Source organism: Euwallacea similis, chromosome 5 (genome assembly GCF_039881205.1).
Source record: "Euwallacea similis isolate ESF13 chromosome 5, ESF131.1, whole genome shotgun sequence".
NCBI lineage: Eukaryota > Metazoa > Arthropoda > Insecta > Coleoptera > Curculionidae > Euwallacea > Euwallacea similis.
The window spans coordinates 3195526-3303703 of NC_089613.1; the positions used below are offsets into that span (position 1 = coordinate 3195526).

At 34.2% G+C, this 108178-nt stretch overlaps 5 protein-coding genes across 7 annotated transcripts; 2 read left to right on the forward strand and 3 right to left on the reverse strand.

Moving 5' to 3' along the window:
• The first annotated feature begins 564 nt into the window (after nt 1–564).
• Meltrin (meltrin) lies at nt 565–36441 on the forward strand. Of its 2 annotated transcripts, XM_066390668.1 has the most exons (15): nt 581–649; nt 737–973; nt 19824–19924; nt 22012–22167; nt 22225–22500; nt 26715–26888; nt 26946–27115; nt 27166–27314; nt 27488–27813; nt 28102–28274; nt 28351–28491; nt 28919–29120; nt 29394–29589; nt 29667–29799; nt 33824–36441. In XM_066390668.1, the coding sequence occupies exons 2-15, from the start codon at nt 883–885 to the stop codon at nt 35982–35984; spliced, it is 4449 nt and encodes a 1482-aa protein (XP_066246765.1). In that variant the 5' UTR covers nt 581–649; nt 737–882; the 3' UTR covers nt 35985–36441. The 2 variants fall into 2 exon arrangements, with proteins under 2 accessions (XP_066246766.1, XP_066246765.1); XM_066390669.1 differs by having other exon boundaries at nt 565–973; nt 19824–19928.
• An 890-nt stretch (nt 36442–37331) lies between these two features.
• Nucleotides 37332–89638, reverse strand: mthl1 (methuselah-like 1). The gene is made up of 7 exons (XM_066389924.1): nt 88808–89638; nt 84355–84636; nt 68612–68690; nt 52526–52710; nt 38999–39137; nt 38746–38917; nt 37332–38623 (listed from the first exon to the last, which is right to left on the reverse strand). Exons 1-7 carry the CDS (start codon nt 89502–89504, stop codon nt 38435–38437), a joined length of 1743 nt encoding a protein of 580 aa, XP_066246021.1. The 5' UTR covers nt 89505–89638; the 3' UTR covers nt 37332–38434.
• LOC136408781 (zinc finger and BTB domain-containing protein 14) lies at nt 39799–50558 on the forward strand. 2 transcript variants are annotated; one of them, XM_066389921.1, is made up of 9 exons: nt 39799–40125; nt 41404–41591; nt 44191–44325; nt 47543–47818; nt 47870–48134; nt 48192–48432; nt 48486–48732; nt 49949–50088; nt 50252–50558. In XM_066389921.1, the coding sequence occupies exons 1-9, from the start codon at nt 40040–40042 to the stop codon at nt 50453–50455; spliced, it is 1782 nt and encodes a 593-aa protein (XP_066246018.1). In that variant the 5' UTR covers nt 39799–40039; the 3' UTR covers nt 50456–50558. The 2 variants fall into 2 exon arrangements, with proteins under 2 accessions (XP_066246018.1, XP_066246019.1); XM_066389922.1 differs by having other exon boundaries at nt 39803–40125; nt 48486–48726; nt 50252–50555.
• A 4074-nt stretch (nt 89639–93712) lies between the features above and the next one.
• LOC136409030 (trypsin beta-like) lies at nt 93713–96465 on the reverse strand. Its single transcript, XM_066390308.1, has 6 exons — nt 96331–96465; nt 96054–96201; nt 95801–95948; nt 95519–95662; nt 94091–94201; nt 93713–93983 (listed from the first exon to the last, which is right to left on the reverse strand). The coding sequence occupies exons 1-6, from the start codon at nt 96386–96388 to the stop codon at nt 93840–93842; spliced, it is 753 nt and encodes a 250-aa protein (XP_066246405.1). The 5' UTR covers nt 96389–96465; the 3' UTR covers nt 93713–93839.
• A 10439-nt stretch (nt 96466–106904) lies between these two features.
• On the reverse strand, nt 106905–107602 carry LOC136409280 (jerky protein homolog). The gene is made up of 2 exons (XM_066390691.1): nt 107516–107602; nt 106905–107273 (listed from the first exon to the last, which is right to left on the reverse strand). Exons 1-2 carry the CDS (start codon nt 107600–107602, stop codon nt 106905–106907), a joined length of 456 nt encoding a protein of 151 aa, XP_066246788.1.
• Nucleotides 107603–108178: the final 576 nt, after the last annotated feature.

Consider the following 108178-nt stretch of genomic DNA (forward strand, 5'->3'; position numbering starts at 1 on the left):
ATATTGTTATTAACTAAATTATTGATATTGGAACATAATACATGTAGAACATCTCTATCAATAGCTCCATTCCAGTGTAACCTAAATGAACATAGCAAGCTTAGGAATACGAAAACCTCTTTACTGTGCAGCGTTGCCAATGTGATGTTTATTCAATCAGTATTTTAATAATTTCAATTTGTAAAATAAATGAAATAAGGAGCCAAACAGTTAATATAGTAACAATTGTTTTATTGCATAATTGTGAAAAACATGGAAAATAAGGAAGGTACTATGAGGTAAAATAAAGATAATTAGTAGACTTCAGAACATGTTGGAATACTTTAATCTTTAATAAATAAGTTGCAAATCGTCTTGGAAATTTACAAGTTTCTAATATCAGATAATTGAATTAAATAAATTAAATACACGTTTTCTATTAATTTAATTTTAATTAATTTTGAAGCGACTGTTTCGACTTTCCACTTTCCGCATGGTGAAAAGCTTAAGAAACTGCGAATGTTTGCTCAATCTGGCAATGTCCCCCATAGCTTTGAAGTCTCGCTTGAAAAACAAACGCTGCAATGCAAACCGTAGATGCGAACAAAACGATAAGTTCGCGCTGTCCATGGCTGCGTTCGTGGTTCTCTTGCGATAGCTTTCTTCTCCGGTAAAATACGTGAAATTCGACCTTTGTTTGCTTTGGTCGGTTCATCTAAAGGCATCTCGTGTTTACTATCCATTTTCCCACTTTTAGACCTTATTCCATTCAATCCGAGTTTCCTGAAGGCCCCAATTACGACTACCTAGCCCCATTTTCGTAGTTCAGCCTTGCATGCATCCCAAGGATATTTTTACACCAAATGCACTCGGTATGCATTTTAGTATAGTTCAGTGAAAAATATGGCTCAATTCTTGCGGTTGTATGTTTGTTTGGTGATATTACTTGTGGCTCAAATTTGTTGTGGATTGCATACAGAAGGGGAACAAAGAGGTAAGTGATCAAAAATGAATTATTTTAAGGTATAAGCCTATTTTATTTCACGAAAAAGTCACAGCGTATACATTTTCTGCAAATTTAGTTTTGATCTGAGAAGGTTTGGGGCAAATTATTCAAGGCTCCATTAAATTACTAGCAAGTTTATCCAAATTGTGAATTTCCTCTTAAGTTAGAAATAAAAGCTCCCTTCCAAGGACCCTATTCTATCAAATTTAGGAACTCTTCATAATTTGATTCTTAAACCGTTATATAGGGGATGTTATATTTGGTTCCTAGAGGGTGGCATCTACTATTTATTTTAAATTATTTTTCTCATGTTATTTAGGAATAGCTTAAGGATCTGTAGGGTTTTGTAATAGACATGCAATATAAGGGTGGTTCTAGAAGTAGGGTGTAAACTAGGACCTTGATTAAGCAATTTGCTTTTTATTATCACACATCTGACCAATAACTAATAATAGATTAGTTTATCCAAGACATGCCCTTGGTATTTTAAGACCTACTTGATATTTTTTCTATTATCACTCTTTATCTGCTTAATAGTCTTCAGTAGATGACAACAGATTTATTGTATATTGAGATTTTAAGTAGTATGCCTTTCAAGGGATCTGATAGTGTCACACAAGATATTAATCAGAAAAGGATTGGCATATCATTAGCCCATATTCAAAGGGTCACATAAATTTTTATTTAATTAAATCAATTTTCTATTTTTTCCAATCCGCTACTAATAAATAATATAATTTTTTTTAATTACATTTGTCCAATTATGGTTTTTTTTTTAATGGTCAACTTTAACCTAATAGAACTTAGTAGTGTGCTGCTGACTGTACATTTTCAAAAAGTGAAACTGACAACCTTTGTTATTTACAGTTAAATACTACGGTTTTTCTTGCATACACATGTTTATGTTATGTTAGATTTAACCAAAAATAATTTTTTTCTTAGAATGCCATAGTCCTACTAGTATAGACTCACTCGCCTTGTATACTATAGAGTTGAGCATAGGAGTCGGGAATAGTCGAGACAGAGCAGCAACACCTAAAGATCACTCAGGGTATGCACACCCCTTAAAGATCTCAAAATATTTATGATTGATCCAACACACCGTTTCAAAAATATAGAAGGGTGGATCAGAATCTGTCAGAATTCTCAGAGCCATGAAATACAGTCTGTAAGATTGCAAGAGGGGCTTCCCGCATATATACCTTATGGTTGTCTTCTGTAGGACCATAAAGGGATGGAACCCACAGATATTGCAGGATTCTTAGAAATAAACCCATTCTGCAGATAAGTTTCGCCTAATCAATGCGAATTTTGCTCCTATCAACGGTGCTATTAAGTGTCTAGTGTCTTGCCTAACATCCCTGTAGCTATAGCGAAAGGATAAAAGATTTGTTTTGGTTATATTTAAAACAAGTTGGTTAGCCTCTAACCAGTCCCTCATGATCAACGAGTCATGAGGCATGACTGCAGTCAAACTGTTAACTGGGTCTGATGGCACCACAGAAGTGTACTGTTGCTTGCGAACACGGTGAACTGTCTAGAAATGTCGATATTAGACAGATCATTTCTATAACTTCAAAATCACAATGGTCTCAATACAAATCCCTGAGATACTGTGGCGGAGATGTTTCTTACTTTAAATCTTTGTTTCCAAATGAAACTAACTGAGATCTCATCAAAAAAGACCCAAACTAGAAGTACATCATGATTAACCGGGACTGGCAAAAATTTGCCCAATTCGGAAAAACTGAGGAGGTTTTCTTGTGTTTCCGGTTAAAACCATTAACCTTTTCAATTTTAACACATTTTTGTAATTATGCATACCCCAAATCCATTTAGTGGTTATTTTTTATTAGGTTACTATTGTTAACAATATTGTATTTTTCAAAATGTTTGAAGCACCTCTTCCTGTTATAAATATTTTAGATATATTTTAATTCGTTGTTCATATTATAATTAATTCATTTGCCAGAGAGATGTTTTATTAAACTGCATATGCAGAAACCAGCACAAATGTACTAATTGCCTTTAAACCCAGGTAGGCTGGGTTTTTAGTAAACCAGTCTGTAATAAATTATTTGGAAATTTGTAGAGAAGTACATACTAAAAAACTTTCAAAAATAGAGAAAAAAATACTCTGCCTGTTATTCCAAGATTTTAAGCGGTCTAATGTCCAAGCTCACGAGGTGAAAGATATCGGTTTTATTTTGCCAATCGTTAAATAACTTTTGAATGAATGTGAAATTGAACACCACCTCATTTCCACAGCAACAGTTTAAAACAATATCCCATGTGACAAAGTTAACGTGTCCTCTCTTCAGTATGACGTCTTTCCCTGGAACCGGATACTGCAGTGTCACACCATTTGTGTGCCGTTTCCTCTTTATCGTCGCCTCGCTTTTGTGTGTATTTTTTTCAGGACTATGCACACAGTTCACTGAACAAGTTCACAAAACTTTCATATTGTTTCATCTGTTTTTATCAGAGACCTCGGTTCTATAAATATGTCGACGGGCAGCATGACAATATTCGGTTTTAATGCACAAAAAAACGATAAAAACTTAGATAAAAACCAAGTTATATTATATTTCAATAAGTTTATTATGGTCAAAAGTTTTATCCACGATTCTTTTGGTTGGAAAAAACAAGGTTCAAATGAGTCGATGATTAATAGTATTTCTATGGGTCATGTGTAAATTTAGCCCTGGATATGGTAATAGGTGCAACCGTATTGTAGTCTCGGTTAAAGTCCTATTACCTGGATCCTCGATTTTCCATTCCAACATGAATCCAACCAGTCCGAATCCTCTTTCTCTGTCCAATTGCTCAGATCAAGCTCTGAATCAGAATAGTAGAAATTTGATTCAACATAGATATTCGTTTAATTTTTGAAAAATATTTATTATGATCTGTATATAATATTGCACTTCATGTTTGTTATAATATTACTGAGAATTCTTTAATCGTAATGATATCAGATGGTACTGAGGATTGTTGCAGTAAAAGCTGCAATGATAAAGGTATCTGTCCTATTTCACTCATTAGAAACGCTTCCATAAACCTGAGCTTTTTAAATCTTTCGAAGATAAAACGAAAATCCTCATACATTTTTTAAATAGCTAAAGGCAAGATGTAGACGGAAGTAGAACATCGGCATGGCAACGTCGAAAACACGTAGGTGTATATTTCAAGACGATCTTCCAATGCAGCTGTCTGCTATTGAAATATCTGCATGTGCCTTGGATAAAAGAAATAGGCTTTTGTGTGAGCTTTAGAAGGGATTTCGTGCTTTCAGGTAAAAATTCAGACACGGTAAAAGAAAGCTTTGAGGTGAGGTTCACGGAGGAATAACTGAGAATGGAGCATAATGAGGATCTGCATATTCCATCTAGTGTTTTGATGAATATACAAATATTGATTTTTTAATTTATGGGATTATTTATATTGTGAGGGCTTAGCTCTATTTGCTATTGTGTATTTTTTAAATATTTTTCATTGGTTTTGTTTTTAAATTCAAGAACCCTCACTTAATTATTCGTGAAGAATTTCCTATAAGTCTTGACTAAATTTTCCCTTCCCGAAAGTGGGCTGAAGGGTGGTTAATGGAACACTCTTCATTTGTGCCAGTTTTAAATTCTTATACCAATTAAATTCGGGATTCAATAAGGTTCCTGATTCACTCATTGTCAATTGTAATCGTATCTACTAACACTTAGACCTTTTTGTTCAATAAAAAATTTGTTTCCCATTCCACTTTAATGAATTAATATGAAAGCAATTGAAGTGATCTACTACACGGCACTTGAATGACTCACTTATAGTACTAGAAAGACTGAACGGTTTTTCTCTATCGTAACTGGATACAATGTCAATTAACGGTAATGGAACTAACAAACGTTTCAGAGAGTACCGAGGAATAAACATTACTTGAGGCAAAATCGAATACAAAATGGATAGTTGAATATCTCGATCGATATTCAGGGAAATTATTGTAGGTATCGTATCAAATTAGGTTTTGATATAAGTTTTATGAATTATTTTATGAAATCTTCAAGGATATTGAATGTCGTTGAAATTTTGCTATTTCTTGTTTCGACAAAGCAATTTTAAAGGATGCCACAGTTTTAGCCCTTACAGTCCAATTTTTCAACCTCCCGATAACTTTGCCAGTAAGATAGTTTCTATAGAACCGACGGACGATATTACATAAATATTGTATTATTTTTAATTTACTATTATCATTTTATAAATCATTTATCCATATCACATTTATTTACAATTCCTAGTAATAGAAACTTTATTTATTTTAGATATGCCCTACTCATTTACTAACCAAATGTTCTCCTTACATGTTTGTTTTTATTAATGTAAGACGAATTAGGGATAGTGTGCATTGGTTCCTGTAATTCTAGGTCTGACAGCCCCATTAGGACCGAGGAATGGGTTTTGATTGAATTACTTAGTTGTAGGCCGCTTTTAATTCAACTGATTTACGTTGTTGTGTGAGCTTTCCATTTTGATTTGTTTGAAATAAGTGTTTGTAGATGCGGGAATATCTGTTAACAGTTTCCTGAAACTCACCACACAGGAAAAATACAGTTCTATGCTCTTATAATGATACTCAGGAAATAGTAAAATCTCGTATATAATAGTATCTAGAGAGGCATCTAGAATTATTGCGAAAAAAAGGCAATAAAGGTTTCAGTTAACAAGCAACTACTGTAAATCGCATAATCCTACAATTAAAGAAAACTTGTGTTAATCCTGTCTAAGAACAAATGGTCTAATAACCTATCGTATTGTCCTACTGTTAATTAGTTCAAATTGTTTATTGTGATTAATAACAAATTTGTTTATCTAATCTGAAGTGCAAAGTTTGGTATTAATGGGGTTTTAGTTTTCTGAGAAAGTGGGATTGGTATTGTGTTCCAGTAAAGAAATTATTAGGAAATAATAGTTATTACAATAGTTTGGTGTCTGTATTACTTAGATACATTTTTGTGGGTTAGCTTCTGCTTTGGAGTCATCAGATGCATTATTCATGATCACTATTGTATTGCATTTGTTGTATTTAGGCTACTTTCTTCGAAATTGCTCCACTTATTGTGTAAGTAAATCTCATTATTCTGCACTGTAGTAAGTTACATGAAGTGGCGGAAAGTCTTGTACCTACGCCGTACCCTAATGCACATTAAATATTAGGGTCAAGAGTGCGTGTAAAAGTCTCACAAAAGTTCAACGTACCATTTTATCATAACTCGTTCAACCGTGGTTAATTGGTCTTAACCTTGTCGGTCAACTGCCTTTGTATGTGTACTACATTGAAGGCGTCTTCTCACCTTCTTCAGAAGTAAAGAAAATAAAGAAAGCACATTAAACATTATTTGCCTAATTGACTCACTAATAGCGAATTAATTACGCAATCTTGGGAACAATAATAATTAAGAAATAAACATACGAATTGTTACGTGACTGAGCATTAAGGTTGCTCATATAGACGCACTGATGGAAAAGTGAAAATTGGCTGAACTTTTATGCGCAAAGCTTAGTTTTATTATATGCTTGTAAGGAAAGTTTGGGAGATACCTTTTTTTTATTTGTTATCTAACCAAAATATACGGAATGATCGTTCCGAATAGCTTGCAAAGGATATGTGATCCTTCGAAAAAAAAACCATTTGTGTGGTACGATTCTGATAAAAAGAAAGTGAAATATATACTCTTGAATTCGGCACACGTACATTTAGTGGATCTCTGTCCAAAGTTAATTCGGTTGTTGATAAATTTAGAAATTATTGGAGGGTCTATATCAGGAATGTGCAATCGAAGGTATATGATTATCGTAAATTCATTTCATAATATTCATTATTTGAGTACATGGCAATATAGAAGGTATTATACTATATAAAATATTATATACTATATACAGGGTATTTCAAATTCGAACCTCACCATTGGGATCTCGGAAACTAGAGGAGATACGAAAAAGTTTAAATGGGGGCAAAGTTGCGCAATCTAGTGCTTGATCGAATACCGTTTTCAAAATTTTAATTTTCCGAGTACTTCCGGAGATATCCGAGAAAAACTAAAAATTGGAGAATCCATTTTTATTTTTTTTTAGCGTTATTTGACAAGAAAGGTTAAATCCGTAAGCACATTTTCATTGTCACTTTTTCTCAGCTACACAATGACATATTCAAATTTGCGATCCGACGTTTCGTCTTTCGGCTACCATCATCAACTTTATTTTTTCTTATGGGCGCCATATTGGATTTTTCGACAAAAAAATAGTGCGTTTCATTCTGAATTCATTGATATAGAACTTCTTATAATTTACTTTTTTAAAAGCCGAAATATTTAAATAAAAAGAAATATTACATAGTTGGCCTTGACTCCATCGAAAGACTTTCTTTTGTTCGCGTTATATGACAGAACTTCTCAAACGAATTTAGAGCGTGTGCAGATTTCCAATGAAAATGAGTTTCCGAAGTGAAGAAAAACGAGATATGTTAAGACTTTATTACAAATTTGATAGGAACAGTACGAAAACAGCTCAAATGTATTTTGAGTTATATCCGGAAAGACAACAGCCGCATAGAACATTATTTAAAACTTTGGACGAACATTTAGCTGAGTTTGGTGCTTTTGAAAAACCTAAGATGAAGTATGGAAGCAGAATGAAAGAAGATACTAGAAATAACCTACTGGCAGAGACAAAACTAAATTATTATTAAATGTTACAACAAGTGCTCAAATTGACGACTTTTTTGTGGGGCACTTTGAAAAATAGAATATATGAGAATCGAAATTATAACACAATAGAAGAACTTAGAGAAAACATCATTACACAATGTAGAGTAATCAAAAGGAGAAATATTATTAGGGCTGTCACTAATTTAAATAGACGTATTCGTTTATGTATGCAGGAGGAAGGTAACACTATGTAATATTTCTTTTTATTTAAATATTTCGGCTTTTAAAAAAGTAAATTATAAGAAGTTCTATATCAATGAATTCAGAATGAAACGCACTATTTTTTTGTCGAAAAATCCAATATGGGGCCCATAAGAAAAAATAAAGTTGATGATGGTAGCCGAAAGACGAAACGTCAGATCGCAAATTTGAATATGTCATTGTGTAGCTGAGAAAAAGTGACAATGAAAATGTGCTTACGGATTTAACCTTTCTTGTCAAATAACGCTAAAAAAAAATAAAAATGGATTCTCCAATTTTTAGTTTTTCTCGGATATCTTCGGAAGTACTCGGAAAATTAAAATTTTTAAAACGGTATTCGATCATGCACTAGATTGCGCAACTTTGCCCCAATTTAAACTTTTTCGTATCTCCTCTAGTTTCCGAGATCCCAATGGTGAGGGTCGAATTTGAAATACCCTGTATATATATAAAATGTATAGATAGAAGATAGATAAGATTGCGTATACCAGAAATGATCTTAAAGATCTGTGAGAAATCTTCGGTCTAAAAACATTATGAGTAGACCAAAAAGTTCTGTTCCTGGACCTGAAATTAAAACGAGAGATTTTCAAAATTTGTTCTGTAATTTGCAAATTTTAAAACTTTTTGTGTTTTAAATTATATTTCAGCATTTTCAACTTTTTTGTGCACATTCTAATACTTCCTTTTTCCTGCAGAAAAACCTTCGTTTTACCAAATAATGCAATCGAGAATTTAACTGTTTAGTGGGAATTATCATCTTTAACAAAATGTTTCCTCGTAAATATTTACCTCATGTTATTTCCAACTGAAGGACTATTATACTTTGAACATAATATTTACACATTTCAGTTCATGGACGGAAAATCAAACGTGAAGGCCCCGAGTCCCGTAGTAGAAAGAGCCTCATTTATACAATACACAAAACAAAGCTAATATTTATTAAATTACTGTAATAAAAAGATGTTTTATTGTTTTTCACATTCAAATAACTTTGAATTGATCGCTTTAATTAAAAATCTAAAGAAATTGTGGCAAAGCTAAGCCATAGATTCAAGAACAGATCGACACGACTGGTGGTTAATAGGTATTTAATGGAGCATGGGGCCAGGATGTCTGATGATTAATAAAAGTTTCTAAACGCGTAACAAGCTGACCAAATTAAATAGGCACGTCTCCTGTCGATCGTAACGAACCAAGGTTGACACTCCTGTGCAAACTATTGACGATGTATTTAATAATAATAACTCAGACACTCCCACTACAGCAATTTTCCACACATAAAAAACAACTTTCAGTACTAATTATAGTAATTAAAGAGCCAATACCCTCCAGGTACTGAATTCATCTCTTTGCAAAATTTTTCATGAGTAAAGTAAAATCAAAAAGGGCGTGTTTCTATATGAGGGGTCATAACGTTAAGAGGATACAATAAACTTGGCAGGGTCTAGCGAGAAAATCAATTTTTCGCGGAAACAGGTGGTCTTTAGATAGACTAATCCCTCCACACCCTTTATAAGGGTGAAAGACCGACCCACCTTTTCGACCATAATCCGGGATTGTTTAGATGAAAAAAGAAGAAATCCTGTTGTATTCTCGATATGATCGTAGAAGATAGTAATTGTTAAAACCCACTCAATAATAATAATTAATCTTAACAGCAAATGTTTATATGAAACACCAGCACAATGATGCTTTGTTCTCATGGGAGTAATCGTCATTTGATGTTCATGGTTTCGTTGGTCGATAAGTCGAGTAATGCGTTCAAACAAAGATTGCAAAGATTGCCGGCTGTTAGCGGCCTCGAAATCAACTCACTATTAATAATTTATTAATTTTAATCTGTACCATTAAAAAAAAATAAATTTAACAATTCAATAATCATTTCCGCAATATTAGAACTCGCAATGAAGTTTCTGGAAATCGCATAATGTGCAACGTTTGCAAAACAAGTCCAGCTGCCGCAAATTGTGTTTTGAAATTGAGATTTTTATGCTTTCTCAAGAATTGATTGTAAACACGCCACATGTGAATATGCAGTTTTTTCAAAGAAATTTTTATTTTGTCTGGCCTAAGAAAGCTTGGCTTACGTGTTCCTAGTTTAGTCTACAAAATTATTTCTCTCTCTTTCTTTTTCTCGACCGGATGAATCAAGGTAGTATTTATCCAGGATTTCTAAAACATACGTGCAGTCATTAATTTCGAACGAACGAAACAGACTCAGAGTCGGACAAAATTAAGTAAAAGAACCACTCAGACAGCCGAATATTGGATCTTCGTACTAATTTTAATCTCTCTGCTGGGGACATTTGACGATATTTTGTTTGTTTTGCCATCATATTGCATTCTCTTAATAAGTGAACATTTGGCGCGATGAAACGTGAGAGATAATTTTAGCTGCTTAATTTTGTCTTTCTGTAATGCAACAAAAAGACAATGAATATTTGACTTCAGTTTCATTCATTACTCGTCGTTGTGATTTTTAGTTTTTTTTTTAATGCTAAAATCAAAAGGTCTTTCTTGTATGAAGCAAAAGTAGGGATCACTTACTCATGCTCCCTTTCAATTAAGTTTAAATAGGTTGAAACTTAAGAAGCAAGGGGGTTTTCGATTATGACGTATGGCTTTTGTGTTTAATTGAGTTTAAGGTTTCATGTCTGTTTTATAGTCACGTAGTGCTAGTATTCAGTGTTTTTAAATTATTAATCGACCATGCTGGTATAGAAAAGCGCGCGAGGCAAGGACAACGAATGCTGACTAAAAGTTTTGTGCTTTGATAAATAATTTTCACTGGTTTATACACACACAAATTACTTAAAACATTTACCTGCATACAACATTACATACAATAATTTAAGAGTAAGAGGTTTTCACCCTTATTCAGTATGAGAAAAAGAACCTTTACCCACTTGTTCAGCAACCACAAAATCACATGCGGCATCGTCGGATGCACCTGTTCTGGCCTAGTGACCATCAGGCGAACCCAGACAAGACAATGCATAATTTTTACTGCATTTTTCTAAAATTAAACCCCTGAATGTTAATTACACTCAGTTGTTTGTAATGTCACATTTCCCTTTAATAATTTACATTTCCTTTATTGCCAGCAGTTGACGAAAAAATTAAGCTACGGACGCAGTGGCCATTGCCATCACCAAAAGCGATTAATTTTTAGTGCCTTTCAGAGACCCAATGACTTAACTGCAGGAAAATGTATGATGTTCGATGAGTCGATTATATATTGATCGACAATATTCAATCATCATTTATGTTCCATTTTGTTTACCGTCGTCTCAACCATGTCATCACAACCATTACGGTTTACTTAGTAGCAAGTTTATGACCTTTTTTCTCCGGCTTTTAAAACTGAATCTCGTATTTCATTCGTTCAGTGCATCGAATCGTGTTTAGGATCTGAGAAATTCAGCACTGTAAACAGTCTCTTTGTGTTAGCTAGAATTGGAATATCGGGGTGGTAATTTTACGAGGGATGCAGGCATGTTTGGGTATGCATGATGATGTGAAAATGTTAAGTTTTTAGGTGTTTTCCAGGAAATATATGCTAAGAATAAAGTATACGATAGTTTTGCTGTTATAATTTCTACTAAAATATCAAAACATGTGTCTAAAATATGAGAGAATTTTCCGTTGTTTCAACCTGATCAATGTTTTTACTTTTAATTGGAAATATACTAATCTGTTTTTTTTTTAATGAGATTTTTAATTTGATTCTCGGTCCTTAAGTCTTGGAAACTGTACATTCACCTATCTAATACCTGATAAATTATTGAATATGCAATAGTAAACTAACTCTAATAGGAAATGTTTACTTATTTTTCTATGGGTGTCTTCATTAGCTATCAAGTTACCATCTGACTATTAATAAGGACATTTTTCAGTATTCATAATTTTGAAATATTAAGCCACCCTGTATATATATACCTCATTATTAGACCTTTCAAACTCCGCTATGTCTATTTGAAATTTTTGTCAAAAAATATTGAGTTGGCCAAAGAAAAGCTTATACGGAAAATAACGTATTTGAGAGGGACGGACGAAAGAGTCTTACCAACGTTTTGTTCAGCAGTGATTTAAAAGCTTAGTTCTCCGACATAACTGATAGCATGGACTTAAACGTTTTTCAGAATAAAATATAGACATTTTATTCATATTTTTTTATCATAACGTTGAAAATGTACTCAAATTTAATATGACAAACAAAACTCGTAAATTAAACCTGTTTATTCATTCGACGAACTTAGGCCGCTTGTTAACACTCGTTCACTTGTATAATTGTTATGTATGTATACAAGTGATTTAAACTACTGTTTATTCGTGAGAAGAACAATAGTGTCCACGAGCGTTAGCCAGTTCTCCTTCTGAATGAACAGGTTTTTGAGTCACAAGCTTTATACCATAATTTTTTCAATTTTGAACATATTGTGATTAAACAATAACGTCTTCTGATTCTGGAAAATGTAGAGTTTAACTATCTACTGTCAAGTATATCGTCGAATCAAAATTCTAATTATGTCATTTGGTAGGCGTGAAAGTGCCGTTATTATAAACAAGACCAGGCACAATAAAGACGATTTTGCAAATTTTCAATTCTTGCCGGATATCTCGGGAACTTACGAATTGTTTTATTCTCAAAAATACATTTTACTAATTGATCTTACGGTTTCCGAGATCCCAATGGTAAGCTTCGAATTCGGCCCATTCTGTGCGGTTTGTCGACGGCTTTATCTCGCACGATTCTAAATCCCTGAGAGCACTATACGATCATTAACTATTTAATAGGCACGTTCAGCAGGTACCCATATGATTCATGTTATGCCGATTCATGTACGTTAGTAATCAGAAAACAGTAAAAAGAGTTCTATAGATATGATCCAGCTGCGGTCGTAATTATTGATTCCTCTGACTTTTAATACGAGTATACTGTATTGTCTCTAGACCATATAAACCATATATCTAATTTACCTTGGTCTTTGTTTCATACCAATTTTTATGGAATAAGCCTGCACCTGTACAGTTTCAACTGCATTGCCCTATTATAGAGGTAATTGCCACACAATACACCAATTCCTATCTGTATTGATAGCGCGAATCATCCAAGGAAATGATCTAAATTCGAATCCAATTATAACATCCGGAACGAAATTGGTTCAACACTGACGTGCCATTATAGATATCTGGTTGCAGCGGTTCTATTTCATGCACGGACGCTTACGATTTATTACGATTAGCAGTGTAGGTTTCAAGTGTTGGCACTTTTTTGATGGCTTTTTTAGGTGTAGATGCCGGAAATCAATTCAGGGTGAGTCAACGATTCAAGACAACGAACGGAAAAGTGAATTGCACCTAAATGCAATTTATTTTCATTCTTGTCTTTAATATAATTTTTAAATTATTTGCACTGAATTGCAATATGCCAAGTCATGATTAATTATCGAACAAGTCATGTTGCTACAATACTTGCAAAATCTTTTCGTGCGACTTACATACGCGGTGTGCCTAAAAAGGAACACCACGTGTATTATTATCTTATATGTTGTATTTTCTCTAATTTCATTTCTACCATTTATGGACTTCCTCAAAAAAAAACAGAGCGATGATTAACAATTGCCCAAGATTATCATTTTGTAAAATCTCAAATTTCACTTTTATTCCTATAGACACAATGCGGCAAAACTGCTAATAGTGGCCTTTAAAGTAGGTTAATCATATCGGCGTATAAATTGGAGTTAAACGAGCAGTAAGCATGAATAATATAAATATTCATAATCCCTGGCGCTTGGGTTTTTGTTGTAAACTGCCATGATTTGCCTCACGAGAAAACTTGATTTCGATAATAAGACATCAGGCCATGTTGAAGCTACGTAGTCTGGTTTAATTGAGCTAAATTCTTAGTTTGTGGATTTTAAGTGCGTCAGTCGCTAAAAAAGTTTAAGTAATATCTAGAATTGTTTTCAGGCTTGAATATTTGATTAAATTAGTTTGGTGAAGCGATTACGTTAAGGAACTAACGTTGCAAGGTAAGAAAGTAGAATAGAAGTTGCATATAACGGTAGGAAGTGATATGGTTTCTCATATTGAACAATTTAGCATTAAATTCATTTCTCCACTTGACAATTTCTTAACGTTCGTTGTTATTCAGAGAAATCCATTTCGAGAGAATCCCTGTTCAAATTCAATTGTATCATATGCAGTTTGTCAGAATTAAATTTTCTAAAAACGTTAATTAAGGATATTAAATTGATAAGTGTTTCTTATAGCTGTAAAATAAATTGAAGAACTTTAACGGAAGTCTCCGTTCTTGGAACAAACACCGCCAATTGAAATAGAAAGTCGCATTTCTTAGCTGACAAATCACCATGTTCTTACAACCGTAATTGAGGATTATTCTGCGAAACTCAAGGCAATTAAAAAAAAATTTCTTTATGTCGTTAGTAAATAGTTCAAACTCTTAAAGTGTTTCAAAATAATTACTCGTATGTAATCGAAATGGATTCCAATTTCCTGAAATTAATCGTCATTGTTCGTAACTAGACAAAAATTATAGTATACCGACATGTTATTTTTTTGTTAAATACGTATACCATTTTTAAATTTAGATCAAGAAATTGGCATTAGTTCAGCTAAGTTTAAACTGCAGAGAATCTTACATAATTGCATATGGTATTGTATACAATATTACATTTCAATAGGGACCTATTTATAGTGGAGTTGTTGACCTTTGCTATTATAACAATCTATAGCGAAAACGAATTTGAAAAATGTAATAAATCCTGAACCATTTTGTAGATTTATTAATAAACTTCAAATACCACGTTACTGAAGTTCAGAATTTGAATTTCTATGGTATTTTGTTAAATAATTAAGAGACTAGGCCTTGCCAATTCACGTAATAATATAATCTCTTCATTTAAATGCGTATTGAAATAATAAAAAGACGGAGGAAATCCCCAGGATTTAGGTAGGTGTATCTCTATTTACATTTATAATGGTATTGACATGACTTTATCTGCAAATCTTATCTCAGTGGGTTAAATCGGATATGGGAAATCTATCAAGCAACTTCAAATGTTCATCAATGTGAATAGAGTGCATTCTATATCGAGAGGAATGTGCTTTAGATGATTATACAATTCATTTCCAACAAAAAATTAACTTAAATAAAGGACCAATTTTCAAGGATTTAAGAAATATTTAGTTTTTATTTTTCCTTGATTTTTAATGACATTGTTATTAAAAATGGTCCTAGACGATGTCCTTTGTGTAGCCCAGATCTGACATCTGTGGATTTTTACATATGAGGTTGCGTTAAACCTAAAGCTTATCATTTCAATTTATCAGTTTCAGAGAGATATTCACATTAAAAATTCAACAAGCTTCTTAATCCATGCGAGAACATCCTCAAGAGATTGCGTTCGCTTTGCAGTCTGTGTGTCTTTTAAGGAAATTGTGTATTCAAAAAGTAGGGGGACATTTTGACTAGTTGATATGCTAGTAATATCGTATAGTGACATTATCTGTCGCTTTATCTCGAATTTTTTTTATTGTTGTCTTGATTGTTTATTATCTATTGTAAATAAGAATATTTGATTGTTTTAAATATCTATACAAGTAAATGGTAGTTTTTTTAATTACAACGAAAATGCTACTTTGCAGATGATATTCTTGGGATACATATTTTAGCAGTGGTTTTCATTTGTGTTAAAACATTTCGTTCTCCCGATTTTAAAACTTGTTTTTGGAGATGTCTTTTAGCTTTAAAATAAAATATACAAGGGTATAGCAAAAGTGTGTTCTAAGCCTTAATGGGTTTGCATAAGTCATTGCTCAAACAAATCTCAATTCCCATTACCATTATTTTAACGTTGCTCAACAAACCGATAAAATCGAAAACCTATAATCTCCTTCCTTTATAAAAAGGATTGCCTTATACATCAATTCTAAAATATAACCAAGAAGTAACATCCAGAACCCCGCTCAAATGGTTCCCAAAAATAGAACCAGTTGTTTATATCTTCCGAACGTGCTTCTTGTCATAATTTTATGATTCTGGTAAATACATCTTGTTCCTGAGAAAATATTTATCCGAGCAGGCCTTTAGACCTCATGAAAAACTGCACGACAATCTGTGCGAGTTGGAAAACGACCTATTTCTAACTTTTCTATTGTTTGTTTACATTTTAGCTTCACACAATATGAGTGAATACAGCTATTCTAACGGTTTTTGAATGTTACGTGTAAGATTTCTGTGTTTTGCTATTTTCTGGGACATTCACCTTAAAACAAAATTGTTTGACAATTGAGAGCAATTTCCAATTTTCTTCGACAATGATAAATTCGGTAAACTCGTTAGTAACAGGGCTGTCGGTTAAATTAGCTAAATTGACTACTTTGTCAGTTTAAATTCGGAGTGAGGGGCCATTGTATGACTCTAATTGGAGTAGGCGCAATCTGAAAATAAACGTGTTTATTGTTCTTGATATTGCAGTTTCTGCCTCAACAGGAATACTTGTAATTACTGCGTTTATTTGCCTTCAATTCCTTTAACTTTGTGTATATGCGTTTTAACATGTGAAATTGCATAACAAGATTTAAATTGCCAATAAAATTTTACTATTAATTTTTCAAACAACACATCTGAACAGTAGATGATCGAGTCTATTTATAAACGTTAATAGGGCATTTGACAACGTTGGGTACAGTGGTCTACTTTACGAATTATACAAACTTCAAATGCCAAAATATTTACTACTCAATACCATTAAAAGCCTATTAGGAAACAGAGAACTAAAAATATGAACTGGTGACACTCTTTCTGTCCTTTTTTCCTCTGAACAAGGACCAAGGACAGGAACCTCAGGAATCGCTGCACCCACCCTTCCCAAGAGTAAAAAACGTATAGACAAAGCAGCATACATATTACAACACGCTGACGATATTGCAATTATTATTCACGACAAAGCGACTGAGAGATAGCGGTAGAAAGACTTCAGACGTTAACGGATAACACAATGACATGGTTCTATAAATGTAAACCGGTACCAAATGCCATTAATAACTAAATTCTATCCTCAAATCACAAGTGCAAGTTCATCTGCAGACCAGTGTTAGACTACAGGCAGATATTCAGGGAAAATGCAACTGAGAAAACTAAACAATACATACTATCAACAGACCAGATTGCACTAAGACGGATTACAAAGATAAGGCACCCAACCAATTATACAGACGCATACACATGACAAGAATAACTGAGAGGCTGCAACAAATTCAAGCAAGATGGACAGATAGATAATCGTTATAACTAGACCATTCTGAACCCTTCTTGCACATTAATGTGAATAACTTACAAGATTGATTTAAAACCAAACTTATGATATTGTCATGTAGCTTTGAACTACTTTATTGGTAATAAATATCATCTGCTCTAGATGTTAAACACCCACACAGCATGTGACGAATAACCTCAATATAGCATGTATGTACAGAAAAATATATAGTAAGAAGCATCTTTGGGGGTGAAAGTATCAATCCATAAAAGTGTATTACGTATCAAGAACAACGGTACAAAAAGTTTATTGGAAGCTGAGCCTAGCAAGGCCTCCACTTTGCCTGGGGTCAGTGAATATATGCCTAAAATATTCATTGTGCGACCATAGCTATGTAAGGCCTCAAAACGTTTCTTCCTAATTGGATATATTTTCCTGCTCTGTCTATCTGCCAGGTGGGGGACGTAAAATGCTCACTTTAAGCTGGCACGCAAATGTACCTCAAGAGACTTCACTGGTTTCAAATGTACATTGTGGGTCCGCCTCACACTCTGGTAAGAACCTTTTTGTGAGTGTTACATCTGCAATCTTTAAGATCATGAACTTTGCTAATAATTACCCTGAACCATAATTTCCAGTTATTTCAATTAAATTTCATTCTAAATATCTTAATAACAACAATCTTCCTAAAATCAAAACAAATATTTTTGAGGTTATGATGAAACAATGAAAGAAACATCTGGAAAAAGAGTCTGTCTCTCTCTGACTCGGACGGCACGGAAATGTGAGACGAAGATAAATATATGGTTTGATAAATTCAGCCCTAGGGACCAATCCTGTGTTACACATATTGTCGTTTTTATCTAGCTTTTGTCTACATGTTTTCGTACTCTGTCTTACCTGCGGTGACGGACTGACCTTACATTCATTCGGACCTATCTCTTTATTAAACAAAACATCCCCTTTAATTCGCGCTAAATCACACGGCAGTGGAATGTCTGGAATCTAGGGCAGTAGGTGACATTCTTGGAAGCGCCATTTTTTGTTTACTAAAGGAACGTGACCTTCAAAAGTTGAAGGACGTTTAAAAACGGTTTTGAACTAAATTTTCAGTTCGGGTTAGTTCAAGTTTGTTTTTGTGTTATTCGGTAAAACAAAAAGTGGTGATTCAACTAAAATTTGTTGGTTTTCTGTATTATGGCCAAGGTAATTTTTTATGTATTTATAAGACATAGTAGTTCAAATAAAACTCTTGAAATTATGACGTTAATATACTATAAATTGTACTAAGACTGATTACAAAGATATTTAGATTTACCTTTTCCATTACGATACGAACGCACATACATGATAAGAATAACGGAAAGACTGCAATAAATTCAGACAGGATGGAAAGACGATCGTCACAAATGAACCATTATTCTAAACCCACTTTGCCTTAAGAGACAAACAAGGCAATCTCCCTCTTTTTCCCTTCGATCACTGTGTTGCCGCATTTCCATATTTTTTTATTTCGATTCTTTTGTTTGCATTTTATGAATGAACATTTATGTATAGAGTTTTTGTTACAAGAATAACTAGAAAGACCAAACGGTCGATGGCTTTTTCTCTAGAAATAAAGATTACACGCTGTTCATTTTCGGAGCTCGTCCGTGGGGATCTCGGTTACCATAAAAGATACCAGGTTGGTTAAATTGGGGCGCCAAGTTGCGCAATTTGGAGTTCAACAATGTGCCGTTTTAAAATTTGAAAACTTTCACAAATACTCGGAAAAAACTGAAATCTTGTAAAAACGTTAAGGTTCAATCTTACAGTTTTGTAAAAATATCAAAAATCTTGTTTGCGCCAATAGTGTCTTGGAAATAATTTAATAAAACAAGTTATTTTGTTTTGTATACTATGCACTTATATAGGTCTCGTGTTTCTTTTGTAGTCATGCATATTAATATATTGCTGTATTGTAAATGTAAGTTTCGAGTTACCTTCTCATTAATGTGTAAGGTGTTGCTCTCGAATAAAATAAAATAAATAAAGAAACAGTCCGTTTCAAACGTATAGAACATATTTAATGTTAATGTTAATGTAAATCTTCTCAGACCGAAATGTTGAGTTATGGCTTAAGCTTGGTTCACCTAATCCCGACCCTCGTAAATTTTTACGTCCAAGAAATGCATTGCTGTCATTAAAAAGCACTTTAACATAAATCCCTTGTGTGTATTCGTATACAGACAAAATCATGGCAATAGGTGGCGTCACCTCGAATACGTATATATTTATTATAGTACATATTACATATGTATATGTCATTACAAAAATGTTAAAAATCAAAATTATATTTAGTTAACATTATAAAATGAATGTAATATGGATATTTTCAAAATGAAAATCCAATAATAAAATGCCTCCCCGGTGAAAAATCTTAACAGAAATCCAAAGGTACTTCCAGGGTCATTTGGAATATCGCACTGTTCCATCTAAAACTATGTTGAAGTCTGTTTCTTTACCAAAAATAACCGAACTTAGGTTGTCATATCACAGCAGCTCGTTTATAAAGTTATTTGAAATTATTATATTATTATACGAACATTTCTTTTTCAGGCCGATTGCATCCAGTCTCAGACTTCAGTCGACACACCCTCGTTAAACCAAAAATTTACCATGGTAGGGAAAAGAGGCAAATTGCGGATTCAAAAGGAGAGGTGGGTAAGAAAAGGTTTTTCTAACAGGAATTTTATGAGTAATATCTTGCGCATGTTTTATTAATAAGTTTCGTGAATCAGATTACAGGCGATTAAGTTTAGTAATAAAAAAATATTTTCAAAGCAGAAAAATCACGGAATTCATTAGCAGTAGCAGGAAACTCAAATCCGTTTCAGATTGGTTATATATAATATATAACACATTATTTAAAAGTAACGTTATTATGAAAGTAAATTTGTCGGAGATTACATCATGATATTGCCTGTGATTTATTCCAAATTGCCAAAAGAAAAACAACCGGGAACTAAGACTCGTTAAAATAATAGTTCACCTATGAAACATCCCAAAAACGTGTTGCTCTTTAATTACACTAAGGTGCAATTAGCTCACATAAAAGCTAATTCACTTGATTCCGTATATATTAAATTAATGGTTTAATTATTGTAATACTTGCGACATTTAGAAAGGTTAACTTTCTGTATTTGCGCCCATAATAATTATTACTATACCAAGATCTTATTGTCCATTCGCTTGATATATGAATCATCAGAATAATTTACTACGAATCACTAATTATTTCGTCGGTAGAATTAGTGTTTCATTCATGAGTGGCGTCCTAGAAACATTTGGAGGTGTTAAGTAGCCGTGCCTGGTTACGCAAACTTCTATGAGAGGATATTGCTTTTTGTATTAATGGCTTTTGAATACGTTTGTGTATGCAAATGTCGGTGAACCTAAGCAAATAAAAAGAGACAATTTGTATTCATCTTGTGTTAACTTTAACAAGGTATATTAGCAGTTAAGACAAGTTAATAGTTAAAAAGATAGTATATAAACCGATTTTATCTTTAAAAACATTTCCTATTATGAGTATTTTTTCTAGTAGACTCTTGTCTTATTTTCATTACTTCTTGTTGTAACTGTCTGCGTTTTTATTACCTAAGACAACCTTGAATGTTTGGCCATTGTTATTATGTTCTTCATATTGTCATGAAGCATTATTTCATAACGATTTTTATTAAACTCCCAGAATCCCTCATTCCGTTTTGTAGCTCCAAAATCTCATCAGAAAACCCTCTTTTGTGTTGCATTCACTTTGAAACAGTGTATTTAATTAATTACCTACAAGTAGCACATATTCGTAATTTCCGGCTACAATGACTACTAACTGAAAACCTTGAATTGTGGTAGGTTTCGTCAATTAGAGTTAAAATTGTGGTTGAAGAATATATCTACGTGCTTTATAGTAATATGAAATGATGAGTTAGTCAAAAATGTACTTTATTATACAGGTTGTCTAAGTTTATAAGATGTTCATTGAGTATAAGTTACAGTGACATTACTCTTGGATACGTCTACTTTTTCCACTCCAAGTTTTTTTTAGTAATGCACCATTGATTGTTCATTTCATCTATGTACTCTGTCTGGCACTATTTACGGGTTATTTGCGCCAATTTTTATAAGTTTCCAGTATTGAAAAGAGACGGAAAAGAAATGAAAGTTTTGAAAAGGTTTCGGAAGTAAATAAGGAACTCCTCCAGATTCCAGATTTAAAGTTGTATTAAAGAGGTTTTCTATTTTTCATTCGAAAATGATGCATTGTACGGGAAAGTTGTAAGAGAGCTCTTTCGTTAAAAAGCAGTGGCGTTCTAATTTGTTCTTTAAAAATTATGACGTGCTAGTACGGACGCCATTGGCAGAAAAAAAATGTTTTTTCTTACCATACGTGCTCGATGATAATTAAAGATACAAAATATCATTCAAATATCATCAATCAAAATCAATCAATCAGCCATTTAGCAAAAAATCATAAATTTGATTTTACCATTTAAAACGCAAACTTTGACATCTTTTATTTTCATAACGAAGCGTCTTTCAAATATGGTTAATAGGGTAAAATATTCTTATTTTTCAATGTAGAATATGTGGCTAAATTGTTGCAATTCCAATTCGGAATATCCAATCTACAAAATGGCCCTTTTTTCCTCTTTGGATTTTTGGAGGCACAAATTCTTGCGTCACTTCTTTTTTCCCTCACATTATTTATGACAATGTTATTAATCAATATGTTTTTCCAAATTTTCAGAACGGCCAGCACCACGATCACATACAAATTGCGATGGAAGTGGACGGTGAAGATGTGATATTAGACCTAACACTCAACAAGCAACTAATACCTCAGGGATTTTTTCATAGACACCAGGAAAATGGAAAAGATGTCGTACACAGACCCACTAAACAGGTCTGTTTTTTCCCAGTCATTAGTGATTCTATGTTACAATATTTTTTTTTTTTTTAGGAGGTGAATCATTGTCACTACAACGGTAAGGTCCGGGGCAAGCCCCAATCATGGGTAGCTATTTCCACATGTGATGGACTTACCGGCGTGTTTTATGATGGTTCTGATATGCACTATATTGAAAAGGACAAAAATGTAGTAGATGTTTGTGAAGAAGTACCGCACTTCGTATACAAACATTCCCATTTGATGGAACATAATAAGACTTGCGGTTATGCAGGGGGTGCAAAGGATCCTGAGCATAAGCATTCGACGACTGACAATAGATTTCTTAGGGTAAGAACGTTCATAGAAGTTTCTCGCATTGGACTCAGTCTACATCTGAAATCCTCATAATGAATATGAATCAAATTTTATTTGTCTGAATTATAAAATCATATAATCTGCCGAAAACTGTATCATTAAATTTGATTATTAATAATACAAAATTCGATATGTGTATAATATTAGTTAAAGTCGAAATAATGAGCCAACAATAACTTCTCTTTGTCTTACATCAAACCCATATTGGAAATTAGGCGAAGGCCAAGAAGAGGATTAATGTATCGGCACCAAATGATGAAACGTTATGTTTATTTTAACCATAAAACTTTGATTTGTATTCGAGTTTGACAAAAAACAAACAAGTGGAAGCCGTTTTGGATAGAAAGCACGTTTCGATTGCTTTTAGCGTGAATCATGCATGTAGTTCTTGTTGAGTTGGGTCGATTGGAGTTTTAAATATTTTGTGCAGGATTTGATGTGTCCTGTGCATTAAAGAGATAAAACCATTAGTGCAGTATGCAATTAAAATACTGAAAACACTGTTTTTAATTTGAGTGTTTCTGGTTTTGACGAGAAAAGCTATTTGATGTAAAATTATTCAGAAGTTTTTCATAAGACGTCAATTACAACAGGATGCCCTAACAATTTGCATTTATATATGTGAAAGATATATTTGTTCTCCGATAGAATTGCGATTTGCGAACTTTGAACTCTAATTTATACAATTTATTGCCAAAGCAATGTGCACACTTGAATGCAAAATGAACTACGCAAGCAAACAAAATACATATTGTGTTAAAAAAACATTTGCATTAAGATTTTCAATAGTTTGGAACGATAATAAGAGTTTAGCAGTGAAGTCACCACCTAGCATTTTACTTTTGCAGTAAAAACTTTAGTGAATTGTATAGTGTGTGATATGATTTACTGGGGTTATCTGGAAAATTATCTTTGCAGTAATGTGATGAAAATGAGCAGATAAACTGATAGGAATTTGATTAATGAGTTTTGAAATACACGTTATGGCAATATAAAATAGATTTCCACTTAAATAAACTTGACTTCTTTAATTTTACAATACATTAAAACATAAGCAAAACCTGATTAATTAAAAGGTATTTTCTTAAAAAGCCTTAATAGGTCTTTTCGTTTAAAATCTTTGTGCAGGAATTCAACATAGAGACTTTCAAAAAGACCACATGTTCTTCAGACAAAAATAGGCCCAAATAAAAAATTGTCTCAACAATGAAGTGTTTTTGATGGTCTGTTGAGTTTGATTGCTTGAATGAGACTACTAAATAGTACGGCGCATGTATTTTCACGAACTATTATTATAAAGAAGTGATTTTTTCTAGAATGACCAAATCTATTGATTTCCGAGTTATTTTGGTGAACGTCATTGTGGTCTTCGATGGGAAACCGTAAAAACTGCCTAACGTTCTTATTGATTTTCACCAATTTTCGAACTAAGAGTTACTACAATAATTGGAGTGTTTTGAATTGAGTAAGATATTTTTTAATACTTGAAAATATGAAAAATGGCACGTAGCTGATAAATAAAAATTTGTATTTTTGTTATCCCCTGTACGAATGACTAATTTTTTCTCTGCCGTAACTTTATTTTATTTTGAAACTTTTTATTTCCTGAAAAAAAATTCTCAAAACAGAGTTTCGAATTCATTTCCACTAGAAACAGAGGTGTACACAGTTGAGACCTGAATCACAAAAAAAACAATATTAATTCCTGAAAAAAGTCCTAAAAATGTTCGAAGCAGCTCAAGTTCCGAAATCATTCTTTGGCCATGTCCAAAGATGGTCCTAAATACCTTTCAAAAGAGCCAAAATTGCAAATAATTTGGACTTTTAACTAAAATTCTAATTAGGTCGTATTCATAGACTTGACAAAACTTAACTGTGAACCAGAAGAAACATAAATCAAAACTTACCCCCGACCACCACAAGTGTGAGCCCAAAACAACGTCAGTAACACCTTCTTTCACTCACAAATTGGCAATTAAATGCCACTCACTTTCACTCACTAAGTCATAGATACAAATGGCGTACCTTATGAGTCTTTAGAACAAAAGAAAACCCGAATATCCCAATTATTAGTGCAGCGCGCATTACGACCATCTTGTTCATCGCCGTCGTTAACATTGAAGCAAATCATCGACGAAGTGATATCGGTACGAAAACGTACAAAAAATTGTAACCTTTTTTTTTCTAAAGGTACAGCTGATCGGTCTTCGAAACGATACGCGATAGGATGTAATATATAATTTTTCTAGATTTAATAAAATGACGAAAAAGTTGCGAATTCGAGGCAGCAGATCCATTATGCAAATATGCCCCGACGAAATAAAAAATACATTTCCTATTACAAAAAGAAGTTGATCGAAAAAGAAGTCAGAGGTTTTTTGAGAATAATGCTATAATAATTTAGAATTTCATAGGATACTGAATACGTTATGTTCATAATTAATATATATATGTACATATGTATGTAATAAAGATAAAACCTCTCAATCTCAACATTTTCTTTTGGTCTGCTAAAAACTTAACAATTTCGAGGGCTAAATTATATGTGTGAGCTTATAAATTTAATTTTCTTATGAATAATAGTCGTAAGCATCGTGTCGCGATCCTGCAATTACTTCCTCCATCAAATTGTCCAGAATTCGTAGTTTTTATTAGATGTTACCTTTATAGAAAACTAATTAAATTGTATAATCAAAAGACATTTTGTGAAGCGGTTTACGTAAGGTTATGGAGCGCTTTTAGATATTTTTTAAGGCAATTTCCCCACGCGTTCCCGAGATATCATTCCAAGTTTCAAAAGTGGGAAAAAAATCTATCCTCATAAATTAAAGGTAGATCCTATTATTTATTTATTTTTTTATTTGTTGCCTAATAGGATTGTTCGCAAACATAGTAAATAAAACATCCGATTTATTATAGTTTTTTTTTGTATTTTAATAAAACATTTTTAGTTTATTATTTATTAGTCTGTCGAATGTTGCATAATAATTATGATATAATGCAATAGTCATAAATATCAGGTAATGATCCTGCAGGAAAAAGTTTTCTTTCGCCAAATTGTCCAGAATTTGTCATTTTTATTAATAGCACGTTTCTGACTCATGCAAGCAATTATTTCAATATTTACAATGAATATATAAATATAATTTTACCTCTACATTGACCTCCTGAAGGCTTTCTTACCATTTATTTTTATATTAGGAATAATTGGGAGCTCGATCAGGATATAGATACTCCATATAGAATATAGATAGATCATACTTATTGTACCAATAAACTGTGATGGCACCATTTTTTTTTCTTTTTAATTTTTGGCGTTGGCGCCTTCAATTAACATCATTTAGATTAAAACTACCTGTTTCCTTTAGTTGCGTTTTAATGCTCGCGAAAGTTGGATGGCTCGGAATTCTGCGATTTGGACATTTATTACGATAGACTTTAACACTCATACGTTTATTTCCTTCAAAGAACCCTTATACTGGAAGCATATCAACCTTCTCAGCGATAGAATGATGTTTCATTTTAAAAGGCCAAAAATTTATCAATTTACAATAAACTCCGATCAACAAAATCCGTAGTAGTACTATTAGTATGTGAGATGTACGGAATTTTTATTTAATTGTTTCGCAAAGCAACGCAAAACACATTTTTTTAAACAAAAATTATAAATTGCAAGGTCTTTTTGTGTAAAGAAATTGTATGCCTGGTGAAAATTTGACAGGACACAAAAAAATTTTAAAGTAAAGTCATTTGTACAAGGGGTAACAAAAATACATACTTTTATTTACAAATCACGCGTCATTTTTAATTTTACCTAGCATTAAAAAAAATCGCTCACATCAAAACACGTCAATTTATGTAATAACTCTTGGTTCCAAAAGTAGTGAAAATTGATAAAAGCGTTTAGTAAATATTTCAAAAAAATTATATTAATTTGAGGAGTTTGACTCCCTGTAATTGCAAAACGAAGCCATTTAGATGGAGATAAGTTTGCTGAGAGCGCCTTATTTTTGGTCAAGCGTTGTACAATTTTTTCAGGGACCCCTTTATTTATATTCATTTAATTTATTTTGTATGGTATTTTTTGTCTGTGTTTTCTTGATTCTTTACCAATTTTGATATTTTATGGTGTTGATTTTAGGCATTTTTACTATTTTTTCTTGACTGTTACATTCTTTCTTTTCCAGTATAAAAGATCGACTGATGATAATCCACTAATTCGCGGACCTTACAATGCCAATAAGGACTCAAAATACGTAGAACTTGTTCTAGTCGTAGATAATAGAGAATACAAAGAACTAGGAGAGAGTCCAAGACGGGTGATAGACCATTGCAAAACTATAGCTAACATTATTAACGGGGTAATTCATTTTTCCTCCCATTAAATCATTATTGGCAATTATTTTTCCCTCCATTAGCTGTATTCGCCTTTAAACATTTTCATTGCTCTGGTGGGTGTGGTAATCTGGAGTGAACACGACGAAATTACCTTTTCGGCAAATGGTGACACCACCCTTTCCAGTTTTCTCCATTATAGGAAAGAAAAGCTTATACTGGACCATCCAAATGATAATGCTCAATTATTGACGTAAGGCTTTTAATCAAAGTTTTAGTAAATCTTCATTTGGCAATTTTTAGGAAATTTGCTTTTGACCAAGGTGTAGTTGGCAAAGCGTTAAAGGGGCCAATGTGTACTTACGAATATTCGGGTGGGGTAAACAATGACCACTCACCAGTGGTTGGATTAGTTGCCACAACCATTGCTCACGAAATGGGTCACAATTTTGGTGAGTAATTTTGGTGATTTGAGTAAAGAAAAAGTTTGAATGAAATAATGTTACATAAAAGACTGCAGTTTGAAATGGGTTTTCTTATTTATTGCTGTAATCATAAAGCATTGATAAATATGTTGTACAATTGTATGTTGCACAATTTCAATTTAAATCCTGCTCAAATTTAGGTATGGAACACGACACAGTAGACTGTAAATGCCCAGAGGACCGGTGTATAATGGCCCCCAGCAGCTCAACCGTAGCTCCCACCCATTGGTCTTCATGTAGTTTAAATTATCTTCTCTTGGCCTTTACCCATGGAATGGATTATTGTCTTAAAAATAAACCCGAATCTCTTTTTGATAGTCCGGTATGTGGGAACGGTTTTGTCGAACCTGGAGAGCAATGCGATTGTGGTTTGCCCGAGTATTGCGAGAATCCTTGTTGCAATGCCACGACGTGTATGCTGTATTCTAATGCTAGTTGTGCTACTGGGGAATGCTGTGATTTTCAGGTAAACACTCGTTTTGAGGTTTAGGAAACATTTAACACAAAGAAAAAATACTTTTTTTTCCAAAGTAAAAAGCCATTACTGGGAGCAATTTATTTCATATAACTATATTTCACAGGAGAAAAATAGCTATTAATACTTGTAATATATTGCAGAATCGAGCCCTATGTCGCTTTTTTCTAGAAGATTTTCGTTATGTTAAACAAAAATTGATCGTTTCTTTAATTTGAGGAAATAGAGTATAAATCATATATTTTGAGAACCTGTGGTTATAAATTGCATTATTTACAGACCTGCAAACCCAAAAATGCTGGGGCCATCTGCCGATCAGCCGATTACGAGTGCGATTTGCCCGAGTATTGCACAGGTCAATCAGAGTACTGCCCTCCGGATATTTTCAAAATGGACACAGAGGAATGTGACGATGGAAAAGCCTTCTGTTATCACGGTTTTTGTAGGACTAGGTAATTACCTCTTTCATGCCTTAAATCTGTAACAAAATCGTTACTTTATATATCTAATATTGTTTTAATAATTCAGAACTGATCAATGCAAGTTGCTCTGGGGTGAAACTGGCAAAAGCAGCGACGACCAATGCTACGACATGAATACTAAAGGCAGTAGACACGGAAACTGTGGATATAATAAATTTAACAAGTCCTATGCCAAATGCGATTCCGGGTAAGTCATTAGGTATTTTCCGTGAGATACTGATGTTCAATAGTGTAATTGGAAATTCCTTTTTATCATCATCCGAGTAGGCATGTTGATAAATAATTGATTTTTCATTATTATTTTTTTCAATATTAAATTAATATTTAAATTCATCATTAGTAATTATAAATCCGGTAACATATTTTTAACTTTACAGTTGGAATAAAAGAGACTAAAATAACAATTAGTCTGCTAATCGTTTCGTAGATTCATAGTTCCTAAAATAATGAAAATTATAATTTCTTTACTTTTAAAAATGTACCCTACATACAGTACTCATTTTCAGAAAATTTTTCCCAGAAAAACTATTACTATAGTCAGTTCCTACTGAAAATGATTCTTTGTTAGAAAATAACTTTAGACCCCAAAAATATGATGATATTAATTCTTTTAGGAGCGTGCTCTGTGGAATGTTGCATTGCAAACATTTAAACGAACGATTGGAGTTTGGAATGGAGTCGGTGGCGATTTTATCTCATAGTTTTATTAACAAAAAGGGGGCGATAATTCCCTGCAGAACTGCTATTGTGGATTTGGGAACTAATCAGGTGGATCCAGGGATGACTCCTGACGGTGCTAAATGTGGGAATGGAAAGGTGAGAATTAGTGTTTAAGATGTCGTTTTCTTTTCATCGTTTTCTTGTGTTATTCATCACATAATTAAGAAGTGAACTTTACAAGAAATAAAAACTTCATTTTATTATACGACTCTGAAAACACTCACTTTCCAGTTAGTTAACTGCATTGAAAATACGTATTTCGCTTAAGGGCGCAAAAAACAATCTTTATACTCGTTTTAAGAATAAGTCATGCCCGTACGCGAAAATGTATATACTATATATATATATATATATTTTTTTTAATTTCAGATGTGCGTTAACCAAAGATGTATGGACGTTCTGAGTTTACGAAAACAGACTCCATCTTGCGAACGAGACTGCAATGGAAATGGATGGTGCAACAGTAAAGGCCATTGTCACTGTAAAGATGGATTCGCTCCTCCTTTATGTGAATACCCTGGACCTGGTGGATCGCAGGATAGTGGACCTGCTACTGATCCCAACGGTAAGGAAATTGCTGAAGGCAGAAAGAAAGTTGAAGAATGGTCTCAGGAAATACTAACTTCGTAATTGTGTTTTCAGCTCGTCAAGGAGTTGTTGTAGCTCTCTTCATCATCTTTCTGGGTGTTATTCCAGGGATCGCCTTGACAATATTCGTCCTCTACTATGCCAGATATAACCTGAAGCTTAACTGGAAATCGTCGCCGTCTTCAACGTACGTAACATCGTGCTTTCAGCATGCTCCTTCTCTTTCTGACGGTGTTGGTTCTCTTTTTAATCGAACTGGTAACACACGAGCTAAAAAAGTTGGTTTGGCTACTAAAAAAGTAGAAATCTGTAGTACTATTTTGATATCAACTACTAACATGGATGGCATCGTCAGAAGTAATACTATAACGGATGACACGAGGCTGAACAAAGTTAAGCCAAATAATAAAAATTATAAAAATTTCTCCGATGACGAAAATGTTTCTAATCCTTCCAAGCACATGTCTCTCAAAAATTTCTTTCCTTTCGGCAATGGCGGCTTCACCAAAAATGATTTTGCACATTCAAATTCAAGGGAATGCTTGGATGGCTGCAGCCAAACTAAAACGTTTTACACGAAAAAGGCTCCACCACTGCCTGAAATTGACATAAAGTCTTCTCGACTATTGTCTTTTAAAAATTTAAGAAAGTTTTCTTTCTCTTCAAACGTAACAAACGCAGAGGGCTAAAAAATTACAGCTACATTTCTGCTAGTGAAAATAGAGGGAACCAAGTAAATTTAAAAGAAAATATTGAAATATAGAAGTTATCTGTAATGGACTTTGCGAAAAAGGTAAATTACTTAAAGTGATTTTCGGGAAGTGTTTGTTGTGAATGACATATCAGTTAAATAGGCAAAATAAATAGCAAGCTTTAGCTTTAATGTTCACATTATGTGACTAAAAGATTGATTATAGTTTCAGCATATCTAGTCTATATGATTACTTAAATTTGCAACTCAGTTTATTTACGGATTTCGAGATTTCAACGAGAAACGAATTCGAACTGTGTGTATTCAATTTACAATACAGGTAAAACCAGTTCAGGTGGAATCATAGGAATTGTGTAAATGGAAGAAGAACTATATAAGGTTTAATATGCCTGTAACAAAGAATAACGAAGTGAGTTGCGAGGCTGGCCGCTGGCGTGGGTGAAGTCGTTCCGGTGATTGCCGGTGATCTCTCACCGTTTCAGAATTTTTACTCACAATAAATTCTTGTAACAGATTCCCATTCATTCCTTGTATCTCTTCGTTACGACATTGATGAATTTGACGAACTGAATTTGCTGATATTTGGATGTTTATTTATGTTTTTTTTGGTGAGTCGACGATTGAGCCGGCAGCACGGGCCTTTCCAAGTTTTTTTGTCATTTAAAATGATGTTCAGTATCGATCGACTGTTGCGTGGAGAATGTTAAAGGCATCAGTTAATTCCACCAAAATAATACGTAAATACACGCATTTTTGCAAGTTTAAATTTCTTATCGCTGTTTAATCTTGTCCCATCTTAAGAGAAATGAATCTATTTTTTGTAATAAACCGACCGAGTAAAATTCTAATAAAAACAAAGAAATTCTAAAGCACAAAATTCGAATTATTTTAGTAGATTTTTAACCAAACTACCTCCTTGTGGAAAGCAGTATCCCAATCTGTCGTGTACGCCAATCGTGTACGTTGCCCTTTTGAGGATATTAAGCGCATTGCGGTACGCTAAGGTGCTTGTTTTCCATTGAGTAACCTTCAGTAATGGAGGGATTATGCCGGCCATGCAACTAAAATGAAGATTCATCAGTAAAGAAATTATTACTAATGCATGTATTATTTACGCTTGTCCTTTCCATCATATCTCCACAAAACTCCATTCGCTTGATACGGTCCTTAAGTAAAACTTCTTGGATTGTTTGTACCTTATAGCACTTAAATTAATTTCTTTTTAAAATCCTAACTGTTTGATATCGGGTTCAGTCGCGATCTAGACGCTATTACAAGGAAAGTTACCTTCAGTCACATTCCAAATTACCGTTTCAGATTTTTTTTCTAATACACATTGTTGCTTTTTGCTTTCATATTTTTAAAAATTTCCATCGTCGCGAAAGCAGCTAATTTCATATTAATCTAAGTATCGGAGTGGAGACGTCGGCTGGACGAACTGCGCCCACTTCAGCCTCTAGTCTCTCAACCCTCTTCATTGATCTTTGTCGGAGGCATACTAAACTTTATGCGGTCCTTCTTCCACTTGCACAATTCCTATGTTTCCACTTGAACTGGTTTTTCCTGTATAATAGCGTAAAATACCCAATATGTGAACTCTCAATATGCTTAATGCTCAACAGCAGGAATTAACATTACGTTCAAATATAATCAATCTTTTATTTTTCATCTCTTTGTGTAATTGAATAGAAGGTTTATGTTTTTGGGTTTACTTTTTCCCTTATTAGAAGTAGGTACATGGATATGAAGTAAGTAATAAAATGGAAAATCGCAAACAAACCCGTTTTGCGCCTTTTTCATTTTTAGACAGAGCGATTGTCAAATTACTTTCTGCAAGTGTGTAAATGTGTGCAGAAGGTGGTTTTACAGTCACTCTATCCAAGCAGTGAATTTGTCTATTTTTTGTGTTAACTTTAACTCACATTTCACAACAAAAAAATGTTTCCAAAAAGTCAAAATTTTAATTTTTTGCTTAGTGCCTTCAATAATCTGCTTTATTTTGTGACCATTTTTAATTTCTTTCTCTGGCTATCTGCAATAATCGCTTGGAATTAGTAGAATTCCTGCAAAGTACATTTATTTGCATATTTCGATTTTATAGTTTTATTACTTACTTCATGTTCACTACACCTACTTCTGCCAAAATCCTAAAATTTCCAAACTGAATCTCTTTGTGTAGTGTCTTTACTATTCTTTTAATTTATTTCGTAGTTCTTCCAATATAACCTTCGTTTTCCTTCATATGTTTGTTTATTTTTAAACTGCATGTTTCCATTGGATCATGGTGTTGGCCTCCAGTGTATGTTAAAATGTTTTTAGATTCATGCTTCCGTAAGTATTATTTTTATTTGTTTATAATTTTCGCTAATGTTGCTTTATGTCATTTTTTTATTTATTTTTTATTTTCCAATTAGAACAGATTTGAAATAGAGGTGTTTCATAACGTTTTGCAAGACTTGGGGGCAATTTGAGAAGGAACTGAAATCTCAAAAATTTATTTTTCGTTTAAAAGTGGACTTATCATGAGTGGAACTGAAACTGCCCTTGTACAGTTTAGAAGATAAGATCTATGATAAATCTTTATGGCCGATTCATAAGAGCGAGTTTTGGGTATTTTCAGTGTGATCGGATTGGTTAGAAAGAAAATATTTCGAGCAACGTTGTCATATTCTTGTCTCATGAATTACAAAATATTTATTATACAGAAATATACAAATAACCCATTTTAAAGATACATGTCCGTAAGCCGTTTGGAGCTCGTCTGTTTCCTAACTTTTCTGTTTTATTGAAGGTTGGAAGTTTCTTGTTGTAAAAACCAATCAAAATATTTAATCGATCCGATACAATGTAATATTTTTTTCTAAAAGGTGTTTTAAACCGTCTACATTTTTTTAAAGCAGTGTATATTCTTCCAGCCCTTCGCACATGCCCTAAATATCGATTTCTTCCTGGTCATTGTAAAATATAGGTTACTAAAGTCCTTTAATCTTTTCCGTTCTTAAAACTCAATTTCACAATGAAATTGATCTACGACTTGTGATTTTGATGCGAAATGCACATCTTAAAATGCTTTTGGCAAGTACTTTGTTTTACCGCATTAGTAACCCGCGAAAGCACACAGAAATGTGTTTTGATGTTCCATGTTTCATGTTTTAAAACCCTAATGTTAACAAACTATCAAGAGATTATCTGAATGAATTCTTGTTGGTTTGAAGGCTTCCTAAAATTTCTCATTAAAGGGAGTAACTTGATTGTCTCCTTAAACTCATGGATACCTGCATTACATTTTTGTCGCCTAGTTAAGGTTAAGAAAATTTATTTTCTAAAAAAAACATCTAAAACCTTGAAACTTGACTAACAAGAAAATCGTATTTGCTGAATTGTTACTTAAAAGCGAATATTTTTAGATCATATAAATGACATAAAATAACGTGTTTGTGCCCCTTTTTAGTTGTTGGCAATTGTTGTTTATTATCCTTATCCTACCATTTTCCTATAGGGCAAAGTCACCAAGCAAATCCCGAGGATCATCATTTCCACCGGGTTCTACCAAGAAAAACGAAGCAAACCACTCTCTGTTACACGAAGATTCCCCTCCAGGTCAAGGCTTCAACACCGACTTTTTCGGCAGTCATAAGGGCTTCAGTCTCACTCCCTTAAAATCAACTGATACTGAACCCGTAAGGGCAGCCCCTCCTCCTCCAGTAGTGCCGACATCTTCCCCTATCACTTGGGCAACTTCTAATGATTCGGGAACGTCAAATTACCAGAAACCACCTCCGCCTGTGCCAACTGCCTCAGTCAAGACTTTATTTACCAAGCCTGTGCAAAAAATAAATTCTTTCAGAAACAACGCCATTAAAACTACTACTACTAGTACTCCTTCGGCCCCAGCTTTACCTCCATTGAATCCAGGGAGTACGGCCAGACCGATTATATCATCTCCGGTGCTTGAAAGTTCCACTTCGAATGCTAAAGAATTGGTGTCGCCCTTAAAGAAAGCCCCGAATGTGCCTTTTAGACCTGCACCGCTGTTGCCCAAAGAGGAAGCACGACCTATGTCAAACCCTGAGTTACCAGTAATCCAAACAGTTATGGATGTTAAAATTGACATGACCCCAAAAGTTAAAGACAAGGAGAATATTGGTACTAGCACAATAAATCGAATAGCGTCTTTTTTAAAGTCTAGTGATAAGAAGGCTGCAACGAACACTGGGATTTTACCCAAATCCAATCAGGTGAAAGCTCAAAAAGTGATGGATCGGGAGACGTTGCGTACATTGAAGATTTCCGAGCCAGTTCCGCAGACACAAATTGATATTGCCATAACAGCTTTGCCTGTAGATGCAGCGGCCAAGAAAGCAGTTGTGATGAGAGCACAAAGCATGCGAAATACCAAACCCAGAGAGCGTCCTAATATCCAGACTTTCGGCTCCATGAGGCAGCCTGCGGGCTACAAACGCCCCTTGAGCATTCCGTCAGGGGCGCGCCCTAAAAGTCCACCACCACCGGCCCCACCATCCAAATCTATTGACAAAATAGATGGGAAATCTGATCAGTATGACGATTGTCTCAATCAAGCTGCACCACTTGCGAGGCTAAGCGAGGAAAGTAGCCCCACTAGTGGAGATAATATTTACGCGGTAATTGATGAGGTTAGTTCGCCTGAAAAGCCCAAAGCTACCGCAGAGAATAATGACACTTTGGGGCTGTTAGGGGAAATAGTGTCGGAGATTCAGAACAGGAATTTGGAATCTATTTATTCAAGTTCCACTTTAAATAGGAAGAAAAAAGAAGCGGAGATGAAGAAACAGAAAGTAATTTCTCCGAGTTCTGAGTATGAAAATGCTTCGTGTCTGTATAAGTCGGAGAACGAGTATAGCAATATGGGTAACTTGAAATCCAGTGCTAGTACCACTTCAAGTGGATACATTTTGCCCTCAGCAGTAAACGTACCAGTTAAGCAGGCAGAGCGCAAACCTCCTGAGCAAGAAGTGAAACCCCTATTGAGTTCGTTCCGAAAAGACGCTTCTACCAAACCCTTCGGGAATGCTTTAGACAGGTCAGCAGCGGTGGCCAATACGAAAAAAGTCGACATACCCAAATCTACGGTTAGTGATAGTGATAAAACAGGTAAAACTGGTAAAACCGCCTCTGTAAATAAGACAACCCCTCCCAAAGCTGCAGCAGTCAGCAGACAAACTACCCCGCCCAACTTAAAATCTAGGAAACCATCACCCACAAGGCCACTTTCACAGTCCTCATTCAAGACCAATAATAGGTCGGTGACGAATAGCCCCGATCTGGTGACAAGCTGCAGCACTAACTCAGGAAACAAGGGTCCTGACGTTGTGAATGGGGTGGTGAAAAAACCTTCTATATCTAGTGCCAAGCCTACTATTACTAGTCAAAAGCCTTCGGTTAAACCCAGTAATAGTGTAAGGTCTGTGAGCTTTAAAAGTCCTCAAGATAAAAAGGGAAATGCCGATGTTAAGCCCCCTGTAGCGAACTCTAAAGTGGCGAAAGCAAATTCCGATGTTGCAGCTGGCAAAACAGCTTCGATAGGGGTGAAACAGGCAGCTAGGTCGAATTCAAATGTTGCCTCGTTGCAGCGGAAGTTCGAAGACAAAAATAATGCTGCCCCTAAAGCTAACTCGTAAATCAAAAGTAGGATTTAGTTATTTATTTGAAGACTGTTATAACTAATCGTTTAGGTTTTTTTGGTACGACTTTAGATATTCGTTAACTAAAACGAACAAGTTCCGGTGACTTTATTATTCTGGTCAACAATTTCAGTTAGCAAATATGATCTCACTAAACATATTTTCTTGTATTAGGGTTAACTTATATTTAAAGTTTTACTGAAATATTACGTTTTATAGTGTGTAATAATAGGCATCACAACTTACAATTTTGCATTTTACACTTTTACATTTTACAATGTTACAGCTTTTGCCATTTTTCGTTTGTCGTAAAATAATTTTGTTTTGTTTTAAAGACAATCACATGTGCTGACATTCGTTGTATTATAGGTTTAATGATAGTTCTTTTGTACATAAACCAAAGATTATTATTCTCTTAAGGCAACATATTTGTAATATATATTTATTAAAATTATCATTTTGTTTCAATTTACCCAAATGTGGTGTTGCCCGAAGCGGAAAGAAAAATGGTTTCTGAAATCTGAATTCGTCAGGAAAAAACTATAATAATCGTTCACCAATGGAGTCTAAGATTAATAATAGTCGAGTAAACGTTATAGGCTTAAACGGGGTCTCAAAAATTGAATTTATCGATGTTCCAATGTATCGATGTACAAAAACTTAATGGGGTGTTTAATATACTTCTATCAGTTTTAACAAAAAGCCCGACATTACGTTTGCAATTAACTATTTATTTACTTTCGTGGTTTCGCTGGAAGTGTGCCAAAAAGGTGCGTACATAGGCACGTGTTTAAAGGTACAAAAGATTTAATATTGGAAATTCTGATGTTTTGGTGATTCTAAAAGTGTACGATTTAAATTTTCAGGTGATGCAATCTCAAAGCAGTGTGTAAAGTAGAAAACCACTGCATTTAATTTCACTGAGACAAAATGTACTGGCCTTAGTGAGGTATGCAAAAACTTTCTGGATATACTATAGATAAAACTATGTAAATGCTTAAAAAAGTAACGCCATATGTGAGCGTTCTGAGGTAAACATTGTTGAACTTTAAAGCCTCTTTTAACAAAAAGTTTAAATAGGCCTAAGCATGTTTACTTTGTTGTTGAGTTTAAAGTCTTTATTCTATAATAACTTGAGAGAGCGACGGCGTCAGACTTATACCTATGTGATTATCTACTTTAATTTGTTAAGAGGACCGACTGACCTGTGATCCGAAAGTTGTAGTTTTAAATAAATATGAGCTGCCACTAATCGTAACAGATGTCCATCGGGTGTGCTGCATTGTTAGTTTTTACCTTTCCTCAATCTTGGCGCAGTTATTTACTGCAATAAATAAACATACATTTTTATGAAAAATAATTTATTTCGTTTTTTAAGAAGCCTTAAATCGATACAACAAAATGTACATTTGACAACACGTAAGTCTACTTAACAACACTTATAATAATGGATGATCATTTAAAAAAACCTCGCAGTAGGTGGTGAACCGTGAACGCAGGGCCTTGATTAAGCCATGTGCTATGATCCATCTGATTGACAGATGAATTGATCCCAGACGTGTCACTGATATTTTAACACTCACTTAGGGTGTTTTTTAATGATCACCCCTCTAGTAAGGAATTAAAAAAATTACAATCAAATCATCAGCCTTCAAAAAATAAATAAATACTAAAAATTAATATAAACACACTTATCAATTTTAATACTGCAGCAGAAGTATTCAAAAAGTTAAAAACAAATAGTTCTGAAGAAATATAAATGCATCTTGATTGAGATACCGCAAATGCCATAACTAGAAACAGAACAGAGGAATAGGTTCATGATGAAAATAAAGCTGTAAAAATGTATCTTTAACATTTATAAATGCATTTTTTAAGGTTTACGTTATAGCAAAAATATGCCTTTTGGCTTAAGTCATATAGTAACTACAAAAATAACTCCTACGTATTTTCTGAATTACGTACAGAAAACACGCTTTTATGCTGTTGAAGAGTTTATTACAATCATCCATTTTTTGTCTCATCAATAATTCGGATTAGATTATTATAGTATCTACTGCTTACCATTACCGATTTCGTCAGTAGGTCATGTATCAAAGCAAATTTATAATACACTAAATTGGTAAAGTTCACTTAATTTAAAATAATGATGCCAATCACTGTGGAAGAAATACGAGTGTATGCTGAGAATGTTATAATAAAGAATCTCTTTTGAAGCAAAGACTCAAAAGAGGGTGTAGCAGAGAGTCCTATAAGGTTCTAACTTATTACACAGCTGATTTTGTACCAATATTAAATTAAGTGAAATTATGGGCTTCATTATAGTGTATAGCTGCTTGGGATCCTTCAGAAAAGCAGGGACGTTTTTCTGAACAACGTTTTGGTTTTCAAAGGAAAATTGCTTGAAATGCTACTGAAGACTTAATACCACTAATATCACTATAAACCTAACAATTAGTTTCCAACGGTATGGATTTCGTCGTATTAGTAATACTGCTATTATTTGTCAGTGTTTCTCCTCCAACTGAAGGCAATCCGTGTGAACTGGAAGAATGGTGATCATGGTTGGTGGTACCCATACCCCCACCTTCTCTGTTGCGAAAAACGCACCACCATCGCTTTACCGCAGATAGGACCTAAAATTAAAATAGTTGAATCCGATTTGTTGCTTATAAAGCCTAGGATGAAAATATGTCTGGAATGATTTGATTTTAGGTTGGTTCTATCCATTCACAATTCGTAGAGCTAACTAACTGACCTGAGGTTGACATCCCACGACGATAAATATGAAAACTCCTTGTAGGCAATTTATTATATCCGTGAAGTACCACAGATAATCGGGACCGCCCACAAGCCATGAAATGACGTCCATGATCCAGCTGACACCCATTACTACGACGAGTTTGGCACACACTCGTCCTAAGGCAGCCCTGAAAGGTAAGTATTAAGAAATACATTTTAACTTGGTACGATTCATATGCTAGTTAGTACTAACGGGTACTAGTGCGTACCTCTCTGTTGTCGATTTGACTAATTCTCGCTTCCATAATCCGCAAGTTAACTCTCTTGCTGTTAGTCCGAAAAGCACCAAGTTGATGGCCAATAATATGCCCATGGGTCCAAAGAAATAACCGAGTATTTCATTGTTACCTGAAAAAGTTGTACTGCAATTATAGGGTATCTTATGGGGTAAAAATGAACACGCCAACATAACTAAATGATAGACCGTATGTAGTTTTTGACTCCTTAATTTGAGTCATACAATGTGAATTTTTTTCTCATTGTTTGGTCTGTTTAAGCTTAATATTGAAATGTATCGTTTTCCATGCTAAAAACGTATAACTTCAGCCTCATACTGATTATAAATTAATTGCCTCTTAGACAATATATACTTAACGTCAATCCCTCGTAATAGATCGAAAGCGTAGGACCGAAATGGAAATATGATTAACTATGAAAATTGAGCGTTTTTGATCAAAGCAACTACGCATGTGTTAACATCAAAACGTCGAATGAAAAGGTCAATAATTTAAAAAAAAGTACGTGATGCGCAGTTGATAGATGCGCCCCAAGATCACTGCGAGTTCTTGCGAAAAATTTATAGCAAACTGAGAAGTTTCACTTTCGAGATATACGAATAAGCTTTACTCCGACAAGAAAAAGAAACGATTCCGGACCGCAAGAAATGATCAGAAATATCTGGGAAATAAAATTCCGGTTCAGGTCTGTATACTATTGTACATATTTCTAATAATCTGGAATTGATTTACTTCTCTTTTGGAACACAGACCTATAGAAAACTCAGTTTCCTACGCCCGAATACGTCCGAGATAATTCGACTGTCCCAACGCTCGAAAACGTCCGAGACAACTCGACTGTCCCTACCCCTCGTCTCGCGGCGCATACGCTGGAAGCGGCAAAAGCAGTGCAGCAACTTTATTCTTTTATTTACTTCTGTGCTATCGGATGAGGTAGAGCTGAATAAGCGACCTAATTATTTCTTGAGCTGATTTATAGAGTTGCACCGCATACAAAAGTGTTAGTGATTAATCATGCCAGTTTATTGTTCTGTAGACAGTTGTTACACAACACAAGGAAGTGGTTTACCACTTTTTAGGTGCCCAAAGGACCACGAAAGGTATGCAACTATTTCGACACAGTGTCCGTTTTGTAGCTTCTAAGTGATTGGGATTTTGATTGTTTTTCATCATTTTCTAGTTATCGGTAGAAGTGTTAAGTGACTCATGTGTCTTTCTGTTTGGCTCAAGATTTCACCGCTATCCCAAAAAGTGCTAGAGAAGTCCGCGGAGCGGATTAAAGTTCCGCCACAGAACATATAAGCATAGAAAGTTCACTTCGGGCTAAACACACGAGATAACTCGATTGCCCCTATGCCTTGACTCACGCTTCCGTTGGAACCGGCCAAACTTTATCACCATGCATATCATCGACTTTATTTCCAGCTTGCTGTCGACATATACAAAAGTTGAAAAAAGTCACCCAGATCAAAGCTGGAAAAAACCGCACAGCCCGCTGAGTTATCTTGGGTACCATATTTTTTTTGGGTCCTAGTAATGGAACTGCCAGTAAATTTAGAGCATTAAATATGTCTGCTCTCAAATGCAGGCAGTCAGTTAGTTCCATTCTGAATAAGAAGCCTGGCATAAGGTGCATCAATATATAAAAATAAAACTATTTTCTTTCTTTCTTATGTACATTATTTTTCCAACGATTATCATACATAAAAAAATAGAAATAAAGAATTGTCTAAACACTCTATTTCATCTATTTCATCGTTGCAGCTCTGCACATACTTCATAGTGGCCACCAAGGCGATGTTTTTGACTTTTCGCTGAATCGGTACTGAGTCTCGCTCACTTTTAAAATTAATATATTTTTACTGTTTTGAAGGCATATCGGATGTAGCATAGTTTTTGGTACCGATATGCCGTCCCTAATTGACTAATACAGTTTCTAACACACGCGTTTGTTAGTATTTGTTTTCGTGATTTGTAACTCCGTTTGTTATGCTTATTGACGTAGGGGGTCGTGAGAAAATTAATTAACTGATGATCACGGGGGTTCCAGCCAGTAGCTCTTAATCGTTGTTGTTATTCATAATAGTGATCTTATTTATTGCTTATTTTATGATCTCTTACTGCCGGTTACCGAATAGCCATCTGTACGAGCTTCTGGACTGTCGCATTGATGATCCATCCAAAGGACGTATTTTACAATAATCTCCTATTGATGGAAGAAATTAAGTTGAAATATGTACATCGAAGTGTACCCAAAGTATGCTAGAGACAAAACTCTGTGTTAAGGCCAATTCAAAATGCTTCCTGTGAGCATAGATAAAACAGTATTTAACGATGGTGTGAACATAGATGCACTAATAACAATTTTTACTTCACAGATGTCGAAAATGGAGAGAAGCATTAGGTTTCGTCGGGTCACATAGATATGCAAACATCACGCCAGAGCAGTGCAGTAAGAGAATAAGAATATGCAGTCTTCATTTTACAAAAGACAGTTTCACATCCAAGTTTGGTAATCAAATTACCATTTTTGCTGTGCCTTCTTTACATATTTTGCCTGCAGCAGGTAACTTACTTTCTTTACAACCACTTAACTGATAATGAACCAATATTCAGCTTGTTGACCGAACCTAAATAGGGGTTATTTAATGTAATAGGAAATAATGGGGAATCTGCGGGGCATAAAGTCTTTATTGCCGTTGGCCCTTTTAAGTCACACTTTTGCCATGTTAACCATCTCGCCCATTAGACCGCACAACATGTTGAGTTCCGTCGCCACCGGCCGCTTCGTTCCTTGATTACACATTTACGATTGGAAAAACTTGAGTTTGACATTTGAATCATTTCTAAAGTACAGTATTGTTTACGTTTTAATAGACCTTAACGTTGGTAATGGACAATGGCCGTGAACAAAGTATTGTGTTGTACTTGTTTTTAATGGCCATTATTTCCTCGGGAGACAGGCTCTCCTCGCCTGTGGTCCAGAGCATAAACGTCTCCCTTAGGGAATAATGGGTCTCATCAAGCTCCTATAATAATGTGCTATTTAGGGCAAACAATTAATTTTACACACACGTACTACAGCATATAAAATGTAAGTAAACGCCTAGTAGAAAAACAAAACATTTATCAGACAATGAACCCTAAACGTATTTATCTTGATAATTAACAACAAACTAAATTTGCCACGAGCGGTGAGCCCATAAATTTCAAATAAAAAACTCCATCGGCATTGGCAGAATCCTACCAGCACAGTTTAGTTTAGCTACCAGCATAGCTACCAGCATCCAGCATCCCAGTTCGCGATGAATCTTCGTAGCGAACGGTCGAATTTGCAACAGAGTCGAATGTATAAGATTTATTTTACCTTTTTAACAGCAAACCGAACAACATACACTCACGAATTATGAGTGTATCGCGTTAGGCTGCTTCAATACTTCCCGCAGTTCACTGTATGGCTTTTTTAGATTTCCATATGACATCCACAGATATATTTTTAAATATGCAGGGTGTTTGGAAACGTTGGTATAAAACTTAAGAAGGTGAATGTAGGGCAAGAAATAGTAAAAAAGTTCTTATAAACATTGGTCCCACGGAGCGCCGTTACTGAGATATGGCCCTCCAAAGGGGGGCTTATGATTTGAATATTTTTTAAAATAACTTTCCTTCTAATTAAGATAATGGAATGAAAATTGTAGGTAATAATCATACAATAAGGGTAGTTTTCTAACTATCCTCATTTAAAAATAATTATTTCTGGCTAAACTACGCAAAATTCGAAAAAAAAGCAGAGAACTTTTTTTCTTTAAAAAAAATCTAGTTCATTAAAAACAATATTATTTGCTTGATAATTCAAAAGAGTAAAAAAAACGAAAAATGTCTGTTAATGTAGTAATAACAGTACATAAAATTATTGGAAAATTTCAATGAAGCCTACGTTGACCAAACCAGTCAATACATAAAAAATCGAAATAATGAACACAAATATACTAAAAATAATCCAATTGTTTTAAGAAACTATATAATCTCACATAAACATAATATCGATTTTCAGAAGACCAAAGTTTTTAAAATTGAAAACAATAAAAAAACGTGAAGTTTATAAAATGGTGTACATAAAGAAAAATGAATGGTACAAACATTACTAGAAATTGTTTCCTCATTTTTCTTTTTTTCTTCTTTTTATTTCTCCCATTTTCTCTTTACACTTCTTTAATTTCGCTACTTTACCACTGATAATGAATTTTCCAAGACTTACAAAAAAACGTATATTTTTCCATGTTCCTCTATCTTTTCTCAATTGTTTCCAAGTCTAAATATACTGCAAAAATGTTGAGAAATTTTCTTCTTCATTGCCCAAAGCACCACTACCCGAGAATCATTTCGGACAATATTATTTGCATTTAATCAAAATTGAAAACCCGCATAAAATGATTTATAGCTGATAATAGACCACAAGGCACCACAGAACCCCATAAAAGAAATTTGGAGTGGTTCTACAAGTACGAGTTTGGGTATGTGTGTGCGTATTTTGTAATGCTACTGCCCAAGTGCTTCATTTTTTTTTTCTTTTGTGCAGGCTGGGACACTTCTCGATTTTATTATTCGAAGTTTATTTATATAAAGAAATTCTCTATTCAAATCCTTGTGGATCTTTTAAAACTGATTATATATATTGTTTATATTAGAATAAGAATATATTGTACATTGAAATACGGCAATAAAATTTTTAAAATAGTTTATAGAAATAGAAAATCAGTTATATAGAACTAAAATAATAAATGAAGGTTTATTTTTGTATTGAAGTAAATGGTTTTTATTTCTGAATTCCTCTTGTGGTTTATTTCCCAATTTTTAGGGAAAGTTAAAATGCCGATACTCGGGTAGTTTGGCTTTCTTTGCTGTGCTATCGGTGTGTCATTCCTTTAACAAGGTTTTGTACCCAAAGTTTGAACTCGATCTAAAGTTTCAACTCTATTTTAACACATACAGATCCCATAAAATATTTGTCATAATCCTAATTTTAACTTCAGCTGGACTTTAAAATTAAACTACACAACCAGGCTTTAGTTTTGATAAGTAGCAGTTCTAGTATTTTTTTAAAATTTGAATCATTATTTACTGGGCCACTAAATGATTCAACATCGTCTATATTATTGTTTTAGAAAACGAAGAATGTACAACTGAAAGTATTAATCAACCCATTTGTAATATTAAGAATCAAGTTGATGCTGCAGTGCAAACCGATGCCTCAACCCAAGCCGATGACAATACTCCAACAGAATATGCAATCCTGACAGGTAAAATAATTTTATATAATTAATTTATACCCCTGTCTTCGGGAGCTACCTAGGGGTAACTCTCTCCCAACCCGTCCTGCAGGAAGGGTTATGAATAATGAAGGGCTTAACAAATAATGAACTTTCATCATTAATTCATCCTTCATTAATCCGCCACTTTTGTCGCATTTGTACGGTTGTGGAATAAGGCGCCCATAATGTTTCAATTTAGAAACCTTTCGTAAAGCGGTGCTTGGTAATACCATAAATACGTGAATGTACCCGGTAAACAATAGTAGGAAAGTGTAGGATCCTGTATGGAACTTAAGGAAAATCATAAATTCGTTAAAGCCAGAAAAGATCTGAAAGTGGTGAGTGCATAGGGTGTTCTGAAACTAGCAAGCAATATTTTAATAGCGTTTTAGTGCTAAAAAAATGTGACTAGAAGTTCATAACAACACCTCTCAGAAAATACTACAGCCCAATATTGATATTAAACAATAAACATTTTACTTAATTTGGCCTAAGTATTTTAAAAAGAACTAATAAAAACCGATTTTCTTATATTTGGCATCTTGAATTCCGAAACTGAAGAGTTTGAACATATGTTTATAGGGATTTTTTTCTTATTTTCACTCAAGAAATAATCCCCGCAAATTGCGCCGTCCGTTTAGAAAACATCCTGCAAAACAGTTCAAATCTGTAGTGTATTTAACATGTTATACCCTTCTTAGCACCCTGTATCCTAATAACAGTACATTTGATGCATTTTTCGACGTAAACTACATGGTTATAACATTACACCCAAAGTTGAGGACACTCTGTATATGGTTATATTAAGCAGAGCTATATATTTTTGAATAAAAAGGTATAACAACAATTGTCTATAAATCCCGCAACAAGTGATGAAAAGACAATTTCTTCGGGCATTTGACCGAGTGCGTAAAGTGATTTCTTTACATCACAATCAACTTGGAGCAAATAATACTTCAATAAGCTTTCTTTAGACTTGCGCAGCCTCTTTGTGCACCCTTCATAAAACCACCGGCAACTTGCGAAGGGCCGGAAGATCATCCCTTCAAATTCCGAGAAGAAACGATCAATACGGCCCTTAACGCACGGTGGTTCTCCCAAACCAGACTTGAATAACGGGCATTTTACGAATATTGGAACAGCCCATGGTATCGACCCTATGCGCGAAGGCCCTTGCAGGTCCGATCGATAGTATAAACGCGCCCTACGATTGGTCGCCTAAAATCAATGGGCCGATGATATCGATTGGGTGGCAAAAGCTGCTCTGGAAGACTGTTTCTGCATCGCATTCGGTGAAATCCACAAGTTAGTGGTGTTGTTGTTATTGCCAGGTGTTTTGAATACGAAAGTTCGTTTTTAATTGGAAATGAAAATTTGATTTTTGGCTACAGGTAAGTTTAAAAGAGTTACTTTGCTCTAGAGATTTATTTCTTTGTGCTAAAAGTTTGTGCAGTTGAAGCTACAGGGTGTTTACATTGCTCGTTTCGAACTGCAAACTGATAAGGTAATTTTGTGATAAGGCAGAATAATTTATGACATAATGCAGGTACATGATTTGATTGAGATAATACGGAGAAAAACAGATGTACGAATCGTTCGATAGTCTCGATGTGCAGCTTTATATTTTGTATTTTACGCAATCAGTCGTATCGGCGAATCGATTGAATTTGAAAGTGAGGCCTATTCCTAGCTTGAAACGTTCGATGGGTTCGTTCAAAAAGTGCAATTTTCTCTATCGACACTCGAGCCATTTTATCAATGAATTTTCCATTTTGGATCAACTTTTGTTTTGCTAAAATTACAGAAAAAAGTATAAGAGGTGAACTCGGTATACTCTAATAAAAATTGCCATTCATTCTTTTTGAGGAAATGATTACAGGAACCATTTTGCACTACAAAGGCTTCAATAAAATCATTAAAGGGACTTTCAGCAGGAATTCTTGACAAGAATGTATAAATAATGAACTTCACTGAAAAATACGCACGTCTGGCAACAGTGGACTAATCACCTTCATTAATATGGCATTTTTGTCGCATTGATCAAATTAGGCGCCCACACCGTATTAACAAAAGAATAACGCTGTATTGCCATTTCTAATTTTCCACTAAAAATATCTTGAAAATATTGGATTTTTTTTTAAAACTAAATTATAAACACTTCCGATTAACAAATAAACACTTTCAATTTTGAGTTTTATTGATTATCCATGTTCCTAAACCTAAGTCGAATAGTTTTCCTGTTATTTAAAACCTTAAAATCCAGAATTTTCCATTTGCATTTTCTGGTTTTTTACATGGAAGTCACTATTTTAATGTAGTAAGTCATGTTTTATTGAATATCCATAACCTATTGATCATAGGGAGTATTTTAATAACCAGATTCCCAAATTTAATAAATTTCTATTTTTAACAGGACATATTATATAATAAGTGTAGTAGTAGGCAACTGTCTTGCCTATTTCAGTAGATAAATTCAGTTTTGAAGAAGAAAACTCTTATGAGTTCTTTTCGCACGACGCACCGTTTTCGAGTACAAAAATAGATAGAAATCTTTTGAATCCCGCTAATTTACCTTAAATGAATTATTATTTATATTAATAATTTAGATTATTTACAAAACAAATAAAAATAAGTAATAAATTAGTTTTTAAATTGTTCTGTAAGTGTGTACTTTAAAAAATATTTAAAAAAAGTAACAATTTAGTGGAAATTATAGCATGTAATGTATGTAAATGTATTCAGCCTAGGACTTCTCCCTAAATTCGTCAATTTCAAAAAAGCCCTAGTACAAATTACGAGGAAATTATTATATATATATATTTAAATAAGTGGCCTTAAGGAAAACGCGACCCTTCAATTTAAAAGCGAAAACTAGAACTAACTGTTTAAATTGTAAATCTTACGATAATTTCTGACACTTAATGACAAACCATAACTAAAAGCAACATTGAATGAATGGATTCTAGCTGAAAATTGCATGTAGTCATATCTTCCCATCAGATCATTTCGTCTTCAATTGTATATACAATTGTCGGAAATTCTCATCACCTGAACCCACGCCAGACGTCAAGATTTCAAATTGGATATCCAATTATTTAATTTAAGCTGATATTACGTTTATTTAAATATGTCCATCGTCTTTAAGGCCTCATAAATCAGAGAAAAAATTAACAAGCATATTTTAAGTTCCTATTTCTTGGAATAGGGATCAAAGGTGAATCAAGCATGGAGACATCAGCAGAAATATGCGAAAACTACCAACTAAAATGGAGCTCCTACAACACATACATCCACTCCTGCATCGCATCTTCCCTCTTCGCGGAAGATTCCTTCGCAGATGTAGCCTTAGTGACCATGGATGGTCATAAAATCATGGCCCACCGATTTGTTTTAGCCTATTCCAGTCAGTACCTCAACAAAGCTTTGAAGTTTCAACCGAAAGTTACCACTACCCTACCACTCATGATTGTTCTTCCACAGGGTAATGTTTACTTATTATTGCAATCTTTTAGCTAATATTGGATAATAACAGGTATAACTTACAAAGCGTTGAAGATTTTGGTTAAGTACATGTACAGTGGAGAGGCCACGGTTCCCAAGGACATCTTAAATTCAGTACTTAAAGCTGGAGACTTATTGAAGATCAAAGGATTGTATCGGGAACCTGTAGACGAAGACCCGAACTCCAAAACTAATAAGAACCAGTTATCGAATTCTGAATTTCTCAGTAAAGACCCGAAAGTTCCGGAAAACTCCCCAGTGATCAGCAAAAATCCGCCACCATTAGTAGCAGCAAGGTATTTGAATTGTGAGTATTACTAGTGCTCATTTAAACCTAATCAGCAAAATTGCAGCTCAGTGACTCAGAAGATTATCCAGTCTCAAAGTGAGGCAACCAAGTCAAAGGAAATTCAGAGGGTGCAAAAAGCTCTTCAGGCCAAAGTGCAGCAGAAGGTTCAAGATAAGGTAGTTGTGGCAGGTGCTTCAGTTAAGCAATATGGAGGGCCTCGAGTGTTAAACTTTAGCATGTCTAATTTTAACGGAATTGAGAAGGAGAATGCTTCGGCTAAAAAAGCCATAATCCTAAATCAGAAGGTGAAGGTAAAATTTAGAAATAAGTTGTGTAAAACTAACCCTGTTCTCTGTAGGTCTCCCAACAGGACAAACCACATACGATTACATCAGCTGACGCAGAATCCCAAAACTCTTCCGATAGTACCACTTTGACCATCAAGACTGAAAATGGAAAAAGTGACAACATGTCTTATTTGGTGATTAAAGACGAACCGGTCGAGTGGACTGAAAACGAGATGGAGATCGTGGAAGAAAAGGAGGTTTTCCCTGAGGATTCTGTCAAAACTGAGAGCTACGACTCTACTTCTAACGAGGGTAAGGGTAAGCATTCCTGGAGTGATTAACCAAGAACATTAAATCAGGCAGACAGTAGCAGGACTTAATAATTCGCAATTCTCTTAATTAACTGAGCTAATCCTCTTATTCCGGAGCCAGCACTGGGTCCCTTAATCAAATAATACATAAAATTTAATGCCTTTTGTAGCTAATAACAGTGCGTTAAGTGCATGCATACATAGTTGTAACGAAGATAATCGTTATCGGCGATTTTCAGTTAGTTGAACAGTGGATTTTTTGTATAATTATAAAGTTAACCGGTGGTACTTTGCGACTACGTAAGGACAGGTAATTTCTTAAATTATGGCTCTATATAGGGGCTTAAACGTACTTTATATGCTCGCACTTATAACAATTTATGCATTTATTAGAGCGTTGCCTGTATAAATTATATTAAGGTAGGTATGAAAAAGGAGGTTTTAAAGTGTCAGTATGCAAATACTACGCAAGCGCTGATAGGAGGGGAATAATAGATATACTTATATGATGACATTGTATATAATTGAGCATAAAGGAAAAGATTAAATATTTTATTGATAAAACTGTGTATTGCATAGATTTTTTCTAACCTAACGAATCGAATTGCCCAATTAACATTGCAAGTAGGCACTCTATTTTGATCGCAGAATAACACATTCTTCTTTTTACTACCTAAATGTGACTCACAAAATTAGCATTCTAGTAAACACATAATTTCAATTTTTGTGATTTTCTGAGCAAATTTTTTTCAATTTTGGGTCTTAAGAATTTTTTTAATTTCGTGAGGAGTTAAATACTTTTAGATCATCTTGCAATAACAGATGTTTTATTACTTCATAGAGAGATCGTTAATAGTCCTAGACGTTGTATCTTAGAATTAGTGGAACGTACGAATTTGGGAACCTCTAGGAATTTTTTTGACTTTTTTTAATGCCTCACTCGGTTCGTTTTAATTCTTACAAATCTCAGAATTCCAGAGACACTTCAATATATTTTTTATGTTTATTAAATAATTTTGTCAGTTTCTCCTAAAAATTGTATCTATATTTCTGAATAACTACACAATTTCCCGTTGATTTACCTACTAGTTATAATGTGGGAGGGAAAATTGTTTCTATTTGGTTTTTAACTATCTAACGTCTTTGATCTAAAACCTCATCTTCTTTAGTTATTCTACAGAGTTATTAAATCCTTTCCCTAATGATTAATTTGTTTTTCTTAGGATCAAATACCGAAATATACACCCCCCTAACATGCGAACTCTGCACAGAGACCTTTACAATACCAGCGGATTGGGTAAAACATGTTCAAACCCACACGGACATGTTGCCAGCGAAGAGACGAAGGAGAGATAGTCCTGATGTAAGCACAGTGCCATTTATTACGATTCAAATCATTGTAACTTTGCATAATATTTCTTATTTATGTCTAGTGGTCATTATTGATTGCCCTTGCAACGTTTGCAATTGTAATGGGTTGTCGGTGGTTGTTATTTATCTTAGTTGAAGAACTTTCTTTATTTTAGGAAGAAGACGAGAATGCCAGTTACCCCGAACTGCAATGCGATCTCTGCGATAAGTCGTTTTCCACCCCTGCTGAGTGGGTTAGACACATTCAGGACACTCACACTGAGTTTGAACTGAGTCTCTCGAATAGAAAAAATCAGGCGGAAAAATCTGAGGGCAAAAATAAGGGAAGAAAGAAATACAAATTTGTAGTGAAAAACTAAAATCTCATTTATAATACTTTGATATTTATCATATTTTATAATATGACTTTTTTTGGGTTAATTGAGTTTACGTTTAAGTATACGTGCTTCTTCGAGTAAATTACTTTATGATAATCACATTTCTTCATTTGTTCAATATATTTAATATTTTCCAAAAAATTACTTGAATTATTTCTGCCGTGTTTCATCATTAAGACATTTTTGCAAGCAATTACGGGCATAATCCGGCAGTAAAATAACTATACTTTAAAATCGGTTATAACTTGCGACATGCAAATTCGAGGTAAAGGAACAGAGATTTATGTACATCTGAATCAGGGATCGTAAATCCGAGTATTATGGTTTTGAAACGCAATAACTGTCTTTAATGCGACATTTCAAGGCCGAATGGTATTAAATATTAAACCCTATAACGCGAGAATGTGGAAATAGTACAAAATACATCCTTGATGCCATGCTCTTTTGGTTGTATTAGTTAAAATTCCATATATTGATATTATACAATATATTATGCAATTATACAATATTATATTATGTTATTAAGACAGCGATTAAAAATACCCCAAATCATCATATGGTATATTTTTGTTGAAAAGCTTTTTATTAAATTTTGTCAAGAGTTCGCCTATTCCGTTTTCTAGCAAAAATAATTTTAAAAATACCGTAAATTGAAAATTTCGTGAAAAAAGAACAGTAGCGCTTAATAGTGAGTTAATTCTTCTATTCATATTGATTCCTCTATTTAATTATTATTTACCATGTTCCGGACCTCGTATCCTATTTAAAAGCAAAAGTGGCTCGTTTTCATTTTCACATGAGCAGATAATGCATAGCGAACTTGTTGAACAAATTTCTTCTTTTTTTCACCAAACACCTAGCAATTTTCAATCATTCCAATTTGTACATTCGATCAACTTGAATGGTTTATAATACGGAACATATCGCAAGACCTTAATGAATAACTAAAAGTACCTACTTTCGAATATCTGCAATAGTTCTCGCATTCCATACATGAACACCGAGTAGTTATAGCGCAGAATTGCAGTATCTCTGATGGATCGCAAAGAGGTCTTTTCTCGCTTTAAAAATCTGCAGAAACCTTGAGCCAATAATAGCCGTAAATTGGCCAATTATTATACTTATGCACAGTCTGATGGAATTCCTTAATGTAGTTTGCCACAACAATAATAAGTTCCTCGGTACTACCTCTTGGATGTAGCCTTCGACAAGATCTTTGAGATTTCAGATCGACACGCATACTGAACAGGCACGCGGGTACAGTGGCGGGTTGTGTCAGGAAAGAGATGTTTCAGCAGATTGGGTGTCTTATTACGGGGTATTTATGGGAATTTGTTTTCAATGCCAATGCAGGAATTTTATGAATGTTACTTGTCAATAACGGCATTAAAGGAATTTAATGTTTTAAGCAACGTCACCGATCATTTTACTTCTCATCACAGTCAGTCTCTGCGTGATAAATCGAGTCAGTTGCAGTTCTCTTCCGTCTGTCTGAGTTCATGTTGTTGGATGAGTGGATTTGTCTCAAAGATTTTTCTCAAAAAAATATCCCTAAAAAAATATTCATAATACCTTTACACTTTTAAACGCGAATAATTTTTCTCGAGTGTTTTTTGTGATTTTCAGACACCCTGTTGGGCTACGTTTCTCGTATTGTTTCAGACGAGTTCATACCCTAAATAATCGTGATAATCATAGTCAAATCTATTCAGCTGATGTAAAGTATTCCTGAATATAGGCAACCTTTTAAATTTCTCTTCTGCTAGTGCTATGTTATGTTTTAAAATGAGTATGTTTACTTCGAAGTCTTTTTGCAGTTTCTGCTTCAGTATCTTTCTGAATTAATATAATGAAAGAGAAACTGGATTATCTTCACATATGTTATGCGTAGTCAAATATTAAAACAGTTAACTATGAGTAAACGGTAAATTATTTGTTAACAACAATACTGCTATTGTTCCTCGCATAAAACACGATTTTACTTGGTGAGCAGAAAATGTTCTTAACTATGAAAAATAACGTTGAAAAAGAAAATTAGTAGAAGATACTCACCAGCAAACCAACACTTGTTGAAGGCAAATCTTGGTCCTAAGAAACTGCCGTCATTAGAACTAGGGGTTAAATCAGCTAATATCCCCACGAATACAATTATAAATGGTACTCCCCATGCGTAAGCCTCATATAGGTACAAACGCAGTCGCTCTTGGCTCTTTTCAGTACTTTGAGGTCTTAGATCGCTGCAAAGAAGGAAAATTTTTACTAAGTATGATTGTGTGAATATTCCAAAACGCGTTATTTTTCGGCCTGTATTAATTGGATTAAATTCGATGTACATACTCTTTTTTGTGAAATTAGAATTTTAGCATTAAGTAATACTACAAAATACACAGGATGTCCCAAAAAACATTGGTTTAAATGAGTATAGTGTCGTAGAAGATAAATGAATAGAGTACTTCAGTTAAACTTGCCTTACACAAAAGTTTCTCGTTTTCATTCAAAAAAATGTTTCAAGCTTGCTAATAGGTGAGACTTCCTCCATCTTACTAACATACAAAAAATGGGACTTCTTTATCGATTCCGATAACTTTAATATTAATACAAATTCTGATAGTTTGGACTTTTTCACATCAAAAATGTATTCTCCCAAAAAACCGTATCTCTAATGATTTTCATTAAGTGAATTCATGCATTTTCAAACTTTTGTTAATCGTTCTTCCTCGAGGTGCCCCCAGATAAAATGTAAAAATGATAAAATGTTTGCTCAATTATTTTTTTTGGAGTAAAAAATTGCAAAAATCAATTTTTGGTTTGAAAATCCCTTGCCAACAAATTTTATACAGGCGTAAAACGGCATGTAAAAGCTTCTCTTTCCATAGAAGTCTAGAAATTGATGATCTGCCGATTCGTAGCCCTTCTGAGATATATCTCGTGCTGGTCAGTCTTTTGATCCTCCAGTATTCTGACGAAGATTTCCCCTTCATGATTCACAGTGAGAATTTTTGGACTTAGATTATCCGGTTTTGAACGAGTCTCACCTAGTTTGTCGCAAAGTCTTAAATCCTTGGCAGTGTACCCAAAAATTCAATTGGAAATTACTGTTTTGGAGTTTTTTTTTAGAATACCTTTTTACCGTAGAAAAACGCAGAGTAACAGAATTCGTAAAAATGTTGAAGTTATCGCTGATAAAAAAAGTTACATTGATTTTTTTGTACTTCAGTAAAGCACAGCTAGCATTATACTCATAAATCAGTTTATCATACAAAACAAGCAGCTTTTGTATAAGGTAGATTTAACCGAATCGCTCCGTTTTTTTCCATCTAGCATTTAATACTTATTGGTACTCTTTTTTCTAGGATACCTTATATAAAACCTATATGCTTCACTTATAGGTTGGTTTCAATTTAATATTTCCCAGAACCACCTATATCTTCACTGAAGCCTGACCAAGGTGAGCTTTTAATGAGTCCAGAGTTACATTGATGGTAATCGATTCTCCTGCGATCTACGAGTTTCTTAAAAAGTCGATGTACCCAAAAAGAGAAACAATAAAAGAATGAAATTACTGAATCGGAACGATGCCGATGGCGTGAGATGATTTCAGACGTTCATAACTCGGGCATAAAGCGGCTCCGAAGAAACGGAAGAACGATCGATCAAGCTATTTCTTTATTTTTTTACGTGGGCAATTTGCCACGGATTGGAATTGCGACTAATGTGGTTTTCATCAGGGCAGAAGGAAACGTGACTTAATTATGATTTTGAACAGAGGAGAGCTGCGGGGAGTCCCATAAGTCATGGACAATAAGATTGAAAAATTATGGATATGAAGAACTTAAACTATAAGAAATAATATCGACGAGATAAACGTACTCAATATTGGAAAAATAGACAACCCAAGACGTTGGAAAAAATATGGGTTAGGTAAGATATTGACCAGGTTTGTCTCGGAGATTTTATTGAAATTATGTGGTGTCATTAAATAGGACCGGTCTCTGCTACTGCATTTTATTTAATTTTGCTTTTCATACATAAGACATGGACGATTATTCATACTAAAGGTCATTGGTGTAAATGAGCTGGGTGAGTTGATAAGATGTTATAAAATTTATTGTAAAAGTGTTTTCTGGTTTCTCTAGATGAAAATTTTACTATTTACATACAATACTTGGGTGAATATTCATAGCAATATTCATTGGCACTGTTGATGTATGACTCAAACAAGTTTTTCAACAGTTTTCAAATTGATTTCGCAAGTGCTTTTTGGTTTCAGTAAATAGAACCTTACTCCGTAACTAACGACAGGAGATTATTTACACAAAAGTTCACTGGTATAGTTGATCTAGTTGGGATAATTAAATACCTCAAAATTTGCCAGTTTTGTTGAATTCTATTTTTCCGGAATGTTTCCTGGTGCCCTTTCTCTTCAAACTTATTTGAAAGTCGGAGGAAACACCAGGAAAACAAAATGGAGAAATTGCATTATATTAAGCATAAGTTCAAGCGTGCAGAACGTTAAATTTTATGCAATTTGTTTTTGATACAGTGTAATTTCTCCAGCAATACGTAGTTTCCTTGGTAGATTTCTGTAAGAAATAATAACGAACCCTAAGTTCACATTAATATTTTTCCTTATTTTAGACTGTAAGATGTCGCTTCTATTCTTATGTAAAATGTATGCAAAAGTTAAAAAAGAAACGGGCATTTTTAGGTATGAACTGGACGAATCTCGTCTAAATCTACATTGCATCGGTAATCGGCTTGTCCCATGTAAAATATGGGTTTGAATACCATTTTGCTTGACATAGTCCTTGCCACGTGTTGGCAAATTCATAAACAAATACCTCGCCGATACGAAAACAAGTATCAATCCACCTGCATGAATAAAAAATCGTACAGTAACAGTTAAACACCTCCACTAGCGTAGCATTACGTAAAAAGTTAGTCACGACAAATTGTATCACACAATAGCCATATTAGCCATCCAGCCTAGACTTTACACGTACCGGTATAAGAATCCGTTATAACGACATCTAACGTAAATAAGAAACCATAATTTCACCGTAGTAACCGCAGTCTGTATGTATGCTCAAGAGGTAATTGAACATGTAGACAAATATTGCATCGAACATTATAATGATAACTTTCTGTCCTCGAGAGCAGAAAGGCCAAAGTTACGAGATAACATCTACTGCATATGAGAGGGTACGTAGATTCCAATTATTGATTATCGTCGGAAATGATTTAGCTATAAATATTATAGATTGGGTTAACGATTATAATCTTATAATGAGAGAAAAGACCTTAATGTGTTCCAATAAGCAGAGGGCAGAAAATTTGCTTGCTCTTCCCGTAGGGCCATCAATCAATAATTAAAATGATTACCTACCTAATTGATAGTATACTTAAGCTAGATTTCGCACATTGATAATGACATGTTAATCAATTTTAATCGACAGGCATAAATCAATCAAACTGAAAAAACTTTAATCTGTGCAAGACATGATGTTCGATTCAATTTTATTCTTCCTTGGGGGCTGATCAAGGAAAGTAGGCATGCAGTCATTGACCGAGACAGTGGGTTCACCACCACTTCTTGAGCAATTGCAGTCTGCAAGTGTATCTGCGGTGGGTATTGTTTTAACCTGCTGCAAATGCTACATATACTGCTTCTAATTAACTTGATTGAGATGCAATGATGGCGCCGATTTTTTAAATGGTGCATGTCAGAGTCGAGGCGGGACGAGAGAGGAGCTCCTTCGCGGAAACATTCCATAAAGAATTTAAGAAACTTCATGCAAAACCATTACCTTGAAGCATGTTATAAACCCGACCATTATATTTCTAAAGTTACTAAATGATATTGACTAACTCCAACTAAAAGATAATATAATAGCGCTAACGATAAGTCGAAAGAGACTATCAACATAGTGCTAAGAACATCTATTTAGAAACATTGCTTTGCTTTTAGCATTCTGAAACTACTTGCTGTCAATATCTCCTACTAACTAAAACAGCAAACTTACATTATAAATAATGTAAGTGCAATTGCTTCCGTCATAAACATTTTCACGAACAAAGAGAAAAATTCCTGAAATTCATTCAGCAAAGTTTGAATGAGCGTCAAAACTCCGTTAATGTTTCAAAGGACGTAAATGTCTCAAATTAACACGTAGCAGATGCTAACGGCGATTTTTTTATACGTTATTTACGCCTATCTGTCAAACAGGATGTTAAATTTGGGGCTGACTATTAATTTATTTGAAATAATATCGATTTAAAAATCTAACACTCCATTTACGAAAATAAACAGCGTCGGATCGCCCGGATGGAAAATCATAATTAAGTGAAAGTGTTATTGTAAAATGTTTCAGGAAACCATTTTTGAACGTTATTAATTATATACATAGAAGTTTACCAGCAGAAAGGTAATTGGGGAAGCTTGGGTAAATTTTTAACATATGGAAACACTACGTGCATGTTGAAGATATTGAGAGCTTGCGGGCAAATATGTTATAAAAACATGAAAATTCAATTAAAAATGTCCTTTAAACACCCCATTTCCATGGACCATTTAAATCGTTTTGAATACAAATCCATATTCCACTTTCAAGAGGCATTGAAATTAATGCATCCACTTTCATTCAATCCCGATGTGATTATCGACCAATCAGTAGCAATTTGCTATTTCACAGAATATTTAATTCGAAATGTTAATTCAAAACGAACTTTATGTCCTACGAAAATGTGGTAAATATAGCGTCTTTTTGGGCATTCGCGTTACAAGTTCCAACATAACAAACCTAAATAAAGCCCAAAAAATCGGGTAATCTAGATTACACTTTAACACGCTTAGCTCTTAAACCACAAATTTACTGTACAGGGTGCTCCTAAATATCATGTACATCCGAAAGGGGATAATTCTTTAGCTTATTTGATGACTAAAAGTTCATACAAATATAGGTCCGCAAACGCTTCGTTACCTGCCTACAGAGCGTTCAAATTTCAGAAATTTTTTAGCTTTTTCTTTACAGCTCCCGCAATTCTTGAGATATTTAGCTAAAATGTGGAATATACTTGACGTTGTGGAACGTTCATCATTAGGCATATGAAATGATTTTGATAATCTACAGGGTGATTTTTTTTAGAGGTCATATCTTCTTTTCTTCACCGAAAATCGTTTTCGGAGCGCCACTGGCAGAATCTAAAATACAAAATGATTTTTTTATTTTGTTTAGAAACTTTTTGGTATCTTGTACATTTTTCGTATCTGCATAGGTTATTGAGGAAAAAATAAAAAACGATTTTCTGCAATTCGCCAGATGAAATTAAAATTATTACATAATATTTAGTTTCTTGGTAAGTTTTCATTACCTTTATGCTCAAAAGAGAAAACAGACACTTGCAATGTATTCTTCGCTTTCCCGAGGTGATATCCTGTGTCTGTGAGAAAAATAAAAACATCTCAGTAGAATCAGTTGATAATTAGTTAGAATCAGAATATGCTAAACTAATTGGCCGACTAAACCAATTGACCTACTAAACTTGGTTAAACAACTTTCAGTGTCTTATTTGTTATGCGACAAAATTCACTTAGGAAATATCGGAAACTAATATAAGAATTTTCGCAAAAACAACCCAACTATTTTCTCTTAAAAGAAAATCTACACGAGAATCTATGACGTAAACATCAACTTTAGTATGTCCTGTTTCTAACCTGTTTATGTGATTCCTCTTATTAATTAAGTATACATTTTCAGTAGGCGAGTAGTGTATATTTTATAGAGATTAATAGGCGGAGAGTGAAATTTATGTGCGTTTTTATATTAGAATTTATACTCAATTTTGTTATTCTCTTCTGCTGGTTCATTTATTATACTAAGCGATGAAACGCAGTAGTTTAATTGTTTATTTTGCTCTCCGCGGGACGTAGGCTCTCTCCAGAAAAAATCTATTTATATTGTAGAAAAATCCAGGTATAATAACCAATATCATATCCAGCAGCTTGTGCCGTTTATTTATAAAGTAAAAAAATATCTCTGTAAAGTTCCTATGATAACTCAAGACCCTGCACGTGTGCAATCATTTATGCAGTGAAGAGAAAATAATTGAAAGCTCAAAATTTATGCACCAAAAATAAACTTTGCTTTAAATGAGTATTACAATATTTATCCACACGACATGAATTTATTCGTTACATGCAAATATAGAATCTTTGAGAACCGACTCTAAACATATTCAAACACCAATTTATTATATCTAAGCAGTTACTCATAGCTGCATTAGTGATTTACCTATCTTTTATCATGGGTTCAACCATCTCAAGTTTTATGTGGCATACGTGCCCTGAAATAATGAAAGCACCTACGCACATCTTCGTGGGAAAAGACACCAAATCCCAAATCTCTAAACTTGCTTTTAAGACCAGAAATTACTTTTTTGTGGGAAGTGGATGAGTATTTAAATGCTCTATTATGTGGGAAATAACGCCATAACCCAAACGAAAGTGGGTCCATTATTTTGGACGAATAATGTATTTTTCATATAATGACTAAAATAAACATCATTTAGCTGATGCCCCATTTTCCTGACTTTATTACAGTTTAATGAGCACTTTCGGTTCTAAGAAGAGGCATTTTCTGTAATGTATGCCTCATTATTTTCGCGTGGAGTAAAAAATTGCTGCACATTAAGACAGCCGCAATTAGGTTGTTTTATGTATGATTAATATTAACTTTTTATCAAGGACTTCCTTTTGCAATAAATTATTTCATTGCATTCCTTGACTAACAAGTGTCAGTGACAAAAACTGGTCGTAACAAAAATCGGTATCAAGACCTCCGGAAAGATAAAAATTCAATATTTTTTAAGAATTTCGAAAAAACAATCTCCTTCATCCAGAAAAAAATTTATATTTACTAAATGAGGTCGGAATGCAGGTGATAATTTAAATTAACAATCTCTGAGAATTAAAGAAGTGCAACAAGCATGCCTAAGATTATTACGTTTAATTAGAATCAGCAATGCCCATCTTGTGATCAGAATGGTACGGTATTTTTTTCCAAGATTGAAAGGTGAAATTTTTCTAAGAAGAGCTTCTTCCTATACTCTAGGAATGACAGTGGTATGATGTTGATTGGAATATACAAGATAGTTTAAATAACAGCAAGAAACTATCCATTTTAAGAAACTAATTAAAATACGGATTAGAGAATTTGAGTTAGAGTGAAAAAAATTATTAGTTTTAGCATAGTAAATGATGATCGAAAGTTTTCTTCTGCCAATCCCAATTCAGTCATTGCCATGTCAATTCCAAAAGCGACTCTCCTTTCTGAAACACGTCAACTTTTTCTGTGAATTTCATTTTCTCAATGGTCCAAATTAACTTAGAATCTATGGTTGAAGAGAACTCCTAGTGCTGCCAGGAGCCAGATTCATCAATCTGGGAAGTGGAATGCTTTCTGGCAATGACCTACCGGGGAATCCCGCTCTAATCAAATCCGAAATGGAACGATGCTTGCATCCTATCAAGGAACTATTGTCAAAGAAGCGTAAAATCAACCAAAGTGCGCATATTTTACTTAATAGAAACCGATGTGTGACCTCTGTTTAGTAGGCATGGATAACACACTTGGTTACCTATGCTTAAAGAAGAGGCAACCTTAAACACATAAAAAAAATATTAAAAACTGGCAAATATCACACAGAGTAATCTCCGACACAGAAAATGAAATTAAAAAAAAAAGAACAGGTTAAATTATATACAATGATAATCAATCATTTGAGTGTTTCCCACATTTTAAGTTCGATATATTTTAGTTAAGTGTAAATTTTTGGTTTTTTTACTAATTTTTTTCTAGATTTTGAAAACGGTGAAAAATTTGTCACAAAATTTTAACAAGAATTGTGGTCCAAGCCCTTAATGAAAGAAATGTTATTGTCATAGAGTTTTACATCAGGATAGATTGCAATTCCACCGTTTTAACAACTCCTCCTTGTATGGGAGGCGAATAAAAGAATAAATAAACAATTTATCTCCACCTTACAGAACATATTTTCTATCTATAGACCCTTTTGGGGTTTATCATCCAACTTGCGCAACTTGACAATATCTTGTGACGAAGCATGTAATCGAACCAAATTAACCTATTCCCAATTTATCCAGAATCAACATTTACTTGGGCTCTGTATCAGAAGTTGCTAAATGGAACCGTAAACTTTATTATATTTATTCAGTGTATGAAAAACTGCAACTGATTAATAGGAGATAAATTCGTTATTCTAAATTTTATTGCTCACAACTCTGGATAAACAGTCGTAAACTTTAAACTGAAACGTGATTAAAATGTAGAGTAACATTCCTACCTCTGCATTTTTGTCCTAATTTAGATTCATAAACATGACTAAATTTTAGAAGGAAAGGTGCAAAAACTGGACATTAATGTCCCTACTCAAAATGATATTCCGCTTTAATTTGTGAGTAATAAAACGTAATAAATTTCTTCAAACTTGCGCCTAGTTTGAGTCGTCACCGCCTCGTTTCAGTCGTTATTTTCATGTATTTAACAAATCGTCACTTAACTCTCGACTTGCGGTTAAAACTCATGACGTCTAGCAATGTAAAGGTTTATAATAATGGATTTTGGGTCAAGAAAAACAATTAATCTTAGTTATCGTGATATATGAAAAGTTGATGACACGATTAATCGATGAAGCTTTTACATATGCATGTTGGATAAAACATGACTAGGTAAACGAAGAATTTGCATTCGTCAAACTCATGTAATTCTAGTGTTCTTGGACATCAAATGAAGTATCCATGTTTAAAAACAGCATCTCACAAATGTGGGAGTTTTTCGGAACAGTATAGTTATCTCCCCAGTTAATCATTACTTTTCGGTATTTTTCAAAATTTCACAACAGCGCGGATATATCGGGAAATCTTGGAGCAATTTGTAAACATTAATGGTGTTGTCAGTTTTCATTTCGTGCCGTGTTTATTATTGGTTTTGATTCTTATAAGATCAGCTTTTTCTCTATTAAAAGATTTCAGAGGGTGGCGAGTGTTTAAAAACCGACTTGCAGGGATCAATTAGATTTAGATTATCATTTTTGAAGAGAGCTATTGACACTCATGGAACTAGCTGATGCTAACATTATTACAAATGTTTAGAACCGCGTCTTGTTTTGTAGCAGCCAAGTCGCGAAATTGGCAGAAACGACAAGACACGAGGTTTTTTGACAGATATTGGCAGTGAAAAAATAGCAGGTATAAAAATCCAGAGTCTGTGGTTATACTGGTCAGTTTTCTTCTTTTTCAGGCAATCTCAATGCAAAATCTCTTGGGTGATTACTATTTAAATGCCTCTGAATAAACCAAACCACACTTAAATAATAAAAATGGCAATACCACTTCCAATGATAATTATCTAGACACGGGGGTCACACGACTCTTAAGATACCAAAATATTCTGCTTATCCGCGAACCGCATCTTTAATATACCAGCCGCGATTCCGCTCGCACCATGAATACCACTTACCAGAATCAATAAAAAAAAATATCATAAACACCCGAGAGCTCCCATAGAGGCGTCATTAGGTCCGGCAAAATGGCCGTTTAGATTGAAAGTGAGATAATGGCGGCCGTTTTAACGCATTTCACATTGTTCACATCGAGAACGCACAAAGAAGTGCCAGTTTGGTTGGTACTCGTTAACCCTGGTCGTTAGCTTGTGTGTAAGCAATTTTCAAGTAATAAAATAAATTCAATTAATGCCACAGTTTATACAATACTCGATACACGTGAGAGATGCTAAAAGATAAAAGGGCGATTTGCTGAAAATGGAAATGAAGACTTTTTGTTGAAAAGTAATGATGAGAGATAATGATTAGTTAAGACTTCAAGTAAGGATGGAAACAAGAAAATAGTTGTTACTTTCAATGCTATGACATTGAAGATTCTTTTCTAATGAGCCTTCAGACGTATTTTGCCATATTTTTGACATTTGATGTTATAATTAAGAATTTTAAATTTAAAGAAGTGAAAGAAAATGGAAGAGAAGAAGCGACTTGGTCAGCTATTGTTAGTGTAATTCTGTTTTAAAGGGCGGAAATTGATAAAAAATGTCAATTTGGTAGAATTGATGAGAGAGATACGTTGACAGAATGCTCTATCCTTATGAATCTATTCGCTTCCATTACATCTGTTTGATGTCCAATTGAAAGCGTTTTACATTTTTTTAAATTTGTGCTAAAATTTCAGTTTGGAAGATTCAGAAGCATCTCAGAAGATCTCAAAGCAGTGATTCCAAAAAAACAAGAATGTGTTACAATATGAGGTTGAAAATTTAGATTATGTACATCAAACTAACCATTGTCAGTGACGTCAAAAAGTAAGTGTTTGCACGAGCACAAACCTGCACACTTTTGTACATAAAAAAGCAAATATTGCACCCCCGTATAATTTTTGTTCTAGCTACGTATCTTATCGCTGTTTTGTAACAACAACTGAAATGTTTTGGATTATTTAAAATACTCAGCCCTTCTTTTTAAAAATATGACAATAAATTGAATTTATTCTAAGGCTCCTTATCCAGGTTCTCACATAAATTTTTTTTAGATCATTTAAACATACGCGGTGGCTGCCAATCTTTAATAATTGGATCAGCTAATTTAATTCAATCATCAGAAAGTTTTTTTCTTTTCTTCTGTTTGGCGATTGCTATAGGTGGTATAACTGAAATTCCTCTTCTCAAAGGCTGATGAATAACAGTCTTTTTTTAGTTCATTCCAAAAGGATCATCATTCCAAAGGTTGATTTGAGGTACGTGTTTGATCATTGTACCTACTTTAACTTGTTTGGCTTTTTAAATTTCGTTTTCTGTATTGGTGAATACTCTAAGTGGCATTTGTTAGTGTTCAGGTTCTTTTCATGTGTCTTAAGTTGATCTCTTGCGTGAGCATAAGTGACAAGTGTTATTGTTTATTCATACTTACTGAATAAGAAGGTACACATCGATTTTTATTAAATAAAATAAATGCACTTTTTACAGTTCTTTGATAAAGATTCTTTAGTAACGATGGTGCATGTGATTTGGTCTGACATATGTACTTCGTACATATGGTATAAAAAGGTTTGTAACAGGTCCATTTTGTTGTTACATTTAAATTAGATAATATGTGCCAGCATGACTTTCATGATTGTCATTTAATCCTGTGAAATTAAAAAAATAAACAAACCGCCTCGAACATCATGAACATATTTAGCAGAATAGTTTCCGTGGCATCTACTGGCATATCTTAGAGTAAAAACATAGTGAAGCACCGTACCTCGCCGTGCACCTCGTCATTCACCTCACCAAGAAGCGAATATCGCCGTTTATCAAAGTTCATTTGGCTAATTTCTTATGAACAGAGAAGAGAGAAATAAAAATATCTGATTCAGATAGTGATAGCGACTCGCCAAATACCTTGATATGGTGGCTATCACTAATTATGCTTTGCTTATGTTAAATTTGGTCTGGTCCCTCAAGCAGCACCAGACATTCCGTTCCTTTATCCTGAACGTACATTGAGTCCTTCCATCGGACTGAACATATGTGGTACTGCTGATTAAACTCTATGTGCACTGCTGCATGGGGGGAGCGGGCGGTTGAGAGAACCAATCACAGAGCAAGTTTCAAGTACGTCGCTGCTGGAAAATAAAATATTTTGTTCCTCATTTTACGGCGGTGTAGGGGGGCGAGGTGCGACGCTTGGTAAACAATTTCAGTTTGTTTACATTCATGTGATTCCATTGTTTTGATTTACCATCTCCGGATGGCGAGGTGAACGTCGAGGTGTCTGGCGAGGGGCATGTTTCACTGTTTTTATCCTTAAAATCGGTAGAATTCTGGAAAATTAGTCCGAGGGAACTTGAGGACTTGTTTATTTTCGAACTTAAAGCCCGGAAAGATTTTGAGATCGATTAAAGTCGTACTAACATCGCAAGCTTCGGCAGTGAAAATACCAGAGATATAGCGATAAAAATCAAAAAGGAAGAAAATCTTAGGATAGAGGAGTATTTTGCAAAATTGATATCCTACTTTATCCCTCGAGAACTTTAGTCTGATCAAAAAGCAATTTTTCGCCGTTGGAATTCCATCAAGTACGCCTTGTGTTTTTACGTCCATATTCTAATTCCATCGTTATTAAGCTTCTATTAACTACATCTACATGATTAGATAAACACGTGTATCTTCTAAAAGCCTTTTGCCTGTCACATTAACGTCAAATTTGACATCTATCCCAAAGCGTAACATCAGCTTTCATGTTGAAACATCAATTTCCTGCCGATGCGAAAGGCGATATCGTTTTTGATATCGTGCCGGGTGTTTTTCGCTCAAAACCTTAGTTGCTCTATTTTTAATCTCCGGTAACCTAAAAATTTATTATTTCTTAGCAAAACGAGGTGTCAAACTAAACAACGCCTGAAATAATTCCAACTGAAATAATAGAGAAACAAGCAGAGTGTTGGCTAACATTCCTGTAGGACACCTGTTTATTTTGGAGTCATTTCAGAAAGGTCAGTGATCAGATTCAAACATTCCGACGTAAACTCGTGAATGCAGGCATACGTTGACCTCCTCGGTTTAATTTATCACTTTCAGTGTCCTTTCGGTGAATCATTTGATGGCGATAAGAATTAATTTGCAGCTGCTTGACCAGATTTAGGCGAGCACTGATCAACCGTCACTTCGTGAGGCCCAAAAACACTTGCAATAGCAATTTGTGATGTTTACGAGTCTTTCAGCATTCATGAATAATAATGGGTCCAATTATAATGGAAATGATTCTATTAATGGAGCGACACCGATAATAAAATTCAAGTGAATAATAATGCTCAAAGGTTTATTGTTGCTTTTTTTTGCCGATTATTGGAGCGATAAGAGTACTGTATGAAGACTATTGTTATTGTAATAAACACGTTTCATTAAAACACAAAAGGAACGGTTTTCGTCGGCCTATGCATTAGGAGTGTGAGTTATATTCACGATTATCTTCCGATATTTTCAAAGAACGATACTTGCATAAATCGTAATAAGTAGTTGTGCCCTAGAGGGATATTTCACTTATAATACATTTTCATATGCCATAAGTTGAAGCGATGTTTAGCAGTCGACCGTGTGTTTATCGAGCTTTAAACACTTTGACAAAAGCATCATATTTTCAAGATGAAAAACCGTCCGTTGAATTGTCACAGCAAAATGATGATAAAGCTCAGATAGAATCAAATATTAGTAAAAATGTGAAGTCTGAGAAGGTTTTAGATTCTTATTGTCCTATGGTAAACAAGCCCCTAAGTACCATGAATTTTTATCATCCAACTTGACTCTGTGGGAAATTGCAGTGTTATATTTTATCAGAATGTTTTGATTTACAATTAGAATTTAAGGCCATCTCTTGCCAAGTTGCCTTCAAATCCCGCTAGCTTGATAAAATTATTGAGTTTTATTGACGTTTCAAAAATCTCAAAATATTTTTATTACTATCCTAGTTTTGCACGCGTTTGTCTTTTATGACAGATGCGAAATTTTTTTGAGTTTATAGAAAACACCTACTGTAATATAATTCTGAAAATGAATAACACATCCCTACAGCTTTTCAAGCAACGAATTTTGAAAATTGGAAAATACTTTGAAAAAAGGCTGACTTTTTACGGAATATAGAAAAAACTGATTAAAATATTATATAATTAGAATACCATTGGCGTATCAAGTTATTTTTTTAATTGAGAGATTTGGAAAAATGTATAAGTCTCTAAACATTTGCATCACTACTCCAGCACTTTGTTCTTTTTTTCTTTTTTGTGTTTGTTTAATTGTGACCTTAACGCTGTCCAATCGTGGTTTCAAACGTTTACGCTGGACGTTCAAACTTTTCAAATTTGGAGGAGTTTTAAGCCAAAACGGCTCTAATTAGAAGATTGAAAAAATTGCGAAATAGTGGCTGGTCTTGAGTATTACGTAAAAGTTTTTCAATTAGACAATTCGCGCAAGCGAAAAAAAAAACGATTCCCCATGTTAATCTCCTATGTCTAGGGTTCGCCTGGACACCCGATATAAAAGTCACTAAAACTGATTCGTATTTCATACGATTTTCGCAGGACTCCACTCACCCTTCTCCCCAGGCTATACTACTACTATTACTATCACTACTATTACTATTTGTTTATAGTGCAACACCCTAAATATCTCCATTAATAACAAAAAATATTTACTTCGGAAAATTCAAATCAAAGGTTACTACTGATACTACTGAACAGCTTTCTTACTGATTGTGTTGCATGCAAGCTGTTTAAAGATGAATGTAGGATTAGCGCATAAGGTCACATGTCTTTTTTTAAGTCGTGAAAACTAAAACGTGAGAGGAGTGCTCATGATATTCGACAGAGGGTAACCATTGAATATTTTATTTGGATGTTTTTTAGACTTTTCAAATTTTCTCTCTGTTGAAATCGAGTCGGCGATATATTCGCGGAATCTTTATAAATAACTGACAGGAAGTGACGATGTTCCATATCTTCATAATAGACCTTATTACGGAAAATTACAGTTAGGCCTGTCTAATTAGATCTGCCAATTTTCGATTTACTTAACATGAAGGAAATGATTTGATCAGTAGATTACTTAAATTGGGTTTTAATGGGACCTGTTAAGTTTACAGTTAACATTAATTTTATTATAAGGAACGCGTTAACACGTAAGATACTGTTTTTTCTTGTGTTGATTGTGAGCCATGGGAAAGTCAATTATTATGGAGAAAATGTGTTTCTCCCAGACAACTTTCTAGAAACAATTGGCAGTTAATTTCCGCCAATATTGCAAATTTTACGAGCTCATCTGCAACATAAAATGGAAAATTAGAAGTTGCCCTGAAATCTATTATTATACGCCTTACGGATAGCCACTGCAGCGACAGATTTATGGATTTATTATGATTTCAGCAAACACTGATGATTTTTTAGTATTACATGGCAATTCCTCGAAATAAACTATAAGAGGATGATAATTACGGATGCGTGGGCAGCTGTTTTGTCTGGAACTAGCACCATGACTTCTGGAAATTTAATGTTTCCTTATTGTGGCTTGGAGTTGTGGTGCGGAAAGTTGACGTAGTAATTTGCCAGGAAACGTTCTTTTGTCGGTGCTATTTATAAATTTGCTTTTTTAGCTGAAATATTGTTATATCCAGAGGTGCATTTTCGAGTTAAAACAACAATCATTAATGAAGTAGGGAGTTTAATATGATGCTTTAAAAACAAATATCCGGGATATGGAGTAATGAGCTTTTGTCTGAATTAAATATAGTTCATTTGCTTTGAAGATTAATTCCTGTTCGAACCATCGTGGCGGGTGATGAAAAACGTAATACATAAACGATTATTTGTTTGCTTGAAACAAGATTTCAGCGGGGTGGAAGCACCCTTTCTCGCTCGAAGGACTGGAAGTACATTTTTGTCACACCCATCTGCAGGGGAACGGGAAAGGGGCAAATATTTACTTTGTAATCAGGCACTAGTTAGGTGAAGTGTAATGAAGAATCGCTCTCAGAGTAGCATTCCCTGTTTCATTATTTATGCATCTAAAAGGGAGAAATTCCATGTGCTTGCTTACTTTTTAGGGTGTTGAGGCTAGAATTAAATGTATACATTTTTTCTCCCTTTTGCATCTTTTCACACCATGATCATCATAAATAAAACCAGTCATAACCGTGACCTAATAAATCTTCCAAAACGATTTGATCCCCAGTGGTTCAGCTCGGATATTTGTAGGGGAGCAAATAAATCTATGACCCAAGTATTTCGAATGAATAGGAAATCTCCCGTTGACATTCGAGAATAAAGGGATGGGGACTTCTACTTAGTCGTGACTCACGATTGAGCCCTTAGGATGATGGCAGCTCCCTTGTAGGTAGTTTAAGGGTCTATTTCCCAGGAATTAGATTTCCCGTCAAGCGAGAGTAAAAAAGCGCTCTTAATTGCAATCTTTGGAGGGTGAAAAGCGTAGAATGTTGTTGCTGTGTATTCCTTGATAGTTAAAACTTTTGGCCGTAAATGTATAGATTTTATTAACTGTTTATAGGTAGTTAATTTAAACTTACCGAAATGTCCACCAGATGTTGAAACACATGGTATTTAGCCAGAAGAAAGCAGCCAAAAACAGGAAGTGCATGGCCACGGCTGTAATAAAAACATTATTATTAGTTGAGATCAAAAAAATAAGGGATGAAGGTTTACGAGAGTGTAAAACTTCAAGGATGCACAAAAATTTAGTGAATAGAAACATTTATAGGCCTGATTCAGCAGCGTTTTATAACCCGCAAGAAGGGGTTTGAATAAGTTCATCAAACAAACCTGAAGTAGCGTAACTATAGAGCAAAACATTCTTATTAAATAAAAAAGGTGGGGTTTTGTTAGATTCGATCTCATGTAGTATCCAACAATAAAGCGCAAAAGTGTATCCATAAAACCACTGTCTGGTACAATTCTTCTTAATCTTAAATCTTGATTAAACCACTTTTTTACTATAACAAAAGAAAATTCTCCGTCTTAACAATCCCGACAATAAAAACCCGAGAACAATAATCTGGAAAGCCGGGTTTTAACACCTCTTCTTATGCAGGTAGCGCAACTACCTGAAGACTGCAGCTTCGCAACAAAAACCATGAAGAATTTGTCAAACAACGAAAAAGACTAAATAAACCAATAAAATTTATATTCGCTCAGTGTATGCCTTGCCACTTATTCCTCTAGATAACTGAGAACGTTTCCCAATAAATCTTCCAGACAAGCCAGCACCCAATCAGCAGAATTTATGCATTCTTCGACAAAGGTCACGTCATAACTTTATGGGTTTACGTAACGGCCTTGAGGGTTGTATATGGAGGCACTGAGGCGAATAGCCCATTGTCTCACGAAGAATGCGTTATTGTTGTTGATCTAGAAGTCGAATTCAATTATGCTTTATCGATTGAGTCATCTTAATTACTAATGCAGAAAAAGGTTGTCAAAGCCATTAATTGCGTTGGTTCATAAAACATCACATTAGACCCAACGACCGTTAGCTGAAGAGTCAAACTATTTATTAATCATCTTCATTAATGCTACAATTATCTTATTTGAAAATCAATGTTTAATCGGACAAATAAAAGAGTGAATATTAATTGAATTACAGGATCAATAAAGATGGTCGGTTAAGAATTTTTGAACGGCCAAGAGAATAATTATTAGAAAACTGCTGCGTCACGTTAAACGGTTGTAGAACAGTCGTAGATCTAGATGGTGGTTTAATGGCATTTAAGGCCGTGTAATTCTCGTTTAGAGTATATCCAATAATATGGACCGACTATGAACGATTCCGGTGAAGAAATGTCGGAAGTTTTTTCGAAATTTAATTTGCAAGAAAGCCAAGTTTGAATATTTATTTCTCAGGGATATTGGGTAATGTAGGTATTGCAGGAATAAGAATGTCTACCTGCCAACCATAAGGAAGGTATTTAATTCACATATTTCAGTTCATACCGTACGAGAACTGCGGTACTCGAGAGATAACCTAATTTTTTTGGGCACATATGTTCGTATAAACATATACGTATAAGGAAAGGTCTCGTTCTTGAAATAGACAGCGTGTTAATTGAAAAACGAACCACCCTCGATATTTCGGTCCTTATAGAAAATATGTGAATATGCAAAAATATGCCGATTTTATTTTCAAAGGAAACATTCTTTAAATCGATTTTCTATTAAATTACATGCATCCTCTAGCGGGGGTGGAAACAACCACTAAAATCTTAAATGAGAAGGGGGGTTGAGTTATGCTTCATTTGAAATGCTTTCTATTACTTTTCCAAATGTACCTGTTTTGTTTTTTTTATTGAAAACTTTTCCAAAAATCATATCCAAACTGTAAATAAGCTTAGGTATCAACGGTTTGTAGATAAATTGTTTATTAATGTTTTACGTATTCAAAATGCAGTCCATTATTTTCTAAACAGTAATAAAGTCTACTCTAATATTCACAAAAACTTCTACTTGAATTTTTTTACACGCAGTTACAATTCTTTCCTTCAATATTTCCAAATCTTGAGGCTGGGTGCCATAAACAACAAATTTAAGATGGTTCCAGAAAAAAAAATCCAGAGTTGTTAAATTGGACGATCGCGGTGGCCACTCAGTTGATCTTCTTCGATCAACACCTTTTGCCAGGAAACGCATCGTCTAACCATTGTCCAACAGAAAGAAAATAGTGTGATGGAGCTCCATCCTGTTGAAAATGAAGATCTTGTAAACCGCTATTATCAGTCTTTAACTCGTGAAATAAAATTTTCAGTAATAAATAATAATTTAACAAAAAACTCAAGAATTTCATCGTCTTTTTTTAATCGTATCGTTATATTCTTACTGTTTTTTCTACAAGTAGTATATTTAAATAAATGCATTTACAAATACAAGTACATAAATAAACACCAAAATAGTCATCTGTTGTTTATAAAACCCAGCCTCAAGATTTGGAAGGATTTAAGGGAGGAATTATAGCTGCGTGTAGCGAAATTCAAGTAGAAGATTTTATGAATCTTGTGAAAGTGGAGTGTAGAAAAATACTTTATTACTGTTTAGAAAGTAATGGACAGCATTTTAATAAACAAATTTTCTACCATACAGTTAATGCCTGAGCTTGTTTACGGTTTGCGCATGATTTTTCGAAAACCTCTTAATGAAAAAAAAACAGGTACATTTGGAAAGGTAATTGAAAGATCTTTCAAATAAGATATAACTCAATCCCCCTTTCCATTTGAAATCTTAGTGGCTGTTTCCACCCCCACTAAAAGATGCATGCAATTTAATAGAAAACCGATTTAAAGGATGTCTTCTTTGAAAATAAAATCGACGTGTTTTTGCACATTTACATATTTTCTATAAAGACCGAAATATCGAGGGTGGTTCGTTTTCAACTTTACACGCTGTAGAGTCGAGTATAGAGTATTAAAGTTTTAGGTATGTTTTAGTGTTTTCTCCAAAGTAGCTACAGTTTTTTAGATCTAAATTTGGATCGAGTGCGTACAGTCAAGCCGACATACATGGTACCGACAGACAGATTTATAGTACATATCTCAGAACCTATTAGATAATGCTTGTCTTGATGTGAAGATATTGATTAATTCTTTCCTTAGGAGGCAGGTCGTTTCATTATGATTTCTTCTCTTTTCAACGTTTCTTTTTTTTTTAATATTTTAACTTTTGATTGTGATCCAATTGCATCCTATATTGTTTGAATAGTTTGGTAGCTATTATAAAAGTCTTACCATTCATTAGAGTATAAAAATATTGTCTTCCAGGATCTGAGACACTGAACATAATAGGATAAGTTTTTTGGAGAAATTCGTTCCTCCCATCATCATTGGTACAATTATTTTTGCCCATTAAAAATGTTATTTATTCATTTACCAATTGCACCCAAGAAATCTAGAAATCACTATGCAGTACATAGTTAGTGCACCTCAGTAAACGCAAAATACTCATACGCCATAAATCACTTTCGACTTGACATGTAACAATGTCTCTTCTCACCTTCAATCTTAAGTTAAAAAAGCACAAATTAGCTAGACGTGCATGACAAAATCATGTATCATTGCCGGTAGTACAAAGAACAAGACTTCAAAGTGATTTATAAGATGAAGCCGTTGGACTAGCTTACTTAACCTGGCTCATGTCATATCGTTAAATCTATTTATGTTTGCGGAAATACTGAGCATAATTCCCATGTAATACGCTTGAGGGTGGATGATATATGTCCGGTTTATTTATAGGTCTCCCATAGAGGCAACTACCAAGGCTGGGCCAATATTAGCTTAGGCAAAGACCGACATCTACAGAAAGACTACAAAGTGATGGTTTACGATCTAATAAATGGATAAAATGCAAATGGAACGAGGACCAATTATTCCATGCCAGTGAGTAATATTGATGTAGCTGCCTACGCATTAAGGTTTGCGCTATGTGTACTCGACATGCCATCCAAGTTCTAAAGGCACTTCAGTAATAAGTTTGCTTAACTGACATGTCTTAATGCATTCTTGAGACTTCCTAGTATTCTTCATCAGCTTGTCATAACAAGAATTTTTTCGGAAACTTATTGAGGATTTGTTGGTTCTAGCAGAGTCAACAAGGGATCATGTTGGCTTTCTCTATTTGGAGAGTCTTAAGATGGAACTTGGGCCTTAATAAACAAATAATGATTTTCTTGTTAAAACATTCCAGATTATGTATGGATGAGAGTATGAGAATAGGTACGTTGAATGCCATTTAATCAGATAATCGATCAATAGAAAAAACAGAAAATATGATTTACTACCGAAGAAGCAGTTTCGTGATGAAAATGTCGAACACTTTGCCTATTGCTGCTTAGACATTTTAGTTTAATCCCGGTTTCTTCTACATTAGTTTAGTATAAATTTAGGCTGTTCAGTTTCAACATTTCAGGTTAATTTAAACTAATTTGATTTTTTAATTTTTTTACGTGTTTTTCGAGTGTGGAAGTTTTCTTAAAAAAAATATTCTGCATTTCTGAGTTTCTGTATTTGAATCTTCCTTCAGACGATTTCAAGAAAACTGATGAAACCCGAAAACCAAAGGTTTATTCGAACGACTAATATAACAACTTTGTCATCTTTTCCATCCCCCCTAACGACATCATTATTCCATTGATACAATTACCCAATTCATTTCCGTTCCGATTCTCCCATTAACAAGAACGCGACATCAAAACATATCAATTAATACGGCCGTGATTAAGATAACTCAATCACTAAAAAAAGTAATTTTTATTAAGACTTTATGGCGACATGGTAAGATGCTATTTCCAGCACTGATATCATAAATCGGCCTTATTGAACAGAAGAATCGATAAAGAGCAGAAGATAGTGGACGCCGCTAGTCGAGTGTGAAATTGGGATAATTGCATTGCGATTTAGAATTAACTAGAAGATTATCAAAGAACTGGTCCATGTTTCTTTCTTTCGTACATGCAACTGATTTTTGTTGCTTCCGCGTATTCACGATGTTAATTGCTTTCAGTTCGATGTTGCTTAACTGAATCTTGTTAATTGAAATTAAAGGCACGAACATTCGAGAAGAATAAACATTTATTTAGTTTTGTTAAATCGTTATTTTTCTCTAGTTAGTTAGCTACAAGTTGCAACGGTATTAATTCATTCTTCAATAGAGATTAGTTTGTATGATTCGGTCTGATGCATTTATAGGATTTCTTATCCAAGAAAGCGGAAACTCTAGTTATTCAGTAATAATTAGAATTATTTAAAGCAATATAAATCCAAGCTTATTAGCTATGAGTTGCATTCCAGACAACGTTTCCAGGCATAGGAAGTTGTGTATTATAGTGTTATGTATTTAACGTGACACTCGAAGAGTACGTAGGATTACGACAATTTAACTACATAAATCTTCTTTTCTTTAGTCCTCCTACGATGATATTTGTTAAGAAAGGTAATCTAATGAACGAGAAATTACGGATGGCCCGAAATATCTAACGGTTCCTCAGATTTCTCACTTTGACTAAATTAGCTCCATTTTGTCCGAAGTACTTAATCAAAAAGGCCAAACTACGAAATGGCCTCCCTCTTAATGTTTTAAGAAGTTTGCTAATTATTCTTAAGACATAATAGAATAAAAAATTAATGGGATAAATTGTATATTAAGCGAAGCTTTCAAAACATATGTATAATTGGAGAAATTTGCAGTCTGCCATTAACTGTTGTCGAGAGAGCTTGAAAGCCTCCTTTGGAGACTTTCCTGGTGCTTCCAGTTTATTTTTGTGGAATTGTAGAGAAACTATAAAAAATCAGGAAAATGAAAAATAATTGGCTAAGTTTGTTTGTCTCGAATATGAAAAACCACCGAAAATTGCCTTTTGTGTGAAAATTCTCTCCTCTCAGTGAGTGTATCTATGGGGATTCTAATGCGCCCCTTGTTTAATGTATTGTTTTTGTTCTCGGTTTGTAATTGACTGTGATTGTGGTGTGACTTTTTTATTGTTTTCCATTTTTCAATTTTTGCGTGATTGAGGATTCCGTTAAGAATAGTCAACTGGAAAACCATTAGACTAGATTGCTCATTTTAGCAGTAAAAAAATAATAAAAATCGTCTTCCACGTAGAAATTCTTCCTTCTCGGTGACTGTTGCTGTGGGGGCTCTAGCACTCCTTTGATTTAATGTATTATTTCCGGCCCAATTTCCTATCATTGAGAATTCTATTAAGAGTAATCAAACAGAAAATAAGTGGTGTAAAATGTTTATTTTAGCTCTGAAAAATCCTGAAAACGCCTGTCGAGATTTTTCTATTGTTCCATAAACTTACCATATTTTACTACAATAAATAATTCCTCCAGGTTGCTTTCTGCATATGTACTTCCTGACTAAAATCGCTCACAAGCCATAAAATATTATTGGATTAAAGAAACATAAATAGAAACCATTAAGAGCTTGTTAACCGTCACTAATTATCATAACTCGGAGGCGAGTGGTCTTTCCAGAGAACACACGCAGCCGTTCTAAACGATTTTATAGAAATTAACGAGTAAAAGGAATCCTCGCTCCGATCTCTGAGGACCAAAATAATTGGTCGCATAGAAAACCAGATTCCATTTGGCCTATTTGCTTCTGCTGAATTGATTCTAATTAATATATTTCAGGCCTGTCGAGATTTCTTCTCTAATAAGTCCATCCTTGTTAAAATAACATGCCAAGATTGTCTACTCGCATAATAACAATCCCCTTTTTATGTTGTGAGATTTAGGCGCTGCTATTACACATCATTATGTCTTTGGCCTTGGCTTGATCTTCACGTGAAAACCCTCAAAAATTGAAGTCGTCACGAAATACCTTTCAGATTCCCTATGATTAGCCTTAATGCTTATGCAGTTAAAAGGGCATTAGTGTGTTTTAACGCATATTTTTTTAACCTTGAGGAAGTGCAAAAGTCGTTGTAGAAATCTGATCCACATGTCTCGCCTTTTTTCTGCCGTATGAGAAACATGAAACGGGATATAAAATTTCGCTTTTAGTTATGAAGTGCTGTGTCACATCCTCAGGCTACATTTGCGAAATAGAGTCTTGAACATGGCTAAATGTTTAAAACTGGATTAGTGTACCAGAGTCAAATCTGGGAGCCAGGAATCAACTGGACTATAAAACGTTTCCTTTTCAATGTTTACTTGTTAGAGAGTGTTAAAAAGATCTGGGGAAGCTTGGCTTTACCAGGAAAATGCGAAGATATGTTTTCGTCTTTTTTTCTATGAAATAAATCAGTATTTTATTGCCTAATGACAACACCAACCTCTAATGGGCAATAGTGAGTACAATTTTTTCATCTTTGGTACATGGCACAGCAACACGCACCACAGCAGAAGCACGCAAGCACGAAGTGCCTTCTCTGCCTGCATAAGATAATTTTATAATGGTTTAAATACTTAGACTTTGCCCTTTAGTTGAGTTAAGAACTTAATTCCTTATAAAATGCACGATGAATCTGCATTTGCTCCCACAGGAATGTCCAATTTGACTGAACTGCCATAAAAAAATGTCTGTGTTTTTTGTTGGAAAGGTTTCAAATCGAAACACTTCAAAATGAATAAATTTGTGCCTCCCAAATTTACAAGTCACGATTAATCTAAATAGATTCGAATGTTTGAAATGGCAGCCACAAGTGTGTAGTTTTAAAACCCTGAAACTAATCGTAGGTTTACCATTATTGAGCTGACATGGAGGATTTCAGTTTATAATACAAGTCATGAAGTTTAGTCTCGAGTACGGGTTATTATGCAGAGACATTAATTTTCAAGTTTTATTTTATACATACTTTCTAATATCAAAATTTAATTGCTGATAGGAAGTTATCTTTTTCTTTACTTTACAGCGAAAAGGGCGTTTTCCATCTGAGAAAATGTTAAGAGGAATAGAGATGATTATACAAACTTTGATACCTCTATGCAATCAGGTAAAATGACAACGAGGATATTGAACTCTGAATCAACAAAATAATCATTTCAATATTATTTATTCTCTTCGAAAGATGGTAAATAATTTTATTGATAAAGAATATTGACTTTAATAAATGTGTTAAATTTTCTTATTATACCGGTGTCACAAATATAAATTTTATATTTATTAGGTGTATGTAAACACAGATATGATGAAGTCATGTTCTTGTGCGTTCTAAAGAAATGTTGAATTGTGTATATCAGGTCAAGAAGACACAATAGAGACAAATTTATTTATCAGAAATCCTTCAAGTGGATACAAACTATTTATCCTTCACAGTAAATTGGAAACAAAAACATGATTTAACTAAAACAGGATCATAATTCAACAATTTCAATTCAACACAAGAAGACTTTACCTCCTTAGCTACTTCTTGTGCATCTACAACATTGGTTTTTTAGCAGAAAAATGAAGTTTGTTCGTGACCTTTACTGTGGGGGTTCTAACACCGCTACGTTTTTCTTTATGTATAATTGGCAATCGATTTTTCTATCATTGAAAATTTTTAAAAAATGTTAAATGAGGAGCCAATGGCTTACATTATGAATTTTGGCTGTGAATAACTCCGAAAAATTGTGTTTTTTGTAGACAATTTAGGTGTATTAGTGATTTATTGCGCGTTCTCTGGCACGTGTTTTTTTCACTTAAGTTTTTTTAAATAATATTGTATTCTGGAAAAAATAACCGATTGAGAGGACATTGGCTTAAACCATTTATTTTGACTGAGAATATAATTTCAAATAGTGACATTTTGAAGACGTTTTTAAGTATTTTAAGAAGTGTGATCATAGGGGATCTAGCATGACTTTAGTTTCTTATATTGTTGGCAATCAATATTTGCATTTTTAACGATACAATAAAGAATAGTCAACGCAAAAGCCATTGGTATAAATTTCTTACCTTTGATATGTTTTTAAAATTAGAAATCACGTACTTTGCTAAATGTTTTGAAACAATATTAAGCGTCGTAACTTCACAATTTGAAAATCAACAAATACTTAATTTCATAGTAGGTACATACCGACATAGTACACTTACTTTCACATGAAATGCCACCCAGTAATAATAATAATTAAGTCTTGTAATTTTGGCAAAATAATGCTTCATAATAGAGTAACAAATGATCAGAGTTTCAGTAAAAAAGCAATAACATTTATTAATTAAAAAATTATAATAATAATAAATGACGTCCGGTTGGACGATGTCGCTGAATCCCTTCTTCAAACCATGAAGACCATATTCTCGCAATAATAGAGTGGTTCCGATTCATTCTTCGGGCAATTTCACGAAAAGGAAGTCTATCCTCCTTCATGTCGATAATTCGCCCTCTATCAAAATCCGAAACGTGGAAAAAATTTCGACGCTGTCTCACTGGGAGCATTTTAAGATGTCTTGTGCACAGTTCAGTAACAAAATAAACTGATGTTTCCATGTAAATATTATTTTATTTATTAACAATTGAGTAAAAAATCTGGAATTTCGATGACAAAAAAACCCATTGGCATTCTTCCTTTTTTACCGAAACTCCGTTCATTTGGTACTCTATTATGAATCATTATTTTGCCAAAATTACAAGATTTAATTATTATTATTACTGAGTAGTGTATTTCATGTGAAAGTGAGTTTATTTCAAGACTTCTCAATCAATTGACGTGAAGTGAATAAAATAATTTTTTCCAACGGTCCGCTTTTTCTATATTTACCAGAAATTTCATTTTCATAACTCTGCTATTTCAAAATACGTAAATTACTGATCCTATAGTGTTATTTTACGAATTCTGAATCAGCAGGCATTTAACCTTGCTCTACACATAAATACCTAAATTATTGTCCTTTTCGGACCCGGGCCAGTGTGACAAATACCTACATGCTAATAAATATTAGGCGTTTGTAAATAAGTTGACTTAGTAATTGAATAGTAGATTTATCAAAAGGAAAATGTTAAATAGAAATTGAGAGTATAGTGGAACTTCATAGAGCAGTTTCAGAATCGCGAAAACTCAAAAACCCAAACATAAAACATGGGATCGAACTATTTCAATTCATCTCAAGCAAACATTTCCTTCTTATATATCTTTTTCTGCAACATCTCCAATATTTGCAATTCTTATGTTATGGCTCCTCAGCACACGTCTCCCTTCACGGCCCAATTGCCACCTTTTATTTAGACATTCAATTAAATCCTTAAATGCAATGTTATAACTGAATGTCCGCACACTCTTGACCACCGGGTCAACGGCACTAACTTTATATTACCCGCTGATTCATTTATATTCGAAAATCGAGTTGGCTAATCACATAATGAGTTACCAAATTGGTCATAGCAAACCATAAATAGGAATAATTGGATAAATTTATTGTGCGTTTCTCTTATGGTCTGTATATTGCTGCTTGAAATGTTCAAATATAATTAGTGAAGAAAGCAGGAATTTTCTGAAGAAAATTCCTTTGGAAGTTACAACCAGAATTTCCAAGATTATTTGTATAAAGTGGGTCTGTTTGATCTAATAAACACTCGTTAATATTCTAAAAAGCCGTAACATGTACGTCTTAATATCTAGACCTTGAATATATCGATGTAGCTTCAAAGCTATGTAATTTGTATTAGAAATTAATGGGGGCTTAGCTAGAAGTTTAAATTACTGAGAAATATTCAATTTGTGGAAAATCGAGAAAATATATCTCGTTAATCTTCTGATTTAATGTTAAGATTTTTCATGTTTTCAGACTACACAAAAAAAGCAATCTTGACCCATAACTTAACCGTGGTTGCCCGGTACCATGTAATAATGTACATAAATCGGCTTTAAAATAACTCAAAACTGCCCTAAGCATTGCTACTGTGTAATTGGGATTCAATACGGCCATGTATAAAACATACCTTGGGACTAATTATTAAGGCGAATTATTATAGGTTACAACTAAGGATCACCAAGCAAGTGCTAGTTATGTGCATTTAACGTCACTGGTTATTAATAATTTATCCGAATTTTTTATTACAGAGTTGGAAACAGTTATCAAGTTTGGTGGAATTGAATAGAAATATTCGGCATCGCTAGGCTTTTTTGAATTATCGTTTTGATCCTCAGAATCGATTTGAATTTAACACAAGAAGAATTTTTGACCAATTGAGTAGCTGCAGCTAACATTTTGTTGGGCATTAAGGTGGGAAGCCATCTAGTGACTTTACGACCAGATCGAGGTTTTGTACTGAACTATCAAAAACACTTGTTTTGGTATATTTTATACAAAATTGAGCTATTACCATCTTGCTTTATTAAAATATTGTACCATTACAACCATGCCTCCAGTTGTTTTATTCACGGCCATATTTTAACTGTAAAAAATTATACAGGTTTTTGAAGTAAATTCAGAGATAAATTCCATCAGCTGCAACCAACACTATTAATAATATAAAGGACATTATTTTATGCTGGTAAAATTACTCATTACTCGACTACGACAAGATCGATATAGACAAACAAATGGAACTTGCTTAATTAACGACCGAAAGAATTCTGCAAATGCAACCGGAATATCAGCTCTACTCAAACCATTTCTGGTTCGCCTCTTCAGGGCTTAAGCGGTTTTTAATGATAATTAAAGACTGGTTACCTCCTAGGAACTCGCATGGCTTTTCGCAATATTAATTATTATTAGCTTCCTCCGGCTACGATCGTTTATTATTTTTACTAGCTGACACCTGAAAGTTGAGAGCACAGGCTCTTCAGTTGGAGAAATTGCTGTTTACGTTACGAGAGGGGAAAGTAAATCGTTTCTTTACGTGGAAAGGCTAAATGGTTTTTTTTTCTATTGTAGTTGCTACTGCCCTTTTTGTAAGAGGAGCTAGTGGCAAGTCAGTAAAAGGAATGAAGTATTCAAATAGAAATTGAAGATTAATTGTACGAAAATAAGAAATATTTTTCTGAAATTGCTAGCCCCAAAATCTCGTCTGGGGCAATGCTGCTGACCACCTTATAAATGGACGAAAACATACTTAAATCCTTGTGAAAATAATCAAATGCTATTTGGTTTTGCGCTTAATAATAACCTACAATGAACAGTTCACTCTCAGTTGAGGTAATCCTCGATGTAAACATTTGTAAGTACCGTAAAACTGCTTTGTTTTTTAAAACGTTTATAGCATTTATGCTTCTTGGAAAGTTAAAAATTGACCAGATTATACGTTAAAAAAAGCTATTAATACGGAGAAAAAATTATTAGATAGAATAAAATCGAAAGCTAAAAAAGAATAAAAGTACACAAATGAAAAATGCACTAAAGCACAGAAATCGGAATAATCCAGGTTTTTAGACAACGTCCTCTTAATCTTTTTCACACATTTTAGAAAAACAATCTTCATTTTTTATTCTTTTTTCGACGACAAAATTGAATAATTCTGCATTCATCTCCTAATAAATATACAACTAATTAACCCGTGCCTTTCACTACTTTTTAACCCATTTTGAAATCAAAGAAAAATAGTTGATTAACGCTTTTAGCTCACACCTAAAAATCAAATTTATTACCGTAATTTATCCAATTTTTATATAATCCCAGGCATAATTACTGTCCGCAATTAGCGGAATTGATATGCAAATTTACGATTATAAAGACAGTAAAAATGCAATCGAAGCTTCCTTGAGCGCGCAATTTGCAGAAGTATGTTTACTTTTTTAGATGTATTAAAACTTTGGTTATGTGGGATTAAATGAGAATTTTATCGGATTAATGGGAAAAGTATTTGGAATTCATTTCCCTTGATTTTAGTGTTATCGCTAACACTGTCTAAGAATGCTCGTAAATCCAGCTTTTTTTTGTTTGGTTAATAATCGTGGGCATGTTTTATGGGAGATTTGCATGCAGGTTTCAATCAAGGGGTAAATTAGTGATGGATGTTAAGGTGTTTTTTTTTTCGTTTAAAATATGAGAAGTTATTAAAATTGAAAAATAAAATAAAACAATGAAAAATTGAGAATGGTGAGCTACTCTTCGTTATTTTTCTTTGACTGCCAAGCATGCTTGAAGATTTTATAAAACGAGGAGGTAATAACCATCGGTTGATGATTTTTGGGTGATCCTGAATCGATGGACAGAATTCTCTACTCTAACACAATGTCATTCAAAACAGTTTTATCTGTTCACGTACGGAAAATCGCACTTTCCAGTCTCTCGAGAATACTTCCCCTTGAAATTATTCTTCCACCCTATACTTATCAGATTGAGATTGAAGTACTGATTTATTATCTGTTACCCTATCTATCTCTTCTACAAAATCACTATCGAATTAATCCAAAAAAAGTGTTCTCAAATTTATCAAGTCCTGTCGATGATACTGAGTATGTTTATCACAATCTTAAATTCACGGATTTCAAAGGTTTTAAAACAGTTGAACTCTCAGCATTATACAGAGCAATTTATCTAAAAAAATCTGGTTGCATTGTGAGATAATTGCCATATAGGGGTTAATTAGCTTTTTCAGTAAAGAAAAAATCATGAGAAAACATCCACATAAACATGATAATTAACAAAACATTTTAAGTCGCTAAAGATGGAGGATCACTAGGTGATCATAAATCATTGAGAGGAAAAGTATTTAGTTAGGTATCTACAAAGCAAAAACAAAACTACAGATCTGCAATAGTGAGTAGAGAAAAAATTATTCAAGTGACAAAATTACTTAAATTTTAAAAAGAAATTTTAAAGAACATTTGCGCACTATGTATCATTGGACCGACGAAGGAACAAGTACACATTTACTAGGAGCAGCTGCATAATATTTTGTTCTGGAAAACACTAAATTCATTGCAATAACTAATAACATGTTGCAACATTGAACTAAAATTATTGGTTTATTTATAAAATGTCTTGCAGCAAATCTGACTCAACATCAAGATATTTTTGCATAAAAAGCGGATTGGCATGAGCAAATTGATTCTATGCAAATTTGAGAAACGTGCATTAATAATCACTAAAATAAAACGAAAGAATCTTAAAGATACCGTCCACTTGGAGTGGTATAAGTAAAGAAAGGGGAATGCAAAAGTGATTTTAAAATATTAATTAATTTCCCTAGGATGGTATTATTAGACAATCTTCATTATCATAAATGAATAATGAATTTTAATCCAAGTAAGTGCCACTTTAAGAGATTTTTTTTTGTTTTAAGATCTATGTTGAATGAAATATGAAAAGTAGATCCGTTTCAAATTTCATATTATATAGGAACCACAGAGTTATGGCCCATAAAGTTTCTCTCGAGCCCATGTAGCAGAGAACCATAAACTATGGAAGAATGTGAAAGCTAGATAATTTAGGTACTGCCCGAACACAATGAGACGTTTCTTGTATATACGTATAGCTAACGACAGTCTTCGCTTTTAAACCTCGTTCGCTTTTGTATTTCTACATCAATGAGCAAGTGCCTTCTGGTACTGTTAAACATTATGACAATACTAGAGGCAGCTCCAACCAATTTGTTCGCTTCGAAAGCATTGTTTGTTATGGAAAATTATTAACAGGGAAAACTCCCATGACAAATAAAATCATTAATCACTATGGATTCTATACAGCGAAACAGTTGCAAAACCCAATTGGTCTACTTGGTCTGAGACTTAAATTATTGTGGAATAACTTAACGGATTTGAAAGTACCTACTTCTTCATAAACCATCTTATTTACACATTACCATGAAAGACCTAAACTTCATCAACCAACCTACCTTCCCAAGCAACATGTTACAAATTATTAATTACACAGTCAACAGCTTCAATCGACATGAACAGATGGTTCACGTCCCTTAAGGGACTGAAATGGGTAATTGATGGTTCGAATGTATGTCGAAGCCTTCAAGTATAATATGGCAAAATAACGGCTACTTTAGCCCACTTTCATAATTACCCTTTATAGTATTAAAACCTTGAATGAGGTGCTCGTTTGTAATTTCATACTGACTATAATAATTCGTATTAAATGCCGCTTTATCAAGGTTGGGTTAATGAATAAGTTATTTTGGTTTATTAAGTATATGCTAACCCGAGCTTAATTAAAGACAAATTTTAAGATTTAGAATTTGACTTCAAACCTCATATCGCAAGGGGCAAAACGTCTTAAGTGATATTCTAGTAGGTATCAGATCGGCTGATCCATGATCGACATGCCATCAAGAGGTGACTTTCCCAGTTTAGAAAGCATGTGCCCGTCAAATCGACCAGTTTCATGTCCATTTGAGAATTCCAAACCAGTTCGCGGTACGACGAACATGTGCATCGCTTTTTCACTTAAGCCACCGTGGATCCTCTTAACAAGTGCATTTCTCGCGAGTCTGACCCCTGAGTGGTTGCCGATGGTTGGGACTAATGCGTTTTTTTTGCTAAGCTGTTGACGACCCCATTGGTTAATGAGGTTTTAAGAATATGGCTTTATGGTAATTGGCGGAGATGTATGTGGTACAAAGGCTTGGGAAAGTAACATATATTGGGCGACGATGAACCATAGATCAAAGGTGTTACTTTGAGAAGTGGAAGAACCTGTGCGTGTTCATTAGAGCTTCCTGTTTTAAAATACGTTCTACACGTTTTAAGGAGAATTGTTCATTATTTTTTTAAGAGTGCTGGTGTGTTATTCTCAAAGAAGAAAAGACAGAATGTCTCGTGTTGCCCTTTATCAGGATAAAAATGAGCCTCCTCACACCGTCAAAGATTCTGAATTTCTTCTATGAGTAATCTTTATGGAATTTCTGAACAATCTGAATCCACACTAAAGACTTAACTCTTAATTATTTACTTACCAATTGTAAAACACGGCCAATAACTAAACTTGGCTCCACCGATTTGGGTGATGCACAGAAGTACATCTCCGACCAACAAACAGGCCACGTGATTGGTTTGGCATCGCCAGTGCAGTACGTGATGGGTGGCAGGTAGCAAAGACCCAGCTGCCAATGTTGCGGCTAGGAATATGGCACTGATAGCCAAACCGATTGGGTAAATGGCAAGTTTCACCGAACTCTCCATGGAACTTTGTGTCAGAATATAGTTCCGACATGTTATAATACTGGGTGAGCTTCCGCCTGAAACAAAAACGAGTTTGTGATGTGAGTCAGGTATGACTGAGGTCTCAAATTATCGCCATGTACACACAATTTGGTCCTTAAGTTCGTAAACATGTTGTGTTTTATCGGTGAGAGCCGTTTGGAAGGGAATTTTTATGCCTGAACTTAAAGATAGACGCTGAATCGGTTTATAGGTCTAGCCAGTAATCATTATATCAAATTGGGTACCCTGGGCTTTTTGAAGTTGCCTCTCTACAAGCATTTATGAGCAGGTAGTGGACTTTTTATTAAGGTTTTATCTTGAAATTCTCAATTTCGGATCTTCACATATGAATGTTTCAAAGTCGTAAAACGTTTAGTATAGGTGGGACGATACCAGTGAAGATCCTTTTGACTTCAGGAGAAACTGAAACAAAAATTCCTCAATTCTAGAAAGGACGCATTTAAATACTTTTTAAATTCGTCATTAAGAGCGGGTGGATAAAGCTTTAATCATGTAGTATTTTTAACTACTCGAACTATTAACAGTATGGTATAATTAATAAACTAATTTCAATGAGTTTGACATAAGTATGAATATAAGGTTTTATGCAAATAGCATAATTACAAGCCGGTTTTTAATGGTCTGGTTTACTACTCGGAAACTTCATTTTTCGCATAATGGGGAGAAGGTCAGTCAAAGGAACAAAAAAAATACAAAAAAGTCTAAGAATAAATTGAGTTGGTTGGATAGAGGAAAAGAGTGACAATAAAAGCGAACGAAGAGGAAGACTTTGAAGCACAAACCTTCAAGGTGTGAAGCTGGAACTGAATAACTTAATGGACGAGAGTCAAGTCGGTTTTAAGAAGGTTTCTTCAGTCAAAAAATATTAGTTTTTATTAATCCGTTAGAGAGTGCTTTCGCCCTACTTACTATCGTTGTTCACAACATAGCGATGCAGTTTAATTTTTTTCACCCTGTATATGTTTCTTATTATCATTTTAACCTCGATAAAGCAGCTGATCATGGGGCATCTGGTGTTTAAGGGTCGTTACCTTCCTCGACACCCCAGTTTACGTCCTTTCCAAGTATGCAGCCATTGTTGGTATTTTTATCAGTCTTTGGCGTATTTGTGACTGGTCTAACGAACATCATTACAACAATTAGCCTTAATGCCTTTAATGGTGATTGTTTCTGCCATAAATACAAGTTCGTTCTTTGCGGTTGTTTGCCTTCGATGGCGGACCTTTAAGTTATTTTTCATTGTTCTATTTCGCGTTTTCATTTACGCGAATGTCGGAAATTGCGCCTAAACCGATACAAAACAAGAAAACAACAATGAAGAGAGTGTGCAAGAAAGGGATTGCAAGTCCCCTAATGCCCTCGCTCAAACCTTTCTCGGAATTTTGCCTTCGTAAATAAAGTGAATATCTGGTAGTATAACGGATGGATTTTCTACACCTCAGACTTAGGGATCAACTATCTTCAGCACCTTCCTCATAAAGAAGGCTTAACACGGATTCTAAATCGAAGTATCAACTTTAGAGTGACATTTCTGCAAATGTAAATGAAATCTAATAAAGAATTGCAGACGTTTTAATTCTAATAAGTCTTCTTCGTTGGAATCTTCATATTTGGACGATGAAGGATTTTTTAGTCGAGTTATAAGCTGTTGATTGACTTCAAAAACCCCAGTAAAGACATTTTAATTTTTCCTATTTTTATGATTAGATAATCCGGATAGATGTATGGTAACTTCAGCTTTTTTCCCTCGGGCTTGGAATACCTCAGTATCTAATACTGAATCGAAATTATCTGCAGTGATGTCAAATGCAGGGTGAACTTCGCAAGAGTATTGCCTAAGAAACTGCATCATCAAGTCGTATTTTGATTTCCATGTGGGACGATCATAATTTGAATATGAGAAGAAGAGTTAAGTGCAAAGGAGATAAGAAGAAGAAGGCTTGAAAGAACATACCACAACTACAATGAGCGAAATGTTTAACGGAATCAAATAATCTTCAATGCTGTTATTTTAGTATTTATGATGAATGTGAAAATATACTTAAATAAAATATATTAAGGAAAGGGATTGTATAATTTTTCGTGCTAGTCATTCTTGAACTGTGCTGAAGAATGAAAAACTTAAATGTTGTAGAGAAAAGGTGGTCAGAATTATCTTGGATAGGCTTTTAAATTTGGACTCGAATTGTAGACACAACAGGCTTTAAAGATCTCTTAAAAGATCTTAAAAAAAAAAAAAATATTTCCAATACGAAACTGTTGTAAAAATTGTTAAAAAGAGAGATTCCGTGAGTTTGTCTATAAGTTACAAAATATGCATTTTTCTGAGAATCAAATTATTGTGGAAACAGATTCTCTCGTTCACATGATTTTTTTAGCGAAGTAAGGGGACAATGTTATATTCAGTTAATTTTAACCGAGGATAATGTGTAATTTCTCGGCTTAAATTAATGCCTCAAGTCGAGTTTTTTCAAAAACAATACATTTTCACACATTTTCTCTGTATTGATGATAATAAAGCAGCATCTCCTTCTAACGTTACAGAAAACAATCGTGTGAACGTGCCCGTTCATCGAGCAAACTGCGGGCATGTCTTGTTGAAACAATTCTTACAAGAAAGGAATCAATATCAATATTATTCAAATTCTCAGTCAGCTTCCAGGAAGTTTATTATCGCCTCAAATTAGGCTTTGAAATGTATAAACAATTCTAGGGAGTTCTTATAAATATCTCGAGAACTATGTAAATAATACAAAAATTCCCAAAAACCCCCAGAAATTTGGGAAAAAAATTCTACCATGTAAAAGTTACATCTGAAGACCCTTAAGTCTCTTTGGATATTTTAAGAAGTACTGATCAATTCTAGGGACGTCAGGTCCAAGTTTGAAATATCTTTCAGGTCATTAATTAAAGCTCTCAAGAATTTGCTATTTATAGAAGATAATTTCAATAGTCAAGATTATCCAAGATGTTCGAATATCTTAAATATTCAAATACATTTTCAAATAATATCAGTGTTTGTGTAATTATAATTTATACAAGTGAATTAACAAGTTTGCTTAAGTTGTTAGAGTGAATAAATAGATTTAAGTCAAGAGTTTTATACTCAATTTTATTCATATTTGAACTTCAGCAAGAGAATCAATTGGAAAACAGAAATCTCAATTTAGGTGAAGGAATTTTACCAGGTTTAGCAGTGGAACACTATCGCACATATCCTGCAGATTTAAAATACTCATGACCCTCAGGTGTTAGATCCCTCAGAGCCGTACGCTTTGGGATTTAAACTTGACATTCGGGTCATAATGATTTACATTACAGCCTTGGCGGATAATAAACTATTAAATCACTAGTGATTAAAACGTTATTTAGAGCGTTGCTACGCGTTGGGTAATTGACTTTCAAGATTGAATAAAATATTTATATGTAGTTGCTTTTGACGTCATTCCAGGGCAACTTCCCATTTCTTAGAATGAAAAATGTAGTCCTTGAAAATTCTCACGAAGATTTCGGGAAAGAGATATCTCGAATTTCTAAATTAAAGAAAAATTGCGTTAAGGGAAGAAAAAGAGTTCTAACTGTCACTGCATGGATTTCTGATCGTCAAATTGGCCCAAGATGTGTCTAGAAGTTTTTATAGTAAGTTTCAAAAATTGCTTTCTTGTGCGACTTCAATTGCAGACATAATAAGCTTCACGAAGGGGGATGTTTGATTTTAGATTTTTTTAAATCTACAATGAATGGGGTTTTAATCATCAAGTTTTCTAAGCAGTTAGCCAGAAGCAGTACCGGCTTTATGGGGAGGAGCGAGGTTGGGCGGCGGACTTTCCTGGTCGGCGGCTTTTCTTGAGAGTAGGCAGACGGTGATTAACAATTTCGCTCAGGGCGCTAGACTTGCTAAGGCCTGCCCTGGTCATAAGTATATTCAATTATGTAGATGAAATATTCGCACCTCGACTTGTTCTCTCTAATTTGAGAGCTTCCACAAAGGAGGAAGTACGGAGAAGAATGAATATTTTAAACAACAACATTTTGCAAAAATCGAAAAAACGTAACCAAAAGAAGTGGAGAAAGGTGTCTTTTCAATAAGTTGCATCATTTTCCCTTTGGAGATATGAGTGCGTAACGGGAATTTATTAGCCAAATTGTCAGGTGAGGGTCCACAACCCAAAACTGCGAACTTACCAGCATGTTCAAATATGTGTTCAAGGCAGAAATTTGCTGGTTGCAGGAACACTTCGCTGGCATTGACCCACAAACTACCGTCATTGGTCAAATTGCTTTTATGGAACTTTCCCGCCACGACCGGCTCCACTTTCTCCTCGCATTTTGGAAAACCTGCACCCAACTTGGCACTCGCTCCCACATCAATGCTGTATCCCGGGTCGGAGAAGAGGATGCAAGTCGAGTTTGTCTCCGAAAAAATCGCATCTTTGCCGCAACACTTCTTCACCAATGGCAAAGGTTTTTCTTCAGGTTTACTATCAGGCCGGCAGAAGATCACATAGTCATAGTCCAAACAGAACTGACTGGCTCCCATTCTTACATCAAAAGTTACGCTCAACATGTCGCCGTTTATCAATGGTATGACAGTCCTGGAAGTGAGATCTTCTATCATAGATTCTGAGGTGCACTGAGGCCGACTCGATTCATTTACTGCCCATCTTGGAGGGATTTCTTTAAACTGCTTCAACTGACCCTTGTACAAGATGTGCAAGTCCCATGAGGAGTTGAAGGATTTCAAACACCTCCTGTCGTAGGTCAGGGTCTCGTCTAAGGCACAACATTTTGCGATTGTTACATACTTTTTTACCGGAACTATTTCCGTATTCACAACCCCGAGCAACATGAAAAGGACAAAATCTGCTTTCCACAACTTCATTGTTGGAAACAAAACAAGTTTCTGTCATTCGAGCAAAATTAAACCAGATCTAGCGTGTTTGAAATGGCACATTGCCGCCGCTTAAGGTCCGTCTACATCTGATACGCGCCGATAGTCAACTGTGTTTTCTTCGGATCGCCTCGAAGTCGGAGTTAACAGTTAACCGTGGACCAGCCTTGTCCTTACCTTTCTAGTCTGACTGTGGCTATAAAGCGGCCGCCATAAATAGCTACTCAGGTGTTACTGTTCCTAGTAGAGGTAGTGATAGTATCGTAGATAAGTAGATTCTTTGTCGTTGTGTTAACCCTTAACGAACGAGCGCATTTTTCTAGAACAAGACCAATAAATCGGATTTTAGCAAATTCATTGCTTCATTACTAGAGCACTAAAGGCGCACGGTTAATATCGTTTTTATTGGATTTTATGGAAATTTTCAGTAATAATACGTAGTATATGAACATAGCGTCCCCTTAATACTACAAATAGGCAACTCGAAATTTGGCTTTTTTCGCAAAATTGACTTAAAATTTACACTCAGAATTATAAGTATGAAAATCTGTCAATAGATATTTATGTCTATTTTGTTAGGTGATCAGCGACCTTAAGTATCTTTTTCAAATATAGTCATTAATGTAATTTTTTAAATACAATTTTTAATAAGTCAAAATGGGCAAAATTCAAGTTACCTATTTGTAGCACTAGGGCGACGATGTACGTCATATAGGGTGTCCCTGAAATGACTGTACAACGCAAAAATTCCTTAATAAAAAATAAGGTGTTTTAGGTAACTTACCTGTATTCAATGTAGCTTCGTTTTGCCGTTACAGGACGTTAAACTTCTCAAATTAGTATCGTTCTTTAGAAATAGTTGTTAAACGCTTTCAGCGATTTTCACTCATTTTAGCACTGAGAGTTACTATATATAAATTGAAGTATTTTGACACAAACGGGATCTTTTTTAATGCTTGGAAATATTAAAAATGGCACATGGTTCATAAATAAAACATCGCATTTCCATCACTTTTCCTGCAGATGGGACGGTTTACGCCTTCTTCGGAGCCGATTTTCCCCTTTGAGTCCATTGTTTTGACTGTTCTTTCGTCTGCGGTGTGAAATGATGGACCCACGTTCATCCACGGTTATAAATCGACGCAAAAACTCGGCTTTATTGCTGCGAAACTTCGCCAAACTCTCTCTTGAAACATTCTCACGGCGCTGTTTTCGTTTAGTTGTGAGTAATCGCGGCACCCAACTTGCGCCCAGCTTTCTGTTATCCAATTATTAGGTTAAAATATGGTGTACAGTACTTTTTGAAGTACCTATCATGTCTGCTAGCTTGCACAATCTTAGCCGATGGCCTTCTAGTAGAGTTTTGCGGATTTTCACCACAATTTCTGGAGTGGTCACTTCATTGCACACCATTGCGGAGTTCATCTTGACAGCTCGTCTGGCCGCGTCTAAGCTCTGCCACTCCGCAGAGTAGAATATAACTCCGTTTTGATGTTGGACCTTTCAAGACTTTTCAAATGAAAGAATCGAATCAAATATCGATGACTAATTTTTTCCATGTTCGCAAAACCTCTAAAAGTTCACTAAAAACGGCTCTAAATCAACGTCTCGACGTAGCACCCTCAAACTTTAGACATAAGCTTTTTAAGGTTAGGTTTTTACGATGTCGGCAAATGTTTAACAAAAAAGCGCCGTCTATATGTCAAGCTGAGCACTTCCGGGACGATCCTCTTATGCAGTAGTCCCATTTGGAGCAATTCTCCATTTGAAGTCGGTTTTGACACATCTTTAATAACTCGAAGGGCTAACGATCTATTTCATCACGTCTCTGGACAATATCAAAAGTGAGTCTTCAGTAATATTTTCCAGTCATAGATAACAATAATTTACCTAGTTTCCGAATTTGAGGCCGAAACAATAAATTAGGTCAACCTTGTTCCAGAAACTGGCAGAATTGCTACAGCTTCTAGCCACTTAGTTCTAATAAATTTCAAATGATCCCAAGGCCGGTGTGCGTTGGAATCAAACGAAATCGTGTTTACTGACACTTATCAAAGGAAATTTATAGCTGCAAAACTAGACTTAAAGTGGGTTGTATGATTGCTTCGATGATAATTAATTGGCGTAAGGAAAATGGTCTGGTCTAGCAAACTCAGTCATCAATATTATTACCTTTAATAATGCACTCTTCGATAGTTAATAGTAACCTAATTAAGTTCAACTTGCGCCTGAGTAAAAATAGCTTTCTATTTGCACTTGCTCGGGCAAAGCGACCAGACAACTCGACAAAACATTGTGCAAGACGCACAACATACATTACTATAGCTTTACATTCTTGAACGTATCCAGGAAAACCACGACGATAAAATGGCAGGCTAGTGTAGATCACCGAAAAGAGCAATAGAAGAAAATGATCTGTTCATGTGAAGGCAGAGGTAAATCAGATGGCAATCATTTGGAGTCCAAGGGAATTGACAAATAATTTGGATATAGAAAAGTTCGTTAGCTTAAGGATGACTACGTGGTCCATAATAAAGCCAAACTTTGACTAGAGATACAAAAGAGGCAGTTTTTCTATCATGCCGATTTGTTACTCCAAGGAAACATTCCACTCCCTACATTCAAGAATTTGTTTAGCCTCTGGTTTCTTCACGTTAGTAAGTTCACTTGATTTTATATCCATTCCATGCTTTTACATAAATTTCATTTTGGTAAGATGTTTCAAGTTACGTGTCAATATTGCTAGGAAATTTCCTGATATGAATATGTATGTAGCTTTGAGTGGGTTACCGAGTTGATGCCCTTAGGAGGATTGGTTTAATTTGTTCTTGAGGGTTAGAACATTTTCCGAACCCCATGTTAATAGCTTGCAACATAATTAATTAGTGTTTGTTTACATTTTGGCATATGGTTCGGAGCTACTACTAGTTGGCATGTAGTTTAAAAAGATAATTCCTTGCATTTTAACAATTTTTTAAAAGGGCAGAATGCTTATTTAACAAATTTAAACAATCTAAAGATTCCGGTCCCAGTAACTTATAACTTAAGTGTTTCAGAAACGTGTTCATAATTTTTGAAAGTGCTGAAGGCTTTGTTCTAATTAACTTAAAATGTGCATTTTTTTAAAGATTTTTTGACGATACCAAATTTTCATAATTTGGTACTAAATCTTATTTGCTAAATTTCAAAAGTCTAGAGATTCCGGTTCTAACAACTTTTTAAAAGATGCACAACCAGGCTTATAATTTTTGTAGGCCCGATCTTTGTTCTAATTGAAGAGAAATTTTCAGCTTCCTGAAATACTTGTTTTAATGATACTAAATGTTTAAAATGGCCAATTTACCACATATTCACTTTCATAATTTCTGAGTATCTAAAGATGCCAAAATTAAACTGGGCTTAGTTTTAATTATATTGTAGATTTCTGAGATTGTTCTTTTTTGGTACCAAATTTTAATGGAATCGTTTATTTTTACCCTTTTATAGGTTCTAAAGATTTCAGTCCTGATAACCCTCGATTTGAATAATTCAGGATAAGGTTACAATACAATAAATAGTTACAACTTTTGCAAGTGGTCCGCAGTGAGTTCTGGTTGATAGGAAATTTACAATTTCAGTACTTTTTTGCAGATTGAAATTTTTTTGCAAATGAGCGTAACTTCGTTTATTGTAATGATCTAGACGAACTCAATGTTATATCGTTTTTACAGTTTTGAGGCCCTGTTTTGGTAAATGATACACAAATCCGTAGTGGCGAAATAAGATAAAGTGACGTAATGATACGTTAGATACATTCTATTTTCATTATAGAGCTGCATTTTACAGAGATTATAAAACTGATATTTCCAGTTCAAACTGGATTCGGTCAATAGAACACTAAATAATTAAACACAGGAACGTTTAAGCAAAATCTAGACAACAAAAAGAAACTATAAAAGTCGTGTATTTACAGCAGCGATCGTACTGGTCAAGTGCAGCTACTTAAATATCGACTAGAAAATGACCAACTGTCGTTTTTAACTGCCCATTAATGGTTTCAATCAAACTGTTAATTTGTATCAACCAAAATAAACAATTGCAGGAAACCATCTTGTAAATGTTTGTAATTCGTTAATTCCAGCTCTATTAACGATCATCATAAAAACATAATCCACAATCACATAAATATATTTGAAATAGAGAAAATTTCTATAAATAATAATTTATTTTAATAGTTTACATTGAACGAATTAGGAACAATAACCGGCATTGTAAAACTGATTTCTGCTTTGTTACAGCTGTTATGAAACAGATGCAATAAGTAGTGAATAAAGATGGTTTCTTTATTCAGCTTTTTAAAAATGTAATAATGAAATCTGCATAATTTTTGACGTTGATATAGGCAGTGGGAAATTCGTCACATATGAGTAAAACTTCCGAGGCGATTCCCACTTGGATTCCATTCACCACAAAAGGATTACCTATGTCTCCCTAATGGAAATTAACACATTTGAAAATTATTCAAATTTATTTACATTTAGATAATTGTTTTGCAGAACTTTAAGAAATAAATGGTAGAAGGTTAGTTAGTTACTTACCACACAGTTCTCGGTGCGATAAAGGCCTGCGCAAAACATCGTATCCTCATGCCAATCCTTTAGAAAAGTATTTTCACACGTCCAAGCTCCAACTACTGGCTGATGTGTAACCTTTACCATATCACAAAAAAATGTAGATTTATGAAATTAAATAATAGTAAAGTGTCGTCTTAGATAAATTAAAAATTCTCTCGAGGCGGTGAATCTCAATTTTGTGAGAATCAAAAGACTTCTCTCTTGGTTTATTCTAATTTATTCTAATTATAATTTTACTGGGGCTGCCATGTCATCAAACAAAATGAAATGTTTTTTTTTATATAAAAAACGCTTGTTCATTCTCAAAAAATATCTTATCGTTATTACAAAATTGACGCGTTATTAAGCCCTGAAAACCGTATTAAGTAAAACACAACCCAAAACCTGTCGTCATTTGCCGGACTAATTACTGATTGACAGCAGTATGTGTAACATTGACCAGTTAAGTATCCATGTACTTGTATAATAGCATACCTGGTATAATAACATAAAAATGTAGATTTTTGAAACGAAAGACTATTTCTGTTTTTAGTTCAGAATTTTTTGCAACACTTTTTAAATTTTTACTGCATTTTTAAAATACGTTAAGGACAGTTTTTTCTAGCCCTATTACCTCTTTTTTAAATTAAAATAAATTCTTGAAAGGTCTTTTAAACTTTTGAGGAGGCGGAGAAGGTTTTTTTGGAATCTTTATTTCTTATACATATATTTGAAGGAAATTTTTCTTAGATTTGTAAGGCCGTTAGTCGAAGCTGAATAATTCCCAAAAATTTTTTTATTAGCCGGGTAAAAGTTCTCAAAACTCTAGCTTAGGTTAGTTCAGGTTAGTAGCGGTGTTTGAATTTGAATTTCTTTCCGATTTCGCTTGGTACAAGTGTGAATTAAATGAATCTTACTTTTATGCTATTGCTAATTATACATCCAACTAGCTGTAGTGAAAGTCGTTGTTTTTGCCGAAATATTTGATTTTTACTAAATTTTTAAGTGTCGCTCGATAATTATTTCTACTATTTTATTGCGATTTTCACATAGTTTACGGGAAAATTCCAAGGTTTGTGAGACTGTTTTTGAACTTTACGCATATTTTTGTTATTATTTTAGATTTTTTAAACTAAAAAATGTCTAAAGTTTTTGCAGTTTTTTTACGCTACACTCGCCATCTCTTATTCAAGAGGGAAGCGTTGTCGTAAATCGCTGCACGTGTCTTGTTGTGAATGTTTGATAGTACACTAGAAGGCGCGTGAGATGGCGCACAGTATGCCTCTGCGAGAAATCAAAAAATTCTTTTAAGTCGATGCTTTAGTTTTTCCCAATTCACGCAAAAGGTTCAAAGTTTTTTGTCGATCGAGTGAATACAGCCCTGAAAATATGTTAAATCTGACAAATATTTACCCTTAGTTGTACGGATGGGCGGTATGGTTTAACCCAACCATTCTCCTCCTTGACCACAATGCCCCATCCCACGATAGTACCGTTTCCAGTTATCGGTATATCTTCAGTATTCCATTGAATCACTGTTACATTTTTTCCTAGTTCCTACGAGTGATAAAAAAATGTAAGTACATGTATATATTTGTATAATGTAAGTATGTTTGACGTAGTTACTGATAAATACCTTTTTACTGATTCAAGATGGTGGTTGTAAATTTATTCTATGCCTTTTTCAAAACTTACGAGCGCTTCCGATAAAACCAATATTGCAATATTATTCAGTAGATATTCTTCCACAAAATTAGGATGCAGGTTGATGCTTTCCACTTTGGCCAACTGCCCACCTTCATCATATAAGGACGATCCAGCTCTTACAATCAAGTTCGCTGCTCTGATCAATAGTAACATTTTGATATAATTTACGTCAACTCTCGATATTTATCAAATTTAGCACAGTATATTATTTAATTTGTGTTTGGAACAACAAATAACCTACTTGAACGCTCCTACACATGATGCAGCCGTTAAGATGTGTTTTGCACCAATAATGCTTCCTCCGCACATGTGTAAATTGTCAGCTATTATGGATGCCGCATAGGGATAATCAGATATTTCAGCTAGATCTCCATCTATTATTGCCATCGCTAAAATTGGAAATGGAAATTAGGGTGTTTTATTGAATTTGAACATGACATGGAGTCACCGATAACTCAATAACGCTGACGCGTAATGCAAAATTATGTATTTACTATAAATACTCGGGCAAAACTTACCACACTTGGTGTAAATGATGAAGAAAGTTAGAAAAAGGGTTTCGCGATTCCGCAACATCTTTGATGAGGTTTGAATCTTCAATACACTGAGTATGAGAGCGCAGACTGATAATATTATATTGAAGTTTTATCTGCACTTTTTCTTAAACAACGGAGACTGCCACTTAAACTGATTTATCTCTGAATGTATAGGTATTTGCGATGACATGATAATAATCGTAAAAGTGCCAGAAATCCGCTCCAAAATGGATAAAACTATATTTTCCTTTGTTGGTATTGCGTTTGGACCTAGAGAATTGAAGCGGGTCATGGATTAATCTGACTTCAAACAGGTTGACACAAGAGCAATCATGTTAAGGCGAAGTCGGCGAGTTACGATACAACACGAATTTCCTTATCTTCAGGCCTTTTAGTCCTTTCCAGTGACTAGACAGTTTCCATTGACTTTCAGAACTCAATTCCCGTCGTTCCCGACTTGGGGGATTATTGAGACTAATAATAATTTCGCTCTTGGTTTACGTGCCTGTTGCCCAGGGTTGGCTCTGTTTCCACGTTGCCCTCAAACCTCCAATAATAGCTCCTTACGACCCGATACCCCTTCCGGATCAAACCCCCAGATTCGATTGCCAATCTATAGTCTCATTTTTTCGTAACCAATCTCTGTTGGTATCAAGTTAATTTTCCTTAGATCCAGCTTTTAGGTTCGTCCCTCCAAATCAGACCGCCCAACGATCGTTTATTATAACAACCCCAATTTGCAAAAGTTGTAACATGGAAAATTCGGTTCATTAGTTCTTTGTGATATTATTAAGGGTAAAACAATATTATGGGTAAAAGCACGGTGCGAGGTCTCGAGAACACTTGCAGGACAACGCATATATTTTGAATAGCGAAGTGTTGGAGATACGATAATTTTAAAGATTGGATGGTTCAAGATACAGTGGTTTGATAATCAAAACGTGCTTGCAAACTTAAGGGCAAAATATTTTTAAATTAGCTTGGATTTCAGCGTAATGAAGACCATTAAAGCAACTCATAATAAGATGAATGTTGGGGAACCCTAAATTTCTAAATACTGCAGATCATTGCGTGTTTTTTAGAATCGAATCACTTAAGGGTCGAATGTTGATACATCGGAATGATATAAGGATAATTTTAAAACCAATTTTTTATAAAAATTACGAGACCGTAACACGCATTTTGGATAGGAACGGGCGGCATGAAAATTACTTCAGATCAGGAGGGTGGACTTAAGAGTAACTTCAAAGTAAGCTTTGCTCAGATTAAATTGGCTCTCGGAAAATGCTCTGTGTAAATATTAAAGAAATTAGTTATCACGGTAGGTCACATAAAAAATGGGTCAGAGATAAACGTGCATTGCGATTACAGTGGGTCAAAATGTTGTTAAATGGTCAAAATCAAAATCACATTAACTCCCTCATTCCTGAGTCCTAATGGGTTTCGGTTGTCCGCGACACCAGGCTTTCATATGTGGGGTAATACGTGGACAAGGCAAAATGCAAAAAAAATACAGATGGCCACATGAAGATGCAAACGGTCCTGTGATATTGCAGATAGCCCTGTGATATTAGGGATGGCTACATAACTCACCTTCATAAATAATGGGAAGCCATCAGAAGCATTCAAAGATAGATTTTACCTGGGAGATCTATAGGTATCTGAATAAATTCTTAACTAAGAATGAATTAAAAAAACAAATATTTATTAAGGTCCTCTATAAAAAAAACTGTATACGAAACGCACATTGAAATTTGAGATAAAAAAGATATACATATCAACATTTTCAATATATTGGACCACTGGACGGTTTATCAGGCGTCGAGACATTTTTTGCTGCTCTTTTTGAGTGGCCTATAGCGATGACTAATTTCTCCAATATTTAGATGAACTATTGTAAAAAGTTTTAAGGATAAAAAAAGCTTTAGATGAAAGTGGATTTAAGGATAATCTTGAACATTAAGTGAACTGAGTCAAGGTGAAATCTGATACTTTTGCGGAAGTTGCAATTTTATTTAAGGGCAAGTTTAAAGGGCGTGAATATTCCGACAATCCTCCGGTTTCTTAGATCTTTATTAAATTTCTCCGCAGTTTTAGTTTATTCATTTCTCTTTTTGACTTGTCCAATCCCTCTTCCATTTTCGACACTGCTTTCACTTTGTGACTGCCAGTTTGTCTCATTCTGGATGCATGCTAGATAAAATTCGTTTACAGATTTTCCCCTTTTCAGCCGGCTATTTGATTAATTCCGGTCAACATCAATAGTGTCCAAATCGTCCTCACGACAAACCGCGTTATTGATATTAATATTCGTTTTAGCAGTAATCTCTCTCGAATCGTGCTTTATTATAAGATATTTTTCGTGTATATGATCACAATAATCTCTCATAGCGTTGAAAAATATTCAGCTTTTTGGGGAATAAATGGGAAATATCCCGCATAAACCAGGGCAGTTTATTTGCTTTTAAATCCATTGTAACACATCAACGATAACGCCGGTGCTGCGTCTAGATTTAAAATACGTTCAACATTAGGGCGCTGCGCCATACGGAAAGCGAATGTAAAAATATGTTTATCGGTCTTTCTTTTTCTGGATGTTTTACGACCATCGTAATGCTGGGTGTGTTGCGTCAGGGTCCGAATGTCTACGGCAAACTGTTAACATCGAGCCGTTAACATTATGTCGTTATTCTGAACTTCGCTGGCTTTAATTGTCATTAGTCAATTTCGTTGATCAATATCATCAATCTGTGTTATTAAACGGTGCATTGAATATAAAATTTGTTCACATAATTCAACAGCACCGAATATACACGGTCACCCAACGAAAACCTGACCCCCCTTAAACTTGAAAATTAAGCATTTTTCAAAAAATCTTCAAAATACGTCAAAACAGCTCTTGAGGGGGACAAATTTTTATATAAAATTCCATCCTCAAACTTGGTCTTTACGCGCGCATCATAGCAACCATCTCAAAAATTTTAAGTGATAGGAGGGGTCATGTTTTTCAAAACTGCATTCAATGATGTAATGCGACTCAAAATCTATCGGTTAATTTTTAAAATTTGAAAGAGTTTTAAGCCAAAACGGCTCTGATTGGAAGATTGAAAAAAGTGGGAAATAATGGCTGGTCTTGAGTACTATGAGCTCCATATAAAACTTTTTCTATTGAATAATCCGTGCAGGTTCAAAAAAATAAAAACCGATTTCCCATGTTAATCTCTTATATCCAGGGTTCTCCTAGATGCCTGGCATAAATTTCGTAAAAGATGCAATACAAACTCAGTTAAATAGTATGTAAATAATGAAAAAACTTGTTTGTCGATAGAAAATTGGCTTGTTTTAGATTTTATGCTGAAAAGTCTTTATTTTTTAAAATTAAAGAGAAAGTTTTTGTCAGATGATCTTGTATAGTCTGTAAAGTATCAGCATTAAAAATGGGTGTAAAAAACTTGTGTGCTTTGGTGTTCGCATTACATGTGAATATTTAAACAATTTAATCAGAAACAGGAAAAACAGCAAACCTCGTCGTTGATAGGTCAAACTACGGATTTTAAAATGGAGATATGAGGGTGCTTCAGTAAAGCTGTTAGTGGAATTGACAACAGATGGCTTGGAAGCTTATAAAAACCTTTGAAGAATGAATGAAGATAAATTTAAAGAACTGCTACAGAGAGTGTCACTTTTATACATATACAGTACGTCCCCGGGTGGGGTTGTCAAGAGGAGAAAGTCTCTTATTTTTCATTTTACAAGAAAAATGAATTCTTCGTGAAAGTTTTGTTTGTTTCAAAATGATTGAATACGTTCTCACTGTTTCAATTTTCTTGTTCGTTACAGAGAAATATCGAAAAATAAGAAAAAAATTAATTATCGTTTTCACGGCACCCACAAACAAAACCTAAATTAAATGACAATGTTGTCGCAAACGCTACGAATTTACCAGGTACAGCGCTACGATAAAGGGGATTAAGCAATTCGTCGAGTTATCGAGGTATTTAATCAAGAGTTTCCGTATATTTACGTCTCAAAATGTGGCGCATAAAATTTGGTTAAGAAATTCTTAACTACTGACTCCATATTAGATATAAAGAAAACTAAAATAGCTCGAGATGAGGATGACGCAGCGACTCTTACTGTAATGGATTGGGTTCAAAATAATAAAAAACGTTCTTTACGGCGAAGTTCGCTTCGATTGGGAATAGGTAAAAGCCATATTAAAAAAACACTAAAAGTTCATTCCCTCAAAACAATTTTTAATCACGCTTTAGAGCCAGAAGATTTAGCAAAACGTTTGGATTTCTGTTTGTGGATGGACGCTCAAATCGTGGATAACCAATATTTTTATCGAGCTCCCAATTTCCGAATCGCTCGTAATCAACAATATTCGACTAAAGTGAACGTACGGTGTGCGATTTCTTACCATGGTATAATTGGGCTATATTCTTTTGTCTATGAAATTTTTATTTGGAATTTTCTCTTTTTTTTTTAATTATTGCAACAAAAATTTAATAAGCAAAAGTCCTTATTTTAGTGGCCATGAAAATGGGAATGGGGCTTGGAAAATGTTTCAACTAAATGGACCTACTTTTCGATATTTCTCTGTAACAAAAAGGAAAATCGGGACGGTGAGTAATGATTCAATAGTTTTGGAACAAGCAAAAACTTTCATAAAGAATACGTTTTCCTTGTAAAATGAAAAATAAGAAACGTTCTCCTCGTGGCAACCTGATTTGAGGATGTATTACAATACAAACGCGAGTTTTTAAATGATACGCTCGTTTTCACGGTCAACTGCTGTTGTGTTCAACTTCATTGAATCATTTCTATAGATCAACAAAAAATAGTACCATTTTTATATTATAAAGCGACATCATTGAACACATTTTCACAGCAATGTGTTTTCTTTCAACAGCACAGATTCATTGACATTGATCGATGAAATTGACTAATGAGAATCCGCCTTACGGGGTAAGACTACTTCAATAGTCTGAGGTTCAGATAGACGACGCATAGAGAGTTATTGAAATTTTACAGAACAATTTAATCAAAATAATAAATTGCATCTAAAACTTCATCAACCCACCGACTGGAAACTGCTTGCCAGACATATTTCCCGACGGCAATTCGCAATAAAATACCACGCCTAAATCTTCTTCGAAACTTTTTTCATTTTCTCCGGTTTAATTCGCGGAAGGAAATACTCATATTAGGCCGAAAATCTCGAATTATTTGTCATTGTCACATGATATTAAGGCAATATATCTTACGTGAGCATGTCTTTGTGTTGACAGGTAATCTTAAAATTATTTTTAGAGATATATTCAGGTCTAGAGCTCACACCGAACGTGCGCAACGGATTTTTCCAGTTTCAGTAAAATTGATTGATTCGAGATCAGTTAACGGATTTTATGCCTCGTTATTGAATTTATTATGGCCTTGTCACTTCCGAGAAGACGCCAGATTTTCACAAATCCCATTTCATCCTCTCGCATCAAATTCTCAGTTTTTAACTTTCTGAGACAAAAACTACTCTCGTTTTTGCGATAAAAGTATTGCTTTTTGCAAGTAAATATTTGAAATTGCATCGTGTTTAATTTACTCTCATTCATAATTTCAGTTAGCTCATACGCGGTACGTAAATATTTTAACAATATTAACCCCATCAAATCTGAAACTTAATTTTTAGATAGTCGCATAAGCTGAAAGCTTCATCCCAAGTGCAATTCTATTCAGGAAAGTCCGAAAATTGAATTCCGCTAAACAATGAGAATTTTAGTTTATTCCACTAATATGTTTGTTTTCTAAAACTGCAAATCCAATTTCTTTCTGTATTAAAAAAAGTATTTTTCCCTACATTTTAAAAAAGGTTAATAAAGGCTCTAACTTCAAACAGATTTCTTTAGCCCAATTTTGCCTATTCGAAATATTTAAAGAGCTGAAAGCCAGTTTGCTCTGACTATAGAAAACGTGCTCTAAAAAGGGTGTTTTGCGTAATGCAAATATAGAGCGTTTAACTTTTGACGTTTGTAATTCCGAAACGAGAACGAATTTAAACGTTTGAAGTTCTTTGTCGGGTCGGCAAATTGTTAAACTATATGCCAGCATGGTGTATAGGGCACATTAAATCCAATGATATATCCTATTTTTGAATATAATTTTCGCTTTGAATACCCAATGACGAATCTTATTTTTTATTGTTCTCCGCTCAGCGAATGTAAATCTTTTCCAAGAACTCTTTTGTATAGATTGGGCGTAAAGTACCAATGTTGCTGACGATCTTAAGGGATTTTGTGCGCCCCTTCAATATTGATACATAAAAAAAAACCTTGTCAGTGTCTGGCTAAGGCACATACGGATGATCACATCTTCATAAAATATGTAATATCCGAGAGCACACTCCGTCAGTATTGAGGACTGGATTTAGAGACGAAGTTTCGTACTTAGACCTGCAATAGGGACCCCTTCTTCGACGTACGTATCTCGGGATTTTGCAAAGCGGATATGCGGGATTTTGCGGAAAAGCGGAACAAATTGGGTGAAATAAAAATTACATTTCTGCCACTATGGAATAGCAATACAGTAGATAAAAATCTCTTAACATTCCATATTTCGGAACTCCGAGATTAAAAATGCCAAAAAGCGAATATTCCCATTGTTTTTTCTAACGACGCCATTAAACATGGACCCTTCAGCAATTAATAATGATTTGCGAGGACAAAAAGTCCGTAATCGTTCGGATAAACCGTTATCCACGCTGTAATTGAACTTGACGTATTACAGCAAAATTGAAACGAAACAATGATTAATAATTTTTTTTTGTCAGAGATATTTGATCCAATTTGTCTCATCTTAAAAACCAATTTGGCATGGAAAATCGTATATGGTTCCGCACTGTGTTCCTACAAAGGGGTGTCAGTGACAGCAGGTAAAAGTTTCGAGCTTGTGGAATGATGATGTTTCGATGTTTGGGGATTAATTAAATCTCAAAAAAAGTAGGTATTAATATATACGTAGTTAGTATACAGGCTGGTATTTAAGTATCTAGGCAAATTTTAGGGGCGAATGTGAGAAGAATTTTAAGATGAAAAATTCATCTAAAGATCCGCAATGGCTAATTTCTCGAGATACATGAAATTCGAGGTGAAATTTAAAAATGGTTTTTTGATCATATTTTTAGCTAGTAACGCAACGTTCTGGTGAAATGGAAAACTTAAATATTTATTCAATTTTTCACTTACCGATAGACGAGCCCGCGGTCTGTAGTGTACCTGAATTTAAATAGTCATAACTTTTTTATAGCTCACTATATGCCATTTTTTTAATAAACGGTCTAGCTTTAGTATTTCTGGCTAAAGTCAGCCATTCTGGAAATACGGTTTTGAAGTCTCAACTTTTGCTGCCAAAATAACAAAATACACTTTGTATTTTACTTTTAAAGCGGAAATGGACAAGACAACAATGCATACAAAGCAAGCGCTGGAAAACAATGCACATGTTTCCATGGCAGTAAAATGAGGAAATTTATTGATAGGGGATTTTAAAACTCAGACAGTCGGTCAGATCGTCAGAACTCGAATTTTATGTGTATTTTTTAAATTCTCTAATCAGAGTTTTTGAGTAATAAATCGTAGGTTCTGTGTAAAATACTCCGATTTACCAATGGAGAAATGGCAGATATGGGTTTTATCTACGACATAGTTCATGGTAATGCTCCACTTGAAAGACGAATGTACCAAACGCGATTTCCCCACCGAGCCTATCCAAACGTCCAAACTTCGTTAATAGAACAATATACATTCCAGGAAGGTCTGCAACAGTCCAAATAGTTGAGATCAACGATGGCCATTGTCACAAATAAAATCGACCAGGCTTTCAAATAAGTACATGAAAAATAGCTAGTGAATTGAAGCTTACAAATTTGTGTAGAAAATCTTAAGAGCTCAACAACTTTATCCTTATCATATATAACGTATACAGGTCTATTACTTGGGGATTTTCCGCTCAGAGTATATTATAATATATATATGTAGAGTTATATTGTGCGTTTTTCTTACGTTTGCCTTAAGTTAATTTTTTTTAATTTCTTACACCTGTTCCTATAAGACCCCTATAATATAATATCGCAATCGTCGGTAGTCATATACGGGGTGTTATGTTTTGTATCTGCTTTTGGTACACCCAGTATGAATTCCAATGCCAAATTTAAATTTCTTCTTCAATTCTTAAAGTTTTTGGTTTCTTGCAGTATTTTCGTATCTTTCACCGTTTTTATGGAATTTGCAAAATATCTATCGACGCAAATTAAGAATTTAATGGATGTAAGGAAACAATCCGACTCACTTATTAACTTTTTGAACTAATTGGCAACATTTAGTCAAATTTCTAAAAACGAAAAATTTTGCCACCTTGTATATCGAAAATGGTACGTTTTTAACCATGGTTCTATTAGCATTTTTAAAAATTATTTTTGCAGAGTTCTTTTGACCTCTGAAATATCTTCACGATGATAATACTATTATACTATATATAATATACTATTTATTTTTCAATTATTAATTACTAGAAGTTTTACTGATCCCTTATTTAATTTTGATAATGACGCAATATTAAAAAATAACGTTATTCCGCACAGAACAGGGTCTCAAAAATAAACACATATATTGCAATCTGTTAAAAGCTCTCGGGTTTTAAATGTTATCATTTTCCCCCTCAAATTACAACAAAAACTACTAAAAGTTCGATGCATAACCTCATTAAAGCGGCTTTTCGAGCTCAAAGCACAGAGTTCTGTTTCCTGGCTTAACGAGCAGAAAATAATTTAGTTCGTACGTATAAGTTGCTATAATTCAATCTTCGTTATCACAGAGGTGTAATGATAGCAAAAAGGGTTCTAAAAACCTTACTTGGAACTTTGTGACGCAAAGATTATATCCTCGAGACGCAACGGAGTATAATGAAATGCATATGCTTATTTTGATGCAAAAACCCCAATGCTTGGTATAATCTCCATGTAGGATTTTCTGAAAGAACAAACGCTTCTAAACAGATACATTTTTTAACGTCTACAAATAGATTTTTGATTTGTTTAGAATTTTAAATTTACTGATAAACTTTTCCATCACTTCGTCTTATTGTAGTTTTCTCTTCTGCCACCCCATTCATTTTCTGTTAATCCTTAGAAAATATTTTGTCATATCCTCAAATGCGAAGGTTTTCCCAATGCTTAAGTTCAAATCGAAATGTATTATAATTTATTTCAAAATGTTTGGTACCATAGAGCGCCGATAAACACGATTTTATGCTAATAGGGTGGACCATCAATACAGTAGACATTCGATACCGTGAACAAAATAAAATAAAGCGCCTTCACGTTAGCGATTTATTTATGTAATCGGGTGTTAATCTAAATAGAGTGGAAAACAAATTATTGGGTGACAAAAAAGTCTAAAATTTTAGTTTGCTTCTTAGGATTTGTAATTTTTTGCACAAGGGCTGTTTCTCTTAGTCTTTTTAAAACTATGAGGTCTGTGAAGTCCACACCACTATATTCTACCCACTGGATTGCAGTATTTAATGCAGTTATAGCGCTGTCCAGTGACACTTTACTTGACATTTCTTGAAAATTCTCGACTACATGAACTTCACATTCTTCTTGATCGTTTTCACATTCCATTCCAATACATCAGTTTCCTTGAATGTGGCCTACAAATACTCATAAATTACATATGTAATAACAGATTTAAATTGTAAAGATAAATCCCTTACTTGTGGTGCTAGTGTATTTAGAAGATCACAGGATTTGGAGATTAAGCCTGCCTTATCATCGTCCCATTGACGTTTTAAAACAGAAAGAGGTAATTCATCATCGTCATCCTCGGACATTTCAGTGTTCTCTAAAATATTTCTCCAACATTTTGCAATAATTTATGAATCGAGTCGATTCCATGCAGCCGTTAAGTTGACAACAGCTTCCTTAATAGTCAAGTTTTTCAATGTATCAGTTATGTTTGAATTACTTGCTATAACATCGGCAAGAAGGCTATTCCTGTAATGTAATTTTGATCCATAGGTTGGATAAGCGGCGTAACGTTAGGTGGAAGAAACATTGTTACTAACTGTCCATCTTCGCTCTTTAATTCTTCTTCGTTTGAATGAGATGGCGCGTTATCTAGCAGAAGTAAGGCTTTTATCGGGAGCCCTTTATTTGACAAAAAACGTGTAACCTGTAAAGGAATACGTAAATTTATGCTACGATTTCAAGAAAAATACACAACAAAATTTACCTGAGGTACAAAGGAATGATGGAACCATTTTTTAAAAATCCACACACAGCAGTCATCCACGCTGTCTTGGAGTGTTCATAATCAAGACGGCAAGTAAAGTTTTTAAATGACCTTGGATTGGCAGCCTTACCGATAACTAATGGTTTTACTTTATGTCTTCCAGTAGCATTTGTGCAAACTGTTGTTATTCGTTGTTTTTCAGTCTTTCAATGTTTTGTCCGGTAGAAGTTTCCAGTATAAGCCCGTTTCGTCAGCATTATAAAGTTGATCTCATGTAATTCCAAGTTTCTGCATTTTATTTTTTAACTGCTTTTTGAAAGGGTCAATTAGTTCCGGTTGGGAAGAAAGTTTTTCCCCGGAAATTTTCAAAAACCGAATTCCAAATCTTTTTTTAAACCTCTGTAGCCATCCCTCACTAGCCGTAAATTCCTTATTAGTTTCCTTTATTTCAGAATGTATGGATTTGGCTTTTTGCTTTATCATTTCTCCGCTTACGACAAAATATTTATTTCGTTGATTTAGAAACCATTTGTATAGCTGTTTTTCCATTTGTGATAATCCAGACCCTTTAAGTGTTTTTCTTTTACTTGATCCAACATATGTATCTGTTATTACTCTTAAAATGGTTTCTTTTCTTTGCTTTATTTTGCAAATCGTAGATTTAGCTATATTGTATTTTCTGGATAAATTTGAAACACTTGCACCTTTACTTAGCTCCTGAATTACAAGAGATTTTTCATGAAGAGTTAAACACTTTGGTTTTTTTAGCGACATTACATATAACAACACGTATTCACTAAACCTTTCGACAACCGTTCAAAAGCAATGGGCAAATGTTGCAATGCAAAAAATGAAACTACAAAGTAAAACTGGGGAAATACCGGGCACGACCCGGGGTCAGGCAACCCCGTATTGAGCACGACTGCCAGGGAATCCCCAGAAGTAGTTCCCCCGGTAACGGAAATCATTTGTTCGCGTTATACGGTGGTTAATGTGATAGAAAGATGATTCACGTTATCCGAAGGTTTACGTTATCCGATGTTCACAGTATCGAGTGTTTACTGTATTTGCAAATACAAGGGGTAGTTTTTATTGTAAACAGGTAATTTTGCAATTTAAGGTTGTACTTAACTTGGAGCCTCAACAAACACAATAGATTATAAAATTTCAACAATGGTAGTGCGGGCGAAGTCTAGTACCAGTAGCGGATTTTAAAGAAGATAAAAGTTTGAAATTTAGTAAAAAACATGTTTTTTAAGTTTTATGTAACGTTTATTTAAAAAAAAAGTTAAAGCACAACAGACTATAACAGAAAAAAATTTCATACAATATAAACATTAAAAAGAAATTCAAGTCTTGCGTACAAAAAGGTAAAGATAGATGTATAGTTTGCATTTTCTAAGATGACGATCACGTGACAACCAGAATTGACAGAGACAATGCCGACAATATTTTTTCGACGATTATGGCTGATTTCATGACTGTCGGCCCTTAATTTGTATTTCTGATTAAAAAATGTTTAGTAGATAATTTTTTTCTCCAAA

Excerpts from the sequence above, each read along its gene's own strand:
- Meltrin (XM_066390668.1), top strand. The coding sequence starts at position 883 with ATGGCTCAATTCTTGCGGTTGTATGTTTGTTTGGTGATATTACTTGTG. Across the intron at positions 27,116-27,165 it reads GATAATGCTCAATTATTGAC|GAAATTTGCTTTTGACCAAG; the intron begins GTAAGGCTTTTA and ends GGCAATTTTTAG. Across the intron at positions 28,492-28,918 it reads TATGCCAAATGCGATTCCGG|GAGCGTGCTCTGTGGAATGT; the intron begins GTAAGTCATTAG and ends TAATTCTTTTAG.
- LOC136408781 (XM_066389921.1), top strand. The coding sequence starts at position 40,040 with ATGCCAGTTTATTGTTCTGTAGACAGTTGTTACACAACACAAGGAAGT. Across the intron at positions 48,433-48,485 it reads CCATAATCCTAAATCAGAAG|GTCTCCCAACAGGACAAACC; the intron begins GTGAAGGTAAAA and ends TGTTCTCTGTAG. Across the intron at positions 48,733-49,948 it reads TACTTCTAACGAGGGTAAGG|GATCAAATACCGAAATATAC; the intron begins GTAAGCATTCCT and ends TGTTTTTCTTAG.
- mthl1 (XM_066389924.1), bottom strand. The coding sequence starts at position 89,504 with ATGAAGTTGTGGAAAGCAGATTTTGTCCTTTTCATGTTGCTCGGGGTT. Across the intron at positions 52,711-68,611 it reads AACATCTGGTGGACATTTCG|CGATCTAAGACCTCAAAGTA; the intron begins GTAAGTTTAAAT and ends CCTTCTTTGCAG. Across the intron at positions 38,918-38,998 it reads GTCAAATCGACAACAGAGAG|GGCTGCCTTAGGACGAGTGT; the intron begins GTACGCACTAGT and ends CTTACCTTTCAG.
- LOC136409030 (XM_066390308.1), bottom strand. The coding sequence starts at position 96,388 with ATGTTGCGGAATCGCGAAACCCTTTTTCTAACTTTCTTCATCATTTAC. Across the intron at positions 95,663-95,800 it reads TGGTTTTATCGGAAGCGCTC|GAACTAGGAAAAAATGTAAC; the intron begins GTAAGTTTTGAA and ends TATCACTCGTAG. Across the intron at positions 93,984-94,090 it reads ATCGCACCGAGAACTGTGTG|GGAGACATAGGTAATCCTTT; the intron begins GTAAGTAACTAA and ends AATTTCCATTAG.
- LOC136409280 (XM_066390691.1), bottom strand. The coding sequence starts at position 107,602 with ATGATTTCCGTTACCGGGGGAACTACTTCTGGGGATTCCCTGGCAGTC. Across the intron at positions 107,274-107,515 it reads CTGACCCCGGGTCGTGCCCG|CAAAGAAAAGAAACCATTTT; the intron begins GTATTTCCCCAG and ends TGCAAAATAAAG.